General features: G+C 41.1%; 2 protein-coding genes and 1 long non-coding RNA gene across 3 annotated transcripts in view; 1 reads left to right on the top strand and 2 right to left on the bottom strand.

The window, feature by feature from the left end:
• Positions 1 to 58,947: 58,947 nt before the first annotated feature.
• Naa11 (N(alpha)-acetyltransferase 11, NatA catalytic subunit) lies at positions 58,948 to 68,984 on the bottom strand. Its single transcript, NM_001024742.1, has 2 exons — positions 68,159 to 68,984; positions 58,948 to 61,351 (listed from the first exon to the last, which is right to left on the bottom strand). The coding sequence occupies exon 1, from the start codon at positions 68,910 to 68,912 to the stop codon at positions 68,172 to 68,174; it is 741 nt and encodes a 246-aa protein (NP_001019913.1). The 5' UTR covers positions 68,913 to 68,984; the 3' UTR covers positions 58,948 to 61,351; positions 68,159 to 68,171.
• Positions 68,985 to 69,072: 88 nt separating this feature from the next.
• On the top strand, positions 69,073 to 116,145 carry LOC102554702 (uncharacterized). Its single transcript, XR_359401.5, has 4 exons — positions 69,073 to 69,158; positions 73,503 to 73,570; positions 80,778 to 80,958; positions 116,012 to 116,145. It is a non-coding gene; the product is annotated as an uncharacterized LOC102554702 (long non-coding RNA).
• Positions 116,146 to 143,706: 27,561 nt separating this feature from the next.
• Gk2 (glycerol kinase 2) overlaps positions 143,707 to 144,179 on the bottom strand; it is a 1,853-nt gene continuing 1,380 nt past the window's right edge. Inside the window, exon 1 of the mRNA NM_001004077.1 lies at positions 143,707 to 144,179. This exon is cut by the window's right edge and continues 1,380 nt beyond it. Within this exon, the coding sequence (NP_001004077.1) occupies positions 143,881 to 144,179 (299 nt within the window). The 3' untranslated portion in view covers positions 143,707 to 143,880.

Raw genomic sequence — 144,179 nt, 5'->3', positions numbered from 1 at the left:
AAAAGCTTTTCTGAGTGAAATAAGCTGCAAGTAAGAACCATGAGCTTCCACCTGAATTAAAACGGATCTCAACAAACAAACAAACAAACACAAACAAATGCAGAATGCATAGTGATGCAGAGTAATGCACAGTAATGCATGCCTGCAATCCCAGCACTTGGGAAGTTGAGGCAGGAGAATCAGAAATTCAAGGTTAGTCTCCCATAAATACGGAGTTCAACGCGGGCCTAGGTGAGGATCTGTCTCAGCAAAACCTTTAAATTAAGTTAAAATGATGTGCAAGTTACATTTTGTGGGGAAAGAAAAGTTGCCTCTCAATTTCAGAAAGATCAGATCTAAGATTTCTTTTAACCTGATTTTAAATTCTGAAGAAGTTACCCATCAATTCAAGGACTATGTGTAGCTATAAATTCTAAATTAGAGGAAGTTTTGATTTGCTTAAGAGCTTCTTAAATGACTTTTTGAAAATTTCATGCAGCCATGAAATCCATGACACCCTTCACGTCCTCTTTTTTATTTTATTAAAATCTTAACTGACATCGTGAACAGTGACTCTATAGGATTTTATTGTCAGAATATTCTACTTAGGCAGGATCACTACTTTTAACTTGTTTTTTTTTTTTAAGTTCCCCTCTGTGCTGTTTCCTTTCTGACATCAGCAAGGAAAGAGTCCCACACAGCCAAGGGGGAAGTGACTGGAGAGCAGAGCCACATCTGAGGAGGGAACAGCTTAGTTCTACGTGCATGAGCTGCAGCATTGGTCACAAGGGTGTGGGGTCCACCCTCTGTCTGATAAGTCAACTCAGCACGCCAAGTGTTATTAACAGGAAGATGGGAAAATTGCCTACTTTTAGGGGGCTCTGCCGCACCCCTTTTCTATGCCTGGCAAATGCTCAAAGGTCTTTCCTCCAGTATGAAATACCACCAACCCACTCCCCTGAGAATGCTCCTTTCTTATAGTACGAACAACTCTCTGTTATAAGCAATGATGATTATCATATTTCAGTGGTCTCTCAGTGACCTAAGGTGTGTAATTGGATGGTGCAAACTGTCTTTTATTTCTAGCTAAAATTTATCCAATGTCAGAGGGATCCGTGATCAGCAATGAGGTTAGCTACAGGGAGTTGGGGGTCACAGCTGAATTACAAGGTTGGCTAGGTGATCTGTAGCCCCACCCTGCTGCTTACCCACACTGTCAGTCATTCAGGCATGCACATAGGTATCTGAAGATAGATGGCTTTAAATTAGTAGAACATAAGGAATTTTAGCCTTAGGAAGAGGGTATGTGTCTAATGTGTTTGGTTAGCAGACAGATTCCTTTATATCTGCTCCTTTCTTGACAATAATCTCCTCCTCTCCTCCTCCCCCCGTCATCCCCTTCCTCCTCCTCCCCTTCTTCGGGTGATTTTCGAGACAGAGTCTCTGTGTAGGTCTAGCTGAGCTTAAGCTTGCTTTACATACCACACTTGCCCCAGACTTGCGAGCACCCTCCCACAGGATTACAGCACCTCACCATTATCTGACTATACCTTTACTTCTAAGCTCCATGAGTAGGTAAAAGCTCTATGACTAATTTAATACACGTCTGGGTTTTGCACAAAGAAACCATCTTTTAAAGATGCTACAGGATCTCGATTTGAAGACGATATTCTGGGCAACTTCAGAGCTTCATAGCAAATGTGCCAAATAGACAATGGCTTTAACCAAATGACAGGTATGTTTCAACTTGGCATCTGATTTTCCATGCATTGGCTGAAAGATGCACCTATTCAGTATTGTCTGTAGCCACTCAGTAAATACCAATGCGCCAGATCATTGGGGTAAGTGGGGAAAGCAGTTGTTAAATGCTACCAAAAACCACACTACCTTCTTTTTATTTCACAGTATAGTTCATTTTTATTGGATATTTTTATTTACATTTAAGTTATCCCCTTTCCCAGTTTTCTATCCTTAAACCACCTATCCCCTCCCCCCTCCCCCTTCTTCTATGAGGGTGTTCCCCCACCCGTCCACCCACCCCTTCCCTCCTCCCTCCCCTGACATTCCCCTACACTGGGGGTTCCAGCCTTGGCAGGACCAAGGGTTTCTCCTCCCATTGGTGCCCAACAAGGCCATCCTCTGCTATGTATGCAGCTGGAGCCATGGGTCTGTCCCTCTGTACTCTTTGGATGGTGGTTTAGTCCCTGGGAACTCTGTTTGGTTGATATTGTTGTTCTTATGGAGTTCCAAGCCCCTTCAGCTCCTTCAATCCTTTCTCTAACTCTCCCAGTGGGAACCCCCATTCTCAGTTCAATGGTTGGCTGCAAGCATCTGCCTCTGTATTTGTTATACCATGGAAGAGCCTCTCAGAAGACAGCCATTACAGGCTCCTATCAGCATGTACTTCTTGGCATCAGCAATATTGTCTAGGTTTGGTGACTGTATGTATATGGGTTAGATCCCCTGATGGGGCAGTCTCTGGATGGCCTTTCCTTCAGTCTCTGCTCCAAACTTTGTCTCCCTATTTCCTCCCATGAATATTTTTGTTCTCCCTTCTAAGAAGGACTGAAGCATCTGCACTTTGGTCCTCCTTCTTCTTGAGCTTCTTGTGGTCTGTAGATATATCTTGGGTAATCTGAGCTTTTGGGCTAATATCCACTTATCAGTGAATACATACCATCTGTGTTCTTTTTGATTGGGTTACCTCACTCAGGATGATATTTTCTAGTTCCATCCATTTGCCTATGAATTTCATGAAGTCATTGTTTTAATAGCTGAGTAATACTCCATTGTGTAAATGTACATTTTCTGTATCTATTCCTCTGTTGAAGGACATCTGGGTTCTTTCCAGCTTCTGGCTATTATAAATAAGGCTGCTATGCTATGAACATAGTGGAGCATGTGTCCTTGTTATATATTGGAGCATCTTTTGGGTATATGCTCAGGAGTGGTATAGCAAAAGCCACACTACTATGGCCATTAAAAATATTTAAAAATTTTTCCATATGATTTAAGATTTTTTTAACAAACCTTTATTCTTTTGCCAAGAGTGTAGGTTGCAATTTATAAATTACTACAGCTTAACATTTAAAATTAATTATGGACTGAAAATCTAAAGTACAACCTGGGTTATCACACACCAACTAAGGCTAATTATGGAAATTTAATATTAAAAGCCAGATAAAATAAGGAAGTCTATTAAGAAAGGTATATACTATACATCACAATTTCCCTTCAAAATATCACTGAGTATGCATGGCATAAATTAGTACAGGTTACCTAGAAAGCAGAGCTGGAGACAATGATTATATGCTAGTACTTTACTGGGTAAATTCAATGTTCATAAAACTGGTTGTCTATAGGAATCACACACCCCCCATGGCCCACACCCCTCTCAAACACCCTGCCATGAGCACTGTTTCCTGAGAGAATGTCTGGAGAGGGTATCTGCAGGTCCTGTCCCTTGGGATCAGTAACATAGGAAGAAACTAATGGCTTTACTTTTCAGGTGGTACATGTCTCTTCTGTCTCTCTCAGTCAAGGTTCATGCCATGGGCGGTAATGTCATATTTTTGTATTACGTCACCTAGTTATGTGGTCATCAGTAGAAATTCATATGACCTGTCCCTGTGACGTGGACTCATTGAGTTAGACAGAGAGCGGTAAATTTGTTTAATTCGTTTCTTATGGCAGGAGTCATAGAGGAATGTGTAAGTCTAGAAGTCACTCTGGGGAATGGGAGGGAGTTAGCATTAAGTTGAAAGGTAACAAACTGTGAATGCTCCTAGAATTCAGTCCTGCAAGGAGATAGGCCTGGGAGTCAGATGGAATCATGAGTCATGTGGCTGGGTTCACAGTGGAATGCTATTCATTTTGTAGAAATTCAATTTGCATATATCATTGACATTATTCTGACATTGCTATCTATTACCTACTACATATTGAGCCAACATAGGCAGAAGTACAGATCTGTATTCATGTGCTATTGTTAAGAGTTTAGCTAGATGATCAAGGACTTGGAAAAGGATTAGGAGGCCAGTGATGGGAAGAGCAGGAGTGAGTTTGAAAGGACTCCCCTGTGAAGCTACTTCTTTTGCACGTTTTTGAGCACTGGAGCATCCATCTTTATGATTAGGGAAATGAGGGGCTAGAGAGATAACTATGGTTAACAGAACTTGTTACTCTTGTGGAGGTTCTCTGCATGGCACGTGGTGGCTCACGACCATCCATAACTCCAGGTCTAGGGGATCCAATGCCTTCTTCTGATTTCCGCAGACACAAAGCCTGCATGTGGTGCACACACATGCGGACGGAAAGAAGCTCACATGAACGGAATGTGAAAATAAAAATATTTAAAAATTAACTAGAAAGATAAAATGGCGTGATTTTTATTGGACAGTTCCATTCTTCAGCTTGGTTCCATGTCAGATGTGTACACTGTGCATAAGCTTACCATCAAGGGTATCTCCCTGCCAAAGCTGTTAAAACTATGGCTGAGTGACTAAACTACTGGCTGTGGAGAAACAAGGAGTCCTCAGCGTAGCACTATCTTCAGGATATACAAACCAGACCCTGTGGGCAGACTAATTGCATTTAATGTGCCCCATCCTAAGGAAATTGGAGGTTTGCAATAGATGTATTTTGAAGATAGAATTGTTGCCTATCTTTTCTGCAATTCTTCTGCCACAGAATTACTTGTCTTACTCATTTTCTTCTACATATACATGATCAAGAGACTTGTTTTGAAGAAATAAGTTTCATAGATACAAGAAACAAAGCTGTAAGAACAAGGTTCTGGGAAGATAGAAACAAGGTTTTGGTGGTCAGAGTGACCAGGCTTAGTTAACACCAGCCAAAACAAACAAAGCTGTTCTCAGAAAATGACCCTCTACCCCTCCATGTGGTAAATTCCGAGAAAAACTACCAGATGTGTCAGCCTGACCTTATCCAACCACCCAGCTCCCCCCATCCCTCTTTCCCAGGGACTTTTCAAGGCCAGGTGCAGAGCGGGATAAGGAAATTGGCTAGTTAAGCAAAAAACAGCCCCTTGAGGGAACCAACCAATGCCTGAAGAGATCCTTTGTCCTGTGTTCCACCAATCAGAGTAAGCCAGCTAGCCCTGTTGCTGAGGTCTGCCCTCTGTAAAGTATAAAAGATGTGTGATTTTTGAGTACGGGTTTCCTCTCCCTGTGTGGATGAGCAACCCCCGTGCTCATGGATCAATAAACCTCTTGCCATTGCCTCCGTCCATCGCCATATTGTGTTCTGTGGGTCGCGCTCCTGAGCTAAGACCACTTTGGGGTCTTACAACAGTTTGAAAGGGAAAGCAAAGCATCGATGAACACGTCTTGATAGAATGAATTAATCTTGCCCCATTACTCATCACTCAGAAGTAGGCTGGTCTAACTGAAAAGAAACATGGCTTACTAGGGATATATGTAACTGGGAAATAAGAGTTAGAGCGAACAAGTTCTCAAAATAACGCATAGGAACCCATCCTGTCACTGCTCTGCTCTCCTGTGGATCTCAGACACCAAGGCAGATGACACAAGAGCCTATGGCTCCCTGCGTGCATAGAGCAATGACCCCACCTTACCCCTGTGGACCTCTTGAATCACTGGGAGGAAAACATGCAAAAGGAAAGAAAGAAGCTGAGATCCTGGCTCATGTGACTGATTCCAGTGATCAAAGAGAAACCAGCAGTGGGGCTAAGGCGGGTTCTCCAAGATGCGTCTTAACACTTTCCTGCCTCACAGAAAAATGCACAAAACCTGCAGCTATGGCAACAGCAACAACAGCTGACCCAGGATGAGATCTTGGATTGAGAATTTGGATTACTCTACTAGGTAAAGAACCAACTAGCAGAGGTCCTGGCTATCAGCCAGGCAAATACAGCGTTGATACCGGAAACAGGAAGTCATCTCCGTATATAGTGACCCAGTGAAGAAACAAGAACTGTAGTGTATTTTCCAGATATTCAGTTTGAAGCCTTGCCATGCAGCGACCATTCATTATTTCCATCCTTTAAGTTTCAGTACTTGGTGGTGGAGGTTACCCCCATAACTTAGTCTTTAGGTATTCTATTTTATCATGACAGGATTCCAAGAACACTCAGCATACCCCGCAGCGGATTCATGACTACAGGGATGCTCTCTGCCTTGGGAGAGGTCTAAGAATTTTGATACTTTCAAGTAGGATAGCTCTATTTTTTTTTTTTTTGAAGTATAGGTTTAAAGTCATTCTTAGGATGGTAGGGAAGATCAGACCTGTGAGAAGGATTAATATAGAAAGTGAGTAGCAAAGTCTTGGTAACATCTTGGCTTCTCTGTTCTTAACCCGTGCATTGTTACATCCTGTGTACTGGTGGAGACAGGCCTCTAAACACTGTTTTTGCCGTCGATATAATGTTATACTGTATCAGTAGGGGTCACTATAGGAACATTGAGGATAAAGAGAGTTTTTCTTCATAGTTCCTTGTGCTTCCAGATGCTTCTCCTCAGTCCTGAGGAAGGGTTGCCAAAAGCACATATGGAAGAGATCTAATGGTACATGTACCCATTGGGCTGCAGTGGCAATCTTGGGGATGGCTTCCTGTCAGGTATTACGGGCACTCTTGGGGGCAGACTCCCAAGATGTTTTGTGATCACTAAATCTTTACAGTTGTGGCCCCATCCCTTAAGGGGAATTTTCTTGCTTTTAATGCCTTACTATTTAATTTATTTAATTCTGTGCATGTAAGAGACTTTTAGCTATTTTCATTTTTAACACTAATTTCTTTTGAAATTGTAACATAATTATATTTCTTCTTTTCTCTTTCCTCCCTCCAACCCTTTGCTTTCTCTCAAATTCAGTTTAACTGCTGTTACACAGACACACAGACACACAGACACACACAGACACAGATAGACACACATAGATACACATAGACACACATTCTCTCTCTCTCTCTCTCTCTCTCTCTCTCTCTCTCTCTCTCTTTCTCTCCTAAATGCATAAAAACACCCTTTTAAGTACATAAAATGTTATCTGTAGGCATATGATCTCAGGGCTGAGGATGTGGTATTGGATAACTAAACCAGACTCTTCCCTCTGGAAGACCATTTCTTCACTCTCAGTTTTCCCTGGGTGTCTAAGGTCGACACTGTTGCCTAAACCAGTCCCGGACAGTGATGACACCAACGGACTCACTAACATGGGAGAGGGAAAGATAGAAGGGACCCAACCCCAGGCATTTCCTTTTTATTCCTCCCTGTTGTGGTCACCTACCTGCTGGCCTCAGACCGCTGGCACCCTGGAACGGTGTTTTTGGCATTCCAGTTTGGTCTGCAAAGTCTTTTACTAGTTTTAGCTCTCTACTCTGGAGGGGTATCTGATTATGCAATAACCTTCAATCAGTTTGGCCTGGGGAAGCCATTAGATCTCTTTGCCTGCCCATGAGTTCCACTCCTTTCTCTATGAAGTTTGAATCCCAGACTTACAGAGAGGACCTCCACCCAACCATATTTCTTTACTGACTGTTTTTTTCTCTGCCTGGTATTAAATATGCTCCTTAGTTTTTCTGTTTATAATCTTTGTATCAAACTTTTCCCACACAAATTATTATACTTTCCATTTCATTAAATCTTAATATCCTGTAAGAATTTTAAAAGAAATTTTGTACGATTTACATATTTTATTTCAAACAAACCAGTAGATAATAGTATACCCTTGGTGTCAGTTGTTAGCCAAGGATGTGAATTATAACTTACAAATATGGTAATCTCAAACAATTAAAACAGCTGTATCAGAACCAGGAGCTGAGTGGCCAGTAATCTGTTTGATATTTGACACAAAAGAGAGACGCCTGTTCTTCCTGCAGCCATTCCCAATTAGAAATGGAGAGCTGTGCTTCAGGCTGTTGTAAGAAGTTTCACTGTTGATGGGAAGGATTCGAGAATGGCATCTCCTTGGGTCATCAACAGGGTTAAATTCTTCCTTTAATCATTTTCTTCCTTAAATCATTTTCTTCCTTAAATCATTTTACTAGAGCTCAGAGAAGTAGGGAATGGGTGGTTGGTGCTCCGATAATGGGGCAGAGGTTTCTTAGAGGAACAGCAGTTGAGAAAGAACTGGAACACAGACCACCCTCATGATGCTCTCCACGCTGAGACCTGTGCGTCCCATTGGCTTCCTCGGCAGGATCTTTTAGGGAAAGGTCTGACACAACGGTTATTGATACCTTCGGTAATTTCAAAGAAGATGAAAAAAAAAACATGGATGAAATCATTCTTTTCCTCAGTTCTCCTAAGGTTGTCACTGTCCCAAAGGAGACACTACAACAGAAAAGGAAGTTTTGGGACTCATGCCCTTCTTTTATACATGTTTGATATAAAAAAGTGTTGGTTTGTAGATGATGTTTGAAAGAAAGAAAATTAGGAAGCAATTTAACCTCCTGGACCCTCTTGCTTCATTTTTAACAACATGTGCCTCTTGCCCCTCCTCTTACCATGCAGTCATGCTGAAGGAAACTTCAGGGATTTGTGTGTTTCATTGTCTTCTCAACAGGACAGCTTCAGTGCTCTGCCTCTGGCCAGGCCAGTTTGGTCAGACCTCTTTCTAAATACTACACCAGAGACGACAATGTAGCACTTTACTTACTGCCCTTTTCATTTAGTAGTTATAATCTAGTGCTTAGTAAAACGGCGGTCAAAGCATTTGAAATCAGGATAACTGTAACATTTTTAGCACTCTGGTGTTTCCAAGTACACACACACACACACACACACACACACACACACACACACAAACACAAATATGATATAACTTTTGAATAAAGGATCTGAACAGTTTTTTTTAAAATAGAAATATTCCAAGAATCCATTTAAAATTTTATTAAAATGTAATTATGTATTTAAGCTAAATGGATTATGAGATTAAAACTTCAGCTGAGCCCGAACTGGTTTTGGTTTTTATGAAAACCAAAAGCCTCACTTACAACTTGAAAATGTGATCATTTCCCCCATTGAATTGGATTATTTCTGTTCCTAACACAGTGCAATCATATACTAATCATCACGCCATGCTCTAAACAGTGAGCTAGCCACTTCCTTTGTACTGTTTCATTTAATTAATAAGCACACTTGTATAAAGAATGCAAAGAAAAGGGCTTGACTTAACTCTGCTGAGCATTGGCTTGTAAATTCATTGCAGAGACTCATGGAGAATCAAAGTGTTCTGAGGCAGATGTTAGATTGTTTTCTTTTACTGAAAATAGATTTTTTTTATACAATATATTCTGGCTATGTATTCCTCTCCTCCTAATCCCGCTGGTTCCTCCCCACCTCCCCTCCCTTCCGGATGCACCCTCTGTCTCTCTTTAGAAAACACACAGGCATCTAAGGAATAATAATAATGATAAAACAAAATAAGATAAATAGAAAAACAAACACAGTTGAGTAAGACAAAACAACCAAATAAGAAAAAGAGCCAAATTTCAGTACCAGTACTGACTGGATTCTCTAGTTTCCTGCCTGTCATTACTTACACCTACCCTAAAGGCCCCTGGCTGGTTGTAACTCAAATCTTGCTCAATGTTCTTAAGTAAAATTTCACCTAAGCAAGAATCAGATAAACAACAACATCCCCCTTTCCCAGAGCCCATAATTCTACAGTGTTTAATTTTTCTGAATTGGGAGTTAGACCACTTCAGAATTAACCCTTGAGGGACAACAAATGGCTGTTGGCAAACAGATATTACTATAATCCCAGAATCTGGCAAGCAAACATATGTCCAGGTCTGTGTAGACACTTTGTCAATACAACTCGGTCAACAGATCAACCTGGAGAGCATGCTATTCATATTGTATCACCCAGACCTGCTTTGCCTCCTTCTGATTTCAACCCAAGCCCCTCCATTTTCTGATCCAAAGTCCTCTTTCTTTCCTCAGTTAAATTTAATAGTCCCACCCCCACCCCATTGCTGCCATGATCCTAGGAAAGTCCCACCACCTCTTCCAGTCCCTTGATGTCTCAGGGGCTGGGAGGTTGGGAACTGGGCGTGGTGGTTGGAATGGAGGGAGTAATAGTTAGCTTTTCCATGTGCTTAGGCAGAACCTGGAAGTTCTCGCTGGAAATTTGAGAAGATTGTTTTAAATAAAGCCCTTAAAAATTTCAGATAATCCTCTACTTAAGTTCTACACTTCCACTTTGATTTTGTCCTATTTTTCTGTCGCTGGTGATCTCAGCCCTTTTACCCTCTTTACCATAGATAAGATATACTGGGTTAACTAACAATAGGGGATTTCCATTTACTCTTGCAAACCTCATTGGGCACCACTTATCAACTGTCCTGTGGCTAGTGCAGTTTTAGTCTCCCTGGGTCAAAGGTGGCAAACTCCAGAAGTTTGAACCAGCATAAACAAACAAACAAAAACAAACCAAAAAGATAAGCCAAAGAGCTGAGTGGAGATGATACTTTAGTCTCCTGCCTGTCGTTACTTATACCTACCCGAAAGGCCACTGACTGGGGTTGTAAGTCAAACTCCTGCTCAATTTTTGCAAGCAAAATTTCACCTAAGCAAGAATCAGGAAGTAGGAATTCCAAGCCTTTGAGGTCAAGACAGTTCAAAAGCACGTCTCATTTTTATTACTAAGGCAAACGAAACACAAGGTGCTGTTTACAGCTAACTTAAATTCAAGTACAGTGAGGAAATGCATCTGCTCTTGTGTTTTACCATCTTTGGTCATGTAAAAGGAGACAAGAATACTCCTCGAAGGCCTTTGCCTTCCGCAGGGAGATAATGGAGACATGACAGAGGCTTTCCCTCACGTCTTTGCTTTGCGGTGCATTCACTCATGCAAGTCTTTCTAGAAGGTCACATGAGAAAAACACTTCGATTCTGCCCCTTCCATAGCTCAAAGGATGATCACAGCTTTCTTATCTAGGTCCCCATCATATATAACATCATAAAGAGCCTGTGGATGGGACCCTGCTGCTATAGCAGACGGCCAGGGTTTGGTTCTCAGCCCCGAGCTCTATCGGCTCACTGGTTTCTATAACTCCAGTTCCAGGAGATCCAGAGCCCTCTTCTGGATCCCCCATTCACCAGACACACGTATGTATGGTTCTCATTCACCGTGTAGGTGCTCATATTTATGCATAATGTGATGAAGAAATTTTTCTAAATTGCATATAAATGAAGAATGCACCAAAGGACAGGATAAAATGCAGTGGGGGAAGTCAGGGGTCAGTGACGTTAAAGAAGTGAAATTATGATACTGAAATTTTAACATCTGGGTTCAGGGAAGTAGAAGGGTGAGAGATAATTAGATTGGAATGTATTTTGAAGTTAAAGTCAACAGAACGTTTTAATATATGTGCGTCCTAGTTGATGTAGAAATCTATGTAGCCCAGGCTGGTTTGGAATTATTGTGATCTTTGCCTCCCAAGATTATAGACACGCCTTACTGTGCCTGATAGTCATATTGGATGAAGGAGATAAACAAGAGCTTAATTTAGATATATTAAAGTTGAATGCATCTTATTCCTTCAAAGGGAGTCATTGATAAAGTTGAATGCATCTTGTTCCTTCAAAGGGAGTCATCGAACAGGCAGCTGGCTACAAGCATGTGGAATTTGCGAGACATCAGGCCAGGCTGTAAGTTGTGGCATCTGCGGCAATGATGGTATTTAAAGTCACTGGACAGGAAGAGATTACCTGGGGTAGAAGGATTAAGAAGAGCTGAGTTCTGGAAGCAAGTCAGCATCTAATCTTTAAGAACCAGTTGGAGAGGACAGCTATACAGTAGGAGGAGAATCTTTCGGTTCTTCTTAAAGAGAAATGTGGTAAAGTTCAGAATGGTGAGGGTTAAGCCAGTGTCATCCTCAGATGTGTGATTTTGGGAGACCAGAGAATGTCTGACTCTAGAAGAAATGAGGAATGCGCAAATACTTTTAAGAATAGGGGTTGGTAAATATGGCAGTAGGTGTAGGCGTCCCAGGTTGTTGTTTTTTTTTTTGTTCCAATGTAATGTATTAATGATGTGCATGCAGCCACAAGCATGATCTGTAATCCCTAGACTTTAAGTGTGAATTGAGGGCATTGCCAGACTTTCATTCACCAAAAGAGATGAGCTATGTGTCAGGGTACGGTATAGTCTTTTTGTTGACATCTTCACTAAAATCAATAGCATCGAGTATGAATGGTTCCAGATTCTCCCTTTTCAGACAAATAGAATAACTTCCCCCAGACTGGTTCCTCCTTAGCCAGGATCCCAGGAACCCTGGCCTGAGTGAGGCAGGAGTGGCAGCCCCTACATGCTGCCTGACAGGCTCTGAGTGATGGATGGGTGGTGTTTGATGGATGGCCCATGCGGATCCACTGACTCACTCCAGCAAGATTAATCGTTGTAGATTTTAGAGACATCTTTCAAGAAGGACACATTTCTGCTTATCTCTCTTACATTCATCACAAAAAAAAATCTGGCACTTTGCAACTTGTCATAATATATAAAGAGGCATAAAACATTCCCACACCGACCGAGGGCGCTTTCAGTGAGTCGTGTAGCTCCTTTTGTATCCTCAGAGCAAACGGAATTGTTCCAGTGCAACATGGCAGGTACGTTCCCAATATGAATTAGCCTTAGACCTGAAAGTAAAAACTAAAACAGGAAGTTCCCGACACCAGCAGACAGCATACATCGTTTTTAAAGTATACCCATGATCAAAGTATCAATACTGGTCATTGTGTCTGCTGCTCCTTAGAGGATAGAATGGTGCTGAAATATATTGAATTTAATACATTTTCATTAAATGAAGTAATGTATGAGTGATATATATAATATCTTATTTATGAAAATTTAAAATGCTGACGTTTTCTCAGAAGAAACTATATTGATGTATATCTATACGGACACATATATACTATTTATACGTTAGTTGACATTTGAATAGGGGCTATTCTGGGAAAGCATCGGAATTAATTGTTTTATAATGTTTTTTAATTTAATTTTGATAGCATTTTTTGTTATCATTTCACATAAGGTAAACTTAGGCATGGAGAAAAAGCTTACCTAGCTACTTTTAAGCCCCTGGGGTCCTTAAAAAGTAATATTTGGATACAATGTGAGTGTCTTGTGTGTTAAAACTCCATTCATTTCATAATATCTGAAAGTAGAAATTTTCAGACTTTCAAAATATTTTGTACGTAATGTTTGGTTTTAAGTCATGGGGAGAAAACACTGGAAAGAGATAGAAAAGAAGTAGTAAGTATGAAGAATAATAAAATCCAAGTTATTTATTGTAGACACAAAGAAGTAATTGGTTCTCCTCTTGCAAAGTAATACTATTCCTTGAGTCAGTGATTTTTGACTCCATCTTCTTGTTTGGTTATATTTCTAGCATAGTAGTTATAAAACATAATAATTGGCTTTGGATCTACTTTAACCAACTACATTCCTAGCCATTTTATATGCATTGTTTCAATTGATCTTCACACGACTGCCTATTGCTATGTTGTTGCTTAAACGCTGATAAAATGAGGTAGGCGGTACACTAAGATGATACTTATTGTCTGTGTGGTGCTGAGTTGGACTAGACATGCTATCATAGTAACCAGCAACACTGGACCTGCCTAATTCTCTGGATAGCATTTCTGGGTCTTTTATCACATGATCTCAGCAAAAAATTCCAAGAGGTACACAAGTCAGATAAAAGACCAGAATATCCTGGGTTGAGAAAAACTATGTGTTCATTTCATGTAAATAGTTATTAAAAAAGCCTTTACAAACTAATTTTATATGTAATCACCAAAGAACCTCACAGAAAGCAAATTCCCAGTTATATACCTTGTTGATATGTTGATAATATGATATATATGCTATAACTCAGATATGATAATATATCTGATATATATATGAAATTATATATAATTTGAGAGAGGATATTATTACGTAGTTTCAGGCTAGCCTTAAAACTTGAGATGCTTTTGATTCATCTTTATATGTATTGGAATTATAGGTTCACACCACTGTGCCCAGCTCACAAAAACATAATGAAGCCTGGTGTGGCGGGGCATGCCTTTAATCCCAGCAAACAGGAAGCAGAGGTTTCCTGAGATCTTCTGAGAGTTTGAGGCCAGGCTGGTCTACTTAGGGAGTTCTAGGACAGCCAGAGCTACATGATAAAGAGGACTTGTCACAAACAAATATAGAAAACAACAACAAAATCAAAAGCATTGATAGAGTGAGCGCTCTGTCGTGGACTAAAGTGGTGGGTGCCATTTGCTCCTCTGCCCAGGTTCCCTGCAGTCTTAATATGGCAACGCTCTTACATATACTCAGGGGTCACTTCTTCACCCGTGAATACGGCAACGCTCTTACACATACTCAGGGGTCACTTCTTCACCTGTGAGTTACAGAATGAACTTTCTCTTGAGTCCTGGCCCCACATGCATCTCCTGCCATCGACTAAGGCCAAGGGGAAGGTGGCATTTCTAATCTTCTAGTAGAAACGAACCAGGCCATTATCTCTGAGTCTGGGGGGACACTCAGCTGAAACAGACCTAACCTTTACCTCTTCTGTTGGGTGGGTTCAGCCTGAAGGTAATGTCAATATGAAACACAAAAGAGAGAAAGGAGAATCTTACACTCCATGGAGGCTGGGAGGCTGGGAAGTCATTTGGATTTGTATGCCTAATAGAATGGAAACACACACACACACACACACACACACACACACACATACACACACACCACACACACACACACACACACACACACACACACACACACCCCACACACAATGCTATAACTAAAACTAGCACTGCACTGATCTGGAAAACTAAACACTATCTCAGGCCCCCAGATTTAGTGGGACTCAGTAGGTTTAAAGGACATTGTTTTTCCCCCTTATTAATTAATTTATTTATTCACTTTACATCCTGGTCCCTGCTCCATGTATCCCCCTTCATAGGTCTCACCCCCCTTTTCCTCTGAGAGGGTGGAGGCCTGGCCCCTTGGTATCCCCCAACCCTGGCCCATCAAATCCTTGCAGGGCTAGGCACAGCCTCTCCCACCGTGCCCAGACGAGGCAAGCCAGTCAGGGGAACAGATTCCATAGACCAGTAACAGCTTTAGGGACAGCTCTTGCTCCACATGAAGACTGGGTTGATTTTCTGCTACATTCGTGCTGGGGGCCTTGGATCAGCTTGTGAATTGCTCCTCAGTTAGTGATTCAATCTCGAGAACCCCCAAGGGTCCAGGTTATTTAACTCTGTCTTCCTGTGGAATCCCTATCCCCTTCGGAGGTTCCAGATCATTCTTAAAGGGCACTCTTTTCACATTTACATACAATTACAATCTGCGTATATTCAAAGTGTTTATTTAGCTAGATGCTTTGATCTATTTGTACACTGTGGAATGACTGACTGTGCCGAATGAAGCTGATTGACATATCCATCTTCAAATCATGTTGTGGACTGGTTCGTAAATGTCAGCAAAGACCAGTCTGTTAAAGGCTTGCTCACTAGGGAGAACTGAAGTATTTAGGAGCCATTTGCTTCCTAGTAGAAGGAAGGTGTCTTAGGGAGACTTCCCTGGAAGAACATGATAGCCATGTTCCCTCCTTCCCTCTTCTCCCTAGTTGCTCAGTAGTGGTTTCCTCTATCCTTCTCCTCTACCACAGTACACCTTGCCATGGGCCCACAAAACACAGCTCCAACCAACTATGCACCAAGACCTTGGAAACCATGAGCTAAAATAAACTTCAACTAAAAGTACGTTGTCACAATGATTAACTTGCGGTCACTTTTCTGTGGTAAGAGCTGCTCTGTGATAAAGTTGATGCATTCATTATTTACAGCTTCACCTTGTGCATCAAGCTCGATCTCATCCGTCTAACAACTGCAAGCTCATATCCAACCAACTTTCCCATGCATGTGTGTATATATGTGAGTGTGTGTGCATGTATACATGGTGTGTATGCATGTGTGTATGTGTTCACATGTGTGTGCATGTGTGTCCATGTGTGTATTCAGTTGTGTACATGTTTGTGCATGTGTGAGTGTGGGTATGCATGTGTGTGTGCATGTGTGTGTGCAGGTGTGTCTGAGTGGGTCTATACATGTGTGTGAGTGTGTATATATGTGCATGTGTGTGTACCTGTCTGCATGGATGTGTGTGTGAGTGTGTGTGTGTGCATGCATGAATGCATATGTGTATGTATGTGTGTATAGTATGTGTGAAATATCTACTTTTTTCATCCACTTGCAGGATTTAATTTGCTATTTAACAGATGGACACACAGTGAGTGCAGGAATACAATTTACTGCCTTAAAACAATATTCTTATAGTTTTGGTTGTGAGCCTAGCCTTTAACGGCTGAGCCATCTCTCCAGCCCAAGACAATATTCTTAATTCTTTTAGATATATACTTCAACGTGGAATTACTATATCATATGGAACCTCTATTTTTAAGTTTTTACATTTTTTTTTTATGGAGCCTCCAAACATTTTTCCATAATGGCTTTGCCAATTTACATTTTCACCAACAATGAGAAAGGATTCCCTCAAGAAAAGCTTTTAAAATTCACAGACTGTATAAAAGTTAAACAGTTCTGATGGCTAAATTTGGTTGACAACTTGACTGCATTTGGAATCAACTAAAACCCAAACCGCTAGGCCCTCCTGTGAGAGATTGTCTTAATCAGATTATCCCATGCAGGAAGCTCCACCCTAAATCTGGGTCACACCCTCCGGTAGCTGTCCAAATGGAAGGACATAGAAGAATTTTTGCTTTTTGCCTGCTTGCCCTCTTTCTGGCTACTTCATCAGTCCTGTGGCTGCTGGCATTGAATTTATGTTCTTTAGGATTCCAATACAGACAGATGACCAGCAGCTCTCTGGGATCCCAACACCAGACCACTAGACTCAGTCTACAAACATCCAGCTTTAGAGACTGAACAACCAATTTCCAGATTCTCAGCATTTTCTGTCATAAGGTAGCCACTGTTGGACTAATTGGACCACATTCTGTAAGCCAACCTAATAACTATATATATATATATACATATATATGTATATATATACACACACATATATACATATATATACACACATATATACATATATACATACATATATAATATCCTTACGTAGCAGCATTAATTGTGTAATTTAAAAAATATCTAGCACCATTCTTTTATTTGGAATGTTTAGTTATTAATGTAATCACTGATGCAGTTGGTTTACTTCTGTAATTTTGCTATTTGTTTCACGTACGTCTCACCTGGTCTTCCTTCCTTTCACCTTATTTTGTTATAATCAAATATTCTTACAACTCAGTTTTCCTCTTAATATTTGAGTTATACTTTTTAACTTTTGTTCACTTTTTGAGGACTTTTGGAATTCGTCTTATTTATAAAATGTGTTGAGGGGTAGTAAATACCTCTTGTGCCCTTGATGTGGAATTGATGACTGTCAGTATTATTCACATATAGGTCAGTCCTCCATACACGTAGTCTGGAAATGGCCACTGTGTCTGGGATTACTTTCTTCTTTCCATCTCTTCCTTTATTCTTTTTAATTTTCAAAGTGTGTGTGTGTGTGTGTGTGTGTGTGTGTGTGTGTGTGTGTGTTTGTGTGTGTGTGTGTTCATGTGTGTGTGTGTGTGTGTGCATGCATGCATGGAAGTGCATATATATGGTGCATATAAGTGCATATATATTTATATATGAGAGTGCTGTTCTTGCACACTTCTTTGTCTATGCATGCATGCCATTGTGCAAATTTTGAAGTCAGAATTAGAGGTCAGCTGTTTTGCTTTATCTCTCTCCACCTTATATATCCAAACAGCATCTACCAGTTGAACTCAGAGGTCTCTGATCTGGGTGCTCTAGCTAACCTGTTTGCTCTGGGATTCCCTCTCTGCCTTCTAAGTGCTGGGATTATATGCAGGCCTTCGTTTTGCCTCCAGTCATGTGGGTGCTGGGGATCCAAACTTTTGGTCTTCATATCAAAAGCCAGTTATATTATTTTTGAGTTCTGTCCATTTATTCTCACCTTAATTCATATGGTTATATGGTTTGCATCTCTTTGCTAGTTTACACGATCTCATTTTGGAATGCGTGCTACCGTTTTCTCTGTCAAGGATCATTTCGTCTTGTGTTCCTCGTCTTTGGGAATGTACCCTGTTTTGTATTCTCTGGTGAAATTTCCATGAGTTTAAATCTCACTCCATTGTTCTTTCTTTTGTCTTCTTTGTGTGGATCTAGTTTGTTTGAAACTGTATGAATTTCAGTTCACACACGTCTCTGAGATCTCCTGACTTGATCTCCCTGGCTGATTTCACCCAAGTGTTCACATTTTTTCATCGTATGTGTCCATGTCCTTTTCATTTTCCCACTCTGTTTTCAGATCTGTATGTTAAATATGGTGATATGTTTGGGAGTTTATAAGATCCTAAGTCAAAGTGCCTGACTTGTAGGCTGGCTCTATGTGTTCACCTACTCCTACATTGGGTTCTCAGTTTGGTCCTCTGTATTTCCTAGAAGATACTTAGTATTCTTAGAGCATCTTCACATGAGGTTACTAGATATAATAAACATTGCTGTCTCCTGCCTTTTCTTGCACATTACACATACACCGATGCATGCACCCCCCCACATACATACACTCACATACATACACATACATACCACACACACATTCATACCACACACATAAACATACATACACCACACACATACACACACACATACACTACACTCACTACACATATGCCACACACATACATACTACACAAATACACAAATGCACACACATTATACACACCACACATACACGCAGACACATGCACACACATGTATACTACACACGCACCGCAGCTCTAAGTGGCTTAGTCTTCTCCATTTATATTTTGAGGTTAACAGGGATTTCCTTTCATCCATTTTGTCAATGTCTCTTGTTTTGTTTTTGCCACCTGTTTTAACATCAGAATTTTCAAAAATAAAAAGGTATACCATCACCCAATTGCAAGCTTTCCTTAATGCCATGCTATATTCTAAGTCAATTTGTAGATTATATACTCATCAAAAACAAATGGCTGATTGGTACCCGACTAAGCCATTCTCAACCTCTGCTGGGTAGGACAGCATGGGCTTGGATTTACATAACATTCTTTACTTTGTATCTTCATTCTCTGGACTGGGAAATCCTTATGCAGGGATGCGGTCATTGGTTTTAAACTGTGTCCAATATTGACTGCTAATAACCTGAGCACAGACTTGAAGTGGAATTAAGCTCTACCAAAATGTAAAGGGAGCTGAGCCTGGTGGCACTGGCATTTAATCTCAGCACAAGAAATACAGAGGCAGGAGGATCTCTGTAAGTTCGAGGCCAATATGATCAATATATAAAGTTTCAGGAGTGCCAGAACTACACAGAGAGACCCTGTCTCGAAACAAAGAAGCAAACGATATCATCATCAAGAACAAAAAACAAAGGGAACTTTGTGCAAATGCAGGCAACCTGGAGTGAAGCGTCTACTCTGTCTGCAACTTTGAACAGGTTGGATCTTCAGTAGACTGTGTCTTTCTTGTTTCTGAAAGTATGTGTTTTACAGTCTAGAAAAAGAGTAGGAATCAGAGATGCAATGTTTAGGGATTTCTTTTGAAACCCAGAAACAGGGATTGCACATGCTAGGAAAGTTCTCTCTACTACTGAAATATACCCTGAGATAGCACTTAAATTATATTTATAATAACTTTATTCTTTGAAAATTTCATATGTATACATATAAGTATACAACATATATGTATATGCCTATGTATATATATATATATACATATATATATAGTATGTATCTTGATAATTTCAACATCCTACTCCCCTCTAATTCTCTAGAGATATTTTCCACATATTTCCTTCCAAACTGTATTTGCTACTTTTAAATCCATTTTCTATCTATCTATCATCCATCTATCTATCTATCTATCTATCTATCTATCTATCTATCTATCTCTCTATCTTCCTTCCTTCCTTCCTTTCTTCCTTCCTTCCTTTCTTTCTTTCTTTCTTTCTTTCTTTCTTTCTTTCTTTCTATCTAAACACAAATTTATAAATATTTAACTGAATGAGTCCAATTCTTCTCTGTATGAAAGTCTGTTCCAAATATCACTTCCAAATAGTGCTATAAAACCATCACTAGATGTCCTTTGGCCTTTGGAGAATATATTACATTTTAAAATCGTGTTAGCAGGCCTTTAGAGTGGTCAGCAAATAGACACAATTCCGACTAGTATCTTTTGAAAGGGCTAAAATAAACGACACCAGAGCGACACAAATTGCTTAGTTATAACTTTTAAGTGTTGTCTCTTGTTAATAACATTGGTGAAGTTTGGCTCTTGATTTTAGTCTGTCTGGACACCCAGAAGCCAGACAGCCATCTGCTCCATATATTTCAGAAGCTGGTTTGGTCGAGTCCAAGCCCAGATGACCTCTAAAGCACCTTGGAGGAAACATTGCATATATTCTGAAAGTGATAATACACCATGATCATATTTACTAAGTAAACTATATAAATAATAGTGTCTGAGAATCAGTCACACAGAACAGTTCGGAAGGTCATGGTTGTCACATTAATTCTCATTAATAAGTAGAGAGGAAGAGCAGGAATAGAATAAGGTTGGGCACAGTGAGCCCGAGCCTAAGCCGAAACTCACCAAGTGGACTGACCAGAAATAAGTAATCGCTGATGTGTGTGCCTGACCACTGTATTTGGGGACTGTGGGACAGTGAGGATGCTCTCTGTAGGGTCGTTATGTCTGTGCCATTTTAAGTCCTCTGGGTTGAAGAGCAATGGCTTACATGTGTATAGAACCCTACAGAACAAGCATTGTGGGAGGGTTTGCTTTAAATGCTGGTCTATTAGTTTGTCTCTGAAAAACAAGTCATGTAGATTAAAAGCACTAAAAATACTATATACCATGTTCTCTTTTGGAGAACTGACTTAAGAATAACACATATAAGGTGCTGACATTCAGAAGTCCAGGTATCTATTCACAATCTACTATTTATAGATGACCCTATCCATACTCTATACATTTTCAAAGATCTGCTAATTATGGCCACATTGGAAAGAACTGCTTGTGAAAGACCCTCAGATTGAGAACACTCTCGCTCCAATCCTGAGGACACCCACCATCCCAAAAACACGCGGGACTCAGTCTTGATGTAAAACCAAGAGGTTTACTTTGGGATACCAGTGCATTGGGGCTCGACACGGTCCTCACGCAGGAGGGATGTGAAGAACCCAGACCATCAGAAATGTACAGCTTATATAGCCACACAGCTTCATTAGCTCAGCTATTCTGGTGCCAAGGATATCTGACTAGGCAGATGTTTTCCGTCCTGGAGTTCCCAGGACAAGGCTGCAACCATATCAACACAGCCATTTCAGTACCAAGGACATCTGACTTGATATATGTTTTCCCATCCTGGGGTTCCCAGGACAAGGACCAAAGATATCTGACTTGGCAGATGTTTCTCTCCTGGAGTTCCCAGGACAAAGCTATAGCTATGTCAGCACAGCTGTGTCAGTACCAAGGACATCTAACTTGATATAGGTTTTCCCATCCTGGGGCACAATCTATAGTGGTCAGTCAGCTTCCCGGAGATGTTTCCTGCCTTGTAATTGCCCTGCAAATAAATACGACTATACCGTCTGTTCTTATGGTTGGGCAGCTTCCTAGAGAGTGGGTGGGAATGTGCTTTCTGTACTTTCTGGTCTATTGTCTAACGTCTAGGGGCTAAGCAAGGGCCAGCTTAAAAGATTATCATTCTTAAGAAATAGCTGCACTAATATCAAATGGGGATCTTTCACTTGCACCTAAGGAGAATCCACAACTCTTTGAAATTACTGTTTATATGATGATAAATTTCATGAGTCATAGGCTCTAAGCAATCCTAGTGTGATTTTTAGAGAAAACTGGATAATCAACTCACTAGAAATACAATAACATTTCTATCGCTGGGTGCAAGGAAGAGTGAGAATGCTCGCTGAGAACTAGGAAGGATAAACATGCTAAGCTTGACAGCAGAACAATCCCCCGTATGGCCAAGGAGCATAGTGTGATGTTGTAGAGTTAGAGATGTGTGCAAGACATGAATTTGCATGAAACAAATAATAAGTATCCTTTGTCCTTGATCTGTCCTGAAGGATTCTTGCTTTCAAATCTTGCTTACAACTATGGGTTTCTACCTGATGGGTCATGGGTCATTCTCTTCTTCAGAATTACATTTGAAATGTGGTTAAAAGTCCTCTTTGTTCTTTGGTGTTTGACAGGTGTGTGTTTCGTCCATTCGCCAGCTGGGCACTCTGCATCCCAGCTCACTGCCATTCCTGGCTTTCCCCTCCAATTTATCCATAACATTTGATGCCCCCTCTCCTACCCACCTGCTCTCACATACTCACTTCCCTAAAGCATCGTTAGAGGGGAATCCAGGGTTTTAACAGAGCGTGCGATGTTCAGGGTCTGTGCCAAGTCTTGCTCACTTGCTGTTTAGTGATGGTGTCTATTGTGGTCTGCACTTGCAGAGGCGAACCCTCTGTGGAGGGCAGGTTAGGCTCTAGAGCAGGGATAGTTCCCTTCCTAAAGACATTCTGGTAGGCCTGATGGTTAGGCACTTCTTCTCCTCTGAAAAAAACATCAAATCACACAGACCTGTTCACTAATGATATCAACCACAAAAGAATAGATTAGACAGACAGACAGACAGACAGACAGACAGACAGACAACAGAACTTCCCAGAGAGAGACAAAAAGAAACCATGTTAACCATTCAGGTTTGGGGTACTTAGGTGGTGGAAATCCTAGGCTGTCTAGTAGTTTGCAGTTCTGGTCCCTGCCGTTGGTTAATATAAATGGCCAGAAGCAAAGTTCTTACAGAAGCTGACAGTGTAGCATACCTCCAGGTCGGTATTCTTTCAGTGGGGTTGTGGGTAGGAGGGTTGGGAGGGAGGAGAAAAAAATGTAAATGTCTTCTTTCAGTGCTGGCAGTTGGTGAGCTTTTCCAAGTCACCAGGGTTCAAGGCATTCTTATTTGGGGGTTCCAACTGTACCCATAAAGCCATTCTTCTATTCCCTACCAAGTCACTGTTCAACTAATTGATCAATAGTTTCATAACCAAACTGTTCAATGAACTGCATCAGGAGAGAGATCATGATAAAAGTCTTTCTTGCTATTTATATCTACTCAAAACATTTCTCTTTACTTAAAAATATCACATTACAATGTGAGACTCATTATTTCCACTCAAAGGTCTTTGTTAATTAAAGTTGACTGGATTAAGTATGCCTTTTGTCTTCTCAATGTATTTTTGTCCTATAACAGCGGAATTCTCCGAAGCTAAATGTTTGAGTAAGTCCTGGAATGTTTCTGTCCTCCTCACTGTGAGATTTAGTAGCCAGAAGCATCACCCACCCTCCAGTTGTAAGCACACACTTATTTGGAGACAGGGTTGAAGCCCTTGAGTGGCTAGTTTACCCAGAAGGAAGTCTATGATAAAACTCCTAAGTGTTGTGGTCTGCTGTGGTCTGCACCTAAAGTGTCCCTCACAGACTGAAAATATGGGCTCCATACAGCAATAATCAGAGGTGTAGCCTTGGGATGGAACTGGATCTCGAGGACTTAGACCTCATCTACTGATTAATTTGTTGATTGGTTCAAAACCTTCTGGGTTATTGGAGGAAGAAAAACTTCAGGAAGTGAAGCCTACTTGGAAAAGGTAGATCACTGAGACTGTGTCCTTGAAGGGTGAGCTCACTCTGTCTCTGTCTCTGTCTCTGTCTCTGTCTCTCAGTATCTCTCTGTTTCTCCTCTCTGTCTTTGTTTCTCTCTCTCTCTAGATATATGTATATTTATCATATGGATCAGCTTGTATCAGCCCCATCCTATTTATACACATATATTTATATATGTGCATATTATATATATATGATAATCAACTTTGTAGCTTGTTCTACAGCATGCTTCCCAGTATTATGATCTGTCTCATTATAGCACCTAGAACAACAGAGTTAAGTGACTATGAATGGGAATCTCTTAAACCAGGAGTCCAATCACCTTTTCTTTTTTAAGTTTATCTGTGTTTTGTCACAGTAACTAAAATCTATTGAAATATTATCTAACACTGCAGACCCGGTGGCTTTGGTGAAAACCTCTTGTTGTATTTCCTCTGGTTTGGGGGAAATGGACTTCCAGGTTTCATAATTGTTGGTGTGACACCCGAGCGGAGTCATCTTGTAGCCCTATGGCTGGGAAATGGCATATGCACGCAGCCCTCGCAGCTCTGGGGAGTTTGAGGGTGTGTGTCTTCAATACTGTGGGAGCTGGCGTTTCCCTTGCTGCTTCCTCGGAGGGAACAGCAGCTTCTTTCTGCCTGCCGCATGTTCACTTAACACCGCGTGCCAACTCGCATGCCATATCATGCCAGCCCAAAGCGAGTGCGCTCGCCCGTCCTGCATCGGCGTCATTCCGCTTGCAGCTGCATTTAATGATGGGCTGTTTTCCTGCACCTTTAAAGGCAAACGGCACGGCGAGCTTGTAGTGTTTATTAAGAGTTTGCTTATGTGCCGATATTTCAACGCGGACAGTAGCAATGGGAAATTCAAAAATTCAGGGTATTGGTAAATCCGGGTAGGAAAATCTGAAGAATGGGTCAAGGTTTTCAAAGTTCACTAAATCAATAATCATTTCCAAATGAAAAATAAAAATAAAAAAAGTTCTCTGAGATAAATGCTAGTTTACCTTCATCTATCATGGAGAAGAAATAAGTGACAGTGTAGCAGATCCCAACATTTATGGTGTCCACCATTGTAAAGCCTGCCTCAAATGTATCTTTCACCCCTTTAGGTGGCTTTCATATATAAGAAGAACTGAGGAAGAAATTACCAGAAGATGAACAAGTTTCAAGGAGCCTGATGGCCAGAACTTTCCCTGCTTTACGACCCTGTCCAACTTACCCCTGGGAAAACCTCTTCACTGCACTAAGGTCAGGCAGCGGTGAACACAGAGCCCGTGTTTTATTGCCCTGCATGTCATTATGACCAGTTTTCAATTTCAAATGGAAAAGTACAAAAGAAAGGACAAACCATCTTGGACATTTTTACAAGATTCTCAACGCAGCTCAGATCACACAGGGGATCATTCCAGGCTTCTGATTGGGGGGATCATTCCAGGCTTCTGATTGGGGGATCATTCCAGGCTTCTGATTGGAGCTGTGTTGAGGAACAATTGAAGACGCTGTATTTTATTTTGAATACACATGAAATATGTTTGCCTCTGTAAAATAAATGTCACTGTTTCTTGATAGCACAGGGGACCTTATGCAGCTGCTTCATGGTGGAGCTAGGGGCAGTGAGACAGACAGCAGGGTACTTCAGCACCCTTACTCTGCTCGCCACTGAACCAGATCAAATTAACATTTGCCCAAGCAATGGTGAAGTGCTAATTTCTAGATTAAAATGGTAGAGATGATCTGTAATGCCCATACGTAGGCCAGGGGACTAGGGTCTAGAATATGCAAAGGACCCACCCCAGTGACCTAATTAAAGGCCGGACCTCTAACTCAGGGGTAGAGTGAGTGACTCCGATGCACGAATTGAGTACTGCCGAAAAAGAAAAGGAAGAGGAGGTGGGGCGGGGCGCTCAATTAATAAATGGGCTAACAAAACGACCAATTCTGAAAGGATGAAATACAAATGACCAGTCAGCATCCTCAGCCTCACTAACCCTCCGAAAAATGCAAATTAAAATTAAGTTGGGATTCTGTCTCACTCTAGTCAGAATGGCAGTCACTAAGAAACCTTGACCTATAAATGTTGGCAAGGCTGTGAAGAAACATGGACCCTTCCATACTTGAGGGGAAACATAAGGTAGCCCAGTCACTATGGAAATTATTGTGGAGGGTCCTCAAACATCTACTGTAAGACCTGGCTGTATCGCCCTCGGACATTTACTCGGAGACGCCAAGTCAATGGGCTACCCAGATCCTTGCACATCAGTATTTACTGCAGCTCTATTTGTAATGGCTCTTCTGGGGCAAATAGCAAAAGCAAATATACTATCCATACACAATCAAGTTTTCCTAGCCATAGAGAAGAATTGGGAAAATAGATGCAGTTAGAGATATCATATGAAATAAGTTAAGCCAGTCTCAGAAGACAAATATCACATGCCCCTTCTCTCTCTTGTACTACCTAGATTTAATATAGACATATTATAAACATATATGTATATGCTACATGTGCATGGGTAGGAAACTCTCTAGAGACAAAAAGGGAGCTAACAGGAGTGGGGAGAGAGGGGAGAGGAGCACGATCTGTACAACAGTCAGCTGCATAAGAGAGTCACTTAGTAACGTAGCACATATACAGTGGACACAGTAACAAAATTAAAACACATAATAACGTGCTTCAATGGGTCATAAGTCAACATGAGTGTTAAGAGATGCTAGAATGTGTGAAATTATGCTAGTTCCTGGAATTGTCTTCACAGGGAAAACAAATGGTAGAGACGAATTGCCTGAGCCACTTTGAATGAGGCCAGAACCAACATGCTATGAGGATCAGTGTTGCACTGACCAGAAGAGGCTGCCGGCCTTTAAAAAGTCCAATCTCAGCGATGGGTTGGAATACTCTGTGTCCTTCTGCGGCCAATAAAAGTATGTGATAAAGCTCACTGAACTGTCAACACTGTCTGTCCATTTGGGGGATTGTACCCAAGCACGTGACCAGGTCCCTGGGACACTACTGAGCCACACAGTCCATCACCTATTTCCATTTGTTGGTGCATTAAAGGAAGTTGAGCACATCACAGCTGTCAATCTCCTCCAAGAATAACACTTCTTCCTCCCCTGCAGGAAAAAAAAAAGTGTGGAAATTCTTCCGTCAGGTTATTTCCAAATCCCCAGCTTCCCCGTGTCAGCTGCCCTTGGCTGCAAGATAACCATAAAACATTTACTGCAAAGCCATGAAGAATCCATATGTCCATTTGATGTGTCAGGCCACCAAGAAGCCAGAGCTCGTGGGGTAGCATAAGGATATCTGAAGGTGACACATGCTGTCAGTTGGTGAACAGAAATGCAGAAGGGGAATTCTGGCAGCCTCTGTCTTGGCCTTGACAACTTGTGATGGTGACCAGGTGGGGTGTGTTATCTTAATAGTCTGGAGCTCTTGTGAATTATTTGCTGATAGATGTAAACAGCTGTTATTCTTGGTAATGGAAAGCAATTAGAAACATCTGTACTCTTGGCTATGAGTAATGCCTCCTATCCTCACTGCTCCCAAGTGCCAATTGGAAACAACTACATCATCGGGATGGGGCTGGCAATTCCACACTACATTATGGGCCGATGATTAGTACTGAGCTGTGAAGAACAAGAGGTGAAGTGCGGGCGAAGGAAGCTTTACCTGGGATTTACAAAGCAAGAGGGACACTGAACACTTCAACTGTGCAACAGAGAGTCAGCCCTACCACTCTGGAAACGGTACATTCACATCTATTTTAGAGTTATACCAGAGTAAAAAACCCAAAACCCAAAAACCAAACCATACCACCACCAACAACAAAAAACAAAAACAAAACGATAAATCTATAGATCTCCACTGGGAACATGCTGGTTTATTCACTCAACAAGTTGGGCACAGGATCATAGGCTGCAGAGTGACGGGACACAGGTTTCGTGCTAGCCATTCAGTCTGTAGGACCTTCTGGGAGCTGCTTGGCCTCTTTAGTCTTTTCACTTCATATGCGATGTGAAGATGAACCCCACTTTACAAAACTGTCACGAGAATCTAATGAACTGCTCTATGGAAAGGGCTCTCAAATCATTCTTTCTACTGGTGTGCTTTTGAACACCCACTTTCTGATTCACAAAACAAAGCTCTGGGTTCAGCCTTGAGAAGAACCGTTAGCTTCTCTAACAGGGCCTGAATTTAGAGTACTGTTTGGACAAGTTTATTTCATCCTCACAAAATTTCTTCTATTCTGTCAAGCATCTCCTTTCTGATTGTTTATGAGGTCATGCCGCACACACACATACATGCACACACACAGGCACACATATGCCTACACATGTACACACATGCACACACATGTGCATGCACACAGGCACTTGCACACACGTGGATACATGCAAACCCACGCACATGAAAGCACACATACACAGTCAAGTTCAAATGCAATTACCCTTTCCCTTTAAAATTGTAGAAAAATAGAAACCAGCTCTGATGGAGATTTCCAAGGGAGGTACATATTTGATATTGGATGAAACCTTAAAGAGGTATTGTGATGAGAAAGGAAATTTGTGACACTTTTTTTCTACTAAGTATATGTTCATTTTAGGCATCATAGTTTGCCATGGAGGCTTTATCCCATGGGACACTTTCCATTCACTCATTCAACAAACATGTAATGAAATGCCCTTCCCCCTCACACATACAGAGAAATTGGGATATTTCAACCATTAGGAGTAAAGATTGTAAAATTGAGAAGAGGACATCAATAGGAAAATATTACAAATAAAAAATAGGGATTAAAAAGACATACAGTAACCAACATCATTTAAAGGTAATCTGGCATTTTGTTAGATACCAACAAACTCTTGTTAATTTAGCTGTGAGAACATCATGAAGTTGGAAGGGAAAGCCTTAATCAAACCAGTGCTCGATTACTTTGTCAATACAGTTGTTATTTTTTAAAGATTGCGTTGCTTTTTTATCATATGTTTCTTATTGCTGAAAGTCCTTATAAGCCCCATTCCATTGCTTGCATGAAGGGATTCTGCCTCAGTAGCTATAGACCTCCGGATTTAGAACAGCTAGTTCATTGTAATTAATAAAAAAAAAAAAAAACAAGAATGCTTTTCAAATCTTTGGCCTCCTACCCAGAATCCTGTTCTCTAGCTCCTTTTCTCATTTTCAATGGGAACACATTTAAAATACTACAAAGATAGTGAAAACCCGGAGAGCCCGCGTAGTCCTCAAATCAAAGGCTTGCCTGTATCAACTCCAAGGGAAAGACGGGTGTGTGGTGTTGCAAAGTGCTCTGCTTTTGAAATCCAGTAAAGGGAATTGGCCACGGCGATGTTTTTCTTTTCTTTTTTCACACCCATTTTTATTGGATATTTTATGTATTTACATTTCAAATGTTATCCCCTTTCCTCCTTCTCCCATTTCTCTTCCCCCCTCCCCCTGCTTCTATGAAGAAGCTCCCACTCCCACCCACCCACTCCCAACTCAACACCCTGGCATTCCCCTACACTGGGGAAACGAGCCTTCACAGGACCTAGGGCTTCTCCTCCTATTGATGCCAGATAGGGCCATCTTCCGCTACATATACTGCTGGAGCTATGGGTCCCTCCATGTGTACCTACTCTTTGGTTGGTGGTTTAGACTCTGGGAGCTCTGGGGAGGGGGGGCGGGTCTGGTTGGTTGATATTGTTGTTCTTCCTATGGGGTTGCAAACCCCTTCAGCTCTTTCAGTCCTTTCTGTAACAGATGTTTTTCTTTTCTTCCTGTTCTTGGCTTTGTTTCTATTTCTTGGACTCCCATAGCTACTGCCCTTAGCAACTGCAAAAGGGACTCGACCCAATCAGCCAGCCTGAGGGATTTTCCTGCTTTGACATTTCCTCCCTCTCTGCCACGTTTCTTTTCCCCCCTTGCAATCTCCTGCCTCAACTCCTGCAGTTTCGAAGCACCAGGGATTTGTTTCATGGGAGAAGGCTCCGTGGACAGCTTATTACCTGGCAGGTCCTGGGTAATCTCTTCTTTAAGAAAAGAACAGGCATAAAAGACACATTCAGGGAGGTCTGTCCACCAGATCGTTCGCCCAGACAATCTGTACTTGCAAATGCCTATGCACATTTCTCCACCCAAGGGACACAGGAGTTTTTCTACCGGCGTGCTAATGTTGCTTCATGAAGAAATTACAACCAAGTCTATTATTTCAAAGATGCTGTGGTGGTTTGAATGAAAAAAAAATGCCTCATAGGGTTGCCATATTTGAATACTGGTTCCCCAGCTGTTCCGGAGGTTTAGGAGGTGTGGCTTGCTGGAGGAGGTGTGGCTTGCTGGAGGAAGTATGTCATTGGGGTAGGGCCTTGAAGCTTATAACTCCGCCCACACCTAGTTGGCTCTCTCTGCTCCAGGCTTATTTGAGACTGAGACCGTTCCGCAGCACTTGCTGCCATGCTTCCTTGTCAGGATGAATTGTTATCCCTGTGGAACTGTAAGTCCAGTGAGTCCCCTCCTTCTCTAACTTGCCTTGGTCATGGAGTTTTATTATAGCAACAGAAAAGTAACTGGTACAGAAAGTAAGTTACAGTGTAACAAGACAATAAGTGTTGGATATCAGGTTTCAATTAATAACTTCCACAGTAGTTCCCAGGGAACAAAAAGTGAAGACTGAACTCTGGAACAGCTTGCAGAGGCTCCACGGTGGCTAGCACTGCACCGTAAGTTGCAGCTGGCAGTTCTGTGAGCAATCCTTATTCATCTACACCCATCGCCAGTAAGACAGGTATTACGATGGCTGCTTCCAGCTGAGGGAGGGCATGTGGCCCTGGGCCAGATTTGCTAAAAAGTATTTCTCTGTGACTTGGCTCTTAAGGAAACAAAGACACAAGAATGTTGTCAACGCTAAATCTTCCTGGCATTAGGACCCAGCTGATAACACATTTTAGTTCCTATAACTTACTTAAGTCTACCTTGTTTCTTATTATATTTGAGTACATTTTGTCTTTCCTTGAGGTTTTCTCTGGATCCTATGGGTTGTCCCACAGTGTGTGTGTGTGTGTGTGTGTGTGTGTGTGTGTGTGTGTGTGTGTGTGTGTGACAGAGACAGAGAGAGACAGAGAGAGACAGAGAGACAGAGAGAGACAGAGAGACAGACAGACATAGACACACACGCATACAAGCACATAGACAGACAGAAAGAAACAGAAACAGAAAAAAACACAGAGAGAGACAGAGATTGAGAGACAGTGACAGACAGATAGGCAGAAAGACACACACAGAATGGGGAGGGGGGGGAGAGAGAGAGAGAGAGAGAGAGAGAGAGAGAAAGAGAGAGAGAGAGAGAGCTTGATTCTACTCGTAACCATTTCCTGTAACAGGAGAGCCAGGCCACTGGCACAGACACTGAATTGCAGACTGGGAGGGCTTGGGTGGCATCTATGCATCCGCAGTACCTGGCTTTAATACAGAGTTCATGCTCACTCAGCTAAACTTTGGCAATCCCATGGACTGCCTAGGAGCGTTCATATCACACAAAGAAGGAAGGCAGAGTGGAAAGAGTTAGAGAGCTACATTGAGAAAATAGTTGAGGAAAAACTGAAGTGTCAATCATCGGGGGATTATGAGACTCTGGAGATATTTCATGTAAGCTTTCAGAATAAGCGGGGTGAGGGAGCTATACAGAAAGAAGTGTCTCCCAAAAGTCAGCTGAATAATCTGGGGAGCAACTTTAACCCTCCCCATGCCTTTCATGCCCTAGTCCAAATGTTTGCCTTGGATGAGCTTAACAGTTCCCAATAAATGGGCACCACCCCCTCTCCTGCTTGATGGAGAAAGAAACAAAAATACAGACTGGTCAGGTTACCTAAGGTCGAACAGTTAGCAAGTCTTCAGAAAGGGATGGAAACCCAGGAAATCTGTCTGAGGAGCTTGCATTTGAGACACTGCACTGCACTGCTCCTTAGGAAGGGTACCCCGAAGGGAGGAGGAAGCATTCCTAAGAAAGCTACACAGAATCTGCATCACAGGAACTGAGCTAGGGTAGCCACTGCAGGAATGGAGAGGTGTGGAAGAATGAGCAGAGACCTCAGAGAAGGAACTCTCACACCTTGCCCTTCCCAGGGGCAGTCAACAGTAAAGAAAGCCAGTTACCTAATAAACCAATTAGTTATTTGATAATTTGTCATTAACTCCATAAGCATTTTCTAAGCATCTGAGAAGTGTGGTGGACTTCATTATCTCCGGAAATCACATAACAAACAAGGCCAACAAGTTCTGTTGTCATGGAGGACATATTCTACCAGGATTAAGCTGACAATAGACTAATAGCATTTTTAAAGCTGAGTAGCAGTGATTCATGTGCTGAAAATAAAGGGTAAAAGTGGTAGAGAATGAGGTCTGGTTTCATGGACTGCATACTCGAGAAAACCTTCTTTAAGGATCTGTTGTAGGTCTGGTGGAAAATGCTATTCCGTTACCTATACCAGAACCTGAGGTCTTTAGTATATTTTTGTTGGAGGACTTAATGAAGTGATTGGGAAGCAAGGAGTTATATATTCTCAAAGTGAGTAGACTAGAACATGTAATAAGCCAAGTTTTCAAACTCCAGGTGACGAGATTAATCTACCTTCTAAAGACCCAGGGAAATGTCCCTAGGGACTCTCACATAGAACAACCCCAAGGAGAGAACGAATTTAACCTGAAGAACTCATTGTCCAAAGAATGTAAGACAGAGAGATAAACGGAGCCCATTGCCAAGGTCCTGGACATTAGAGTCTGGGGTTTAATTGGGAAGTTTTAAGTCAAAGAGTTACGTGGCATACATTAGGTTTTAAAGAAGGTCATTGAGGTTGATGGATGAGAGGAAACCTGCAGCATTCTGAGAAGAGGAATTGAGTACCAGGTGAAGGGAGCATGGCCCTGGTCTCATGTGTAGATGCAGATCTAGAGTTCACAGAAGTAGGTTTGGTGATGGGCTAGGAGATGGCAGAAAGGAACAGTGTTTCTAATAGTCGTTAGAACAACTAAGTAGAGTTCAGGGCTGTACATGGATGAATGAAGAACAGAAACAAGGGGAGCACATGCTTCTTATAGCCTAGAAGTTTAGTATTGGTGAAATGCATAACAGAAATTCAGGGAGTGAGCTGGAGAGATGAATCAGTGGTCGCCGGCAGGCACTGCTCTCAGGGAGGACACAGCACCACCTTTAATTCCTGCTCTAAGGGATCTGGTGCCCTCTTCTGGGCTCCACTTCTGCCTGCACTCATGCGTGAACATACAACACACAGACACATGTAAATACAAATATTTAAATAATTAGATAAACAATGTAAGAAAATTGCTTAGAAATGCTGAAGCAAGGTCTAAGTCTAGAAATAAAGGAAAATAATGGAATAAATAACACACAGAGAGAAAGGGAGAGAGAGAGAATGGGAGAGAGAATGAATGAGAGAGAATGAATGAGAGAGAATGAATGAGAGAATGAATGAGAGAATGAATGAGAGAGAGAGAGAGAGAGAGAGAGAGAGAGAGAGAGAGAGATCCTCAAAGTGTTCTGCCAACTCCAAAGGATCCTTGAAGAAGAGCAGAAAGCTGAGAGCAGCCAGAGAATCACTTCATCTTTGTATGACGGGAATGGCTCTGTTGTTTAAGCATGTCCTTCAGATACGACAATGGTAGGCATCGAGCTAGATATATATTATTGAAAACTCTAATATAGCACTTTTGAAATCAGTACTAGAAAATGGACTGTCGTAACATCTTGCAGTCCTTTGTGAAGGCAGGGATCACAGAGGAATTAAATGTGTTAGCCATAACACATGCTAGCTGGGATGATACTTTCTGCTTGCCTATGCACAACTGAAGAGTGTTTACACATTTCCTGAAGAAATGGATGAAGTGGTTTGAGAACCCTGACAAACATTAATTATATTCTCTAGGGTGATTGGTACAGGGTATGAAGTCACTGTTCCATAATCACAATTCTTTGTCTCTAAACATTTAAAAAAAAAGACTTCAGTTGGCTGGGATCTACTCAGCAAACTTAGAAAATCTAATTCAAGTTTTTGATTCTTTTGAGAGGGTTTTACTATTGTTGCCCAGATTCACCTTGAATTTGAAACCATCTTCCCTGAAATTCTGAATAATGGAGACTACAAATGTGGGTGACAACTATGTTTGGCTTAGCTTCTACTCTGAATATTGTTAACCAAAGGCATTTGATGGCTCTAGAGAAGGTTGTGAACGTTCCACGACACTTTCTAGATAGCATTACACCACCAAAATCGGTGATAAACCGTAGCTCTTGAATAATGCATCATGTGATCCGTACAGAGGGGCCTCATCAGCAAAATGTCTTTCTGTTTGGGTCTTAAATAGAATTTTGACTTCCTTAGAATATGCTTTTCTGACAGGACATAAATTTTGATGTGCCTGACTATCAATCAAGTCCGATCCAAGAGTACCAGTCTTACGTGGGGAGAAATATCTGATATTAATCACTGCGGGTAATATCTGACACAACAGATCTGGTTAGGAGTGCTTGTTGAATAATGAGTTGTGCCCCTACTGATGTGCAAACTGAATGCTAAGCACTGCTTGGGAGGTAGGCAACAAGCTCCGCGAATTCTCTGATGCAGTGTGTTCTTGGTAGAATGAGTTTAGAACCCAGCAGGCTATTGCATTGATAGCATCTGCAGCATTGGGCAAAACCAGTAGATGGTGGTCTTAAGTTGCAAGTTGCTCACACCCTAACACGTGTGAGCTGTGGGAAATGACCACGGTTATCTCACAACGTGTCAAAATACACTTCTCTGTTTATCGAATGCTATGGATTGGTAGATTATAGCATAGGAGTGCTCTCTGGAGCTGTATGTATATTAGTTGTTTCCTAGAAGAACACTTTGCTCTTGAAAACATAACATTCATCACAGCACTTTGAAATTATGTAATGCCTTGATCAGATCCGATACAAATGCTTTCACTGCTTGCCTTTTCTTTAAAGTTGAAATATATTTTTTTTAAATTTCTGAGTGAGAAAGCTGCTTGTTGAGAATCTGACAAACCAGGACCAACTCTAGACTGCAGTTGCCCAAATGTGTACTTTGCACTCCCTACTGTTAAATGTACGTCAGCGATTCAGTGGCAGTACTATTACAATGCCTCGTAATTATGCATGCTGGCTAGAATTAAAGCCTTTGGAAATTAATTTTGAGTTGAAATATTAAATTAAGTAGAATGTTTTATCATAATGGCATAATTTAAAACTAACTAAAAATAGCATTAATAATAATCATGATCACTCTTGTTTCATTAATAGAAGAGATTTAGCACTAAATTATTAAATGATCAAATTTACGGTACCCAAGTTAGTAAAGATTTTGTAGTAGTGTAAATCATATGACATGATTTCTGTCCAGTGACTATAGCAAATTAGTTACTATAGTAAATTTTCAAAGGTGTTAATAATAACAACACTTCAGTGTAGGAAGCTTTGGTAGAATGATAACATCCTTGGACCTTCACATATTGCATTATTTTTCTCTGAGCAGTGTATCTTGTAACTGCAGTGGATGGATGTATAGAAGGAAACAGAGAACGACAAACTTAACTTCTATATGCCTATGATTTATGGGCAGGGCTGCCTGCCTTCCAACATTAGCCTTCCTGCTCCTTTTACTGAACAACCTTCTCATTTTACTCTGAGATCACTCTGGGTTCTAAGCAATACATATATGTTCATTTCTTTAAAGCATTACTTTATTTTTTGAGGTTTATTTATTTTTATTTTGTGTATGGCTGCTTTGCTTGCACATGCACAATCTGTATGCAGTGTCCATGGAGGCCAGAAGGGATATTAGACCCTTGGAAAAGGAATCTGGGGTTTTAGATCATTGTGACCCACCAGGTCTGTGATGAGAATCAAACCTGGGTCCTCTAGAAGAACAACCAGTGCTCTTCACAACCACAGCATGTCTTTAGCCCCTGTTTCTTAGTCTTTGTTAATTCACAGACTAACTAAAATTGAGAAGAAACCCCTACAAACCAAAAGAATAAGAAACAAGGAATAGTATATCTTGAAACTTATTTAATCTCTCTTTTTCTTTCTCTCTGTCTCTCACATGCACAGAAGTGCATGCATGCACGTACACACACACACACACACACACACACACACACACACACACCCCGCAGATTAAAGATGTTGTGGTGACCAACCTAGGTAATGTGTTGTCCTACTCGGAGCTGTGAGGTGTCAGTAGCAAACTATATCATACTTAGGAAAATGCGTCCTATGCTATGTGAAGGAAATAGCCAGAATTAGCATGTCTATGGTCTCAGACTCATTATACCTGTGGATAGTTTTGTATATTTGAGAAAACTATCAGTTCAAGAGCTGTGATACCCCTAAGATTGCCATGTGCCATCCTGAAATATCTAACTAGACTCCAGAGTTAAACTGACGTCTAAAAACAGCTATAGACCCATTAGTATTGTTTCAGTAACTCCTTCCGCTTTTATGTAACTCGGGAAATAGGAAATCATAACATCGTAAATAGTATTAATCTGAATCCATCGACGTAGCCAGGGCAATTTTAGGCCAATCATTTCTCATTAGGCTGATGCTAGTAAAGTTTCTTATTCAGAGAAGGTTTTTTTTTTTTCCTTCTCATTTCTCTTCTTTTGAGCAGTCTGTAGCCAATGGAGTGTAATAAGTGCCACAAATTGGGGCTGAGGTGTCTCAGGCTGGCTTTATTCTCTGCTGTAAATTACAGCAGATTTGTAACTGCTTAACACAGCTCTTGAATCAAAAAACCTCACCCCTGATATTTTTTTTTCTGTTCAGGCTGATTGACTGGCATTAAGGGAGTCAGGGAGGGAGAACAGAGCTATGAAGACCCCCCCTCATGTAATTCAAGATCAAAGTCACACTCTCAGATTGTCAAATTGATTTCTATTTTAACTGTTGATCATCTGAAAGGGTAACTAAGTAGAATGCTAATAAGCCAGCATCCTCTTGCATCTTTTTTTTTCATGGCAAATTATAATTCGACTACTGATGTTTCTTTAAGAAGAAATTGGTTCTCTGTACCTTCTATTGACCCTGAGTTGGACTCCGCGTTATTCTGTTTTTCAGACCGGAAACAAGGAGATACAAAAGGAAATCACTTGCTACTTAAACTTCAGATCGGTTACTTTGCTTACAGGGAAGCTGGTGACTGCCAAGAGATGACGGTTCCTCACTGTTTTGAGTGCTGGCTGTACATAAGTGGAAATGAGTCACCCCATGGAGGCTGGTGTGGGAGGAGAGCACCCTAGCAGTTTTCAACAGGTCCACAAATGAAGGTCCTGTGTTCTTTTCCTATAGCCTTCATTGGTGGCTCATGACAGAGTGAGGTAGACTTTATCCTTTAGACGGGATTAGTGGGAAACAGAGAAATAATTAATACACGAAGTACCAAATGTGAAATACTGCCCAGCACAGAGGCATTTCACACTTCGTTGAGTTCGCGCGTGGGCCAGTGGTGCCGGGGAGATAATCACTGGGCTATAAGAGAGGAATTATTATGTGAGATCAGCAGTCAAACACCTGACAAAGAAGAGATAGTAAAAGATATTTGGAAATTATTTCTAAAATAAGGAGTTCACATCCAGTCTTAATTGAATATTTAAAGAAACACACAGACTTTCTATGACAACTTAGTAGCTTTTTTAAAGTTAGTGAAAGTATGCTTATGTAGGTAGTCATAATACCATTAAACTATCCTTTTATGGGAACTATGAACAAAATATATTGCTGTATGTATGCTCATTTTGTTCTTGGGTATATGACCTGATACCCTGTACTAAAACAGTACTAATAAGATGCTAATGTCAAATTTAAAGCTCAAGAAAATTCACTAGGCATTATTTCAGAGTTACAAACCACTACATATTCTTTCCCAACAAAATAATTTGAATTTTTAAAACACACAAACAGAAATATCAACATGAGAACATCTATATATTTAGTCTGCCGATATAAAGATGTTAGCATTTTGACATCTATGCTTTCCTTTATGAAGATTTAAAATGTAATACGATTTGCATGGGGCCCTTTTAATTTCACTATTTTCATGCCCTTCTCTTGTGTGTGCTGTGCTGGAGACTGAATGAAAGGTGCTCGGTATTCTTTGGCGCTATTTTTAAGGGCTGTGTAGTGTTCCTCTTGGTATTTCCCAAGGCATCAAAGTAATCTCGCCTGAGATTGTCTTCCATTGGTATTGGGCCATAATGAGCATAACTGGAGAGATTTTGGCCATACCCTTTGGGTGCATCTGGAGAGGTGGAATTCTGCTGGCTTTGATGGCTGTTACAGAGACATCCTCCAAAAAGGTCATCCAGCTTATTCCTCACACAGTGTCTGTTTTGCACTCCCTCTCAGCTGTTATGACGAAGCCCTCCCCTACTCTGTTTATGCAGGGTTTTGGCATTAACAGAAGACAATTGAGAGAAAAATCTCTTGAGATGGCTTCAAAGGCAAAATTAATTCTAGAGGTCAATTCAAAACTAAAATAAGCGGGGTTATTTAATGCCACGTGTTAGGCCACGTTAAAAACTACAGTTACTACTTACTGAGTATTGATCATATGCTGATGGATAAGTGTGTAATGGTTTTGTGTGCTTGACATCAATCATTTCATTTTTTAAAAAAAATCCATACAATTATCCAACACGATATATTCAAATGCTGTTCTTTTTCTTTCTTAAGATGAGAAACCTGTAGTTTAGACCACTTATTAAAAAGGCTCAGTGCTGTGCAAATAGATGGTAGGGAGATGGGATAGAGTCGCACAGTCTCATTCAAGCGATCACACTTCAGGGATCTGAAACCTTGCACCTCACGTGCAAGCACCAGGCTTGCCACAGCAGCCGTCTCCCACAGCACAGTGGCTGGGTATTGTGGTTGACAGCATCTTCCCGGATAAGCTATAGGGTTTTGCCACCAGGTCCTGGGGTAGTAAGCAGTTGGTGTCTAGATCCTCCAACACTAGGCTTCAGAAAGGTTGTTGCTGGAGGGGCTGAGGTAGGCACCTACACCTTAGTGCTCAAGGCTCTTTGGGGTAGACAGATCATGTGCTCTCTTCCTTCCACAAGGCACTTGCCTTTTTCGGTTCATTATTGAGGGCTATGTTATAATAAAGGAAGCAGAGGGAGGAGAGGCTTCTGTCCCAGCTCATTCTTCTGGTGACACAGTTGCTGAGAGAGCTGGGATGAGAACAGGGAGATAAGATCTACTGTTGATAATTTTCAGATGCATATGTACTGGGAGCATCGGGTGAATGATGCACGCACACAGTATTGAGACCTTGAGAAGTGAAGCACAAACAATGGCCCTGAAGGTCAGGAAGGGTGCTGAGGAGGACTCAAACGCACGCTGAGCTTCTGTCCTGCTCATTTGAATCTCCTTCCTTCCCTCATCACGTCCTTCTGCCCTTTGCTCATCAGCAGGCTAAAGAGAGGATACAGCTCACACTTGAGCTTGGGGCTTTTTGGCACAGAACTTGATTGTCTCCGTTTCCTCTTGGCAGATTCAAATTGTTAGAGAAATGAAAGTCGTTTGAAAACAGTAGGCCCTGGCATGTCTTCTCCTCGGCGGTGCCCGGGACTCCGGGAACAGTTGTGGATTGGCTATGTGGCATTTTTCTAGGGTGGATTTGATCTTAGTCTCATATCCCATATGGTCAGAAATAATCAGCTTTAAAGTTCTGTGTACTTGGAAATGTGAGGGTGGAGGTCAGAAGCAAAGGAAGCTGGTACACATGGAGACTTTTAGAACAGAGTGGAGATTCACAGAAGATAGGTGACTGAGAACAAGCAGTCTCACTTTTGCATGGCAGTTGCCTAAAACCGAAAAGGACTACAGAACAATTTTATCATAAATGGAAAAGAAAGCCAGATGACAGCTTTTCCAATAGAATCAGTGCCAGTTCAGCCATGGCATCCTTGTTTTGGTATCCCTTTACAAGAGCATACATAGCACGCTAGAAAGAGCTTAGCAGATAAACAATATAATATACTTCGTGGTTCTGGTGGGACAGGTTGTGATGGACATGTTTACAATCATTTCAATTTGATTTATTTGGGGGGATTTTAATTTTTATTTTATTTTTAATATATTTTAATAAAAATATAATTATATCATTTCCTTCCTTACCTTTCTCCCTCCTTCCGTGTCCTTGCCTCAACTCCCTCTCTATACTTGATCTTAGCCAAAAGGCCAAGAAGTGATCAACTCCCTCTCTAATTGATAATGTCTTTTTCTTTGATTATTGTTTTACACACGTGCACACACACACACACACACACACACACACACACACACACAACTACAACCTAGTGAGCCTGATTTTGTTGTTCATGTGTTCATGACTTGGGAGCTAACCATTCTATATTGGGCAGCCAAGTAGGGGCCCATCCCTGGGAGAGATGGATTCTCCCTCTCAGCAGGCATTAGTTGTCTGTAGTTAGCTGTTTAGGGTTTCCACCCTGTGAGATTTTCATCTTTCCGAGTTAGCATGGCAACAAACATTGTCATGGATTAGATCTTGTTTAGATAACCTGTTTCAGGAGACAGTCACAGCACATTTCCTGCTTCCTTGGCCTTAGAATCTGTCTATTCCTTCTTTCCCCATCTTCTTTGAGCGTTAGGTACTGACAGGAGCTGTGTTTTAGATGCCGGGATCAGTTCCTCTCTACATTGTTTCCAGCTGAGTTTCTTTTTTTTAGTCTCTATTCGCTACAAAGTGAAGCCTCTTTGCTGAGGAGACAGAGTTAGGCTTATCTCTAGATATGTGCTGTAAATTTCAAGCTCCATCAGCCTGCCTTTCAGTGACTCAGGCGCAGTGCATATTTTCCTATGCAACATGAACCTCCTGTAAAAGGTCTCTCTCTGTCTCCTCATGTCTCTGTCTCTGTCTCTATTTCTCTTTCACAAGTCTCCACTCCAAGATGGCCTTTCGCTCTCCCCCTCCTCCAGTAAACCCCCGGGGTTAGATCTGTGGCATGGAGTGATCTGTTAGTGACATACCTGGCCCTAGCTAGACCTGACAAAGATACCTTTTCTCCATTTTATCCTAACCGTGATGTTAAAACGCTCTTAGGAATTATGTTGGTGCAACAAAGTGGCTTTAGTGGTCTTCTAAGGTTCATGACCCTGGTAGCTGGTTAGATTTTTAGCACCAGGAATGCTTGCCCTCCCATTGAGTGGGCTGTAAGTTCAATTAGACAGCTACTGGTGTCTGCCCGTGCATGCCTGCCACTGGTGCTCCCTTAGGGATATTTACCCAGTCAGCCATGGTTGTGGCTCATAGGTGTCACAGCTGTCCTGATTGACTCCCTCCCTTCCCTGAAAGCTCACATATTTTCTAGTACTATGGAAGGGAAGGAGGCTTTCCGGTTAGATCCTGTCGGACCATCCACATCCTGTGTTCAGTGTCTTCGGTGATAGGGACTTTCCTTCAGCCTCAGAGAGCCCACCAAGTCCAAGAGCAACAACCCATCGTGTTTTGGATTAAGTAACTTGGAGTCACTTGGGCTATTCTGACTCAAAACTCTAATGGAAGTTTCTCATGTCTGATTCTGGGGGTTTTGCTACTCTGTGGCTCTGTGGAGAGCATTGTCAGCCCAAGGAGGTCTTTGTTTAAATTATCTGTAATTTTTAGGTAGACATAAACTAATAGGATTCCCGGAGGCATTATCAGGAAAACTTGGTATTATTTGTCCCTTCTCCCTCTTGATTCTGTACTACCCTCCCTCCTCCCATCCCAATTAAAGCCATCTCCTCCACCCCCACACCCACCTTAATCATCATCTTTATACTGCTGTTCCCCTCCCAAGCTCCCCTGCCATGGTTCCTTTATAGTTTCACAGCCTTTGACAGTCACTCTGTGTTGTATTCTGAAGTTTGGAGCTCAGAAGCACGAATGAACAAGAACATAGCAGCTCTTGACCTCCAGATTCCAGGTCCCTTCACTCAGCATGATTTCTTCAAGTTCCATCAATCTACGAGCAAATTTCATGACTTCTTTTTACTTTCCATTGCACTATGTGTATGAACCACTCATTTCATCATCTCTTCCTCTGCCACAGGACTTTAAGTTGTTTCCTTTTCTGTTTAACTACTGAAAATAGAACAAAGTAACAGGCAACAAACTTACAGCTTACCCCAAGCTTATAAATACTAATGCTAGCATCCGTTTCTAATTAAACTCTACTGATATTTGATTATGCAATTAAAGATCTTCCTCTGACCTCTATCTTCGTAACACTGTGTGAGAAGAGAGAGGATTTGACACAAGAGCTCGGAGCAGAGATCAGATTTCAGAGCCACAACAGGGACCTATTCTGGAATGTTGTATTTTAGAGCGGCTTAACCACTAAGCCTCAGGTCAATGTCCTCTGTTGACTTGGCCCACTGTTCATTACTAGTCCTCTGACATCCACTCCTTCTCATTCAGAACCTCCAACGAGCAAACCCTAGGCCTTTTTCCTTCACTGTTTACCTTACTAAAGACTGCACTATGCAGAAGTACCACCGAAAAATTTTGGTGGTTCATAAATTATATCATTGCCCATCACACCGAGAATGTGACTTGTGACCCCCAAAGAAAGGGTCATCCAGTGCAATAGCCCAGGTGAAGCAGAAACTGAAGCAGACCGGGGAAACCTAGGGGTAGAGGGAATGGAATCAAAGGGTTTCCCATCATGCTTCAGTTCTTCACTCGGGGTCCTGTGTAGAGAACCTGCTGGTGAGTGGGGATTACACCCATTCTGATTGCTGGTGCTTTTTAACTTTACAGATGTCGCAGGCATTCCTTCAGACCAGAGCAAGGCTTTTCCAGATGGGAATTAGAAAGCAAGATTTGACAAAGGCTGCTTCTCTGTGGCTCAGTACAAAAGAATAACACAGTAGCGGTCTCCTTTCTGCTAATCCATTCATTTCTGGTTTGATTTACCTTTCCGGCCTTGATCTAAAAATCTCCGTGGCTTTATAGGATTATATGCTGCTGAGTTCAGGTTTTGAATGAATGGCACTGCGTTTATTTTAATGTAATTTCTCCCATTCCAAAGCCAGGATTAACCTGTTGGTTTTTTTGATTAAAACGACTTTATCTTTTAGACTTATCGGGGAGTTGTTTTATATTTCTCTAGCTGATAATTATATTTGTTTGACTGTATTAAGAATTAAGAATATTGGTTCAGTCATAGAAGTCGAGATATCAAAGAACCAAACACACAAACAATTCAAGTGGTGAGACCGTTCTTCCATCTGTAACGCTGCCTTTCCCTGGCGCTGCCTTTCCTTGGCTCCGCCTAGCTGGTAAAGAAGTAGAAAGGTCCAAGCAAGAACCCTGATATTGTTTCCAGCAATGATAACAAAGGCGACAGACCTCGAGATGCTTGGAGTGAGAAAGGCATTGTGCTAAATATATCAGGTTTTATAAGCAATTTAGCTAATTCTCACGACAGCCTTATGAAATTGATATTGTTATTTCTTTATACACATGAGGAAACAAAGATGCAACGGTGAAGAGAACTGCTCAACTCTAGATAACACAACCATGGCCCAACCTGGGCAAACAGGGTCCACTCTATGCTTATGGCCATTATGCTGGCTTACAGCCAGAGAGACACCTGCCACTCCCCCAAGAAAGTACACAAAACAAGTTAAAAGCACAGGATGGCAAAGCTAGGCACAGGGGCGTGTGCTTAATCCCAGCACTAGGCAGTTCGAGGTAGGCAGGTCTCTGAATTCCAGGCTAACCTGGTCTACACTGTGAATTCCAGACTTTCGAGCCAGCCATGGATACATAGTAAGACTTTGTCATAAGAGATGGGAGTCAGGGCTGGAGGGATGGCTCAGTGGTTAAGAGCACCGACTGCTCTTCCTGAGGTCCTGAGTTCAATTCCCAGCAACCACATGGTGGCTCACAACCATCTGTAATGAGATCTGATGCCCTCTTCTGGTGTGTCTGAAGACAGCTACAGTGTACTTATATATAATAAATAAAAAATAAATCTGAAAAGAGATGGGAGTCAGAGTGAGAGAGAAAGGAAAAAGAAAAAAGGAGAAAGGAAAAAGGGGAGCAAAAAGAAAACAGAAAGAGGAGAGAAGAAACTGAATAAGCAACTTGCCTTTTTTCTCTATTCCCCAGATTCTCTTTTTTACTTTATTTATTTACTTGGGGGAGGGGGGGTCAGAAGATAACGTGTAAGAGTTGGTTCTCGCCTTTCAAACATGTGGGTTCCACGAATCAAACACAGGTTGTAGGATTGATATCAAGTGCCCTTCCTTACCTGCTAGGCCATCTCAGTGGTGTAGCGTTTTAAAAGTAGAAATTCCAGATGTGGCTTCTGCCGCTGCTTGCCCCATTTTCCTTAAGCGCGGCCCTCCTGAACTGCTGAGGTATGAACCTTAATTAAGCCTTCCAGACTCACCCACCAGCCTTTCTTTGGTCTTACCCTGGAATTTCTTTCTTTCTTTAGATTGTTGTCATTTTTATTTTATTGTTTTTATTAAATTTGCTTATTAATTCACTTTACATCCCAATATCTCCACCCCCTCCCTCCCCCTCCCCCCGTCCTCCCACTACTTCCTGTCACAGATCCTCCCCTCATTCCATCCTCCCCTTTCCTTTGTGAAGGAGGAGCCCTCATCAGATGTTAGCCCCTCTCTGCCTTCCCCACCTCGGGCACAGACACACACCAAGTCTCTCACTGAGGCCAGACAAGGCAAACCATTTCGGGGAACAAGATCCACAGGCAGGCAAGCAACAGACCCAGGGACAGCCCCTGCTCCAGTTGTTGTGGAACCCGCACGAAGACCACGCCGCTCACATGCTACATATGTTCTCGGGTGCGGCCCGGGTGGGGGTTGACCCAGACCCAGGGGGTTGCTCACCCTTTGACTGGTGATTCAGGCTCTAGGAACTCCCAAGGGTCCAGATTAGTTGCCTCTGTTAGTCTTGCTGTGGCTTCCCTGTCCTCTTTGTATCCCTCAACTCTTCCACAGACTCCAGAAGCTCCATGTAATGTTTGGGTGTGAATCTCTACATCTCTTTGCATTGGCTGCTGAGTGGAGCCTCTCAGAGGGCATTTACGGTAGGCTCCTGTCTGCAAGCATAACAGGATATTATTAATAGTGTTTCTTGCCCATGGGATGGGCCTCAGTTTGGGACAGTCCTTGATTGGCCATTCCCTCAGTCTCTGGTCCATCTTCGTCCCTGCGCTTCTTTTAGGCAAGATACTAACCTTGTAATTTACAAACTAATGTATGAAAACTACCGTGTTTCTACAGTTGGATTGCTATCAGTCTTTTCTGTCAAACTATAAACATGAGTTCAGGACAAGGAATTAAAATATTTGTCTCCTTGGCCCTATAAGATTTTTATACAGATATTTTAATTCTCCTCACCCAGGAAAACCTTTGTTTGACCCCAAGATTCACTGAGCTTTTCTTGGGATTTGGTGATCTGGAGCAGCGAGTCTTTTCTCCTTGGAACCACGATTGCTTTCCCTTCCTCCAAAGCCTGGGCGCCAATTCTTCTCAGACTACCCAGCTGATTGATATTGTGAAGTCAGAACACAGCCAGAGGGGGAAAACACAGCCTCTCTTTGCACACTTCAGTTAGAATGGTGGTCTCTCTCTTGCAGGGTTCTATCAGAGTAGTGGTCTCTCTCTTGCACACTTCTGAGTGGTAGTCTCTCTCTTTGTGACCCTGGACTTACTTAAACTTTTGCCTTGGACTGTCACCTCAGAAAGGATAAAACTAACTGTCTGCCTGCCTGCCTGCCTGCCTGCCATCTATCTGTCAGTCTGTCCATCTGTCTGTCTGTCTGTCTATCTATCTATCTATCTATCTATCTATCTATCTATCTATCTATCTATCATCTATCTATCTATCTATCTATCTATCTATCTATCTATCTATCTATCTATCTATGTAGGGGTAGTGAGACAGGGTTTCTCTATATGGTCCTGGTTGTCCTGGAACTCGCTATGTAGACCAGGCTGGCCTCAAACTCAGAGACCTACCTGCCTCTGCCTCCCGAGTACTGATCTAAGATGTGTACCACCATCTCAGCTTTTATTATTGCCACTGAATTTTAATATCTCACTGTGGTTACAGCTACTTAAAATGCTCCAGAAAATATATTTTCTCCAGCTCATCTTTTTATTACATCTTCCATTTTCCCTTCTGCTGTCTCAAAATTTTCTCTTGCACATACCTCCAAAATGACACTTTAAAAAAAGCACGCTGATGCACCCAACTTCCTTTGAAGCAAAATAAGATGTAAATTTACAAATTTGTTTTGCTGCTGGTGTGGCTCATGGGGTAAAGCCTGCAAATCAAGGCACTTCTGAGCCTTTGTTCTCAGGCATGAATCTGATCATTTCTGTCAGCGCTGTGGGATGCTGGCAGAAGGCTTATCTCTCTCCACCTGAAGACGTTCTTATTTCTGTAGAGATGCTGACTCAGGTCAACCAGGACTCTGGCTTTAAAACAGAAAATGCCTTTCACAACTAGCTGGTATGACCAGAGCTGGGATTTAATATTGACATTAAGACCAGGGCTATGAGGAGAAGGCATCTCAGAAAGAAGACTAGACACACCCATAAGCATGAACATCTCAAGAATGCAGCTCATTGATCTTCCCAATGGTTGTGTATTTTTAATGTTTGAAGTCATCATCATTACTTGGAAGCTAAAGAAGCTAGATGACAGAGATGCAGGAAAATGGACTATCTTCATGGCAAACAAAGTTAACTCTTGGTCAAAGTTAGCATCCCCTGGGAATATCTGGGGGCAGGAATGAGGTGCCCCCTAAGGTCATCTACATAGAGACCTAAGCCTGGTTCATTGCTTTTTTGAGTAAAATATCTCTCTACAAAGGAATATTCTTTTTATGTCAGCAGCTTTCACAGCAAATGTTAATTGTGCCTTTGCACAGTGTCTCATCCCATGTCCCCTTTATACATCTTAACGATTTGTCTACATTTTGGAAAATGAGGTTATTATTATTATTATCCTGACTTTTTGGCTGGCATTCTATATTTCTCCCGTAATAACTACAAGAACTAGGGCCATAATGGCACCAGTCTGCTGTAGCCCTTCTGCAATCTGTAGGAAGCATGGTTTTCATCTAATGGTTTGATGTGCCTGAACTTTCCCAAGTCATTGTTTCATTTGCTCCGGAAAAGCCAGCATGGATCAGTGGCCAGGGCCCTCCACCTGAGATGTGCACTCAGATCACATACTTCATATGATTGAGGTCTTGGCCATTGGTGCTTTTCATTCACTTTCTCTCCTCTCTTCTGCCAGGAAGCAGTAAGGCAGAGAAACAAGGGGAGGGGGAGATGTGGTCCTGTCACTTACAGATGACTGTAACAGCACAGAGGGACAGACGGTTTAAAGACAGAAAACCCCTCATCGTCCTTCGGTATTGCAGACGGGGAATCTTCCTCTATTTCTAAAAATATTTTAAGAATGCAAAGTTGGGTAGCACAGTAATCCTTACAATTTTTTTCTCCCCTAATTCCTTCATTTTCCCTCTTTTAAACTCTCTGTGTGATATGGGTGGTGTGTGTGTGTGTGTGTGTGTGTGTGTGTGTGTGTGATATGTGTGTGATATGTGTGTGTGTGAGCGTGTGTGTGAGTTCTATTTACGTGTGTTTATTCATACATGTTAGTTGTGTTGTGCATGTGTGCATGTTCCTGTGTTATTTCTATTGTACATGATTGAGAGCAGACTCAGGAGTTGACCCCCACCTTGTTTGAGGTAGAGAGAGTCCCTTGCTATTTTCCGCTTCTGAGGCCATGCTAGCTGGCTCATGAGCTTCTGGGGATTGTCTGTTTCTACCTCCTATCTTCCCCCTACTGGAGTGGTAAGGTTTACACACAGGCACCACCATGCCTGGCTGTACAAGGTTCTGATGACCCCACCTCAAGTTCTCATGGTTTCCAAACGAGCACTTTACTCACTGAGCCATCTCTTCGGCCTGCCTATTTTTTCTTATTGACATCACCTTTGGAATTCCAATTAGTAGGCATTCCTTATACATCTCCTTCTTTGGAATTGCCCAGTTTTAAAAGCAGACAATCCTAGGGGAATGTACTCCCTCACTTCCAACAGCTTTGGAAGACACCTTCCCAGCGAGCGAACTGTATATCATTCACTCTTTCTTACCAGAGAGGCTGTGTTGGGAAAATAGTAACAGCCAGGAACAATTAAAAGGCAAGCATAATATTTTTAATTTGTTTTGTTTTGTTTTATGTGTATGGGTGTTTTGCCTACATATATGTCTGTGCACCAGGCACTAAACCATCTCTCCAATTCCAACCTGCCGGGATGTTGTATGAGAGCGTCCATCCCCTTAACAGGGGATGAGCTGTGTTCCGCTGAGACAGGAGGTGTCTAGTCTTCCCTTCCTAGATGCCGAAAAACTCAGATAACAGAGCTTTGCAAAAATGTTTTTCACAGACTCCTCAGCTTGCAAGACAAGCTTCTCCCAGGACCTCTACATGGTCTTTCCTCTCTAGTCACCTGTATCTCTGTGTTAATTTGCTCTTCTTGTAAGGATATCAGTCATATATGACCAATAACATCCCAGTGACCCATCCTAATGACTTGGTTTTTAATTAGTTACGTTTTAAAGATTGCGTTCTGAGGTGATGGGCTCAGAAATGCAACCCCGGACGTTGTCTTATTGCTTTTTATGTTTTAACAACAGGACCATTACAAATGGCATCGCCTCTCTTTCTCACACTTTAAACGCAATAGGACCTCTTTTAAGCCATAGAACATCTACATACGTAAGTATAAATCTTGTTGGCATTTTAATTTTCTCCTTGGAAATTTTGTTTCCTGCGCAGTGCAGGGTCCAGGAGTCGATTTCGTTATTGCTCTTATGAAAGCAGCTGTTCGGCGAGCGCAGCATATTTTGTTAGTTCATCAAGAAGCAGAGGAAGATTATGCTGTGATCAACTTCTGTCTGGCTGTAGTCAGTGCTTCTCTGATTGGGCTCAGTGATTGATTTAATAGGTCTACCCCCAGAGCAGTTACTCATCCCTGATATTTGTCGAATGCAACCTCCGTGTTATTGATGTAAACGATGTTTTATATGCCTTCTGTGCAGATAAATCCGAGCTGACAGAACTGGTTAAGGGATGAGCATGTTCCCAATTGGGATTAGGGACTCAATCTATATCTTTATCAACCATCATGTTATTTCCCTGTCAAATGGGGAGTGTTGATGGGATTGGGACTATCTATTCTCTGCTCTGATGGTAGCCTCTTGACATCTCAGAGGGCAGTGCATCAAGGAAGACACCAGAACACAAAGAGGATGGGCTTGGGAGTGGCTGGCGTGTCTCTACCAAATGAAAAGACTCCTAAATCATGGGAAAGTTTTATACCATGGTCATTCAGTCAAACCTCAGACAATGCTCTTAAGCCTGGCACCCTGAGCCTGTGTAGCTGTGGCCAGTGTGTTGCCCTCTGAATTCACAGAGCATGAGCTCTGCGTGCTCTTCTTCTTTCATTACTTTATTAGTGCTTAATGATTTTTCAAATTTATGGAGTACTTGATCTGTCTGGTCATTAGGAGATCAAAAGATTACATGTGATTTCCGGTTGGAAATGATGGAATGCCAAGTTATAAAGTTTCCTCTGTTTATTTCTTTAACCCCTCCTGCATGTGTTTCTCTCTCTCTCTCTCTCTCTCTCTCTCTCTCTCTCTCTCCCTCCCTCCCTCCCTCTCTCTCTCTCTCTCTCTCTCTCTCTCTCTCTCTCTCTCTCTCTCTCAGAAAGCACTCAAAATCCAAGAAGAAAGGATAATGGGAAGTCAATTATTGTCTGGTCTGGGATACAAATGAAGCAATGGTAAACTAGGAAAAAAGTACATTGTTTTTCTATGGCTTAGTCAAGAAAGAATAAAAGATAACTTTGTACAGAATTTTGGTTTTACCTGCAGTTTAAGAGTCAACATAATTTAAAATCATTCTATTCTATTGACATATTGATAACATTTAAACAGTGACAAGTTATCTGCCATTTCGTTGTAAGTGTCCTAGTCAAGTTTCTGTACTTCCAAAGAAATGGCCACCACACTGTGGTTTAATGATGTTGTCCTATAGAACCCCATGGACATGAAATTATGTATGGGATTTGCTAAGATAATTATTCTGTGAAGGGGAGCTACTGCTCTCATGTCCTATAGTTTTTAAAACAATAAAAAAAAAAAAGAAGGGGAAACCTCATTAATATTTGCTTGCGAAACAAGTGCAGTCATTTCCCCAGCTGAAGACTAAATTATTGTGCATTATAGTGTGCCTGTCTGTGGTAAGTAGATGACCACAGATCATTCTAAGAGGAGGTAGAGGAAAGAGTGTGCGAACCTTGGCTTCGCTGCATTTGTGAGCTGTAAATTTTGTGAAATGATAGAAACAAAGATGGAGGGCAGACGAATGGAGGAACAGACATCAGATTCAGGCTGAATTAGTGCTGCGTTCTGTGCTTCAGGGCCGCCTTATTACCACAGGCTAGCAAGCATCAATGCCTGGCAACCCCCCCTCCCTCTAAAATGTACCGATTTATATGAAAATTAAGATTACAAATTAAAGCCCGACGATCCTGGAGTTTTCCAGTTCATCGGCCATCCAATAAAAATGATGCCAAGCCTGCATACATAATTCCCAGACGATTACTTTGTCCTCACAGCTAAGCCTTGTCCCTGATACGAAAGATCTCTATCCACTTTTATTGAAATAAAGAACTAACATCATAATCCCAATATTGAGGCATAATCTTCATTATCTCCTGGCCCTCTCGAGGGTCTCCCAATCTATATTACATCAGCCTTGGTTGACTCATAATCCTTATGTATTCACTTTTATTGAGATAGGATTAAAAACTTAAAAAAAAAAAAAAAAGCTCCTGAAATCCTTATGATCTCATGATTGAGTTTCAATTCAGCAACAATCAACTAATGTGGGAGAATGAGTTATTTTTTTTTTATAGTGGTTCTTATAGTTATATAGTTCAAGCTTGAAAAGGAATTAATTGGTCCCCTGGGTTGAAGGATCCCCATCGCATGAAGGATTTCCACTCCAACCTGGTCTATGTGAATGACGCCATTATCTTTTTTCCTATTTATTAAAAGAGATTTTGGGGGGGAGGGGTGATACTGATAGTATGTGCAAAGAAAAACAGGCACATAGCCCTCCGGAGTTATTCATATCTCCCCTTAGCGAGTTTTGATTCATATCTAGAGTTAATTATTGGTTAACTACACCCCCAGCTCCCCCCACCCCGACTTCCTCTTACCCCAAGAGTCTTAGTGGCCTCTAGCTTTGCCTGGGGCTGTTAACTACCAAACTAGTCATTAATGCTGGTCAGGATGATTTCTCAGAGACTGTCGTTTGTTTGTTTCTTAACTGTAGACAAAGCAGTCTTCTGCCCACAAGCATGAAATGGCCCTTCAGCTGTGGTTTTCTTACAAAGACATCGGGAAACACCCACCCTAGCCATACTGCCCCGGGGTATGCTGGGGGTGTGTCACTCAACACTTCACAATCATCGCCACGCCTTCTTACCTTGGTATTTAGAGACACACGCCTTGGAGCTTGGATGTGCTCTTCACTTGCCTGTGTCTTTTACTTTTACCTTTTGTGTAAGAATAGGTAGGAAAATGTTTGGCTTTCGGCGATGGAAATGTGGGGGTATAGAAACAAAAGTGCTCTTTTTACCGCTGATGTTCAGCTGTGAAGAATTTTCGTTTTTACTACTATTGATAAGGAGGATCTGAAACAGTTTTTTATTGGCTCTATTATTCTTCTGGGATTTACCTCTGTGCCTCATATTGCCTGGGCACACACAGTAACACAGTTAAGAGGAGGGTGGGAGACAGAGTTAGCCTGTGCTCCTGGATTCAGCTTCCAGCTCATACTGACTCCGCATGTATAATACTCTACAGTACTGACCAGGCAAGGTGTGGCTAAGCTAGTATTTCTGTACACCCACTATTTCCTTATTTAGCCTTCGGAACGATTCCTCGTGGGAGCACTGCTGGACTTGCTCTTTTAAGGACGGGGAAGTTAAGATCCTAATATTGTGAAAGATGTGGGGAGGAAAAGGCTAACATAAAAGAAACTGTTTCAGGGCTTCAAACGGCATGGCTTTCCTTTCTAATGGCTCTGTTCCTTCCTTGGCTCAAGATAGGAAAAGCATTCTTCCTTTGTTTAGAAATCTGGCCCGAGTTGGCGAGAACATCTCTTGGCGGTCCAGCTTGAATATTTTTAATAGGAGGGCTAAGAATGATGCTGATAAAGTAGGCTTACCCTGAATAAGACTCACTCACGTGAGTTAAGTATATCATAAAGGGACCCTAAAATAGTCTTTACAGGAGAAAGCCCAAGTTACCAATGACTCGGTATGAATTTTCCAAAAAAATTCATTTACCTGTTAGGATGTTTAGCCGTTTGGTGCGTTGCTGATATAATTGCGTGAAGGAAGGGAAACAAAGACTATGGGTAGACTAATGGGAAGGGCTCTCTTGTCTTAGCCATGAAAGCTGTTGGAGTGTGATGGAATGCTGGCGTCAGAGCTGAAGGAAGCTTGTGCCCTTGGCTTATGTTTATGCCACAGGACAGAAGACCGTAGGTGTCATGCTTGGGGGGCTGAGGTTTATCAGGGATAAACATAAACTCTGGCACGATTTTAAAGCTTTACATTTTGAAGTGAGCCCTCTTTCAAGGCAGGAACCTTAGGGTTTTTGTTTGTTTGTCCATTAGTTTGTTGGTGCCAGTGACAGAATGTTTGATAACACTACTCTGACTTCTCAAAATGAAAGCCATAAAATATGGTCTTTCTCCTTTATTTGGGATGCTTAATTATTTTAATCCTACTTCCTTTTATTGGACAAATAAATGTTATTCCTATTACTATTTTTGAATGAGCTAGCTGGATGTGGAATTACTGCATACCTGTGCACTCGGGAGGCAGAAGCCAGAGGATCAGGAGTTTGAGGCCAGGGTAGAATTCAAGAGATGCTGTCTCAAAAAGCAAACAGTTACACTTTGCTTAGATGCAGATTTGGGAACGCAACACGGGCTTCATAAGACACCTTTGATCTCTTATCAACTGAAACTTTCTTCCATGCATATGTAAGGTCAGAGGAAAACATCTCGAAGCAGGTTAGCTCCTCTCAAAGTTGGTTTCCAGGATCAAATTCAGGCTTCCAGGCTTTTGCAGCAAGCGTTTCACTCACCCAGCCATCTTGCTGGTCCCTAACTTTCATTTTAAAACATTGCATTTTTGCTTGGTATCATGCACATGTGAGGGCTGGCTTACATCTGCCACAAAACGTGTGGGGGTCAGAGGACAACTTTTGTAAGTTAGTTTTGCTCCTTTCACCCTGAGTTTCTGGGGTCAAACGGTCATGCTTGCATGGAAAACACATTTACCTGCTAAGCCCCCAAAAGTGATTTTTGATAGTTGGTGTATTTATAAGGTAAGGTCTATATAATGCTTTGCATTTCCCAGGGTATTATTCCTTGCATATGCCTCGGGTATAATTGTTTGCATATTCCTCAGGGTATAACGCAAAGTGCAACCAAGTGCATTGAGTTTAAGAACTATGTAACAGCATCTGTCACTAACTGAATGCAGTTATAGACAAAGATGCTAAACCTGGGTACAAAAGATGAGACGCTTCAGCCCTGGATGGTCAGTGTTCACAAAGCAATTGACTTCCCACCTCTTCAAGAGATGAAAGAGAATAAGGATAATGAAGGGAACACTGAGAGCTATAGTGTAGATTGTTGCTTTCAAAGGGCATGTACAGGTACAAGGGTCTTTAGGGAATGCAGTTCTCCATCAAGTTCTTCAGTCCACCCTCCCAAATGGTCTGCCTGAGCACTCCAGTATGGCTGATTTCTTCAGTTTTAGCGTTTTCTTTTGAGATAGGGTCTCTTGTAGCCCTTACACTTTGTATGTAGGCAGTCATGACCTTGAACCCCTGATTCTTTGTGTCCATCTTTCCTGATGGATTTTAGCCGTCTGCCATTATGCATTCTCACCTTTCTCTTTACACTCATGTGTCCACTGCTTAGCAACAGCTATGCTGTCATCCACAGGGAAACTTAAATAATGTCAACACATACCACCACCACCCCATCCCCACCACCTCCTCCATCATCACCATCAACACCACCATCACCACCTCCTCCATTACCATCACCACCACCAACACCACCACCATCACCACCATCACCACCACCACCACCACCACCACGACCTCCATCAGTACCACCCCACCCCCACCACCTCCTCCTCCTCCATCATCACCATTAACACCACCATCACCACCATCACCACCACCACCACCACCACCACGACCTCCATCAGTACCACCCCACCCCCACCACCTCCTCCTCCTCCATCATCACCATTAACACCACAATCACCACCTCCTCCATCACTACCACCACCATCACCACCACCACCACCACCACCATCACCACCACCACCACCACAATCACCATCACCACCACCATCACTTCCATTACCACCACCACCACCACCACCACCATCACTTCCATTACCACCACCACCACCACCACCACCACCACCACCACCACCACCACGACCTCCATCAGTACCACCCCACCCCCACCACCTCCTCCTCCTCCATCATCACCATTAACACCACAATCACCACCTCCTCCATCACCACCACCACCAACACCACCATCACCACCTCCTCCATCACCACCACCACCACCACAATCACCACCACCACCACCATCACTTCCATTACCACCACCACCACCACCACCACCACAATCACCACCACAACCACCACCATCACCACCTCCTCCATCACCACCACCACCATCACCACTACCACCACCACAATCACCACCACAACCAACACCATCACCACCACCTCTTCTATCATCACCACCAGCACCATCACCACAAACACCACAGTCGCCACCACCACCTCCACCACCACTACCACCACCACCACCACCACCACCACCACCACCACCACCTCCATTACCAAAACCCATAGCTCTCATCTCAAAAAGAATAAACGATAGTTTATTCTGGAACCAATATGAATGACCAGGCCTAGGAACATGAATCTGGGTTACTCCGGATTCCATGTTACGGCAAGGAAGGGGTTTCAGAGTAGTAGAACAAGGAAAGCCATAGAGCAAGGCAACTTTAAAATGCATTGATGTGGACATCAGAGAAGCAGGCTGTAGCTGGCAGGTAGGCCACAGATGTTACTGTCATATTCTTAGCCCTCTGACTGGTGAAGAACACATTCTAAAGTCTTTTCCCTTTTTAAGTTAATTAAACGTAATTTAATATTTTTACTTACTAACTTTACATCCTGCTCACTGCCCTGCTCCTGATCACCCCTCCCACAATCCTTCTTTTATTGCCCCATCTCTTTCTCTTCTGAGTGGATGAGTCACACCCCTCGGTATCCCCTAATTCTGGCACTTCAAGCCCCTGGGAGGCTAAGTGCTTCCTATCCCACTTAGGCCAGACAAGGCAGCTCAGCTAGAACAACAAATAGGCAACAGCTTTGGGGATAGTCCTTGTTCCAGTTGTTCAGGACCCACGTGAAGAGCAAGCTGCATATCTGCTACATATGAACAGGAAGGCCCAGGTCCAGGCCATGTGTGTTCTTTAGTTAATGGTTCAGACTCTGAGAGTCCCAAGGGTCCAGATTAGTTGACTTTGTTGGTCTTCTTGTGTAGTTCCTATCTCCTTCAGGGCTTGCAATCCTTTATTCTTCTATAAGAGTTCTCAAACTCTGTCCAGTGTTTGGCTGTGTGTTTCATGATTGTCTTAGTCAGGGTTTCTATTCCTGCATAAACATCATGACCAAGAAGCAAGTTGGGGAGGAAAGAGTTTATATTCAGCTTACACTTCCACATTGCTGTTAATCACCAGAGGAAATCAGGACAGGAACTCAAGCAGGTCAGGAAGGCCATGGAGGGATGTTATTGTCTTGCTTCCCCTGGCTTGGTCAGCTTGGTCTCTTATAGACACCAAGACTACAAGCCCAGTGACAGCACCACCCACAATGGGCTGGGTCCTCCCCACTTGATCACTAATTGAGAAAATACCTTGCAACTGGGTGTCATGAAGGTCTTTCCACAACTTATGCTCCCTTTTCTGTGATAACTCCAGCTTGTGTCAAGTTGACACACAGAACTAGCCAGTACAATGATGTTAGATCTATCACAGAGATGGGCAAGGAATGAGTCTTTGTGGGGAACAAGGGACTAGAGATAGCCAGATTAGGCTCCTGGACCTGAAACAATTCAAGAGCTTCCCATTCATTGCTGTTTAATCAGCCCATCAATTTCAGCACACACAGATTCTTTCTAGACATTTTCTTTCACAGTTCAGCACATACTGTCTCAGGGTGCAAAAATGTCTAAGATGGCAAAGAAATGGCTACGGAGAATTGTTGCCCAGAAACTTCCTATATAAGATTTTCAGTTATTCACTGTGTCTGGTATTCAAATCAGATTGGGTGTTTTGTTTTTTACTTGTCTTCTGAAATAAAAATTGGATTCTGAGACCGAACAGTTCACAGAGCTCTGGTGATGAAAACCAGAGAGATGCTTGCTTTAATGGCCTGCCACAACTTTCTACATGAGAACTTTACTTATGAATGTGTGTGCACAAGTGTCTCCTTCAATCACACATAGAGCTCCACAAGAAGACCAGAGTCAACAATCAGAGTCAACAGAGTCAACTAATCTGGATCCCTGGGGCTCTCAGAGTCTGAACCACCAACTAAAAGGAGACACACATAAAGAGAAGACTGTGTACAATCTTCTTAAAATCAACAATTTATTATTTGAACATTTAACAATAACAACAGATAAACAACTCTCATCAAGGTCTTTTCCATTTTTAAAACAATAGAGTCAATTTGTTACAATTACGGGAATTACAGTCCATGTTTTATCCGTACACCTATCCATCATTGCAGCAGTCACTGTTCTAGTGACAGGGTCTTTGAACCAATGATTTTGACCGCCTGCCCCAGGCCAGTAGAGAAAAGAAAGGAAGTAACCAGACATTTTTGCACATGTTTGAGGATGAAGAATCTGAATAGGAAAGCTGTTCGAATTGATGTGTGTCTACTGAAAAACCGTGACAATGCACTTGGTGTGCTTCATAGGATCTGGCCAAGTTCTGTGTCAATAAAAGTTCAAACATGGAACGCTGAGGTGGTGACTGATAAAAGGAGCTGGAGACAAAGGTAGAGGCATGCAGCTCCGGCTCCTAACAGGGCTGTGGAGACCCTCCCTCCCTCCCTCCCTCCCTCCCTCCCTCCCTCCCTCCCTCCCTTCCTCCATTCCTTCCGTTTCTCTAAACAAGGTTCAGTGGGATTTGTAAGCACACTCACGCCTCAGGCTTGAGCCATACACAACCAAGGCCAAGCTTGGAGCTGTTTGCTTGAGAAGTAAAGGTACAGTCGGGGCAGAAAGTATTGATGAAGAATAGGAATGGGGCAATCTCATCACGCACACATGTGCAAATGCATCCGTGTATCAGACGCTCACCTATGCAAAATGTTGGAAAATTATTTGAGAACCACTTTCGGTTTACAGAAAAAAACCCAAAAAGTAGATTGTTTTTCCAGCCTTCTCCTATTTATAGTAAACATAAATTTGCTGAATCGGCTGAGCTCCCAGCCTCCTTTGATGTGTGAATGGCATTTTGATGGAAGTGCCCCTCACTTATTTAATGTACATGACACTGTCTGTCCTCAGACACAGGGCAGAGGGCAGCGGATCCCATTACAGACGGCTGTGAGCCACCCTGTGGTCCTGGGAACTGAACTCAGGACCTCTGGAAGAGCAGCCAGTGCTCATAACTGCTGAGCCATCTCTCCAGCCCCAAAAGATCTCCTTTTAATTCTTCTTTAAGATGTGATGCCTTGCAGTTAACAGTGACTTTCAGATGCGACTGTGCAAAGCAACTGCCAGGAAAATGCCTACAACACCAGACCTGACTTCCCAAAGCTAAGAGCTAAGGGAATGACACATTTAACAGGGTACCTGTATAATTCTGAAGCAATTCTAGAAATTCTCTTTGAGCGAGGGAGGTGGCACTCAGCAGTTCTTTTCAAATTATTGTAATATGTTAGAATCAAAAACAGTTTTAATGTCTGGGTTAGTTTATTGTCAATGAACAGAATAATTAAGGTGTGAATTAGAAGTCATGGCTCAGCTGGTAAAGGAATTTGTCCCTTTGCTCCCTGGGACCCACAAAGAAGGAGAACCCAATTCCCATTGTTGTCCTCTGACCTCCACATGGGCACCACTGTGGCACATGTGCTCACCCAACATAATAAATGTAAAAACAATTGAGAAGTAAAATCTTAAAAGAAATCCCGTGTTTTTAAAGATGGGAGGGAAAACTAATATAGCATTGTGGGGAACAGAGAATCCTCTGAATGTGTACTGTGGACATGGGCATGCCCATGTCAAGGATTCATGGGAAGATGTCACCGCCTCACTCTTTAGTAAGGCAGAGAGGGCAAAACCTTCTTTGGTCTGTAGGCAGATGTTGATAATGTGTGCAGAAAAGGTCTACCCACCATAGCTTTCTCCCCAAGATATTTATGACCCGAAGACTTCTCTTTACAGGGATAGCTCCTTACTGGGTTAGCTAACCCTGCCTCTGTGTTCCCAACTGTAATAAACATTGTGAGCTCCCATAGTGCTGCATTCTCCAGCAGAGCCCCAACCACCCAACCCCACCTTTTCTGTGCATCTGCAGTTGTCTTGACCACCCAGTAGGTCAAGTTCCTGGAAGCCACACAAGGATTCAGCATCAGAGAATTCCATCATAAGATGTAACTGTTGGTTGTCATTGATTCCCTTCATGCACTATAAACAAACATTTTTATTATATGTATCTGATATGTCTGGAAATTTCTATTGAAATTACTTGGCCATCAACCTCTGACACAGTGTTGCAAACAGCATTTCTGTGAGTGAATGAGATTCTAAATTCTTAGGGTCTAACTCAAAGTAATCTAACAAGTGTCAGACTGGTTAGCAGTTGAACTTTATGACCGTTACTAGTCAGTATTAGCATTACATAGAACTAATGTGAAAAAATCCTTTATTTCTTGATCCTTTTAAAGCTACCAGCTTTGGCTCAATTTCCAGCACTACTCTGCGTGTCTCCTTCACCCCCATATTCCATTATTTTATTTCATATCATCTCCTTCTTATTGCTCTTATGTCAAGGGAAGAATAGACTTTAGCTATGTAATCCACGGGCTTCATTCACCAGCTGGTGACACAACTACACAAGACTTTATGTCCTGGTGACTAAGAGCTTTGAACAATTTGATGACAAAACAGGGTTCACTCCAGTTTCTGTAATGTCATGCATTCAGAAGGGGTGTGAGTCATTCTACCCCACACTCCACTCATACCATGAGCTATTCTACATCCTTGCTTTGGTCTCTGTAGGACCAGGCTTAAGTAAAAAGTAAGCAGTTTGTTCAGAGAAAAGAATAATTTGCTGTGTGAAAAGAACAGTGTAGTTATGAAAGCAGTGTCAGAGGCTCCCATCCCCAGGAATGGAAAGACCACTGACTGCTTCTGTTCCATCGGTAGCCAGCGCACCCCTGGGATCACCTGGGAACTTTCTAATTTATGCCCTAAACAATGTTAGAACACTGTTTACTTTTATTATCTAAACAGTCATAACCCAAACTAGGTAGGCTGCTGCACTGCTGGATTTCTGATGTCTCCTGGTAACAAAGAAAAGCACTGGCATTCTTATGTAGGGGCACAGCAAATGTCTGGAAACCTTTCTTATTTCCCGATTGCTGCAATGATTAACATCAGGTTACTAGAGACTCAATGTGGCTGGTGCTGGGCTAGAGAAATCACTCAGGTAAGCTGAGGCTACTCCTTCTGTTTCTCCATCTGCTGAGCTGTTACCAGGAAGACATATTGACAAGGGCTCAAGGAAAACACGGAATATTTTATCAGTAAGATTATGCTGCCCTGGAGACAGATGTTAGAAAGCTGTAATATTTAAAAATAAAGAAATAATCATATGCTTGAAGGGAAAGAATAAAACCATTTCAGGAGTAAGCGAGAAAATTAAAAAGAAAGAGAAAAGGAAAATGGAAAGACTGAGGACCAGGTTGACACACAAAATGGCAAATCCTTCCCTGGAGAAAAAAGAAAGTTCTATGTCTGCCTCAGGCAAGCCTTTACCCTGAGACAGGCATTCTCTACACTGGGGCCGATTTGTAAGAAGTACTTAGCAGGGCTGATGATGGATTACAGAACAGACTCATCTCTTGTCATCAGCTGCTTACTGTCAGGGCTTAGATGTAAATCCATATACTCCAGTTTTCATAAATGTGAACATGAACATGTTGGATACTTTGGTAATTAATGTTGAGAGAATATGAGAAGATCACTCTGTTCCAAGTCCATCTATCTGGGACGTTTCCAGGAAAGTCAAGGCCCTTTGCCTTCACTTTTACTGAGACACTCAACAGGGATCACAATGAAGGTTACATATATATTTACAATTGGCATGTGGTCGGTTGTCATATATTAAGTGAGTCTCCTTTCTGTCATTTGACACTTTAACATTGCTTTGCAAATAAATTTTGAGCTCAAACAGGAGCAAAGAGGAAACTTTGGCTTTGATTTCCCGCAGGTTGAGCTGGGTTGAAATCCTGAGTCGTCATCCCCCGCTCGGCTTCCGATCGATCTCTTATGTGTAAAACAGAGATAATAATGCCCACCTCACAGGTTACCCATGTTAGTAAGTGCCACAGCACTGCATGCCTCAATAAATGGCAAGTGACATCATTGCAGAAGAAAGCAAACAAAAGGCAAAAGCAACTGACATGCACAAGCAGATGAGTGTCCAATTTAATTACTGCTCGCTCTTGTTAAAGTTTCCACACTCTGCTTGTAAGGGGTGGTGGAGCCCTTCTTTGTCCCGTTTTCCCACTGGAAAGGGGGAAATACTCCTTGGATGTGGAGGATAGGACACATGGAGTTTCATAGAAGCAAGAGGAAACAGATAAATTGCACTTGAAGAGGAAAGGGGCACAGGTCTAACTTGAAGGTCCCATCTACTCCCTTAGTGATGGAAACCCAGATAAATAATGGCAAAACCCATAGCTGACACCTTCAGAATTGTCCCTGCTTCCTATCTGTCATTTCTAAGAGACAACTGTGCAATGTATCTACAAGCCGGCATAGGACCACCACAAACAGTACAGTGGCAGCATGGTGAGCGGACACCAGATGTTCTGTCACGGCAGGCCTCAAGCTTCCTTGGCTCTTGCGCTGAGGTGTTCCTTCACGATCACAGTAGCTCTATGTGGAAGGTTCTGGAGAGTTGAAAACGAAGAGCCACTCGGGTCACTGGGAGATAACCCCAGAGCAGCAGGGAGGATACTGCAGAGCACAGCAGTTAAGCCAAGTTTCACAGTAGATGTGGCTGAGACATGAGGACCAGAGATGCTGTTGAGAAAAGAGAGTGAGTTAGCAGGGACGGTACAGGCTCTGACAGCCCTGAAAGCGCTATGGAAGAATGCCAGTTTCCTTCAGTCATGCGGTCCCTGGAGGGGATTCATGCTCCGGTAGGGGGCTCTAACTCATGCACATACAGGCAGCATTGCATTTTTAAAGCACATGAAGTGAAGAGGCTAAGTGGTGGTGGCCATAGGGGAGGAGGAGAGATGTATTTGATCAATGTGTATTATACACATGTATGAAATTCCCAAACAAGCTAAAAAATGTAGGAGTGCAAGGGATATGCTTTCAACAGCAGATCACTACGGAAACCATAACCAGTCTGCTCCACACTGTACACGATCCCATGGATATTGGTGGGAATCAGACCACACGGCACAAAATTCTTACAGAAGTAAGGCTCTCTCATGTACCCTAAACAGGTCACATAAGCAGTTCTCAATATATGGAGGTCCAGTTTCCTCTAAGAAAGGGAGGCAGAGTGTGGGCATGGGCTGACCTGCCCTAGAGAATGTATTTCAAAACTAAAGAAACGAAAATACTTCTTTTGTCATCTTCCCATCCCGATTTCACTCAAAAGAACATTCGTTGCTGGGCATGATGGCGCATGCCTGTAATCTTAGCACCCAGAGGGCTGAGCAGGTGGATGGGTCACTATTTCCAGGTACCCCTACCCTAGAGAGTAAGATACTGTTCCAAATCACTTAAAAGAAAAAGAAGAAAGATTTAACACTGCAGAAATGAAACACCTTATACTGCTTAGTGAGAGGCAGTGTTCTGCCTCGGAAGTCATCTCTTACTGTGAGAATTGCTCAGGAATCCGAAGTATGGATTGTGTAACTTCCATGTAACTTAAGGCTTGGTCACCTCATCAATGACTATCTGCTGCATGTTTACCAGCAATTAACATCATGTTCAATATTTCAAAAGATAAACAAGACATGAGCTCTAATCTTTGTTAGCTAAATGTCTGTGTGGTGTATCAATAGATGGAGATTTGTTTTGTTTTTAAGGGCTAGGTGTGTTTCTGCTTATTTTTAGCTGAAAACAATAGTAAAATATCACAACCAGAAAAATGAATTATCTTTTTCCATTTACCTTGCATACAAAAGTTATAAAATAGAGGCTATTCTTATGCACAGAACAGTTACAAGACATTTACTTTTGTTCATAAATTATCATTACAGAAAGCTCTGTTTCCAGAACAACCCAGAATCAAGTAGGAGGCAACGTTATGCAAAATCTAGTGTTTAAGGTTTGTACTCTGGGGCTGTAGAGACAGCTCAAAGGTGTGTAGTGTTCTTTCAGAGTTCCTAGTTCAGTTCCCAGCACCATGCCAGGTGGCTGACAACCACTTGTAATTCCAGCTCCAGAGGGATCCAATGCCTCTGGCCTCCACAAGCACCTACATTCAACTACTCACAGACATATAAGCAATTAAAAATAATAAAAATGCCTATTTATAAAAAGAAGTACACTTGGTCTCCTAGAAGAAGAAGATGTGAAGGAATGGATTATAAACACTAGCACTACCTGTCTCGGCTTTTAATGAACCTGTTAGCAGGGTTATGCATAACTAGAAAAACACTAAGTATTTTATGGGTGTTTGTGGTTATTGCAGCAAATACTGCTTGGCAATTTTAAGAAACTAAAGTGAAAAAGTCAAATAACAGTGTAATTTATGTTCTAAGTCAATTTGTATCATGTAAACAATACTGATACTTTTCATGAAGATTTTCTTCAAAAGATATATTGCATCCCTTAATTTCTTAACTTATTAAGCTCAATTTTTATATTGTTAGGCACTCATATTTGCATAATTTTATTTCTAATTATGTTTATGGAAACCAGAAGAGAGTGTCAAGTCCCCTAGAGCTGAAATTGTAAGTAGCGCTGGGGACCAAACTCAAGTCCTCCCCAAGAGTACTGCACTCTTCATTGCTAAGCCACTCTCCAACTCTACAGCACCAGGCTTCTGAACGGTAGGCCATGGAGACCTGCAGAAGAGATGTTAATAAAATCTTATGAACAGAGAAAGAATACTATGGTTTTACAATATGAAAAATCTGTAGTATTTTGGAGATATTAATTTTTAAAGTGTCATTATAGAATATTTTAAGAAAGATTTACACTGACTTCTTAAAATAAACACTCTCCGTTTGTAGTTTTAATGTATTTTTTCTTACTTTATTCAGCAGTAAATATATTTGATTTTAAATACTAGGGCAAGGAGAGTACACAAAGTGAGATTTAGATGAAAATCAATCTCTGCTTTTATGTGTTACCTCTGTCAGTGTTTTAGCCAGCCTGTGTATATTACACAGTGATCGAAAGGCGACACAGTCAGCGATTATAAATAATTCAACAAATAAACTCTATCTGATCAGCTTTTGAAAACGGTATTTCATCTCTTCTCAATGTTCTGTATCATCATAGAGTGCAGCTGCATTTGAAATCTATAGGTCCTGGCATATCTGGGCTAAGGTTATACTAGGAATTTACCAAGCCTGTCAGTCCCTAACCTTCTCCCACGTTTCATTATATCATTCCAGTTATAATTAGTTGTCTGGTAAAATTAAGAACAGTCTATTTCAGTGAATGCTCATGTGAACATTTAACAACTTTTTGCTAGAATGACAGCTTCACGACAGGAAGAATAAACTAGAAAAGTGAAAGTCAGGGAAGTAACCTTAGTTCACTCAATGATGACAACTCGACCAAAAATGCTAACACTTTGATTCTCCTTTTTGTTATTAAGCATCAGGCAAACACTTCCTGCCAGGAGACAAGCTGATTTAGATGCCATTCCTGCCTCAACTAGCATGTTTTGAACTGACCTGTCTACTTTGCTGTGGCTCCCTAGAAACTCTGCTGCTTCCAAGCCTTGGTTCTGCTAAGTGCTTTGACTGGAGCTTGTCAGTGAGAGCTATTTTAGTTCTCCACTGCATCTTTCTTCCAAGCCTCCTAACTGTTGCTGCTCAGCCACACCTCTCACCATGAGGAATGTGAAGGAAGGGAGCTACACAGACACTCTCAGCTTCTCTCAGCAGCAGAACCTACAGTGGGAGAGGTGCTTAGCAGGACCAGAGCTCTCCTATTTAATCTTCGTATCTGTGGGGCTTGAGTGGCTAAGTCACGTCCTCCACTCACTAACTGTTGTATGCACTGCTCTCTACCATGCCTGACCTGTATGGAGTATTCCTCCCACTTATTTTACAGGGGTAGCAGGACTAATTTGGGCAGTCCCGAGAACAGTTGTGGCAACACAGTGAGCACTACAGGAATATTACTAATGAGTAATTCTCGTTATTTCTAGGGTGAAGACACTCAGTCCCTATTCCTCAACTGTCCTACTCACCTGAAAAATGGAAATAACAAAAATGAAAAATCGTTCTCTTTAGGGCTTTTCCCATAATGCATCTGAACTCTGGCTCCACAGGAGGGAGGGAGGGAGCACCCAATTACAGCAGAGCAGCAATACTTCCACAGCCCAACCTCTTTTCTCCCTTGCTCTCTTTGGCTTCACCGATGCCTTTTCCCACTTAGGCTAGCAAAGCTATGAGCTCCTGACTGTTCAAAGGGACCCAGTTAAGCTTGTGATGACACGAGGAATAGTAGAGTGGAGGGATCATTTCCTTCAGACTTGAAAGAGACAAAGTGGCAGAATCTCATTGCTAACTTGCCCAAATGTGTGCAAAAGCAGTACAAACATGCTACATGTTTATGTAAAAACCCTCAGTGGATCCCCAGAATTCCCTGGGGCATGTCTTAAAGGGGAGGAATAGGGATCCTCTGCTCCTAGCTGGGCATGAAGCAGCTTCTCACACCCATGCCATAACTAAAAGGTTTCCTACTGTGGAAGAAATGGCGCTGTTTGCCAGAATACCTCCCTTTCCTTCCTGGGACAAGCTCAACTACACTTCTTTATCTCTCTTGCCATTAACTGTAAATTGGTCCTGATTTTAAAGCCTATAAGAAGTTCTGTATTTACTCTCTTCCCTGCTACCTAAACGTGCATGAACAGATGGAGACATTATTCTAGAGAACGGGAGTAGGAAGCAGGGACTGAAAGTTTGCATCTGTTTCGATTGTGAATGTATGGCTCGTGGTACTTGCTATACTTAGCGCTCTGTCACAATAAAATCGTAAGTTCATACCACAGTGTGGCCATGGCAGGCATCTCAAATGCAATTTATACTCTTCTAAAATCTGCTCGGAGAGAACTAATAAATACTCATACTGCTAGACTTTCGTTTCTTAGCTACTGAGGCACATGTGTTATTGTTACAGATATTAAAAACCTTGACAACCCTATTTCAATGATTTTTCCTTATAATCCATATGACTGTGGTGCCTTCTGGAACACCCCACCCACCACTTCCTCAGGTAGAGGTCCTTGGCTTAGGCTTTCCCAGATTAGCAAAGGCACTGCCCAGACATGTTCTAGATGGATCTTTTTACAGAGCAAAGTCTTTTTTCTCTCCACCTAGTCTTCCTCAGCCTGCAGACCCACACTGCTCTATGATGAAAGACTTTAATTTGTAAGCCACTAAGTCAGGGGCTCTGTAACAACCGGTTTACTTAAGCTGAGCACTACACTGTAACTACTAATGTGACCAACAAGGTCCACAGTGCTCTCTGGTTGGAGATGACGAAAAAATGAAGAACAAGGAGGAAGCATTAGATGAGGTCACAGGACTGTCTCAGAAGTCAGGAGGCAAAAGCAGGTGAATCCTATAGAATTCAAGGCCAGTTGGTCTAGAAGGATGGGAAATCATCTCAGGAGATTTCCACCTGGAAGGAAGGTGAACTGAAACTAGGAAAAAAAAAACGTAGGAAAGTAAGATGTAATTATGCCACCTACACAAACGTCGTAACCACCATGCAAGAATCAGTCCTTTCTGGTCTTTTATCTGATGGATGAGCAGATGCTTCCATTGACTTTATCTCTCAGGTTCGAAGGGCTTCTGAATTTACTTCTTACGTAGCAATTTAGAAGACTTTCATCAGCCCTGTTCTCAACTAACAATGCTGAAGAGACACCAGAGGTGATCAGTAGCTCCTATATCCTTCCAGAGAGATTTTTAAAAGATGTAATGTTAAAAAAAATTCTGTTTATTTAAATTAAATAAATTCCTCAGTGATTAAAACATTTTTTTGTGTTAGATGTTTTCTTTCTTCTCCCTTATTTTTTTAAACCCAGTGCTGAGTATGGAACCCAGGACCTTGTGCACATTAGGCAAGTGAATGTCTACCACTGTCTAGGAAGGTTATAAGACCTTCTATAAGGTAGAAATCTGATGACATATCTGTTTTGTTCAATTTTAGTTTCCCCCTTTACATTCTTCCTTGATCCTGGATCAGATGAATCCCACTGAAACTTTAAAACTGCTGTTCGCACATGGACCCTTGAATTATGTGACATGATTTTTTTTCTGGAAGAACTACTGTGGTATTTTATTAGTACAACTAAGCCTGTTCCTAAGATAGTAGCTTTTAAAAATGTGCTTGGTGTGCGTTTTTTATTATTTGTGTGTATTTACAGGCACAAGTGTAGAGGTCAGAAGACAACTTTTGGGAGTTGGTTCTCTTCTACCACATGGGTCCCAGGGATTGAAATTTAATCTATCAAGCTTGGCTGCAGGTGCCGTTAGTCCATGCCAGCTCTGCTTTTCTTTTCCTTAACGGTATATGAATAGACAAAAATATGATCTCACTAGCTCAGGACGGTTGCAAACTCAACATCTTTGTAGCTCATGAGAACTGGGATTATAGACATATGCTACTATGTGTGCATTAGTGGCTTCTTAGAGTGTTTTTTAGCAAGTATAATACTTTGCTCTAAGTTTTTGTGTAAATGTTCACAAATCCCAGAGTGAAAAGACAGCATAAGGAACCCACAAGGAGACATTTCTCGCCTTCGACAGTTGCTGCCATTCTTATTTTTAGACCTTTTCTGCAGTTCTTAAGATCAAACCCAGGGCCATTATCAGGCTAGATTATTGCTCCCCAGCACCCCACCATGCCCCTTCCTTTTTTAGGCATTTATCTTATTTGAACTCCTGACCAGAACTGGTTTTCTGTCCCTTTAATTTTGCTGGTGTATTTTAAAACAAATTCTAGGCATCACATTAGTTAATCTGAGTAAAAAAAAATATTTTTGTAAGATAATTACTTCATTTCACATTTAGCACACTTAATAGAAAAGATTTCACGTTCAAATTTCGCCTGAGTGCCTAGAAACCTTCTTCTTGGTTTGCCTGAATGAAGATTACAACAGTGTCCCCAATGGTTGGTTGGTTGCTATTCTCTTTAGTTTAATAGAAAATTCTTGTGTTTGTTTTGTTTTGGTGGTGATGGTGGTGATGGTGGTGATGGGAACCAAATCCATGGCTTTCTGCGTGCTAAGCAGGACTACTACCACTGAGCTACACCCACAGCTGAGCATGCCCTCCCTCTTTAAAATGCTGCTACTTCTCTGAAGAGGCCAGAACATTCTTTTGTCAAATTTCCTTCATTCTCATTCTGGCTTTATCTGGCTGCATAGTATATCGTTGAACACATTCTGTTTTCTATGAAAAACAAAACAAACAAACAAACAAAAAAACACTTGTTGGATTTCAAAAAGAAATCTTTCTTTTAGCAAGAATATGGCAAAGGTAACACCGTGAATATCTTCACTGCATGCAGGAAGAAACCTAGCAGAAGTACAAAAGGGTAGGACAAGATGGGACTGGGCTGGCCAAGTTATGACGCAAAGGGGATACAGAGGGGCCCGGCCAAGGAAGAGAATACCTCAGGCAATGCTCTAGGAGGTGGAATCCAAGTACTCTGAGCTGTCCTGGACATCAGTGCTGTGGCTGCCAGTGTCTTTGCCTGCGGGGTTCTCGGGCTGACAGGCCTCACTGCCTTTGCCTGCTGGGTTCTCGGGCTGACAGGCCTCACTGCCTTTGCCTGCTGGGTTCTCGGGCTGACAGGCCTCCTCGGCATCCGGAAGTGTGCTGTCCTGGGCTTCCTGGTTCTCCTCAGAGCCCAGAACCACGTATCTGCTCTTCTTCAGCACCAGCTGCCTCCTCAGCTCATCAGCCATCTGAGCGAGATCCCGCTTCATGGCGTAAGCATCTTCCCCATCGGCATAGTACTTGGGTTCCACCTCACTAACCTGGAAGTTGAGGGTGTTAGAATACAGGTGCAGGGCCGCCCTGTTGCTCTTCCTGACGTGCAGGGACACGTACTTGGCGCTGAAGTTCTCGATCATCGCCCGTGAGGCCTGGTCCATCAGCTTCTGGGCCAGGCCGAGGCGCCGGTGCGAGCGCTTCACGGCCAGCGAGGTGATGTGTCCGTGGGGGACATCATCGGGGTCCTCCTCCATCTTGGCCAGGACGTAGCCCACTATCTTGCCGTCCTCGTCCTCGGCGATGTAGGAGAGCTGGGGCCACGACAGGCCATGGTAGAAGTAGTACTTCATCTGGTAGTTCTCGGGCAGGCAGAGCAGGTTGCAGTGCTGCATGTTCATCAGGTCCTCGGGTCGGGCATTGCGGATGTTCATCCTGGCTGGCAGGGCCGAAGGGCCCACACCGCGTCGTTGCCTCGGCAATGGACTTCAGCAGGCCAGGCCGCGCGGAGACTGACGGGTGGCGGGAAGGCCTATGGGCGGAAGGGGCGGGGCTAAGGGCGCTTCCAGAAGCCTGCTGTCCCAGCCAGTGAGACTTCCGGTTCACAGGCCAGCCTGCGGGCAAGTTTGGGAGAGAGGGCAGGGCGAGAGGAGCTCACTGAGGACTTCTCGGTTTAAAAGGTGTGAGACTCATTGCTTCCGGCGTCTTGTATTTGTTTCAATTTTAACTTATTTTTTTAAAACTTATTCTCCCTCCGTGTGTATGCAATGTGAGTCTGTCCTTCTGTATGGTGTGTGTGTATTTCAATTTTATCTTATTTTAAATTATTCTCTGTGTGTATGCAATATGTGTCTGTCTTTCTGTATTTAGTGTGCTGTGTGTCTGTATGGTGTGTGTGTTTCAATTTTAACTTATTTTATTAACTTATTCTCTGTGTGTATGTAATGTGTGTCTGTCTGTCTGTCTGTATTTAGTGTGCTGTGTGTCTGTATGATGTGTTGTGTGTCTGTCTGTATGGTGTGTGTTTCAATTTTAAATTATTTTTTTTAATTTACTTTGTGTGTGTGTGTAATGTCTATCTGTCTGCATGGTGTGTGTGTGTGTTTCAATTTTAACTTATTTTTTAATTTATTCTCTCTGTGTGTTTGTAATGCCTATCTGTCTGTATGGTGTGTGTGTGTGTGTGTGTGTGTGTGTGCTTGTATGTGTTTATGCTTCAATTTTAATTTATTTTTTAACTTATTCTCTCTGTATGTAATGTCTGTATGCCTGTATGTCTGTATGGTTTTGTGTGTGGGGGTGGGTGTTTGTGTGTGTAGTGTGTGCATACACGTGCGTACCAACATGTGTGTGCCATGGTGCAGGTACAGGTCAGGGAACTTCTAGAAATCTTTTCTTCCAACCTGCATGCCTCAGGGATTGAACTCAACTCCTCTGTTTGTCAGCAAACATCTATATACCCTATACTCTGAACCATCTATTTAGACTCAGTTTTAGCCTTTTAGTTTTTCCACATCTGAACAGCCCCATGTAACTAGATTAATAAACCAGAACGTCAATGCCATCACAGGTAGTCTGTTCTTTCCTTACCCTCTGGAGTCCTACCTAGCAGGTTTCATATATAAAATCACAGTCTACATTTGTTTTGTGTATTTTTTCACTCACTCTATGTGAGTTTCAGCCATCTTGAAACGAGCTGTAATGTCATTTGATATTCCGCTTTCTAAATCTTTTATCAATTCAGTGGGAAACTCTGCTGTTCATGGCCCTTTGTGGTATTTCCAGTTTGGAATAGTATGGAGAGCGTGGCTGAATGTTGTTGAATATTGATGTATGTACTCACCTGGACTGGAGAATACAATAGTTTTCAATGTTATAAATATTCCCATGCAAATTCCAAATCAAAAGATTCCTCTTCATTCTTAGAAATATGTTCCAGGTTTCAAAGGAAGAGACTGCTCCTCCTCATAAAGGGTTTGGACAAGGCAAAACCCTGGAGCAAGAGGGTGTGCTCAGAAAAAGCACCTTTGTTTTTTCTGCTAACTCTAGAGGTGGCTGTGTCTTTTTCCCGAGGTTGGCGGCCTTACACTCTTACTTACAAAAGAAAAACAAACTAGCAAACAAACAAATAGAAACTGGTGCACAGGAAAGGAAGGGGGAAGGGGTCGCTGCTCCTAGCCATCAAGTTTCCGGAATAGAGCAGTGGACCTGTGTGGAAATAAAAGTTTTAATGGGTGGGGAAAACTAAAACATTAGCATAAATGTCTTATAGGTGGGGGAACTAGAAAGATCTTAATTCCTTGTCCTAGAAACACATCTTATAGTACTTGATGAAAGGTCTCACATCTGATGTTTCTTACGTTGTCACCATATGTGATTTCTCCATTCTGTTCATAGTATCCATTCTTGTGCAGGGACGGAGGCTTTGCACTGTGGCATAGTTTGCATTTTTCTGGTGACCAGTGACAAGGAACACCTGCTTATTATTCTGTTTCCAGTTTGAGAAGTGGCTGCTCAAGTTTTCGATTTTTTTTGGGGGGGGGGGCTGTGTTTCTCCCTCCCCCAGCCCCTGCCTCTCTCTTTCATTTCTTTCTTTTTCCCTTACCCCCTCCTCTCCCTCCCTCCTTCCTTTCTCTTTTGAGGCAGGGTCTCTCTGACATAGTCCTGGCTGTCCTTGTTTCAGAAGATCCAGTCACAATTCCTGCAGGCACCATCAGGGTGCATTCATAATGAAGGCCAGGTTGACCTTGAACTGACAGATAATCTACCTGCCTCTGCCTCCTGGGTTCTGGGATTCAAGGCATGAGGCACCTGTGACATGCCTGGCCTGTGTCTTTTCTTTTTTTTTTTTTTTTTTGGTTCTTTTTTTCGGAGCTGGGGACCGAACCCAGGGCCTTGCGCTTCCTAGGTAAGCGCTCTACCACTGAGCTAAATCCCCAGCCCCGCCTGTGTTTTTTCTTAAAGATTGCTTTTCAAAAGTGTGTAGTTGCAGTGAATATCATCCTTACCTGTTTACTGATTTTTTTCCCCCACCTCTTCTTTTGTCCTCTTCTCTCCCCTTTCCCCACTGAAGAGTGAATCCAGAGCCTCTCCCCCACTAATACACTGATGCCTTTCCAGACCTCCTAATGCTATTATTTTTTTTAAACAGACACGAATTGCTCACTTTTTAAATTTTGTGAGTACCTTTTTATACTGATCAGGAATTCCATGCCCAGTCCATAGTCACAGCCGTATGTTTTCTTGTGAAACCCTTTTTGTTTTATGTTTTATATTTATAGTTGCTTCCCTTTGACATTGACTTTTGGATGTGTAACCAGACCTGTTTGGCCACTTTCTTCTCTAGGATGATATTATTGCAGTTCGTTTACTATGTTTTTCTTTTTAGATCACCATATTTTCTTCCCTGCATTTCAGCGTTACCTTTAAACACTTGGCACATTAAAAATTACCTTCTAATGCAAGGGAATCGTGTTTGTTAGCATTGTTTTATACATAAGCTGTCTGTAAACTCTATAAATATATTATAAATAAGTACACACACACACACACACACACACACTATCTTTCTGGTTTTCTAGCTCAAATGTCAAAGAGTATTCAGTTGTAATTAGATTATAGCCTAATCCTGCTTCTATTTTAATTCATGTAGAATTTGTGTCAGAAATCTTACAAATGACAGTACCTACTCCTTTCATAGCTAGAGCCATGTGAGTTATAAGACATAGCTTTTATTGTTGTTGCTAAAGTTTAAAAATTAGTAGTAGTCTCACACTGTAGACCAGGCTACTATGAAACTTGTGATCCTCTTGCCCCAAGCTATGCAATAGCTGGTGTTTTACAGCTTGCACCATTGGACCTAGCTTGCTTGCTTGCTTGCTTCTATCCTTTTCCTTCCTTCCTTCCTTCCTTCCTTCCTTCCTTCCTTCCTTCCTGTCTTTACTTCCTTATCCCTTTTTTCTTTTTCAGGCGGTTTCATTATGTAGCCCAGACTGGCCCTCACATACATGTGAGTGTCCTTGCCTCTGCCTTGTAAGTGCTGGGATTCTATGTGTGTGCCTCCATGCCTGGCTTTTGCAATTTCAAATTTGTTTGTTTATCCTTTCATTCATTCATTTATTCCTCTACTTTTTATTCTTTGGTGATTTCCTATTCATATATGGTGTAGTTTGGTCATTTTTACCTCTTATTATGCCTGTTCTCCCCTGTCCCTCTTGTGGAACCATATCTTCTTTCTAAGAAGTCCTCGCTTTTACTCTCATGTCTCTTTATTGACGCAAAATCCACGGAGTCGAGTCAGGGTTCTTTGCCATGAAAATAGGCACAAAGTTGTTTACAGAAATATGGGCAAGTTACAGGTGGCTTCACCACTGCAGAGCCCGCCCTCAGCAACCCTTGCTACCGATATCTTATCAGAGAAGTGTTGGGGCTCCTGATCCCCTCCCTTATCTATGATGAAACGTGGATCAGTTACAGTTCTTGAAATTACAAGGAAAAAAAAGTCAAGGAGGCATAAAACTAGAACAGCACAGGATGCCATGGTCATCAAATATGTATAATTTTTATTTCCGATACTCCAAGATCATTTTGGAAATTAATAGCTACTTTTTTTTATTTGTTTGCTTTTGTAGTGCTGGGATTGTGCGTGGGATCCATAACTGGGTGTATTTTACTGCCGACTCATATAGCCTCTTTACTTCCTGTTATGAGACACAGTGTCCCTGAGTCTCTGAGGCTGCCCTTAAGCTCACTCTGAGGTCCAGGCACACCTTGATTTTGAAATCTTCCTGCTTAAGCTCTCCAGGTAGCTGGGATTATAGACCTGCCCACCATACTGCATGGTTTTCTCCTCTATTTCATTGCTAGGATGCATTGAGCATTAGTGTTCCTAGAAGGCAGCAAAAGGATGTAAGTCCCCATCTCATTTAAATCAATCAAATAAAAAAAAAAAAAAACTACCTAACTAATGTGGCTCTTTGCCTTCAGAAATACTTTTATTTTTACCTGTTTTATTTCTTTTTTAGACAACATCTCACAATTTAACCCAGACAGGCCTGCAGTGCACTCAGTAGTAATGCTGGCTTCTAACAAGGTAATTCTTCTATCTCAGGTTACTGAGCGTGTTACAGGTATAAGTCATTATACCCGTTGGGGTCCAGGAGTTGCCCCCACAAACCACACAAACACTGATCTATGTCAGACAGGGATGGTTTATTGAATGCACACCCTAGTGCTGATCGATTAAAACCATAGCTCAAAATTCAGGGGCTGAGCTGTGGCTATGAACATCTTTCTCTGTCAGCTTATAACAGCTAAAACGTCAAAAACCACAGGGAGCTCATGTGCAGGTGCAGGAAATGCTGCCCAATGGTCAGCTCTGACTCAAGCCATCTTAGACGTAACGGTTCACACTGACCTTTGATTTGATGGGTCCTATGCAAAGGTTGTGGAATTTCCTAAGATTAACAGTTGTCATACGGAACATAACAGAGTATGTGGTTAGCATGACCCTGCTCTGAGTCGAGTTATTTTTCTATGTCGGTGACTGGCAGGCATGAAACAAGATGGACTCAGCTATGCTGGGGTGAGGGCAGACTTCACCAATGCCCAGCTTTAAAAATATTTGTAAATTTAACTTTGTTTCTGAAAAGCTCTCAGGGAGAACTTTCCCTCGGGATGGAGACCCTCCAACTCAATGACCAGACCGAGGCCACAGGATGCAATCAGCAAGAGGATTTGGTTTATTGTCGGGATACACAGGCACCTGTGGGCGCTTCAGTCACTCGGGGGACTGGCGCGCCCCACGGAACCAAGGATGGGCTTTTTATAGGATTCTGGGGAGCAGAAGCAAGCATACAGAAGCAGATGCATGGTTACAGGGATATAATTGGTGGATTCTAATGTGGCAAGGGTTCAGCCCGGGGGCAAGTTTCCTAGCTACCTTCCTGAAACATAACGGCTGACTCGGCCCCCCACCAGGGTGTGGGACCTCTCCCGGGGCTTTTCTCATTGTCAGGTGCTCAACTGCAGTTGTCCTGTTGCCAGGCCTTCAACCATACACATCCTGCTTGGCAGCCGCTGTGTACTCAGTGTTCTAACCTTTCCCTGAACCAGTCATCTTAAGCACAGCCTTGCAAAATGGCGTTACTGCTGCTAAGCTGGGGTCTTTCAGTTTCCTGCTTTTTGAAAACATTTTAAATTATACATGTCTACCTATTTATTTAGTGTGTATGTGCGCATGGATGGATGTCATAGCAGAGGTCAGGGGCATGCAGAGGTCAGAGGACAATTCGTGGAAGTCAGATCTCTCCTTCCACCATGTAGGTCCTGGGGATTGAACACAGGATTTTTCAGGCTCGGGGCAAGCATTTCTACCAACTGAGTCATCTTGACAGCTAATAAGATTTTAGAGAAAAATTAAGTACAAGTGTTAACTCATATCAATTTAAATTAATAATCGTATGATATGCTTTTAAATTGTGTCTTGATCATAGGGAATTTCATACTGACAGTGATACAATGATCATATGGATCCTATTTCCTGCCTTCTAGCTCCCACATATCCATGAACTTTGCTCTGTATCACTTTGAATTATTGAAATGCTCAAAAATGAAAGCCATGTTTGGAAGGAGAGTTCTGTGATATCAGTGCTCAACTTTTGGGTTGGGGAGGAAAGAGGGATCTTTGAGGTTCCCGGGCTGTCAGCATAGCTGAATTGATGAGGTCCAAGTTCATTGACAGACTCTGTCTTGTGATAGAGGAGCACACCTGAGGACAACCTCCTGTACACATGCATGTACCCAAGCATCCACAGGCAAGTGCACATCTACACAAACAAGTACATATGCATGTACACATATTTTTTAATTTTAAAGAAATTAAACAAAATAACAGCCATCGTCAGGTACAAATGAGAACAAATATTGATACAGAGGTTGGGGAAAGAGAACTCTTATGTTCTGCTAGCACGAGTGTGAATCAGTGTAGCCGCTTGGAAGGTTTCTGAAGACCTAGAAAGAGAAATAGCCTAAGGCTCACCTATAGCACTTCTGGGCACGTACTCAAAGGCTTTATATCTTATATAGAAGTACTTGCACAATCATGAGCATTGCCATTCTAGTCCCAATAGCTAAAGTATTCAGTCAACCTATATGTCCATCATCAATTGATGACCTGATAATCAAAGTATGGTACATAAACAGGGGAGTCTTACCACTTCTTCCCCCGCTCTCCTCTATCCCCCAGGAAGTACTATCCTTCTGAGGAAGGTTCTGCTGAAGGGCTCATCTTTTTTATTTTTGAAACTTACATTTTATTCTTTGAGAATTTTATACATATATGCATAACATTGAAATAAGATCATATCTGCCCTTTGGTTTCTACTTCCTACTCCCTTTGATGTCACCATGTTTGCCCATCTCCCAAACTCCATGCCTTCTTTTCCTTTTCATTTCTTTTTTAAACAACACACTAAGTCTATTTAGTGCTGCTTATATATGCACAGGTATGGGGCCATTCACTGGAGCATGGAAAAAAAAAAACCTACCAAGGGCTGCCCCTTCCAAAGAAACATTCTGTGATATTCCCTGCATTTTGGCACTGAGGTTAATAAATATATCCCATTTAGGGCTCAGAACTCAAAGTCACTTATGCTCAGCACTGGCACTCGGACCAAGTAAGAACTGTTGCATTGGTCACCTTCCACTGCGGAAAGAACTGTTTTGACCGTCATTGAGAACATCTCAGATCTATATCCATAAACATACATATTTAGAGAGTAGCATTTAGCAGAGCAACAATGCTAACTTCTAATGTAGGGTCTTTGACATCCCCAACCATGGGCTTTTAAAGAGATTTCCAGTACCAGACATGATTTCCCTCCTGTGGAGCAGGCCTAATCAGAAAGTGGTTGGTTACTCCATAACAGTCATGCCACTATTGCATGGCATTGTTGGGTACGTCTTGCCTGACTGGTCTGTATCACACCCTTCAGGGCCCAACATTGTGGAAGACCATGGATGCAACCACATAGCACCTCTGGTACTATGAAATCCAGCCAGGAGAGAGGAAGTTTCCTAGTCAGTTTGAGATTGATTTCTCGATGTCCTGTACCCAAAGCATGTGGTAGCTTCCTCATTAGGCACTTGCCGTAGAGTTATGCTGGGTAACCAGGAGAATGGCAACAGCTTCTGTTGTTTCAGCAACCCCTGTGACCTCCCTACCCAGTAACTCAGGGAGATACCCCATTGCTCAGTAACTAGTGAGTTTCCATAAGGGTTTTTCATAGTCCTTAGTTTCAGTTAACCTGCTCCCTACCTCCTCCTCTGTTCTATTGCCCTGTTCCCACAATCTCTGTGCCAATATCCAGGATTATTCTGAGGAAGACTTTGTTTCTTTTGACTATAATGGGCACCAGTATCAGATGAGCAACTCTCGTTGTCCTAAGGATTGAAGGCAGAAGTATCTCTGTGTGGATTTCACTTATCTACACTTGTCTTAGGACATGGAGCCAATGGCAGGTCAGAGGACTCAGCACTTTGTCAGTGACCCTGCAAGAGGAGGTGGGGAACAGATGAGAAACACAGGCAGGCCAGTGCTGCAGACTCCAATTGGACAACTGATGCGGGTTTGGGCTCACCCTTGGTAGGAGTTTGGAAGGACACGGTTCCCAGCCCTAGAACAGCAGGCTTGGACCTCCATGAGTATCAATAGCCCCTATGGGCTAAGGCTTGCTTGTATACTAATGTACATATTTTCATGTTCCTCCTCCTCCGAGGAATGCCGTCCCTGTTAATGGTAATGACTCCATGATAATTAGAAACAGCTCAAGTCTGGGAGAATGGAGGTGTGGCTTATGTCTCAGCAAAATCGTGAGTGGTTCCTTCAGGTTGTGGAAAACATGAGTTTGAAAATATATAATTCCTCAACCATGTAAAATATAAGGATGCAATATGAATTGTATGAGGAACTTCACAGATCTAAAGGAACAGAGGCAGCTGTGCTATAAGCCAAATATACTAAGGAAGGAGATAAAGAGATTTTGGGAGTGGTGATTGCAGGAGATCCCACCTAGCTAAGGTTTTTTTGTTTATGCTTACAAGGGCATGCAGATTCTTGAGTTCAGGGTTGACCTGGGACAGAGCAAGGTGAGGTAGAAGTGGTAACTTCAGAGTGAGGTCCCACTCAGCTAGTTCATTACCTGTGTGTAACAGAGGCAAGCAGATCTCTGAATTCTTTTACAGTGTTTAAGAAAATGACCTTAGGAGGAAGGAGGTTGGGAGGACCCTCCAGAAGGTACCAGAGACCTGGGAAGTAAGAGCCTCTCAGGATTCTCAGGACTCTCAGGACCTACAGTGGGGAGAGGGAACTTATTGAGCTCACCTCCAGCAGAAAGACAGGGCATCAAGTGAGGGATGGGTTGCTATCCCACAGTCAAAACTCTGACCCATAATTCTTCCTGTCTGAAAGAACTGCAGGATGGATTTTGAGAAGAGCCTGAGGGAAAGAAGGTCCAGCGATGGGTCCAAAGTGGGATCCAGCTCAAGGGGAGGCCCCAAGACCTGACACCATTACTGAGGCTATGGGGCACTCACAAAAAGGGACCTATCATGGTTGCTCTCCAAAAGACCCAACAAGCAGCTGAAAGAGTCAGATGCAGATATGTGCACCCAACCAACGAACAGAAGCTGCTGACCCCTCTGCTAAATTAGGGAAAAGCTGGAGAAAGCTGAGGAGGAGGGCAGAAGACCAGCAGCCTAAATTAACCTGGACCCCCAAGATCTCTCAGACACTGGATCACCAACCAGGCAGCATACACCAGCTGAGATGAGGCTCCCAACACATACAGCAGAGGATTTCTCAGGTCTGGGTTCAGACAGAGAAGATGCACCTAACCCTCGAGAGACTGGAGACCCCAGGGAGTTCAGAGGTCTGGTGGGGTGGATGGGGTGGGTGGAGTGGGTGGGGTGGGGACATCCTCATGGAGATTAGTGGGGAGGAAAAGGTATGGGATGTAGAACAGTTGGAGGGTGGACCTGGAGGGGAATAAAATCTGGAATGTAAAAATAAATAAAAAATTAAAAAAAATGTGCTTGCTGTCTCATAAGAATCAAGGGGCTGAGTTCATGTGATGCTAGTTCATAGGATGGTCAAAAGGGAACCTACAGTAATGACTGTATTGATACATAAATAAACAAATCCTGTGCTTTTGCTCTGCAAGAGGAGAATGTTTAGAATATCAGGAGAGAACTGCTTGGAGAACTGGCTCCAGCAGAACACGGAGTGAGCAGTCTAGAGAGCTGCTTTGAGCAGAGCCTGCGCTGCCAGCTTGGACTCATAGCTTGACTTACAGTCCTGTTGTCGTAGAAATATAAAAAATAAAAAAATGTATTGTTGTCTTTTACCTCGCTAGGTCCAGCACCGTGGTGCCCCAAGATATTGAAAGATCCCTGAAGGGAGACCCTTTCTCAAGTCTTGAGAAATAGTGGACCCCAAACACAAAGAGACCATTTTGGATGTAATACACAAAGGCAAGGTTTATTACGGAGATCTATTACGGAGATCTCCGGGCCGGCATGTATCCCACGCAGGAGACAGAGGTGTCGACCCCGAGTGGCTGGGAGAAGGGCTTTTTAAAGGAAGAAGTCATAAGCTCCAGGAGATGAGGGGATGTCAAAAGGAAATACTAAAAATGTCACAAGGGGAAACTCTCAGAGTCACAGGATTGTTCTTAAGACTCTAGGGTTTAAATGAGGGGAAAGGTCAAGCATTCTCCTGAGAACCGATCCTGATTGTCCTTTAGGGTAAATGTTTGTCAGAGTTGATGAGGCATCTGCATCTGAAACACATCTGGTTAGGCTTGGCCTGGCCGGTTTCCTGGAATACTCTCTGCAGGGCACAATGGCTGGAGGGCACAAAGGGGACTTGAACAAACATCACAGGAGCAGAACAAACCCGTTACTCATTTATTCACGTCCGGTGATAAAAGTGTCAGTGAGTCTGAACCAGTTCTGCATTTTTTTTACTAGCACATATTTTAATTATTTAAGAAATAAATGCAGTGTGTGCTATATAATTATTGTAGACCAATAAAAAGGCACATGATGTTTTTCTTTTTTTTTCTTTTTTTTTATTAACTTGAGTATTTACAATCTGTCTTCCTGAGTCAGATCCTGTTGCTGAGTTTTGAGCTAATTTAAAACCCTATCTCTCAATATCTGCTAGATATCTTGGCGGAAACACATCCCAACTCCTGGGCGACCCAGAGTCTCCTGCGGCCACACACTTTCCTACACTCAAACCATCACATAAAAGAACACACTACACAATAATCTTTGACCCAGTTGGTAAGATATAATTGCCCACTTAAACATACAAAGCCCTGTACCATCCATCCCTTGAGAACATTAATAACAACCTGTAAATACACAGAGCAGAATTTTAACGTCAGCCTCCATCGTCCTGCTACTGCTTCTCTCCCTTTCTCTCCCTCCTGTCTCTTCCTTTCTGTTCTAGTCTCCTCCTCTCCATTCAAACTTCTCACCCGCCCACCCTTCCTTCTCCTCCAATGACAGGCCTCCTTCTATCCTGTACCAGCCCCTCACCTGTACTTTACAAATTCAATGGGGGAGAAGGTTCTGGTGAAGTCACCTGATTCCTGAGTACTAACTAGGCTGCAGTCCTTGGGGCAGTGGAATTAGAATAAAAATACAGATAACTTCAGGACAAATCACAACAGAGTTCTTTATTTTGCTGCTTACAAACAGCCCTTTCCTCAGAACCCCTCTCCAAGCCTAGACTGGTCCTTGGCCCCGTGAGATGGAACATACACCACTCATAACTTGGTTAGCTGTTACTTTATTCTCTTCGCTTTCTGAGGACTTTCCCCTGTCCCATGAAAATGATTTTTCTCCCAGGGATTTGCAGACTGCATACTGCCTAATATATCTTGAGTGGATGCTTATAGTAAGAATATGTAATTGAAGGCACCCGTATTTTGAGACAGAATAAGCAATCTTCCTTTATTGGGTACAAATAAGTTGCCTGATTATAGTACATATTTTTATGGAGTAACACCAAGTATTCTTAAAGTATGTACCGAGAAAATGTGAAGACACTTAACGCTGCACCACTTTTAATATTGTATACTTAGTGTCATTTTCAATAACCAGCTGCATTATCTAACAAATGCTTTAACGTCTGGGCTTCTCGGAGGTTTGCAGACCATTTCATTATCCGACCCAGAAATTAATCTCATGTCATTTAGCAATCATGTTACAGCTCTAAACTTCTCTTTCAGGCCTTTGGAGGTGTGTAGTCTGTTCCACTAACACACATTTCCCACCGTTCACCTGCAGAAGATGTTCCTCAGATTCCACACCCCGCTGACTCTAGGGAGATTTGACCTGTGGTTTGCAGAGCCGCCAGGAGATTATGAAAAAAGGGCAAGAGGAAGCCATCTTTGGTGACAACTTATGAAGGTAGAGGGATGCTTTTTTGGTTTTAGCTCCTGGCTAGACAGTGGATTTGAGTCTTTGGCTAACAGAAACTTTAACTTTTGTCATCCTGTCTTAGAAATAAGAGTCATTTTGTTGTTGTTGTTCTTGTTGCTATTATTATTATTATTATTATTATTATTATTATTATTATTATTATTATTATATTCATTTACATCCCAAATGTTGACCCCTGGTTCCCCCTTGCGGAATTCTTCCGCCCTCCCCTCCACCTCTGAGAGGGTGGCATATGTCCACCTCCCCTATTGGGTGTGCCCCCACCCTGAGGCATCAAGTTTTCACAGATTATGCTCACCCTTTCTCACTGAGGCCAGACAAGACAGCCTTCTGCTACATATTTGCTGGGGACCTCATACCAGCCTGTGTGGCTGGTTGGTGGTTGGTCTCCTGGAGCTCCCAGGGGTTTAGTTACTTGACACGGTTGGTCTTTCTGTGGGTTTGCCATCTCCTTGAGGCCCTTCAGGCTTTCCCCTAACTCTTCCATAGGGATCCTCAATCTCAGTCTGATGCTTGGCTATAAGTGTCTTTCTGCATCTGTCTCAGTCAGCCAGGCTAGGTGCCTGTCTGCAAGCATGACTGTTGTTGATCTCTTGGTTGTTTTACCGACCCCTGTTGGCCTCATGCCTCTTCTATCATTCCCTGTCTATGTGTTAAATTTCCTCAATTTAAATCACATGTGGTGGTTTCATGGCCGATTGCTAACTGGTGTAAGAATTGTGGCAACCCATTATGTGTTTAATGCGAATTTATAATTTATAGCTACTTTTCAATTTCAAAATAGAGACCTTAAAACAACCTAGGGACTAATGAATAATTTAATAAGGCAAAGGGTTCAAAGGAAGTGATGGTTGACTTATAATTTTTAATGTAAATATTATTTGATTTATTTTAAATTTTGCATTGAATTATTGAATTGTATAATTCAGTAAAATATCGAAGTTTGATAATGTTTAAATAAAGGGTATATTTTTTTTCTTTAACAATTCTTTTTTTTTTGGATTTTTTAATTTACATGTCAAATGTTATTCCCTTTCCTGATTTCCCGGACATAAGCCCCCTATCCCATCCCCCTTCCCTTCTTCTATAAGGGTGTTCTCCTCCCCATCCGCCCCCCTTCCCACAACCCCCCCTCTGACTCTGCCACCTGTGCAGTTGGAGCCCTGGGTCAGTCCATGTATAGTCTTTGGGTAGTGGTTTAGTCCCTGGGAGCTCTGATTGGTTGGCATTGTTGTTCTTATGGAGTTTCAAGGCCCTTCAGCTCTTTCAACCATTTTTCAAATTCCTCCAATGGGGGTCCCGTTATTAGTTCAGTGGTTTGCTGCTAGCATTCACCTCTGTATTTCACATGCTCTGGCTGTGTCTTTCAGAAGACATCTACATCCGGTTCCTGTCAGCATGCACTTCTTAGCTTCATCCATCTTATCTAGTTTTGGTGGCTGTATGTGTATGTGGCTGTAGCACTTGTAGGGCAGGCTTTGAATGGCCGTTCCTTCAGTCTCTACTCCAAATTTTGCCTCCATATCCCCTCTTATAAATATTTTTGTTCCCCCTTTTAAGAAGGAGTGAAGCATCTGCATTTTGGTCATCCTTCTTGAGCTTCATGTGGTCTGTGGATTATATCTTGGGTAATTCAAGCTTTGGGCTAATATCTACTTATCAGTGAGTGCATACCATGTGTGTTTTTCTGTGATTGGGTTACCTCACTCATGATGATATTTTCTAGTTCATTCCATTTGCCTATGAATTTCATGAAGCCATTGTTTTTGATAGCAGAGTAGTACTCTAGTGTGTAAATGTACCACATTTTCTTTATCCATTCCTCTGCTGAAGGGCATCTGGTTATTTTTTTTCCAGCTTCTGGCTATTATAAATAAGGTTGCTATGAACATAGTGGAGTATGTGTCTTTGTTGTATGTTAGAGCATCTTTTGGGTATATGCCCAGGAGAGGTAAAGCTGGATCCTCAGGTAGTGCAATGTCCAATTTCCTGAGGAACCTCTAGACTGATTTCCAGAATGGTTGTACCAGTTTGCAATCCCACCAACAATGGAGGAGTGTTCCTCTTTCTCCACATCCTCGCCAGCATCTGCTGTCACCTGAGTTTTTGATCTTGGCCATTCTGACTGGTGTGAGGTGGAATCTCAGGGTTGTTTTGATTTGCATTTCCCTGATGACTAAGGATGTTGAGCATTTCTCTAGGTACTTCTCAGCCATTCGATATTCCTCAGCTGAGAATTCTTTATTTAGTTCTGTACCCCATGTTTAATAAGGTTATTTGGCCCTCTGGAGTCTAATTTCATGAGCTCTTTGTATAGCTTGTGGGGTTTTTTGCTTGGGGAGGCACCATAAACTATTCTGTATTGCCAGATTATTTCCGTATTGATATCTGGCTGTTCCATATGTCACTGAGCAGTGACATACTGGATACAGAAGTCACTGATGGCATTGTGTGATAAATATGAAGATGTGTGGGAGTGACCTGGGACAATAAAGGGAAAGTGATGAGTAAGGGTGAAGTAGCATTAATGAATCACATGGGCATGGGAAGCTCACACTTGACTTACGTTCTTATTGGTTGTTAACTATGATCTTGGACAGACCACGACAGTGTTCTAAGGATCTGCACCTTCTCCCATGAATGTCACAACTCTACATAATAATTCTGCTACTTTGTTTTGTGAATATGAGAGCTGTGTATAAAGGAAGACTATTATAGAGTTTTTCTTTCAAAGAACTCATCCTGAAGTCCTGAACATGCTCATTGGCAGATTGATAGACATTTGACAAGAAGAGTCGCTCAAAGAAAAGTCAATGAAGCAGGTAGAGAAGAGCAGCTACTATGAGTGGGCTTCAGTTGACATTGAGGAAGGTGGCGCTAGGGTGACCGCGGAATGAGTAAGAATCTCTTAACTTAGAAAGGACTCAAGAGAAAAAACCAACAACAATGGATTTATCCCACATTCTTCCCACTTAAGTCCTATAATAGCCACTGTCAAGTACAGGCCATCCATTTAGAAAGTCCATAGATGTGATGTATTCCATGGATACAATGGTTACAATGGAGTGTGGTGGGTAACCAGCTATCCTCACCTATCCTATGAAATAGAAAGGCGAGGGAATGAGCCAGGGAAATGAAAACCAACACGGATCAATCTTAAAGCTTTAGAGTTTGTAGGACATTAAGCTCCCAGGTGCCTGGCTTGTGATTTCCTGGTGTACAACTGCTTGCCAACTCTCATACATGTCATTTCCTGGTGTACTGCTTGCCAACTCTCATAAGTGTCATTCTTTATCATCATTCTCCATGATCTCGTCTTGACTGCTAGTTGACTTAACTCTTTGTGTCTGAATGTTAGTTGCCTAAGGAGTGACTTCCCCCCTTTTAAATTTGGGGTTTTTCCAGAGATTGTCCAAAGGAGAGAACTTGGGAGTTATGTGGCTTTTTCAAAAAGACATTATTTAATAACTATGTCAACCAATTTGATGCTAGGCTCAGGCATGTGATATCTTGGTCTTATCCAGGTCTACAATTCTGTATTTGTCAAATACAAAAAAAATTTGCTTCTTTGGAGTGGTGGTGGAATGGTGGGATGCAGAATGGAGGCAGACGGGGTAGAACTTTAATATTAAACTAGGATTTAATAAGTAAAATTAATTTTCATTAATCCAACACTGATCTAATTTATGTAACAACAAATAATTATATACATTCTTACATAAAAAAGAAATTGGTGCATTCTCTTTCCCGCTGTGTCAATAGTAGTGTTTTAAAATACACTTCATTGTAAGCAATGGGAATGTATGACGCACCGAAGTATCTGTCTGGAGTCTTACCACAGAGTGCACTCCAGGCATCCAGATCACACACACGAACAGTATTCACAATGGGATTTATAGAAACATTTAAGAAGTAGAGGTAGATTTAGAGGATTAGTATAAAAATCACAGGATTGCCTGACATGTCATATTTCTTCAAAAAGTTTCCGGGATATAGATTAGACAGAGTCTCTTGGCTTCTCACGAAGGTGATTTGTCCATTCGAAGAGAACCCAAATCAGCTCGATATTATGACCGAGTGTTCAGCCAGACAAGGAACTCCTCCACAGTGCAGCTGCCAGCTAAGCACTGCTTTACCATTCGTTTTCCAATTATGTCAAGGAGTACAAGGCATATTTGCAGTCTTCTGCTGTGTCTTTGTGTCCCACTGTCATTAGCTCTTGGGTTTCCTCTCTGCTTCACTTCCCCAGTGTAGCAGATTGAACATGCAGAGCATAGAGCACAGAAGAATGATGACACGTGGGTCCCTGTCTTCTGGCACACTCTGCTAATCTGCCTCAACTGCCATCACCAATTAGGGTGAAGCAATGACTCCCATCTTGGCTGTTACTGTATTTAAATGCACTTGGAGAGCCGCACGTGCACGTTTCACTTGATGAACTTATTATCCAGTGCGTAATGTAAGGAGACAAGAGGTTATATTTCAAGATTTGCGGACTTTATAAATAGGTGAAATATGCTATCCATGTAAATGTATATAGTAATAGATGGTCTTTAAAAATATAAATTAATGACCATGTATTCAGCAATGGGCTAAGAAATAAGACTGTGCTAATACTTTTGAATTCCAGTCACAACCCCTGCCAATATATGTTAGAATACGTATTAGAATACGTATGTTAAGACATATACATTAAAAGATATATTAGTATGTGTACATATATGTGAATGTGTGTGTTTATTTCTTCCTCCTCCATACAACTCTAACTGGTATGTTTAAATATTTAACATTTATTTTTTAATGAGTACTCCATATTATCATTATTGTATGTATAGAATAAATTATGCATAATCATATATATAATAAAATGTGTGTATAATATAAATACATGTATATATAGTACATAACACACACACACATATATACATACATACATACATACATACACACACATATGGAGATGAAACATAGATGATTAAAGACACTGGGAATATTTGGTCAAAATAAGTGGATGAGAAATAGGTCTGTACTGTCCTCCCTCAGGGGCAGCATGATGGCTGCTTCTGTGTTCTCCAGGGGTTTTCCAATCCTTATCACTTCTCTCGTGGCCAGAAATTTGTTTTGCCTTCATTCTGACTTCTTGTTCAATGCAAATGAACACTGATGCAGAATAAACTCCTCCATTAGACACTTTAGGAAGAACATGTTGGAGATCACCGCACTCTCATGAGAACAGTGGCTGTGTGTCAGTGCTTACATTTGTTTTCACTGTGTGTAGAGAGCTGACTCTCTGCCCTTGCCTGCAAACCACACTATTTATCTAAAGTAAATGAATGTGTTCAGAAAACAGAGGTTTGTTTTGTTTTTTTAATAGGCTTTTGAAGGATGCGAAGGTTTCGTTATTTTGAGAATCCAAAAGTCAAGTGTTTTGTGTTCTATTGAATTTCACTTCAAACAGTGAGCTTCTTAAAAGAAATCGCTTATCCCCACAGGAAGTGCAGGTGTGCAACAGTACACATGTAGGCACATCAATGTGACAATGCCTATTCTTTACATATATGTGCCATGCCACATGTATGCGTGTGTGTGTGTGTGTGTGTGTGTGTGTGTGTGTGTGTGTATGCCAAAATTTTCTGATATAAAAATTGATGTATGTTCATAACTTAAATATATATTTTAGAAGTAGGTGATGCTGGTCATGTGAACTTAATTTATATTTAATATAGGATAAACAATGCTAACTGACATTTGGTTTTCCCTATCTTCTGAATTATATAGATATTAAGATGCTATAAGTACTTATATTTTCTTATTGATTCAACCTTATACTGCTCCTTATATATGCTAAACATATCAGATTGATTGTATACCTTCTGATTTTTTTCCATCTTTATTAAATTGGGTATTTCTTATTTACATTTCAAATGTCATTCTTTTTCCTGGTTTCTAGGCCAACATCCCCCTAACCCCTCTCCCTCCCCTTCTCTATGGGTGTTCCCCTCCCAATCCTCCCCCCATTACCGCCCTCCCCCCTACAATCACGTTCACTGGGGGTTCAGTCTTAGCAGGAACAAGGGCTTTCCCTTCCACTGGTGCTCTTACTAGGATATTCATTGCTACCTTTGCAGTTGGAGCCCAGGGTCAGTCCATGTATAGTCTTTGGGTGGTGGCTTAGTCCCTGAAAGTTCTGGTTGGTTGGCATTGTTGTTCATATGGGGTCTCAAGGCCCTTCAGTTCTTTCTCTGATTCCTTCAACGGGGGTCCCCTTCTCAGTTCAGTGGTTTGCTGCTGGCATTCGCCTATGTATTTGCTGTATTCTGGCTGTGTCTCTAAGGAAAGATCTACATCCAGTTCCTGTCAGCCTGCACTTCTTTGCTTCTTTGCTTTATCTAGTTTGGTGGCTGTATATGTATGGGCCACAGGTGGGGCAGGCTCTGAATGGGCGTTCCTTCAGCCTCTGTTCTAAACTTTACTTCCCTATCCCCTCCCAAGGTTATTCTTGTTCCCCTTTTAAAGAAGGAGTGAAGCATCCACATTTTCGTTATCCTTCTCAAGTTTCATGTGTTCTGTGCATCTTGGGTAATTCGAGCATTTGGGCTAATATCCACTTATCAATGAGTGCATAACATGTGTGTTTTTCTGTGATTGGGTTAACTCACTCAGGATGATATTTTCCAGTTCCATCCATTTGCCTATGAATTTCATGATGTCATTGTTTTTGATAGCTGAGTAGTATTCAATTGTGTAGATGTACTCCATTTTCTGTATCCATTCCTCTGTTGAAGGGCATCTGGGTTCTTTTCAGCTTCTGGCTATTATAAATAAGGCTGTGATGAACATAGTGGAGCACGTGTCTTTGTTATATGTTGGGGCATCTTTTGGGTATATGCCCAAGAGAGGTATAGCTGGATCCTCAGGCAGTTCAATGTTCAATTTTCTGAGGAACCTCCAAACTGATTTCCAGAATGGTTGTACCAGTCTGAAATCCCACCAACAATGGAGGAGTGTTCCTCTTTTTCCACAACCTCGCCAGTATCTGCTGTCACTGGAGTTTTGGATCTTAGCCATTCTTACTGGTGTGAGGTGGAATCTCAGGGTTGTTTTTATTTGCAGTTATCTTATGACTAAAGATGTTGAGCATTTCTCTAGGTGTCTCTCAGCCATTTGATATTCCTCAGCTGTGAATTCTTTGTTTAGCTAGGGTTATTTGTCTCCCTGCGGTCTAACTTCATGAGTTCTTTGTATATTTTGAATATGAGCCCTCTATCAGTTGTAGGATTAGAAAAGATCTTTTCCCAATATATTGGTTGCTGTTTTGTCCTAACGACAGTGTCCTTTGCCTTATAGAAGCTTTGTAGCTTTATGAGATCCCATTTGTCAATTCTTGATCTTAGAGCATAAGCCATTGGTGTTTTGTTCAGGAAATTTTCTCCAGTGCCCATGTGTTAGAGATTCTTGCCCACTTTTTCTTCTATTAGTTTGAATATATCTGGTTTGATGTGGAGGTCCTTGATCCACTTGGACTTAAGCTTGGATGGTTTTGGCTCCTTTGTCAAAAATCAAGTGACCATAATAGGTGTGTAGGTTCATTTCTGGTTCTTCAATTCTATTTCACTGGTCTATCTGCCTGTCTCTGTACCAATACCATATAGTTTTTTTTTAACCTCTATTGCTCTGTAATACTGCTTGAGTTCAGGGATAGTGATTCGCCCAAGGTCCTTTCATTGTTGAGGATAGTTTTAGCTATTCTGGGTTTTTTACTATTCCAGATGAATTTGCAATTTGTTCTGTCTAACTCTATGAAGAATTGAATTGGAATTTTGATGGGGATTGCATTGAATCTGTAGATAGTTTTTGATAAAATGGCCATTTTTACTATATTAATCCTGCCAATCCATGAGCATAGGAGATCTTTCCATCTTCTGAGATCTTCTTCAATTTCTTTCTTCAGAGGCTTGAAGTTCTTATCATAAAGATCTTTCACTTGCTTGGTTAAAGTCACACCGAAGTATTTTATATTATTTGGGACTATGATGAAGGGTGTCATTTCCCTAATTTCTTTCTCAGCTTGTTTCTCTTTTGTGTAGAGGAAGGCTACTGATTTATTTGAGTTAATTTTATACCCAGCCACTTTGCTGAAGTTGTTTATCAGCTTTAGTAGTTCTCTGGTGGAACTTTTGGGTTCACTTAAATATACTATCATGTCATCTGCAAATAGTGATATTTTGACTTCTTCCTTTCTGACATGTATCCCTTTGATCTCCTTTTGTTGTCTGATTGCTCTGGCTAGGACTTTGAGAACTATATTGAAGAAGTAGGCAGAGAGTGGGGAGCCTTGTGTAGTTCCTGATTTTAGTGGGATTGCTTCAAGTTTCTCTCCATTTAGTTTAATGTTAGCTACTGGTTTGCTGTATTTGGCTTTTACTATGTTTAGGTATGGGCCTTGAATTCCTGTTCTTTCCAGGACTTTTATCATGAAGGGGTGTTGAATTTTGTCAAATGCTTTCTCAGCATCTAATGAAATGATCATGTGGTTTTGTTCTTTCAGTTTGTTTATATAGTGGATTATGTTGATGGTTTTCCATGTATTAAACCATCCCTGTATATTGGGATGAAGCCTACTTGATCATTGTTTTGATGTGTTCTTGGATTTGGTTTGCAAGAATTTTATTGAATATTTTTGCATCAATATTCATAAGGGAAATTGGTCTGAAGTTCTCTTTCTTTGTTGGGTCTTGTGTGGTTTAGGTATAAGAATAATTGTGGCTTCATAGAAGGGATTCAGTAATGCTCCATCTGTTTCAATTTTTGTGGAATAGTTTGGATAGTATTGGTATGACATATTTTATGAAGGTCTGATAGAATTCTGCACTGAACCCGTCTGGACCTGGGCTCTTTTTGGTTGGGAGACTTTTAATGACTGCTTCTATTACTTTAGGAGTTATGGGGTTGTTTAACTGGTTTATCTGTTCCTGATTTAACTTCAGTACCTGGTATCTGTCTAGGAAATTGTCTATTTCCTCCAGATTTTCAAGTTTTGTTGAATATAGGCTTTTTCAGTAGGATCTGAAGATTTTTTGAATTACCTCTGACTCTCTTGTTATGTCTCCCTTTTCATTTCTGATTTTGTTAATTTGGACACACTCTCTGTGTCCTCTGGTTAGTCTGGCTAAGGGTTTATCTATCTTGTTGATTTTCTCAAAGAACCAGTTTTTGGTTCTGTTGATTCTTTGTATAGTCCTTTTTGTTTGACTTGGTTGATTTCAGCTCTGAGTTTGATTATTTCCTGTCTTCTACTCCTCCTGGATGTATTTGCTTCTTTTTGTTCTAGAGATTTTAGTTGTGCTGTCAAGCTGCTGATATATGCTCTCTCCTGTTTCTTTCTGCAGGCACACAGCGCTATGAGTTTTCCTCTTAGCCCAGCTTTCATTGTGTCCCATAAGTTTGGGTATGTTGTAACTTCATGTTTATTAAATTCTAAGAAGTCTTTAATTTCTTTCTTTATTTCTTCCTTGACCAGGTTATCATTGAGTAGAGCATTGTTCAACTTCCACGTATATGTGGGCATTCTTTCCTTATTGTTATTGAAGAACAGCTTTAGCCCGTGGTGGTCTGATAGGACGCTTGGGATTATTTCTATCTTTCTATGTCTGTTGAGGCCTGTTTTGTGCCTGATTATATGGTCAATTTTGGAGAAAGTACCATGAGGTGGTGAGAAGAAGTTATATCCTTTTGTTTTAGGATAGAATGTTCTACAAATGTCTGTTAAGTACATTTGGTTCATAACTTCTGTTAGTCTGTATATGTCTCTGTTTAATTTCTTTTTCCATGATCTGTCCATTGATGAGGGTGGGGTGTTGAAATCTCCTACTATTATTGTGTGAGGTGCAATATGTGCTTTGAGCTTTAGTAAGGTTTCTTTTATGTATGTAGGTGCCCTTTTATTTGGAGCATAAATATTTAGGATTGAGAGTTCATCTTGGTGGATTTTTCCTTTGATGAATATGAAGTGTCCTTCCTTATCTTTTTTGATGACTTTTAGTTGAAAATTGATTTTATTTGATATTAGAATGGCTACTCCAGCTTGCTTCTTCTGACCATTTGCTTGGAGAGTTGTTTTCCAGCCTTTCACTCTGAGGTAGTGTCTGTCTTTGTCTCTGAGGTGTGTTTCCTGTAGGCAGCAAAATGCTGGGTCCTCATTGCATATCCAGTTTGTTAATCTGTATCTTTTTATTGGGAAATTGAGTCCATTGATGTTGAGAGATATTAAGGAATAGTGATTGTTGCTTCCTGTTATCTTCGTATTTGGAGGTGAGATTATGTTTGTGTGCTTGTTTGCTCTTTGTTTTGTTGCAAAACGATTAGTTTCTTGCTTTTCCTAGGGTTTAGCTTGCCTCCTTGTATTGGACTTTACCATTTATTATTTTTTGTAGGGCTGGATTTGTAGAAAGATATTGTGTAAATTTGATTTTGTCATTGAATATCTTGGTTTCTCCATCTATGTTACTTGGGAATTTTGCTCGATACAGTAACCTGAGCTGGCATTTGTGTTCTCTTAGGGTCTGTATGACATCTGTCCAGGATCTTCTGGCTTTCATAGTCTCTGGTTAGAAGTCTGGTGTGATTCTGATAGGGTTGCCTTCATATGTTACTTGACTTTTTTCCCTTACTGCTTTCAATATTTTTCTTTGTTTTGTGCATTTGGTGTTTTGACTATTATGTGATGGGAGGAGTTTCCTTTTTGGTCCAATCTATTTGGAGTTCTGTAGGCTTCTTTTATGTTTATGGGCATCTCTTTCTTTAGGTTAGGGAAGTTTTCTTCTATGATTTTGTTGAAGAAATTTTTGGTCCTTTGAGTTGGGAGTCTTCCCTCTCTTCTATACCTATTATGCTTAGGTTTGATCTTCATTGTTTCCTGGATTTCCTGTATGTTTTGTGCCAGTAGCTTTTTCCATTTTCCATTATCGTTGACAGTTGTGTCGATGATTTCTATGGAATCTTCTGTTCCTGAGATTCTCTCTTCTATCTCTTGTATTCTGTTGGTGATGCTTGTATCTACGACTCCTTGTTTCTTCCTTTGGTTTTCGATATCCAGGGTTGTCTCCCTTTGTGCTTTATTGTTTCTATTTCCATTTTCAATTCCTTCACCTTTTTGATTGTGTTTTCCTGTAATTCTTTCAGGGATTTTTGTGTTTCCTCTCTAAGGGCTTCTACTTGTTTACTTGTGTTTTCCTGCATTTCTCTAAGGGAGTTCTTTATGTCTTTCTTGAAGTCCTCCATCATCATGATCAAATGTGATTTTATATGTAGATCTTGCTTTTCTGGTGTATTTGGATATTCAGTGTTTGCTTTGGTGGGAGAATTGGGCTCTGATGATGTCATGTAGTCTTGGTTTCTGTTGCTTTGGTTCCTGCTCTTGCCTCTGGCCATCAGGTTGTCTCTGGTTTTACTATTGTTTTGCTATTTCTGACAGTGGCTTGAGCTTCCTATAGGCCTGTGTGTCAGGAGTGCTATAGACCTGTTTTCCTGTTTTATTTCAGCCAGTTATGGGAACAGAGTGTTCTGCTCTCAGACGTGTAGTTGTTCCTGTCCACTGGCTTTCAGCTGTCCCTGTGGGTAGGTACCAGAAGGCCCTGTCCCTACTTCTCCTAGGTCCCTGGGCACAGGGGGCCCAGATGGCACTAGGTGTTTTCCTCTAGAGTCAGAAATGTGGGCAGAGAGTAGTCTCCTCTGGTTTCCCAGGCGTGTCTGCCCCTCTGAAAGTCTAGCTCTCATTTATATTCATCCTTAAATTAAACATTATACACATTTCTCATTTTATTAATCATATAAACATAATTATATACTTATATATTTGATGATTTGTACTTTTTCAACAGGATTTTAGTTTTTAAATTTTTGGTATGTATTTCCTTGTTTAGGGTTTTCTTTGTCTTTTAGAGGCAGGTTTCATGTATGTTTCATGCAAATGTTAGGCTGACAATGATGACCTTGAACTCCTGATCCTCTTGCCTCTACCTCTTGAGTTCTGGGGTTCCAGAACTGCACAGGCCTCTCTTTGCAGGTAGTCCAATTTCTGCAATGATGAAGATCAAACTCAGGGCTTTGTGCATGCTACAATCTGTGATCTGACAACTCACCTACATCACCAGCTCTTTTTCTCCAATTTTATTCCTTTGTTTAAAAAAACAAGATTTTTCTATTTACCTGTCATTGTCCTGGAACTCATTGTGTAGAAAAGACTGGTCTTAAAATCACAGAGCTCTTCTTGCCTCTGCCCTCCAAGTGCTGGGTTAGAGGTATGTGCCATCATATCTGGTCTTCAATATCTATCTATCTATCTATCTATCTATCTATCTATCTATCTATCACCTATGTATCTGTCTATGTATCTATTATCTATATCTATATATATTATCTATCTACATAGTTACCTATTTATTTTCTACCTTCCTATCTATGTATGTATGTATCATCTATGTATGTGTGTGTATCTGTTTATCTATCTATCTATCTATCTATCTATCTATCTATCTATCTTGGAGCTCTCTGTATGTCAGTGTACACACTCATAAAGTATTTCATTTTAGCACTGTTTAGGCATGCTAAGTCATTGTTTGCCTTAAATGTAATATTTCCCTCCAGATGTTTGGTTTATCTCTAATTTTTAAAAAAAAACATTACACATTGCCTCAATTTTGTGTTGCCATAGCAAACTTAGAAACTTAAAGCAGCACAAGATTTTTAACCTTATAATACTGTCATTCAGCAGTGTGGATGCCTCATGGTTAGGTGGGCTGCTTTCTTGACGGTTGTACAAAGCACAGGTGCAGGTTCCAATGAGAGTTTTCATCTCGTATTAGGCTAGGGCTCCTCCTAACTTTATATTTGAGTTGCTAGAAATCTTTTTTTTTTTTTTTTGCAGATGTAAGCCTAAGGCTTTCACCTTTTTGTAGTATACTGCCTCAATTCTTTTCTTGCTGCCATGATAAAATACTCTAACAAAAGAAGCTTAAGGGAAAATGGGGTTTATCTTGGCTCTCTGTTCACTGACAGAGTCTGTTATGGCAGGAAGTCAAAATATCAAGAGCTCGAAGTGGTTGGTCACATGGCGTTAAGAATCATGAAGCTTAGCATGCACGAATTCATGCTGCTTGTTAGTTAGCTCCCTTTCTCCACTTATAGTCTACCTACCCATAGTGGCTGGATCTTTCTGCCTGAAGTAAGGTAATCAAAATAATCTCCCACAGGCTCATCTCCCAGGTGATCTTCTCAGGTTGATAACACCAACCATCATACCTATGAAAGGAGGAGTTTTTTTTTTTTAAAGCCCTTTTGGAGTTACTCATTATTCTCTGAAATGATGTGAACCATTTCACAATATGGAAGTCTGTTTACTGGAAGTTAGCAGAGACACCTGTAATCATAATGTCATTGTACACTGTGTAAAGATTATCTTTGCATTAGTCAAATGCTGGTTTCTGTGCCTTCATATCTGTTTGAGTCCTTATTCTGAGAATCTCTTGTCTCAATGTGGTATAAACATTGATCCCCAATTATTCCTTGATTGGTCAATGGCTGAACAGGGGAGAGAACAGAGCAGAATTACCTCCCAGCCAGGGGAGGGGCAGGAGAAAGAAGTGGGGATTAGCCATGGTGAGAGAGCCCAAGAGAGACCAAGGGAAAGCACCTGGAGGCCAGAGAACCAGATCCATACTAAAATGCAGCTATCACTGGGATGTTTGACTGGGAGAAAGCCAGATCAGTTTAGTGGATTAGAATAGAGTGCTACTGCTCAGTTGTTGTGCCCTTAAAGTTGGTAAATAAATAGAATAGTCCAGTCTCAAGTATTTAGGAGCTAGTTAAGAGGAAAACTGCCTCAAACACTTATTAGAAAAAAGTTACAGATACTAGTTTTGAATCTTTTCTAAATCTCTTACAGTCCCTCTGATTACATCAGGCTGAGAGTATTATTCTCCATGATTAAATTGTCTATAGAGATCTTGCTGATTTCCCAAAATCTTTTCTGCTGCATGGCAATGCCACAATGGAGATGAATCAGCAGCGTCATACTGAGCTGCCCCACTCACAGCTCAGGATGCTACGCTAAGAGGTGGAAATCCTGGGTATTGTTCCGGAGTTCTGCCTGTGATGTGATCATGTTTTTTAAATGAATTATTCCTGAGCAGTATTTTGAGTGAGAAATGCCCCTCCCTGGTTCATGCACTTGAACATTTGACCTCAGTGGAGGCACTGTCTGGGGAGGCTGTGGAGAAGTACCACCCTGCTAGAGGAAATGCATCACGGGTATTGACAGTTTCCAGCCTCCCTCCACTTGAAGTTTCTCCCTACTTCCCGTTTGAAGTTTAGACATGACCTCTTAGTTTCCTGCTCCTGGCCTATACTTCTGATTTTTAAATAGAGTGTCTCATTATACAGTCCAGAGTCCCTGAACTCATGGACAGTTTCCTGCCTGAGTCTCCTGCATCTGGAATTACAGGCATGCCTCATTATTCCCAACTCTAAACCAAAACTTAATATTAGAGAAAAAAAGAAATCATCCCAGAAGCGAGATCAGTTCTGAAGGTTTTATTTTATATGCCTAATAATACACATTGGAAACACATGGAGCAGACCGCATAAAGAGGTAACTGACAAACCTTTAATCATTTCAATGCCTCACCCCCTGATACAATAATAAAGTTAGGAAAACAATAAAAAAATATGGAAAGCCAACATTGCCTAAGTCAGTTTATACAGCTTGTACATTAAATGGCAGAGAAACACAAGATATAACTGCCAAAACAGATCATCTTGAACACCATGAAGTGGGTCAAGAAAGTCAAGTGGATTGAAGTTGAAACTGCTATATTCTTTAAGTATAATGCAATCGAAATACTCAATTACATAAGAGAACAGCAAATGACCAACTTTCCAGAAATCATATAACATGCTTCCAGATAACCTGTGACTCAGGGACAGTCAGACGGATAATGAGCATCTTGAAATAGTGCGGTAAAAACACTTTAAAAAGCAAGAGGTGTCAGCCCTGTTTGTGAAGTTTTTCTTACATTGAAGGATGGATTAACAGGAATTTGTTACGGATTTTAGTTTCAATGTGTCTTATACATCTACCTCAGATGCAAACTAAAAACTTAGGAAGTATTCTTTGCAAAACGCCAAGTATAATCCAGAATGGTTTGGGGCTGGCTGGATCCACATGACTGGTTTTCAAGCTTTAAAAGGAGGACAGAGTCTGGAGAGATGAGTCCGTGGTTCTGGGTACTTGTTACACTTCTGGAGGACCAGGTTCAGCTCCCAGTGACTCACAACCATCCACAACTCCAGTTTCTGGGAGATCTGACCCCCTTTCCTGACCTCTGAGGGCACCAGGCGTTCACGTAGCTTACACGAATGCACATAAAAGAAAACAAAAACGTCTAAAAATGTAAAAAATTAAATTAAAAAGAAGACCTTACATCTTAGGCAGACACATGGCTAACTGCTGTTTCTCCTTGTTACTTCTTCTGAAAACATTCATCTGTAAACACTGCTAGAAAGAGAACATCCGGGCCCTCCGCGGTCTTCGTTGAGGAATAGAAGTGAGCATATGTGTTCCATGCCATCGCTTGTATCATTAAGCATCAAAAAAAAAAAAATCATCACAGCATCTGCAAGGCCCCGTTTTAATTAGATCCTGAGGTAATGGCTGCAGCTGAGCCATTTACTGCTTCTGTCAACGAGAGCCCTAGAGCCGGGAGAGGGGAGATGCTTTCCCTGATTTCACTTCCGAATGAGGCAGAAACACAGGTGGAACCTGGTAGAAGAGGACGTCAAGACTGTCTTCCGGTGAAGACTGTCTCCGGTGAAGACTGTCTTTCAGTCAAGACTGTCTTCTGGTGTGTTGCCAATAGCCCGAGACACACAGCAGGGACAGCATGCCACACTGAGGGTGTGGGGCTGGGGGAAGAGACGCCGATGACACCAAGGCAGGAACACACAGAGCTCACCAATGTCACTACCCGGAGGGACGTACCTTGAAATGCCAGCCTTTGAATATTCATCTTCATAAATGAATGGCTTTATTCTTAAATAACAGTATCTTCATTTCAATATGATATGGTTTTAGGATTTCTTAAGTGCTACTATAGAAAAAAAAATTCTGGAGAGATGCTCCTTGGTACAAATGCATATCCAGTTGTTGTTAACCAACTTGATTTGTCTTTCAAATTAATGGCTAGATATTTTTATTACTGGAAAGTGAAAAATTATTATGAAATTAAAATACACATCATAAATTGTCTCCAAACAGCTGTAATTTTCCAAAGCAGTAACTTGCTGTCGCAGGATGTCGGTTGCTCGAAATTATTATGTCTATTTTCCTGCTATTTGAAGATTAACGGGATTGACAAAAATTCATTTTTATAGTAAAAACTTGCTTTTTTTTTTAGAAATTATGACATCATAAAAATTGCAAGGGAGATTTTCCAATTGCTTGCAGAATAGATCCTTAAAATTTTTCAAAATAGACAGCTGCGCAGAAAAATGAAGGTTTTCATAACATTAACCGGGAACAGAAAAGCATGTCAGATTTATAAAACCATTTGTTCCTACAATAGCATACAAGTGGAAGGCTTTTGAGGAGGGCTGGCTGGGAGCACTTCATTATGTTGAGCACTGGATTAATGTTCATAGTTTTCCGTTGCTCACTTTTATGCAGGGGCTGGTGTGAAACGCAGTATATTATGCAACGTTCTTGTCATGTATCGGTGATGATATTAACAGTCTGATGCTAAACAGGTTCTGAGGAAATGAGGAGGGAAAAATGACTTACTGTATTTACCCTGAAACAAGATTCAGTCTGCCGCTGTGTTCAGTGCTGTATTTTTCATTATCTTACAAGCATATGTTGGAACTGCTACAGATGATGAAGTTAGCTGCTGGGCAGACTTTCCATCAATGCTTTCCGTCTTGATTTTAATGAGAAGAATGAGCAGATTGTTTGTGACCTTTGTCAAGGGCTTCATAGAAGACAAGGAAACTAACCACAGAACTGCTAGCCTGGAGCCCTACTGAATATTCAAAGCACCTTGACTAGAATAAACTGTCTATGGCAAAGCCATCGTTAACGAGAGAGCCTCACCCCTCATCTTTTAGTGGAAAAATGACCAATACTCATCTTCGAATCCTGATTGTGGAATGGCTCACTACTCAATGAAGAGAAAGTGAGCATTTATAGTTGCTCTGTCCCAGTCCCTTATCTGAAGACAGTGCAGATAATGTGAATGTTGAACTGTTGGTCTTTTATACCCTTTTCTTCTTCTTCTCCTTCTCCTTCTCCTTCTCCTTCTCCTTCTCCTTCTCCTTCTCCTTCTCCTTCTCCTCCTCCTCCTCTTCCTCCTCTTCCTCCTCTTCCTCCTCCGTCTCCTCCTTCTTCTTATTCTTCTTCCTCCTTCTCCTTCTTCTTGTTCTTCTTCTAATTATAAGCACTTTTGTCGAGTAGAAATTTATTCTCCTTAAATCTTATAGTTATTTGGAATACAAGAAAATAAAATGAATTAGGGAAAAACATCAGTTGCCTCTTTTTGAAGCCTCATGCTTTCCAACAGATTGTTAATTCTCAAAACCACAGGTGTAATAGTGGCCGTGCTCTGAATTGTCCCCTTTCCTGGGACAGTTGTTGCTGTAGAAAGTGTTGTCACCAGTTAGCTAACAGTTTGTGAGTGGTCCACCATGCACTAGTGAGCTTGCTCCAGAGTGTGAATGAACACACATTTATTGAAAAATGTCTGGGAACTAGTGTTTTCAGTGCGGCTGCTTCACATCCGGAATGCCATTTTGAGTAGGATGCTGAAGGACCCTGCTGAACTAGATGTCACAATTTAGAATCAATTCCCTGTTGGGTTGTTTTTGCTGAAATCACACATCGGTTCCATGAAATAAAGCTCATAGATACTTCCGACAGATGCCAGCATTGAGTAATTGTTATGACTGCAGAGACCAAAGTTGAGATTTTTATATCAAAAGAACTCTGAGGGACAGCATTATGGCAAATGATGGTTTCTTTCCACACTTAAATGACATGCACTGATCTCATGACTTTATTTTTTAAAGAGTACTTTTTATTTTAAAAATTACCCAGTTAATTCTCTTCTTAAAGCACATAAACTACATTTAAAGCTTCACAAACAGTTGTATTATCCTTTCATAGAAGTCTTTCTCTCTCACTAGTAAATGGTGATATTTCAAGGGCAATATTATAAACCAATCCTGTCAGTTTGCCCAGATTAAAAGACTAAAGCCTTTGACACTGAATTCCAATCATATAATTTTATGTACGTGCATCTGTTAGTTGAAAAATTTAATATACACTGTCAAAATTTTTTAAACTGAAAGCTGTTTTGTAACATATTTTAGATGTACAAAATGGAATACAGAGTTATTCTCTGAGCTTGTTTCATTCTTGTTTGTTTTTTTTTAAAAAGCTTCAGCAAAGAATTCCTGTCACAACATTAAAGAAATACGGACGGTCTTCAGCAGTGCCATCGATAATGAACAAATATGAAAATAAAACTGATTAATCATGGGACCCAGATGAGTAAATTGGGAGTTGGAAATGAAGGAAATTGTTAAGTAGTCATTTGCTTCAAAATCACACAGTTGGAAGAATGTTTCTAGTCTGCTTATCAAACCTTAGGAAGTGCCATGGAACTGAGAGGCTGTGCAGGTCTACTGTTCCAATTCAGGTTTGGGTAGTTTGATATAATAAGGACACAATGTCTCTTTTCAATGCTCAAATTCTTGAGGTAAGTTTAGTGACCATATTTGGTTTTGATCTTCTGTAGTCCTTAAGTGCAACATGTGGGCGTTTCTATCAATGACCCAATTTCTTGGAATATAAATCACTAGAGAAGAAGACAGATGATGCGAATGGGCTTACAGGACGGGGTCACCTACATAGTTTACCTTGTGCGTTAAAAAGCCTCACTGCTGTATCTGTTAGTATTGACTGTAAGGTCACAGGGGCTGAAGATATTTGTACAGGGAAACATGGTTCTAGTGGGTAATATTTGTATTCTACAGACTTACCTCAAGATGTCTTGAAGGTATAGAATGTTACATGAATATAACTCCCTATTTTTATGGCTTTTTGTCCTTCTAAAGTTCTAATTACATAAATTTTGAGGTACAGTACAATTTGATGAATGTATACAGCCTGTAATGATAAAATGGTGGTAGTTGACATTTTCTCCTCTAAGCATTTAACAGTTTTTGATTAACACATACTATTTGTACATATTCGTGTCGTTTGTAGGCCTTCTCATGCTATCATAGACACAGCTAACTGTTTCAAAGTGTTGGGAATATAGCGTGGCTAGACTTTACAAGGAAAACATCAGTAAAGGAGGAGTGGTGTTAAAGGAAAGGGATGACTCTGGGGTCAGCAAATCCACCTGTGAAGTAGCTATGGTGGGACCGAATACAAACCTCGGGGTAACTGTGATTAGATGCTGACAAGACAAGGCTCTTAATTCTTATCTCCTAAAATATTTTAGATATTAGAAAAATACACATTAACGTAGAAGAGATATGAATAAATGCCAGGTGATGATGCTTAGGTAATCTTCATCTAGAAGCAGATTGATCGTATTGTGTTACAATGTAATCATAACCTTCTATAACACACTGAAGACATGTTATCTCCCACTGGAAGAGCCTGTAAATTGTTCCTTTCCCTGGCCTAGTCACTGTGTATGCACATGTTAACTGAGAACTGGCGCCCGCTCAGGCTCCTTGCACATCTATCTGCCTCCAGACTCCGGCAGTCGTAGACTCTGCTCTTCCTATTTTTTCTTTCTTTGTGAATTTCAGGATTGAAAGCTTTGAGAAGGGATTCTATCTTATGACATTTGTTTCGATCATTAAATTGGTACAACAAGCCACTAACAATGCAATCTGCCAAATGGTTCTTGCGTTCTTTTGTCTTATTCGAATGGGTCCTCGTTGACTGAAGAATCATGGCATAAATTCCTAGAATTTTATTTTCTTTTGTAAAAGCTGATTGGCTATACTCCAAGAGAGCAAAGCCAGATTGTCTTTGGAAATTGAAACCAAAACCCTGCGCTTGTGATAAAGAGAGACCTGGATGCTGTGAGTCATTAATGCAGTTTCGATATCCAGAACTGAAAAATATTCTGTATGAACAATTGGGGAGTCTAGCAAAATAGTTTTGACATTTTGCTAACATTAGTGCTTCAACACTGAACCATCTGCTAGAGAGTTCTGAGTCTGAATGAGAGGTGTAAACCTGGATTAGCATCGATACGGTTTTCTATCAAGTTTGGCTTATTCTCATCTCCCTGGACGCTTTCCAGGTCCCTTTGGAAGCCAAGAATGCCATTGTGGAGTGCAATGCCATATGTTAAGATTCATGTGACATATTACCTAAAAGTCATGAATTATTACACCGTCTCTTTACAGAGCTGTGATTAGAAATGTTTATGTAAATGTACCTCCAATGGGAAAAAGGAAAAGGTACCCAGGGTTGGGCAACAGTTTGCATGGCGGCATTGATCAAACTCCTTTGCTTAGTCAGAGTCTTTCTCAGAAACAACCCAGTCCTCTGTTGAAGAAAAACCAATACCATTTTCTCTTTTAAAAAACGGAGTCTCATTTTTCAGCCAGGAGGCTAGACTGGTTCAGAACTCACAGGCTTTCCATGCAGGCCCAGGCTGGCATTGACAGTGCAGCAATGCTCCCACCTCCGCTCCCTACGTGCTAAGACTACAGGTGTAAGCCACCACTCCCACACCAACAGGCTCCTTTGCTACAGGTATTGGATTTAGACTGGAAAGTCTAAACAGATGCGGGATCTCTTCGAAATAAGCCAGGAACTTACCCTGCAAAACAATAACATCAACAAGAAAAATGAAACGACTCAAAGGGAATCTAAAATGCCTTATGTCCCACCTCAGGAATGGTGGTGCAGGCCTTAAGTCCCAGCACTCAGGAAGCAGACGATGGCACCCAAGGCTACAGATTGAGACCCTGCTTTTTGTTTTTGTTTGTAAAGCCTAGATCTAAAGGCAAGTCAGCAATGTCAAAAGAAAATGTCATGTAATTACAAAAAGACATCGGTGTTAATTATTTTTCTTGCATATATATATATATATACATATATGTGATATATGATTTACACACATACACAATACACATAGTGTTTTAGTTGTAAGAGGTAATACAGGTTTAAGAAGGGAATAATCAGAGTTCACCAGGGGGGTTAGAAATATTAAATAGCATTTAATATTTAAGGACTTTTAAGGATTTAGGGACTGCCAGCTTTGAATTTCTTTATGTGGAAATAGATAATGAGTACTTTGAGGTAGAAACTGGACTTGTATACCTTCGACTACATTTTCTCATCCTGGCCCCCTTACCTTGACACATTAGTGAGAGATGGGTGCCTATGGGCCTCAGAAATCTGGGTAGAAGGAAAGTCTCCCTGTCTTGCACTCTACAGTCCATATTTTAAGTAATACATAACAAGTGTTTGTACTGTTCTTACAGTATTCAAAACAATCATTTTTATCAATGTTTAATATTCAAAGAAAACACTAGTCTTGATGAGAAATAGAGATAAGTTGTTGAGGTCAACATGGCTGTTGTAATCTTCTCAATATGTCACGTTTGTCACATATCATGACCACGAAGCAGTGGACAGGTTGGTCAAGATTGGTATTCTAGAATCACTTGTAGGAGACATACTTCTGTGCATTATCTCAAATAATTGATCTTGTTAGGGAAATCGTGTGTGTGTGTGCGTGTGCGTGTGTTTCCAGAGACAGTGTCTCCCTGTCCTAGCTGGCATGGGATTTATCTGGTCAGAACTTGCTTTGTAGACCAGGCTGGCCTTGAAATTGGAGATTTCTTCACACTCTGTGTATATACATGTATATATACACACATACATGTGTACACACACACACACACACACACCAATCCCCGGGTATATGTATATACACATACATGTGTACACACACACAGACACACACACACACATACACACACACACACACATCAATCCCCAGGTATATGTGGTGCAGTCTCTTGGGAAACTGAACACAGGGATATGTGTCAGCTTGTGCTCCTCATGTAATGCTACACGGATCCCTAGACCCAAACTCGCTGCACTGCATTTTCTCAGCTCCAGTGGAGCAGAGCAAGTATCCAGCAGGCTCAGCGTCGCTGTGGGGTCGGCCCCACGTGACTCCGTGTGGGATCAGCATGATCGGCTGTCACTGGTTTCACTGACATCTGTCCCCACAGTGAGACAAGCTGCAACATGAATTATTGAAGACGTACACATGCAGATCTGTGTCATGACTATGCCAAATAATACATTTTGCCACACTCTTGAGAGCTGAAAAGAGGCATGGCTGACATCATCCTTAACCCCTTTGACAATCTGCTACCACGATACGCATTAAAATGAAAATCATGGCTGTGGCACCCTGTGACAGGCAGTGCCTCAGATACACATGAAAACACCCCACCCCTTAGAGAGCTTTTATCTGCATCCCCCCTTTAGCAGCTATTTTCTGCGTGCTTTGAATGTACCCACTTGAAAAATCTTTCTTGCACCAGATCACCAGCATCCCATATTTAAATGATAAAAAGAAATGGTCTCAGTTGTACACCGATTTGGGTTTTGCAGCACAGTGTCCATTCCGTTATTGAGGAAGTCTCTATAATTAGAGTATCTTAGAGCAGCTCCTAAAAATAACACGTATTTGGATCAATAATCCGCTTTGCAAGTTGTGGCAGAGTTTAAACAATATGCTTAGTATTCTTACTAGTTAGGAACTATTTACCAGGGTAGCAGTTTAAGGATCTGCCTTTTGAGTACTTTGTGCTGTAGGAAGGAGCTGTTGTAGAATAATTGCTCCCAATTCATTACCGTATGCACACAGCACCCAGTTATGTCTGGTGCAGGTATTCTTAGAGGTGTTTAAGAATATACCCCTGTTAACACTTAGATAGCGTATATTTCAAACCATGTAGCAAACTATACATTTCTACTACTAATGGTGCCACCTTGTAATTAAATCACTCAGATATAAGCTGTGTGGCCATAAGGCCGCTGCTCACCCTCTCTGTGCCTCAGTTGTTATGATAGCATAACACACTTGCCTAGCAAGCGTCACATAGACAGAATGAAGCACTACTAATTTGGCAAATTCAGAGCTGGAGTACTTGTTCCCCATAACAGGCACGATAGAAGCCAATAGCTGTTACAATGTCTCGTTCTTCTAAAAGACCTGTGCGTGTTACAGTGGCAAATTCCCCTTGAAAACCAAGGCTAGAAGATTTTCATGCCTCCTCCACCCTCTACCCCCACCCCTGTGTTCCACTTTCTCCTCTTCTTCCCTTTAATTCTCACTTGGGATTAGATGGCGGCTGTGACTTTTAGAAATAAGTTTTTAATGAATTTCTGGGAAGGGAGTTGAGAGACACTTTCCTAGGTGCTCTCAGGACTCAGCACTTGCTGTGAGTGGGCCAACCTTCTGCTTCGGTCCTGTGCTGTCCCTTTAAGATTTTGTTGTTAATGTCCTAGGGAGGTCAGAACCTTCCCCAGAACAATGGGAATGTCTGCTTGGTGCCATTTCTGCAGTTTCTGGGTTCCTCTCTGGAAGGCATTCCACAGCCATAGCAGGTCTCTCAGGAAAACACAGAAGGTGGACCCTCAGGCTCTTAGACTGTTCTTTGTCTCTGACCAAGGAGTCTTACATCTACGAAATCTACTGTGGTCTACCGTGTAGGATTGCCAGTCCTGTAAGGTGCCAGGCACTTCAGAATGGACTTATAACTTAGTGAGTCCATTACCGCAGATCTCAGTTATTGTGCTGGCTCTGCTAATCTGAACGGTATCTTGTGACCAAAACTGACAGGGCAAAGGGTTCATGCTCACATAGCCTTTGCATTCAATTCTTCATCCTTTGAGGACCTTTCCATTCAAATAATGTTATAAGCATCTCTCTCTCTCTCTCTCTCTCTCTCTCTCTCTCTCTCTCTCTCTCTCTCTCTCATTAGGAAAGTATTCTGCTGAATACTACGTAATAGAGGTGGTATTATTGGCCTGGGCTCTGTCTTTTGGGAATCCCAGTCCTGTTATTGGTTCAGCTGATGTTCTGAGTAACTGTAAAGACCATGTTAGAAAGGTAATTACAAAAACAAGTCAAGTATAAAAGGTCATAGATGAAGAGCCATTTGGGGGAAGGCACTTCACTCAGTGAATTTATGTTTCATCTCTCTCATTTGAGTTAAAGTTTGAAGCCAATACAATTGCCGATATGGCCAAAAACCAACTGTTTCATTTCTCCCCCCACCCTACCTCCAACCCCTTGTAGTCATTCTGCAATCTGCTTTGTTAAACCCTTCTCAGCCAAGAGGTGCTCACAATCTTTCTTGCTAAACTCTCACCAAATTTGTTCTCGAGGACTTCGTTTACACCAAAGCACTGGGTCTTGAGTGTGAGCTTGAGTGTGAGTGTGTGTTTGTGTGATTTTGTTTGTGTGTGTGTGTGTGTGTGTGTGAGAGAGAGAGAGAGAGAGAGAGAGAGAGAGAGAGAATGAGTGAGTTTTTCTGTGAGAGAGTATGCTTGTGTGTGAGGGAGTATATGTATGTGCATATGTGTGTTAGTGTGTGCATGTGTGATTTTGTATGTGTGTGAGAGAGAGAGAGAGAGAGAGAGAGGGAGAGAGAGAGAATGAGTGAGGTTTTCTGTGAGAGAGTATGCTTGTGTGTGAGGGAGTATATGTATGTGCATGTGTGTGTTAGTGTGTGCATGTGTGTATTAGTGTGTGCATGTGTGTGTTAGTGTGAGTGACTGTGTGTATGTGTGAGTGTGTGTGAGAGTATGTGTATGAGTGAGTGTGCATGTATGTGATAGAGTGTATATATGTGTGAGTGTGCATATGTGTGTGTGTTCGTGTGTGTGTGTGAGTATATGAATATGTGTACCTGTGTGCTTATGTGTGTTAGTGTATAAATGTGTGTGACTATGTATATGTGTATATGTGTATGTGTGTGACTGTGACTGTGTGTGTGTATGTATGTGTGAATGTGTGAATATATGAGTATGTATGTGTGTGAATGTGTGTGACGGTGTATGTGAGTATGTGTGTGTGAATGTGTGTGACTGTGTGAGTATGTGACTGTATGTGTGAATGCGTGTGACTGAGTGTATGATAGTGTGTGTTTGTGTGTGTGTATATGTGTGTGTGTGAGTGTATAAGTTTGTGCCTCTGTGTGCATGTGTGTGTTAGTGTGTGACTGTGTGTGACTGTGTGTATATGTATGTGTGAATGTGTGAGTATGTGAGTATGTGTGTGTGTGAATGTGTATGACTGTGTATGTGTGTACACATGTGTGTGTGTGCGTGTGTGTGTGTGTGTGTGTGTATTATTGCTTGGGAAGATGTCAAAATCTATGAGCCCCATTTCCTTTCAATATTCATAGAAATTTGTTTAAGGGGCTGGAGAGATGGCTCAGAGGTTAAGAGCACTGACTGCTCTTCCAGAGGTCCTGAGTTCAATTCCCAGCAACCACATGGTGGCTCACAGCCATCTGTAATGGGGCTAATGCCCTCTTCTGGTGTGTCTGAAGATAGCTACAGTGTATGCATATACATAAAATAATAAATAAATCTTTAAAAAAAGAAATTTGTTTAAATAGAACTTTGAATATAATATAAAGAACATTATGATTTCTGGAAATCTTATATCTACACTAATACCAGGTAGAGGTCTCCTTTATCAGGTAATGATGGTCTCACATGTTAAGATTACCCACCATAGTTTGTTCAAATAATTATATTTGAAAATATAAATAAAAGACACTTCTCCAATTGTATAAATTTGTGCATCACCCAGGGACCTGACATAATTTGGACAGATGCCTTTTGTTTTTCTTAAAACAATAGTGACCAAAGCTTTTTTTAGATCATGCCTAGAACATGACAGTAAGAGTCAGTGGAACTCAAGATATGGGTGCTTAACTGTTTTTAGAATAATGATTTTTCCATAGCAATGTAACAAATATATTACATTAATAAAACAATAAACAGTGCAGACAATTGAAGTCAGATTTGACAATTATCTGTATGGAGGGGTTTTTCTATCCTGCTGCACTGTTTTCTAGGTATGTGTGTGAACAAGATAAACATTGGAGAAGATTTATTTTCCACTTCAGTATTAAGGGTGCACAGTTAAGTAAATGCAGGATGCATGATGTTGGTATTTAAATGAGTTATGTGAATTGCCAAGGTTACGTGTATATAAAGTTGTTTTTGAGTCACTGTAAAAGAAGATAGGGGTCCATATTTCCCTCTGTGTCTCATATCCAGGTTGTATATGCTTGCTAGACAATGTTAGAGCCTACCATATATGACGTACGTTAAATATCATTGTTATACAAGTGGAATGCATCTGTCAGTGAGTTTTGAAGCAGCTAAACTACCTTTGGAAATTTGAGCATAAGTTAGAGAAAATTGAGCAGTAGAAATTCTTATAAATAATTTGTATGCTCATGAAAAGGAAATTTATTTTTTAAAGTATTGTTCTCTGCCCTAAGCTAGTTATTAAAAGAATATGTTGAAAATACCTGCATTGTTTGCAAATGATATCCTTCGTCCCCCATGTTAATTTATTTATGAGCATGTAAATTTTATGCAAAATTAGGAGACTCCCTGGGGTTATAGCATTCTACTGTCAGCAAGATATTTAAAAAACAGATGTTTTAATATAGTCCTTAGGATTTGATGAGAGATACTATGAAGTGCTATGTGAAGTCTATTTCTTGTAATTTAATTTTTTCAAAAGCATATTTGATGCCACTCTTCCTTAAAGCTGATTGCAACCCTTGTCTACGACACATTAAAAAACTTTCCAGAATTTATTAGATAAATGCCCATATTACTTTCCTTTTACATCTTTTACTTTAACTGAGTGTTTGGAGTATGTCTTATCAAACCTTTGAACTAATTTGAACTTTCAGAGAATAACTTACTTACTAAAATATACTAAAAAGTAATAGCACCACCCGTAAAGATAATGCAGCGTTACAGATCCATGACCATCCCCAGAGAGTGGTGGATTTCCATAGTTACTGTAAATGCAGCTGTGGGATGAGACCTCTCCTCAGTGTAGGGCACTGAGGTCCCCTGGCATGAGCTATCACTAGACCTTACTCAGTTGTAGTTGATGTTTATTGTTCCTTCTTGCCAGGGAGAGGTAGACCTGGTGGCTTGGCATCTGTGTGTCATGCTGAGCTTGAGAGACAATGGTCACTCCATTTCTTGTCCCTTTTGTACATCCACCTGTACCCCACTCCTTCAGATAAGCGTGTAGGGATACAGAAATATTTGTCCTCTAAGGAGAATTAGGTCACAACACCAACACCAGCAGCTTTATGGGTTTCTCAGTATTAGGTATAGTATTAGGCTTTCTTTCTTCTATTTGTGTGGTGTGTGTGTGTGTGTGTGTGTGTGTGTGTGTGTGTGTGTGTGTGCTCATGCTGTGGTGTGTAATTGCATGTAGAGTCCTGAGGTTGATGTCAGGAATCATCGTCCTTTATTGCTCATCTAGCTCTCATCACAGCAGGGTTTTCCACTCAAGGTCAGAGATCATGGATCTGCCTAGACTTGTGAGACAGCTTGCTCTCAGGATCCCCTGTTTCCTTTTTTTTTTTTTTTTTTTTTTGAGGCTGGAATGACAGAGAGGCCACGAGTACCCACCTTGAATTTGTATAACTTCTAGAGATCTGCATCCCAATCCTTACACTTGCATGGCAAGAACTCAAACCACTGAGGAATCTTCCCAGCCTGTCTTCCTTTCTTTTGAGATTGTCGCATATATCCCAGGCTGGACTTGAACTCCCTGTGTAACTGAGGATGATCTGGAACTTGTGACCCTCCTGTCTTCATCTCCTGAGTGCTGTGATTACAGACATGTACCTCCAAGCCTGGTTTATGTGTTACTGGAGATTAAACTAGGGTCTTTATTCCTGGGGTCCATCAACTGAACTACACCTCCAGCTGCCAGGTTTATTCACTTCGTGTGGATCTATAAGCAACTACTAAATTGTGAAGACTCTTTCGAGCAACTCAGTCCCAGTAGGCCAATGATCATGACCTGTTTTCCAATGATGCGAGTTCCTTTTTTTTTAAGAAAAAAAAAAAAGGAAACTAACTGGTTTTTGGCTTTCAGTACCAATTTGTGTGCTGCTTTGCATATATTTGCATATGACATTACTGAATCACTAATTCCAAATATGCAAAATAAAATAAAATTAATTAAATAGGGTAAATGACTGGAGTTGAATTCCAACTCAACAGGAAGGGCATGGCACATTCTAAATACATAACAGATTTTAAAACCAATCATCCTAATTGCATAGCAGATGAAGAGTCGCTAACCCTGAAGCTAAGGATGGCTCTGCCTCAACTTTTCTTGGCAGGGGTTTTGCTGGAGACTTCTTTGGCATAGTGTGCCTTTGTAGCTCTGCTAGTCCCACTCTTGGAGGTCATCTCTCCGCCATTGTCCAGTGTGTTTAACATTTGTAAATATAGACTCACCGTCTCATGGGGTGACTCGATCCACCTGAGCAAAGTACACTGAATTTTTTTTTTTTAACTAAAGGAAGGAGAGGTAAGTTTTCAAGATTTTATTCGTTGTGACGAGCAAAGCCTGGCTAGAGAAGTTAGGTAGTTTATTCCAGCTTTAGCTGTCGGTTCTGCATTCCAATGTGGTCCTGGTGATTCCTTTGTCCTACTTTTGCAGTGGCAGTGAGGATCTGGTCTGTGTGTTGGTCGTTCCTTTCCTCAAGCTCTCCTGTGTTTCCATGGAGGAGAAAGAGGACACAGTGCAGCTCCCTCATGCACCCTTGTTCTCCCTCCGTTTCAGTCTTGCTCCTGTACTGTCTCTACTTCCTCTTTCTGTGTGTCTTAAGAGGGTCTCAGAGTCTTGCTTATGATTTAGCATTTATGATGAATTTATAATTAATGTTTGTGATTTAATAATGGCACAAATAACTTTATTTCAGCAAATATAACAACACAAGACTGAGAATCTCTTCTAGGACAAACACTTTCCCAAATTTTAGGTACAACGGCACAAAATGAAACCAATTAAAAACATTACCTTTGGGCTGGAGAGATGGCTTAGCCGTTAAAGGCTAGGCTCACAACCAAAAATATAAAAATGTTACCTTCGTGTTTGGGGTGGGGCAAGAAGAGATAGGCAAGAAATAAGGTGTAAATTATGTTGAGTGATTATTCATGCTGTGGAAGAAAAAGGAAAATGGGGGATGAGGAATAGATGATTTTTGGTTATAAAGAATAGGTTCAGTTTTAATAAAGTGATCAAGTAGATTTTATTACATAACCACATATGAACAATGACCTGATGTGATAGGGAAGCAAATCGTATAGGGACCTGGAGGAGTCGTCTTCCAGGCAGATGGAAACGCAAGCATAAAGCCTCAGAGGCGGGCATGTAGCACGCCAAGGGACAAGGATCCCATGTCAGCTTTTGCAGGGCCTTGAAGCTTTACTCTGAGTGACTCAAGGTTGCTGGAGAGACTGGATAAAAGAATGTCACAGTTAGTCTGATCAGTTTTTGTTGTGTTGAAAGACACAACCCTGATGTTATCGTAGCTTCTTCCAACCAGAGATAGGATCTCCTAACATCAAGTTCCAAGCTGGAGATTCAAGCCACATTAGTTATGTGGAAGAATTAGCTTTGATGGGTATAGAAGTAGAGCCAGGCCATGCAACGAGGAACGCAAAGAACTGTGAGATGTCACGAGGTAGCTGAGGTCAGTTAGGGCTGGAGAAAAGACAAGGCTATTTACAGGAGACATCTGACAGGGTTGAGCACATCAGGCCCAGCAGAGAATGCTGGCTAGATTTTATTGGTATCATTAAAGGTCCTGGCAGGAATGATACTGCAGGTGTGAGGAATAACTGCAGAGAACTCTGGGAAGGCTGTTCTGCTGGAGCTGTGGGGAGGTGTGGGTGATTCTATCAGCAGATTGACGGTCAAATCATGTAATAAACACGGGAGCTCCTTTGCTTCACTCTTCATTCAAAGAATGGCATGACCATAGTGATGAGGGAATGAAGGAAGGGCAGACACATGGACATATGGACAGAAAAGCTGGGATCGAGAGATTGGTGCTTGCTCTGATGGAGGGCACCAATACAATTGCAGCAGAAACTTAGTGAGTTTATTTCACAGCTGAACTGAGGAGGCAGGCTTATGCTATAGAACTGAATAGGAAGGAGGCTCAGCTGATCTCTCAGGATATCTCTGCAGGAAGCAGTGTGCAGCTGCTGTCATTCCAGAAGAGGAAGAACCCATGCTTAATATAACAGTTTCTGCACACACTGTCCGCATTTGCACTAGGATCAAAGGAAGGCTTTTGCCTGTTTTGGATGTTGCTTGATATCATCATATACTGAGCCAGATGGGTAATCATACGATGTGCAACCAAGGCATCCCTGAATGCTCTCAGTTCTGTCTTAGCATCATCATAAACGAAGACGACTGTTTCCTGTTGTTCCTTTTCAAAGGCTTTGTCCTATAGAGTTCTCCTGCCCTTTCCTCACCATATTAGGTATCTTAATAATTTATCTTTTTGTATACAGATCTATGAGTCAAAAGAACTGAGGTAATTAGTTACATTTAGTTTGGACCAGCAGAGATTGGGAGCTTATACATTTTGAGCTGTATGATACAGTGGACAAGAGATCGAGGGGCACACAATTTTACTGTACGTGAGAAATGAAAATAATTGTTATTTGGGTGATCTATGGTAGATTGAAAGGCATGGCGGCAATTGCTTTGTGGATCAATCATCAAAATGTAAAGATCTAGTTGGTCTAGGCTGCTGGAGGGGCACAGCTGTTCGAGGACTGAGATTCTTATCTAACAACCATAAACCTTGCTTAACCTGTGGATAAAGGTGTTTTAGATATCCCAGACTCTCTTACCTCCATATAACCAACAGATGACCACCCCAGCCACCCCATGGGATCATGATAAAGAAGAAAGAACTGTACTAGTAATCACTAAGTGTTAGCTTGGTTTGATTAGCTTCTGTGGCCGATAAACACTATCACACTTAAATTTGATCATGCTAGCCATTTTGTGTAAATAGGGACAAAGATGAGGAAAATGTACTAAGAGCTGCAGAAGGTAAACCAAACACAACCCACTCTCCTTCAAGCTTCTAGAGTAAATTAACTCTATAGATATACATGATATAAGGACAAAATAACTTTATGATGATGGATAGTGAATCAGGCGAGGAAAGATCTGTTTTAGGGAAGAACTCCTCATTAACACTTCTGTCTTTGAAATTATAAAGATGTAACATGTATAGATTAGATTACACTTTCTGAAATAATAATATAAAAGTGAGGTATGTAGCATGTGAAATGTTAGTCATTTCATCATTGCAGCGATCCTCTTAGAAAAGGGATGCCATGATTTCACCATCCTCATAAAGACAGAGTTGTATAAAGGAAGTGCCTAGTCTGTGATGCTTAGGTCTGCAGAACTGAGGGAAAATGAAATCCCAGGTAGACCAGAAGTTCTAGAGTGTGCTCTTAACTACTCAGTACACTGTCCTCCAAAGCTGAAGAATTTGATAAATATCTCAGTCAGCTGAGGTTTCTGAATTTTAAATTTATATTTATAAAGCTTTTAGAGTCCCAATACAGATGTACACATTTTCACAAATTTGCTACTCCCAATTATCCTATTTTTCCATTTAAATATGAAACTCAAACTATGTATGATGCGGAGTAAAGAGGATAGATGGAAATTCCTCCAACAGTTGATACTCAAGTTAGACCTTGAAGAACAAGAGGAGTAAAAATATCTTTCTGACTTCTCTACATACCTACATATCAACAGATACTGTATTTTTATAATGGCATGAACAAGTAATGTGAACAACAAGACTCTTAGGACACCTTTTCTGTCTTGTCTTGCATTTATTTGAAGATATGTGCTAGACACTCTTTTTGGTGGAATCCAAGCTTGATTACTTTTGTGGTGTTAACAGAATAGATGGTTGGAGAATGACCGAATGAACATATGTGTGAGTGGATGGATGAGAGAGTAAATCTCATGCTTTTGAAATGATACCTGTTAATAGTCCAAGGAGACATTGCCTGTAATCTTTCTTTCTGATCCACTAAGATGAATTAATGGGAAGTCGCTGAATCTTATTGTAAGATTGTACATTAGGAAGAATGATTATATCGTTGTGTCTTCTTTGTTTCGCAATAATTTCTAATACCATTCTTTAATAATTATACACACATATACAGTTGACTTTAAGTGTAATAGATAGTATATGTGATTGTATGTGTACATGTATCATATGCATATGTGTATATGTATTATCTATATGCATATAAATATGTATATGAATATGTATCCATATCTGTGTCTATATGTATGCACCTTCAGAATATCCTTCCTCCTGACCATATTGATTTACTGTCCTGCTACACCAGGTACAATATTCTGTTAGCAGCATAAATTACTCAGTGTGCTTTAATATAAATGTGACACTATGTGAACTTTTTTGTGTCCATTTTTTTCCATTCAAAGTTGTATTGGAGAGAATCAACACTATTGTAGCATTTTCTTGTAGTTAATTTAATCTGGTTAAGATGAAATTCTGAAGACTCCACCAGGGAAACATGACAACTAGATATCTGTTTCGTTGTTGGTGGACATTTGGACAGCTTTTGGTGTCTTAAAGAATAAATAAATAATTTTGCTGTAAAATAGTATTGCAAAGATAGTTCTGGGTATAATTTTATAAACATGCCTACGAACCAATTTCTAGCACATATATAACTAGGAATAGACTTACTGCATGAGTATGAATATAGCCAGCTTTAATGGATAAGTTTCAAACATTGTGGGTTTTTTTTTTAAGTAAAAAAAAAAAAATCACATTCGCAATAGCCATTCATGAGAGTGGACTGCCTTGCATCAGTCATAGTATTAAGGCTTTTGTATTTTGTATTTCTACCATTCTGGTGTGTGTATACAGTGACATCACATTGAGCTTCAATTTTTACTTCATCTGTGACTAATGAAGTCAGACATTTTCCTATGTTTGTTAGTATCTCAGTATCTACCACTGAAGTGTGTAAAAGGTTGAACGTTTTTGTACATAGTTACTGGTACTTAGTTACTCATAGGCATTCTTAATATGTTCTTGTAGCTTCTTATGTGTCTATATGTTTCCTTTCCCTCTGTAGGAAACCTTTCATGACTCTAGTGGTTTTATTTGTGTGCAGGGTGGTTTGTATTCTTACAACAAGTCTCTTATTGGAAAACAGTAGAATAAAACTCATGAAAGTACAAAAAGGTTATTTATATAAAAACATGCACCAGCATTTATGCAAATGGTACCGGATGGATAATGATCATATCCAAACACAGCAAACTAGCAACAACCCTGACCCTGTGTCAGAATGTAAAAATTTCCCAGCAATAATGAGCATTCAGATGACCCCTGTAGGGCGAGTGGAAGCCTTTTAACATCGCGACGTGCGAGGGAGCCAGACTTCTTTTGAAGCAGAATGGTAAATGTTTAGGGCATTCTGAGAATATAGACAGGATTGTTGTCTGAAGCTTCACAAGGAGTGGGCAAAAGGCCACATGCTAACTGTGGTGACAGAACCACAGATGTGTGCTGAGTGTGCACACTGCATTCCAAAGTTCTGCCCACCTCAGGCGTTCCTCTCAATGCTCTTTCCCATACTTCTGTTGTTTCTAAATGGACAGAACTGCGTATTTATGCAGTGGATGTAATTGAGTATGCTAAATAAATGTGAGTGTCGTGAAGGAGGTTGGGACAATACAGGCCATGACTCCACAAACCAATTTACCATTGTAAAACCCAGCACTGAAAACGATGTTCATGAAACTGGCTCATGTCAACATTACACTGTTTCTCTGGCAAAGTGATGATTTGCTAAAATCTCCAGTAATACTTCGTGAGCATTTGTAGGGGTCATTAAGGACAGTGTGTAAGGAAGAATCATGCTGTTTACTTAAATATAGCATGGCTAAATTGGGCCGTGTGGGCACCGGGGACAGAGATCCACTGGTGGAATGTTTGATGAGCATTCATGAAGCCCTAGGCTTGGTTCTCATTGCCACATAAACCAGGTGTGCTGGCACTCACCTTTGACAACAGCGCTAGAGAGAAGCTTTGGAGGATTGGAAGTTCAAGGAGGCCTGTAGTTCCAAAGTCAGCTGGAATATGTGAGATTTTCTTTTGTTAAAAAGTGGCCAACAAGAATTGCTAGGGCAAGTTTTAAGGGTTCCATATATATAAATAGAACAGTAAGCCATCAAATTCATTCAGATCTTTATTTTCTAGGATTAATTAAATGCTGCATATTTAATCAAAATCATTCTTAAAATGTTATAAAGGGCATCATGTATTTAAAGATTTTTTTCATAGTATCAATGTGTTTGAGTGGCAATCCTTTTTTTCTTCTTCCTCCTCCTTCCCCTTTAAACTACTATAAACCTGTCCAAGTTTTGGGACAAAGTATCTTGTTTGCAGAAAATGACATCTTTCTAAAAAGAATAATACAAAGCCCTGTGAACTACTCATTATTTACGGAAGAATTAAACATGTGAAGTTCTTTGAAAAGATGCGGTTACCTTTCTAGTGTGTACAGTTGGTAAGAGTCCAGGAGGATGACCTTAGTATCTGAAACCCCATGCTGAAAGCTGGGATCACAGGCAGGCTACTGAATAACGTCCGAGTTAGAGTCTTTGAGAACCTGTGTCTTAACCAATCACCATAGCCAATTATTTTGTACCTTAAAGTTGGAAGAAAGCCTCTCCATGTAAACGAATCCTAGATAGATGCATATGGAGTTGTCTTTGTTTCTTTATCTAAGTATGTCTTTTAGGTCCCTGAAGAAAACATACTTGTGAGGATAACATATAATGGCAGCCAGAGGACTGTGGACATCCTACTTCATTGCTTCAAAATGCAAAGACATTCATTTGTGTTCGTGCTTACGGTAATAAAAATGTGATACATTTTGTAGTGTATGCTTCCAAGGCCTGAAAATTAAAAATTTCAAAGCATCATTTCTGAGAACAATAATCAGAAATGCTCCCCCCCCCCAAGGCTGGAGAGAGCCTTTGAGGTGAACTTTCCTTTTATATCACCCAAAACAAAACAAAGCAAAAGCAAGCAAAAATACACCCAAAGCTCAGAGACAAAGTGCTTCCCTGCAGTCCTGAACCAGTGTGTACACTTGTCAGAGTGCTTTTGGGCCCTTGGGCCATTTCCATCATGTTCATCCAGCCTAGCTCCTCTCCTCTGTGCACTGTGTTCAGGTTACCTTTTTGGCTTCCTGTTTGCAAAATCATTCATGCTTCCACCACGTTTGTGTTGTCCCTGTGACTAACTTAGATATCCTTGGTCTTTGCTGAGTAAATAAAGCAGGAATCAAAGTGGATCAAGCTACGAGTTACGGTAGATAACAGTCACCGAGATTTACGGCCCCGACTCTTGGAACTTCTCAGTAACTCATGGTGGTGGTCATGTTTGGCTGGGGAAAGCCATATGGCCAATGACATTGTGAAGAAGCTGCCTGAAACCATTTCACAGAAAGCTGGTAAACTACGACTTTGGGCTGTGATGGCCACATGCTTCCTTTCTTCAGCCAAGAGAAACACAATAGCTGAGCTTTCTATTGTGGTTCTAGAAATGTATGAATCCATGACTGCATCCTTTCTCAGGAAGTCCAGGGGATAATTTAGGGACAAGCCTGTGCTCCTATTAAAAATTATGCTGGTAGGGGACAGCACCAACTTCTACTTTAGAAAGAATCCTTCCGTGTATTTAGGATTAGAGTGGTAGTTGGAGGAGGCTGTGTTCCAGGACATGGGGGATTTCTTTGAAATGCTTTCCTTTGAAAGGTCCAAAAGGCATTCAGCATCTTCTAAATGTCTTCCCCATTACCGGTTTTTTACATTGTGGGCTATTTTGGTAAGGATATCTCTTCCTCGAAATAGTTATTCACTTAAAAAGCCTTCAAAATATTAACCAGTCGCTGAAGGTTCTTTGAAGAGAAATATGACTGCTCGTGTAAACAATTAATGGTTGTTAAGCACGGCAGCGTATATTATGACAAACAGCACATGCTACACTATGCCAGCTGGTGTAATGATGTGATAATGTTTGACTCATTAACTCTGGCACACAGTTTACGATGCCCTTCTATGACAGGATTAATTGATTCACACATACATTAAAACAAAAATAACTAAACTAAATTCAGCTGGAAGCCTGGCTCCTCGTCTGTCATAAACCCTGCCATTGGTAATAGCCGACGCAGACCTGAGAGCTCAGTGGGTTGAGGCTCTCTCAGCTGACCCTGCCTTTGTGAATGAGAGCAAGGGCCCCAACAGAGTGTCGGAGAGCATTAAGGTCTGGGCTCTTCCTGGAGTAGGACTCAGGCTGTGAAAAAGTCTGTATAGGTACCTAAGGCACAGACATGAATGTATAGGTCATTTTAATAGTGAAACGGTTCACAGTACCTTTCAAACATAATCTTTGGGGTAAAGAAACAGTTTTTAGACACAATGTGAGAAATATATCTTAGATGCTTTTTAAAATGTAATTAGATGTTGGAAAATTTTCTTCCAGGAAGCCAATTGTCAGAGGTCTTATGGAATTATCAACTGACACAGTAATAAACAGAATGCTCACTACAGTGTTAATTTCTGTCTTCTATAGACAAGTCAAGATAATGCAAATATCATTTTAAACTCATATTAGTTTTCAAGAGATTTATAACCCCAACTTTAATTTATCAAATGTTTCAACAGCTATTTCTTCTGCTATGTAAAACAAGGACAGATTTCTCTGGATGTTATATTAGTTTTCATTCCCATTATATGTTTTCCTTGTAATCAGATGCTTTCAGAGATCCATATGTGTTCGACTTTGCAAACCCTGTTCTGAGAATGAGCTTAGCACAGGGGAAAGAGAAGTGAGTGGTGAGTTCGTCACAGCCAGAAGTAAAAAGGAGTACAGTGGGGGTGAGGACTAGTGAAGGGCAGAGGCTACAGTAAATTAGCAGTTGTACAAATCACACTGACCACAGAAACACAGAAGCCAGTGTTCTGACAGCCTGAGAAAGCATTGTGCTTTTGGAAGTATGTTCAAGACCAAACCCACAGAGTATATTCAGATTTCACTTACTTTATGACTTCACCCAGATCAAGCAACTTTGTCCTCTCCAATAACTAATGCGTCCCGCTCCTTCGAAGATAACTAATAATCAGAGCAGAATATGCAAATAAAAAGTAGTACCTTAGCATATGTAAAGCAAATGAAGCATCGCTACCAAATGAATAATTGGCAGGAACTGTGTCTGCGAATAGCAAATGCTCATAAATGATAGGCATATATCACAGGAAGAGTCATCCGAAAGACAGACAATTATCTGACACAGTTTTCCATACTCTCAAACTGAGCACTGTACGTATATTTACTCGTAATATACACATGTATGCATATATATATAAAACACAGAGTACTCAGAGAAAACAATGATACAAAGATTATAAACCAAAAAAAAAAAAGGAGTTAAAATTATAAAGAAAAGCTTAAAGAAATAATGGAAGATGGAGCTAAATATCAGAACTACAAAACTTAGAGTAACTGCAAATGAGCCAATGTCGTGGCACAAACACAGAACTAGAACTCCAGGAGAGGAGAACAAAAGAAAAGAAGTATGATGACAAGTATCTTTTTTTAATAAAAAAAAGACGTAATTGAATTTTAATAAAATTATTAAACTAAAAGAGCAATTTAAAAACCGTAACATTATCAGGGATCATTTTAAAAACTAGGAGAATAAATATGACCGGAACAAGATGGCGTCCGGTGCCTCCCACCTCTCAGTAACCGCAAACGCAGCAACACCTACCGTACATTGAGAAAACCTGAGTATGAGCAGAGAGTCAGATTTCCAGCTAAATAATGTTCAAAGGTTACAGAGAAACCATGACTGAAGATGTAGAAACTCAGAACAAATGCCTACGAATATCGGACAAAGGGAAATATGCGTTTATTGTGGAAATTCAACCATCCTAAACGTGCATGGCTTAGCTGTTTCAGAAATGGGGCCCTTGGGGCCAGTGATTTGGAGAAGAATTGTAGGAATTATGTTCAAGTTCTAAGGGTTCCCGATGTAAACCCAAAAATCCACCTACCACACGCATGAGATGGAAAACTCCACAGGTGACCTAAACCCCAGTTCCCAGCAGGTCGAGCAGGGACGCCAGCATTGTGTTCCTCTGTTACAAAACAATGAAACCGTAAACCGTTATCACATAAAACATGCTTTAGGGAAATATTTGGAAATTCAAATGCTTTGTGGCTAAGCCTCTGAATTTTGTTTGTTTTAAGTTTATTTTGAATTTCAGTTGTGTGTGGATGTGTGGATGTGGATGTGCAGAGTCCAGAGAGGTCATCAGAGGACCGGAACTGGAGATACAGGAGGCCATGAACCACAGGATGTTGGCGCTGGGAATCAAACATCAGCTCCAACACCCGAATTTCAGTAAACCCTTTAGTTTCACTTAACCATGTGTCCATTGAAATTCAGCTGAGTATTCACAAATGAGCATTTCTTCTGTGTCCTCGCTAAACTTTAGCAGTCGGGCATCTTTCCAAGCCTGCTCTGTTCTCCAGTACCAACAAGCCTTGCCAAGTTATACTCTCGCCCTTGTCCGCAACTTCTGAAAACCTGCTGACCTCAGCAAGACCCTTTTCCTACCGACCACACTGCCCATGTCTTTTGCTCATCCAACCTCCTCTTAAAAGTTTCTGCTGTTTATTAATGTTGGTGTTAGCTTCCCAGGGATGCTAAACAAGGTGCAATAAACTGAGACTGTTTACCACAACAACCATTTACTGGGAGTCTAAACTCCAAGAGTTAGCCCAGCCATTCCCCTGCCGGGGGTTTTTAGTACAGTTTGCCTTATTTATTCGTAGCGTCTCTCAACCTTGCCATTTTCAGTTTGCTGCTTTGTCAGTCCAGTCTCTATCTTTGTGAGGCATTCTCTACGGACACCAGTTACACTAAGTTAAATAGGTGTCCTACTTACTCTCCCGCAAATTTATCTTTTTTTTTTAAGAGTTTTTTTTTAATTAGATACATGTTCATTTATTGTAAGCGTGACCTTGTTTTGTTTTTTTTTTGGGGGGGGGTGTTCCCCTCCCCATCCTCCCCCCATTGCCGCCCTCCCCCCAACAATCACTTTCAGTCTTAGCAGGACCCAGGGCTTCCCCTTCCACTGGTGCTCTTACTAGGATATTCATTGCTACCTATGAGGTCAGAGTCCAGGGTCAGTCCATGTATAGTCTTTAGGTAGTGGCTTAGTCCCTGGGAGCTCTGGTTGCTTGGCATTGTTGTTCATACGGGGTCTCGAGCCCCTTCAAGCTCTTCCAGTTCTTTCTCTGATTCCTTCAATGGGGGTCCTGTTCTCAGTTCAGTGGTTTGCTGCTGGCATTCGCCTCTGTATTTGTTGTATTCTGGCCGTGTCTCTCAGGAGAGATCTACATCTACACAATGGAATATTACTCAGCTATCAAAAACAATGACTTTATGAAATTCATAGGCATACCCTGCACCTTGGGGCAAGGACTGTGATATAAAAGCAGCATTGATTGTTGGGTACTCCATTGACAGTTATCCTTCAGCCTTTCACCAGTTGTGAATCTCTGCCCTCAGCCCTATCCCCTGTACAAAGAATTTTCCCTGATAATATTTGAGGGTGGAGATGCATATTCACAGGATAGTTTAATACTATGTCCATTTAACAAGATAACAGTAGTAGGTTCCCTCTATACGACATAGGAGCTCTCCATCATGGGTTCCTGGTCAGATTTCCTCCTGTGGAGTGGGCTTTTACGGAGACCACTGTTGCTTACTCTGTAACATCCCCTGCTGTACCCAAGGACATCCCTTCCCATGTTGGTCATTATTGTGGGTTGTAGGGCTGACAGAATTTTCTGGAACTATGAAAGTTAGCTATTGGGGAGGAAGATCTCTGGGAAGTACCACCTTGCTTTCTCTGTGTACCGTGACCAAAACCAGTGGTCTCAAGGTCTTTAAGTATTATGCAATGCTGTCGTCTATTGGCTTATTTGTTGAGGCAAGTGACTGATGTATAGTGTATCCGGAACAGCATATCTAGATTTCCAGACAGTATAATATTATATTGTTATGTTAAGCGTCACACTTCTCTTTCTTTTGTATAGTTGGTATATTTATTACCCATTACTTCATGTGTAGGGAACATGCCAGGCAAATACGAGATCCTACAAATATGTTTTGTGGTCCATAAATTAAAGGAGAGTCATGTGTGTTAAAGCCATTGGTAACAAGGCCAGACCACGCTGTACCCCTAAAGTCATGACAGACATTTTGGAATTACCTTGAAAACAATGAGAGCTGAGGCATGATTAAATTCTCATCTCAAATTAAATTTTTGTTTCTGAAGGAGAAAATACTCTGGAAAATATCTAACAAGACGATGGAACTACTTATGGAAAGCCACGAGGGTCAGATTCCGAGAAATGGTGCAAAGGCAAACAAGCCTATCCATGGGAGAGCTGCAGGACTGTGAGTGTGTGTGAGAAGTGTTTCTCACATAACACTGGCAGGAGTTCCCTGTAACATGGCTACCGTGTGCAGAAGGAGGGGTCTGTGGAGAGGGGGAGACAGATACAAGGTAGGACTGCAGGAACTTCCAGATCAGTGGTTCTTAACCGTCCCAATGCCGTGACACTTTAATACGGTTCCTCATGCTGCAGAGACCCCCAGTCACAGGATTATCTTCGTTGCTACTTTTTAACTGTGATTGTGCTACTGTTGTGAATTGTAACGTAACTCTCTGGTTTTTCTGATGGTCTTAGGGGACCCCTGTGAAAGAATTGTTTGACCCCAAAGGGGTTACCACCACAGGTTGAGGACCACTGTTTTGGATGGACGACTTACCGAGACAGAGTGAAACATGGCAGCAGAATTATGTTAGTAACAAAGCTACTGAGCTTGCTGTAACCACTTATCTTTGTCTTTCTCTCATACCCATTGCTTGCAATATGTCGTGCTCTGTCATTGTTTGCCAGATTTCACCAATTTATAAAAGTAGGGCCCTCTATAACTTGCTTTTAAAGGTAAAGAAAAAGACAGAAAAAAAGGATTGAAAAAATCTCCCATTGATAAATATATTTTAATAAAATAATTGTAACAAAAATATTGGTAAAGTGAATATATGAGTGTTATATTTCACTTTGTTTGAACATTGAATATTCAATATACTCTTGAATATATAGTGTAGTTTTTCAATTAATTTTTAAAAGAAGAGTCTACAGTATAAATTCATAACAAACTTAGGACTTAAGTGCAAAACTTAGAGCAATTTCTCACTAATCCTATATTTTAGTGAGTTCAGATTATCTTAACACAATATTATAACCAAGTAACAACAACAGAAATTCACGTCTTGTTCTGGAGGCTAAAAGTCAGTGAATAGAATTCTGACACAGTCGACTTCCAAGGACTCTCTGCCAGGTTTCAGACTGCTGTTTCCCATTTGTTTATGGATTACCATAATTTGAATAACTTTGCTGTTCTATTAACTCTAAGTCAAGAATAACTAATAGACGAGGTCTTCTGGTGACGGGTGCAAAACTTCAAAGCAACTGGAGACTAATTGATAGTCTGACATCTTTGGAATTCTAGACTTGGCTTTCTTATAGTATCATTCCAGCCTGACTCAAAATATTCACTTGGGTCACACAAGAAAAAGCACAGTGTCTAGGAGCAGCTATGGGGTAGTTGTGATCCTCTGAGGGTTGAGAGCTGTAGTAATAATAGATTTTGAAAGTTTTTACTTAAAATGGTTTACTTGCATCAAATTTTAGGATTTTAGGCATTATTTCTGTTGACAAATAATACAACACTTTGAGTATGTGTCATATTTTCCTTTGTTCTTAATTGAACACCTACCACACTTAACTAGAATGAAGTAAAATGGGCTAGGAGGAGTCCAGGAGAAGAAAGAAAAGAAAGAAAACAAACAAGAAAGAAAGCTCTCACCTTAAAGAAATTTTTGGTCTTGTAGACAAAAAGACAGAAAAACATATAATTAAGAACTTAATTTATGCCAAGACGTGCATGCTGGCAGGAGCCTGATATAGTTGTCTCCTGAGAGGATATACCACAGCCTGACAAATACAGAGGTGGATGCTCACAGCATTGGACTGAGAATGGGGATCCCAATGGAGGAGTTAGAGAAAGGACTGAAGTAGCTGAAGAGGTTTGCAACCCATAGGAAGAACAACAATATCAACCAACCAGACACCCCAGAACTCCCAGGGACTAAATCACCAACCAGAGAGTACACATGGGTCCAGCCGCATATGTAGCAGAGGATGGCCTTGTTGGGCATCAATGGGAGGAGAGGCCCTTGGTCCTGTGAAGGCTCCATGGCCCAGTGTAGGGAAATGCCAGGATGGGGAGGTGAGAGAGAGTGGGCAGGTGGGTGGAGGAACACCCTCATAGAAGTATGGGGAAGGGGAATGGGATAGAGAGTTTCTGGAGAGGAAACCAGGAATGGAGAAAACATTTGAAATGTAAATAAAGAAAATATCTAATGAAAACAATCAAAATGTAAGTAAATAAAAAATCAATAAAAAGATCTTAATTTAATACATTGTTTTTATTTATTTTGTGTGTTACCTATTTATCTTCATGTGTGTCTGTGCACCATATGCATTCCAGAACAAGGCCTTGGATCCCTTTAGGTAGCAGTTGCAGACGATAGTGAGCTCCCTATGAGTGCTTGGAATCGAACAGGTTCCTCTAGAGAGCAGCCAGTGCTCTTAACTGATGAGCCTTCTCTCCAGCTCCAAGATGTTAATTATTAATCATTCCAAGAAGGGTAATCTATGGAAAGCCTGAACAAGGTAATATAAAACCCATCCCTGGAAAGAGGTTATATTAGGTAGAGACTTCATTCTCATGTAACAGGGTCCAGAATTATTTATTACATGACTTAGCAACTGTTTCCTGTCAACTTGGGGTGGATTGCTTCCACTGAGTACTGGAAACTTTGCAGAGAAAGGAATACTGTCATTTACTTGGATCAAGTAGGTGAATGGTGGCTAAGCCCTTGGCTTAGTCCCTTTCTTCTCTTGTTAAAAGCAAGTTCAGAGACCAAGGCTTGAAAAGATCAGGGACCGCAGGTTTTCTCAAGACTTCAAGTGTGCTTGACTGTCCGCTGGCTTGGCTGGTTGGACTCAATCCCAATGGAAGCTTCTTAGATCAGTGGTTTTCAAGCTTGGCTTCAGGATGAAATAATTTCTATAATTTAAAAAATACACCAGTGAGTTCAATCCAAATCTCTGATGGTAGGACTCTGGAGTGAATAATTAAAACTATTCCTGGGATGAAGAAAGGACAGGGAGGTTTGTGGTTACTTTGTAGCAGATGCAGGTGATACTTGTCTGTAAGGGAAAGGGTACCTCTGAGATGGTGGGGGCAATGGTGAACCAAGCAAACAGCACTCCCTTGTGAATGGCAACAGTGTCCACTGGCTTCATTCTTAGCAACAATACGGTGGGGGGGGGGGGGAGCTGCACTCTGTGGCCAGAGCTCCAGGAGCTCCCATTGAAGGAGATGTGCTTAGGGATTAATGCCTATTGTTTTACCCACAGAGCAAGAGAATGTTCTAGATTTTGGGTTTACTCATGGTAGCCTCGGGCAATTGCTATCACATTTTTACATTTGCGTCCTTAGGTCATGAAGTTGCACACCTTTCAAAGGGATGTTGTTCAGCTTCAGTTCCTGCATCCAGGATGTTACATACCATGGGCATGTAACCTCTGTGATACTGGGATAAATGTATTCAGGATACCGTACTGCTGTCTTAGTTTACTATTTGTTGCAATGATGAAACACCATGACCAAAAGCAATTTGGGGGGAAAAGGTTTATTTGGCTTACAAGTAACAGCCTATCACTGAGGGAAGCCAAGGCAGGAACCCAGAGTTGGAAAGTAAAGCAGTAACCATGTTGACTTATGGCTTACTCAGCTCACCCTCCCCAAGGTGGCGCTGCCCATGGTAAGATGGGCCCTTCCACATTACTCAGCAAGCAAGAAATTGCCCCAGATACATGTCCACTGGTCAGTCTGATGCAGTTGATTCCTCAGTTGAGGGTCCTCCTTTCCAACTGGCTCTAATTCCTTTCAAGTGGACAGAATCTAACAGGCACCACCACAGTTTCAGACATCTATTCTGTGGACAAAATTCTTCATAATTTTCAGATTTTAAAAATAGATTAAAGTATCAAAAAGTACACTTCTGGGGGCTGGAGAGATAGTTCAGTAATTAAGTGCATGTACAACTTTTGTACCAGACCCAGTTCAGTTCTCTGCACCCAGTACTCACAATCGCCTATAACTTCAGCTTCAGAGAATATAATGCCCTGCTTCAGGATTCCTGAAGTAACTGCAACTCAACACACACACACACTCACACTCACACACACACACACACACACACACACACACACACACATAAACACACACACACCACATACCATACCATACACACACACACCACACACATACACACATATACACATACTACACACCACACCACACCACACACATACACACATATATACACACCACACACACACATACACACATACCACACACACACATACCACACACACACAACACCACACCACACACACATAAACACACACACACACACCACACACCACACACACACATACACATACACATACACACTACACACACACATACCACACACCACACCACACACACATACACACACACCACACCACACCACACACACATACCACACACACACCACACCACACCACACACACATAAACACACACACACACACCACACCATACCATACACACACACCACACACATACACACATATACACATACTACACACCACACCACACACATACACACATATACACACTACACACACACCACACCACACACACATACACACACACACCACACACATACACACAGGCACACACCACACACACACCACACCACACACACATACACACACACACACCACACACCACACCGCACACCACACACACCACACACCACACACCACACCACACCACACACACATACACACACACACCACACCACACACACATACACACACATACCACACACATACACACACGCACACCACACATATATGCACACACACCACATACCACACCACATACACATACACACACACCACACACACACACCACACCACACATACACACACACACTGTACCATACCACACACACATACACACACACACACACCACATACACAAACACAGCACACACCACACACATACACACACACACACACACCACACACACACACCACACACCACACACACACACACACACACACACACACACACACTCCCACAGTCTTTTTGGTTTTTAGAGCTAGAAACTCAGAAGCAATTGATCTGGAATCATTTCGGGAATGCAAACAATAAAACTCATGCCTCTGCTTATTCCTTAGGGGGAAAAATACACTTTGTTTCAACAGGTAAGCTGTTACTTTATAAATTCCCACTGCAATTGTACCCTAGAAAATAATAAAGAGAATCATGTCTTTTTATGTTATCTCCCATATTGTTTATCCTTACCTTTATGTCAGAAGGAATATATGAGGTTGAAGCTGTAACCATTTCTGGATAATAAAAGGGAGGGTTTTAAATGGCATGTTCATTAAAATTTAATAAACTTCATTTTCTGATGCCTGATATGCATCCTTAAGACCACTGTTTTGGTACGAAAGTCTTTGGTACCAGAGACATTTTACTACTGCCAAACATTCCACTCTATCTCTACAATAAAAGTTCTGGATCCAGGCAAGGACAAATCTTTTGCACACACAGAAGGCAATAGCTGTAATGGAGTTTGTTTGTCCAAGGAGTTCTTGGCTCTGTTGCACTGACAGTAACAGAAATGTGTTTGGAAGTCCCAGACCCAGTGAGATATGACAAGGAAGACAATGAAAAGAGCAGATGGATATCTTTACAGAGCAATAATTTCAGAACCACACTTGGGGTCATGCCCGTTTTTCCAAAGGAGGTGTGACAAAGGGAACAGACGAGGGGCAGTGAGAAAGGCATAAATCTCAGTGGTGAAAAAGGCCCTTTTTACATTCTTGCAAATCCTAAAGGTTAAAATAAATATGGTTTTAATTGTATACGCGTAAAAAACAGAAAGTTGGAAGGATTTCTTTATAGATAATGTATCACATTTAATGATAAACAAAATGGTTATCAGAGGTGTATTCAGCATAAAAATGCATATTCTTCGCTGTTATTGTTTGGTCTCTTGGAGTAGAAGATAGAATGGTTAAGATAGCAAGATAAAATCTACATTAGGACTGTTTTGGGGACTTTCTAAGGAGACTCCTGCCATGTGTCATTCTGTAGATTTCTTGTTTTGTTCTTCAGTTGTTCATAATCATCGCCATTTCTTACTAATGCAGTACACTGATATCACGTGGAGCTAATGACACAACTTGAGACTATGCATCCCCGGCTTTTTACAGCTTTAATGGTCTAAAAGCATCGGTGTGTTTTTTAGAAAGTATCTTGAATTGTTTTGAGAACTAAGTACCTCTGTATCCTACCAATTTGGAGAAGGGCTAGTAGTGCGTTTAGTAACCCCCACTAACTTAGCTAGCCTTTGTGTGTTTGTTGTGTGTGAGATGAGAAGTGCGTTTTGTGATGCAGAACTAAGTGTAGTTGTACTAGGTCAGGGTGGTGGGTATCCACAGGACAGACTTGCTGGTTGTGATGAAATATGCACAACCCAAGAGGTTTTCTAGTAATAATTCATTGAGGATATCTGTATGTCTGTCTGTCTCTGTCTCTGTCTAACCTATATCATCTATATCTAGTCATCTATATCCATATCATCTTTATCTATAGGAATCATCTATTTATCTCCATCTATCTATCTTCATGTAATCTCCCCATATCTCTATCTTTACTCTATATCTCTATCTATCTATATCATTCATTATATCTAATCTATATCTGTCCTCTCCCTCCCTTTCTCTCTCTCTCTCTCTCTCTCTCTCTCTCTCTCTCTCTCTCTCTCTCACACACACACACACACACACACACACACACACACCTCAATCACCTATATATGAATGACACGGTGGCATAGTAACAGTTCAGCAGGGTTTTTACACTTTCATATTCTTGAACAGCCATCATTACTCTCTGTCTCTAGAACTGTTTATATCTTAAGCTTAGCTCCTGCTACCACCCTACCATAGCCTTGATAATGCTGCAGTAGTCTCTGGAGCAATCTGACTCTTCGGGAACTACTCTGAGTAGAGTCAGATAGTGACCGTCCTTTTTCGTACGACATATTTCACTGTCATACTTCTCCCGAATGTCATCAATGCTGTACCAGAGTTTAACCCTTTTTCAGGATGCGTGTGCATGCCATGCTTTGTGTATCCATGCGTCTGTTGGTGGGCACTGGTGTACACATGTCTGATCCCATGCTTCCTATTCACTCTGGAATGTAGCTAGCAGTAGCATCGCTGGTTCCTGTGGCCATTCTAGATTAAAGCTTTGAGGACTTGCTGTTCTGTCTTCCATTGCATATGCACCATTTTACGCTCCTACCAGCAACTGCACTAGAGTTCCAAATTTTCCATACCCTACCAACACTTATTTTCAATTTTGGTTTTTTTATATACTAGACATTTTAATGGCATTTTAAAATTGTATTTCCCTTATGAGAACAAGAAAAATTTGATGTACTTATTTGCCATTTGTATATCTTCTTAGGAGAAGCAACTATAACATCCTTATTTTTAAATTCTGGTTTTTTTTTGTTACTAGTATTTGCTGATATTTTGAATATTAATTCTTACAAACTCTCTTATTTGGAAACACTGACTTTTTTTAACCCTCTTGACACTACTTTTTAAAGATTAAAATCTCAAATTCTAATAGTCTAATTTCTCTATTTTTGGTGTCTATAGTTTTGTGATGGATGTTAGAGGCTGGACCATAAATGTAGCAATAGTTGAAGATACTGCTGGTAAATAAATGGATGTGTGAATGCAGTTTGTTCATGGCCAAAATACAATGCAGGAACGTTTAAAAGCATGCCTTCATATAGAAATAATTTGACCAAAATAACAGCATTTAGAAGAATTTTGGCTTTGTAGTGCAATAATTGACTTCTAAGATATGGTTGATATCAAGCTTCCTAGACTTTTAAACTCACAAAGTTTTCTGCCCTTTCTTGGACTTTTTTTAAGGCCAGATCTCATGTAGCTTAAGCTGTTCTGGAACTTTCTTTGAAGTCAAGAATGAGCTCAAACTTCTCATCCTCTATATCCCAAGTGTTGTGTCAGGGTCCCATTTCCCCATTTCTACATTTGGAGGAGAGCATGACCTTCCTGAGGTGGAATGATTCTTTACACAGATATAGAGAAAACAAGAATGAACTTCAGGGCTCTAACTATGGCTGTCTGGCATCTCTGTGTCGTGATGGGAGAGTGAGGTGAATCCCGAAGACGCAGTTTGAAGGGCTAACTGGAGCCGCACTTAATACAATGTTGGTTGGATTACTGTCTTATTCTCTCAAAAGCAGTAGGTAAGATAGCCAGACTTCCGTTTTCAGAACCAGGCAGAGCAGGCATGGAGAGATGCCCGTGTCTTAGCCTCAGCTGTTGAATAAGGCAGTGGTGCGCTGTGGAGCTTGAGGATGCCTGGGGTGTACTGTTTATTGCTTTGATCCCTTGGAGCCTGTCATTAATCCCTATATCCACGCCCCTTCTCAGTGTCCCCTCCCACAGCTCCTCCTCCCACGGCCCCTCCCTTCCACCGCTGGGATTGTTAAGGTCATGTGACGAGCCAACTCTAGACCACTAGAAAGCATTGTATGGAGGAGTAACTTGAATTCCCACCCTTATTTCTGCATTGTTGCCATTTTCTGAAAGACCCAAAGGTTCTGTGTGGAGATGAGAAGGCCTGGACGCCATGCTTAGCCACCATTTACCTCTCATCCATGAGATGCTGGAGGAAAGCTAAAACGTGGTGGGGCATGCTAGACATGTAGAGGTGTAAATGTAACTTTTATTTGCTAGACGTAATGATTGTCTAGGAGGCTTACTACTGAATGACGTGGCACTTACTAGTTCTCTATGAAGACTGCCTTCCCAATTCAGCTCGGCTGGTCTGACTCAAACTGCTTTCCAAGATCATTGATTGAAACTGCCCCTCTTGACTTCTTACTGAATTGCTCTGCTTGACAAAACTGCTTTTCTGAACTCCACTCACCCGAACAGTTCTGTGTCCAACTGCACTGCACTGTCTCCCAACTCACTACTCTCCCTATAGTGCTCTTAGGTAGCCTTTCTTTCCTGTCCTTGTAAGAGTTGGGCCTGTCCTATCTTTTGACTCGTTCTGTCAAATCTTTCTCTGATTCATCATTTAGCCTGCCCCTCAAATAGAAGGTACTTTCAAACATGGCTACTTCCTTCTATGAAACAAACCTTAATTTCCACTGTTAGGGTTTAAAGGAGTGTACAAAGGGTGTGTCTGTATTCCAGCCAGATCATCATACTATAATTCAGGGCATGTCTGTATTCTGGCTGAATCATATAGACCTAGTTCTTTGGATGTGATCCCTTGTAAGAGCAGCCATGTTGCTGGATTAACATTCCTCTATGGAGAGGATAAACTAGTTGGACAGTGCAGCGAGTTAGAGTGTATTGGGCAGTATGTGATGGGGATACCTGCACTAGAGTGAATGAAATACGAAACGAGGAGTTGTGATTGCCATTACCATGAGGCATCGTTGAATGCTGGAGAGGAATCGACATTTGTTGCTTCATTTGCCAATCTCTCTAAGTCTGAACCCCGAGGAAACTAGTGGTGTTTGATATATTTAAAATTGAATTTTTATTCTATGCACATTGACCAATTAAAGATCTCTGTGCTGAGTACTATCTACTACAAGAAGAGATGATGAGGGTGGGGATAGCAGAGCCGTAAGCCATTAAAAGTCTTTTAAGTACTATGTCCATTTAGCAGAATTGTAGTTACTGGGAGCTCGAGTCGGCTTTTCTTTATGACAAGTCTCCTGGTAGTTTGACTACACTAAGGGGAAGTTCCCACTCCCAAGAGTTATTGGCTGCTCAACTAGATCAGATGGGGCAAGGAAATAAATAACTCCAAGTTGGGAGGGTGGACACAAGAGACTGCAAGAGGGTGCGTATGAGAGAGCTGAAGGAGAGAAGAAAATGATCAAAATAAATCATATGAAATTTTAAAAGAATATTATTTAAAAATTGAAGATTGCAAAGACAAGTTGGGAATTTCCTTGGGTCTTAGTGCTTCCAGACTCAAACCAGCTCTGAGAACTTGGGCTGTATAAACCTCTATGAACAGTAATTTCCAGTATGTGATTTAGAAATTTTAGTTGAAATTCGTTTGGAATATGATTTGAGGTACTTGACAAATGAAGAGTGCATAACTCAAGCTCTCTAGTGATAGCGATGAGTCACATACCAGAAATGGAACATCGTCGAAGGCTGCAGGAGAGTTTTATAAAGTGATTTCATGTTTTCTTCATGTTTCCCTATTCATAAGTATTGAATCATTTTCATAATGTCCTTGGGGCTGCTGTGAGAAGAGAAACTCAGACATAGGAGAAAGGAGAAAGCACACAGAGACAGGGAAAACTGCAGTGTTTAGAACTGAAGGCTAGAGGCTCAGACACAGTGAGTGAAAGTTAGGTAAATAATCCTCCAAATACTTAGAGGCAAACGGTTGGTACAGGAGTTGGTTTTGGTATAGCTGTAACAATGTCAATCTTCTCTATGGAGCAGCATGCTGGAACTTTAGTGCATCGCTGCTTGGTGCCCAGTGGGCAGCAAGCACCTACTTGCCAGTGCCACTTTTTAGTGCATGTCCCTCTGCAGGATACTAAACTGCCTGCCATTATTTTGATGTTTATCAATATCAGTAGTTATGATACTGCCCAGTGGATTTTGTTTCAGGTAAAAGACACAAAGCAAGGTTAAGTAAGGGAAATGGAGACATAAGGAATAAGAGGAGGAAGAGTGAGAGGAGTGTGGGGATGCACAGGATCAGGAGGGAGGAGGGTGGGGGTGCACAGGATCAGGAGGGAGGAGGCTGGGGATGCCAGGATCAGGAGGGAGGAGGGTGAGGATGCACAGGATCAGGAGGGAGGAGGCTGGGGATGCACAGGATCAGGAGGGAGGAGGGTGGGGATGCACAGGATCAGGAGGGAGGAGGGTGGGGATGCACAGGATCAGGAGGGAGGAGGCTGGGGATGCACAGGATCAGGAGGGAGGAGGGTGGGGGTGCACAGGATCAGGAGGGAGGAGGGTGGGGATGCACAGATCAGGAGGGAGGAGGCTGGGGATGCACAGGATCTGGGAGACAAAAATTTTGTGTCCTGCAAAAGGAAAGGATTTCTTGGGTAACTCCATGTTGGGGAATTGAGTAGCAAGCTTTCTCTGTAGAGAAGTTTTTGTCCAGCAGTTCATTTCCAGATTTTATGACGCTTTGTGACTAAGGAAACAACTCCTTGAAGAATCTGTAAGCATTTTTTAAAGAAATTAGTCGTTGTTGAATGAAGAATTTTATTACAATTCAGAATCTTCTAGCGAGTGCCTAGAATAATTTACAATAAAAGTTGTATGTATAGGGGTTGGGGATTTAGCTCAGTGGTAGAGCGCTTACCTAGAAAGCGCAAGGCCCGGGGTTCGGTCCCCAGCTCCGAAAAAAGAACCAAAAAAAAAAGTTGTATGTATGTATGTATGTATGTATGTATGTATGTATGTATATTTGTATATATTCTCCAAATTGCTCATTGGCAAAACAAAATTCTAAATGTCATAAGAAATCTGATAGGTGTATTATTGCCTTCATTCTGTAAGATGTTTCACAGTCTTGTTTGAGCAAATCAATCAAAACTGCATATCAAATATTTTTCAAATAATGTATTTCTGAGATAGTTCCTTTGGTGTTCTCTGTTCATCCCCCGCTCTCCTCACTGTCCAGGCTCCAGAGGGGAAAACACGAGGGGAGGGGCAGCTGTGCATCCGTGCACAGAGCTGTCTGACTTTCCCAAGAAAAGCTCTGGAGACAAACAGAATTGTCCTTATTTGCAGTCATTCGAATGTTTTCTGTTTGTTTGTTCTGAATTTTGCCACATTTTCTTAGGGGTTACTAATAGAGATATAATGTCTTCTTACTAATTTTGTCTCTATAATCATTTCTAAGCTTGGCTTTTCTGATATTTGAAAAAAAACATACTCTCATAACTAAGGGTAAGAGATTTGTGGCTTGTTTACAATGCACTGCACCTCAGATGGTTTAAAACAAGATAATCAACACAGTCTTCCTGCTTGTTCTCACCAAGGGTCTATCAACCACTTCTTTTTTTATTGGCTAAAAGAAATTCATTTGGTGAGAGTTGACATGCTAATGAGCAGTAATGCATGCCAAACACAAAGAGGGCAAGGATAACACACAGTCTCTTCAAAGCTCAAATAAATTGCGCAATAAAGGTTGTCGATAGGAACCACAGAGAATATTTAAATACTAAGTGTATTAAGTTTTGATTGGAGCAATCAGAGTATAGAGTCATCATTTCGCGGGGAGCTCAAGTAGGCTACCGACTGAGATGATGGTGTATCTGGACTGTGCTGGATGATTACCGCAGAGGATCTTATTAGTCGCTACGTTCTTAGAAAAAAACAAAAAAGCACAGAGCAAAATTTCCATATCTAATAGTCAAAGAGTTGGCACATAACGTTCTACCTAAATGGAGATTCTGAATATAACAGATCCAGCCCTGAGGCATGTGCAAGCGCAGCAGCTTCCCTGGGACTTTATAGGTACTTCTGTCAATATGATAATAAAGTCCCAGAGATCAGGCAGAAAGGTACAACTACAGATTATGAGCAGAAGTTAGTTGGGGGTGAGGTGAGGGTGGGGCTGCTTATCTCTATGTCCAGTGCATGTAGTTTACAATCCTAGAGCTAACCCAGAATCTATGTAGCTATTTAATGACTCTCCCACATCATATTCAAATGCCGTGTTTGTCTTTAGATTTAATAGTGCACCTTATATCTCTTTAGATACATTTGCTGACTCTCTCTCTCTCTCTTCATTCATTACTTCCCCTCCTCCCAGCCACCACTCCCTTGATTTGATTTACAAGCTGTTCCCTTGAGAAATAGTATCTAGGCGCTATTCGTGTCCATGTTTCCTGTTCCAGTTCCACCAACTCCACACACATGCTTCAAATTAAAGGGCGACAGTCTCAGAGCATGCGTGCAATGGGACCCCACCATCACAGGTTAATCAGAAAGTTTAGTAGCCGCATAGAGAAATTATCAACTAGCTGTTTTCATCATGGGAAGCACAGAAGCTCTTGTGATGGTGAAGTACTCTTATTCATCAGCATCATATAAGATGAATTATGAAGTGAGATATACAGAGGCAAAGGTGACTCTTGACAAGGAGGGAAGCTGATAGTCGCAGGAGGGCGTTCATGGAAGGAATGTGACTGGGACACTGCTAAGATAAATGCTTTTCTTAACATTTCAGACGGCTATTCTTGATGGTCAATTTGACTGCATCTGAAATTAACCAAACCCCAAATGGCTGGGTACACTCATGGGGGATTTTTAAAAATTGAATGTGGGCAGACCCACTTTCTTTCTTTCTTTCTTTTTTTTTTATTAACTTGAGTATTTCTTACATACATTTCGAGTGTTATTCCCTTTCCCGGTTTCCGGGCAAACATCCCCCTCCCCCCTCCCCTTCCTTATGGGTGTTCCCCTCCCAACCCTCCCCCCATTGCCGCCCTCCCCCCAACAATCTAGTTCACTGGGGGTTCAGTCTTAGCAGGACCAAGGGCTTCCCCTTCCACTGGTGCTCTTACTAGGATATTCATTGCTACCTATGAGGTCAGAGTCCAGGGTCAGTCCATGTATAGACTTTAGGTAGTGGCTTAGTCCCTGGAAGCTCTGGTTGCTTGACATTGTTGTACATATGGGGTCTCGAGCCCCTTCAAGCTCTTCCAGTTCTTTCTCTGATTCCTTCAACGGGGGACCTATTCTCAGTACAGTGGTTTGCTGCTGGCATTCGCCTCTGTATTTGCTGTATTCTGGCTGTGTCTCTCAGGAGCGATCTACATCCTGCTCCTGTCGGTCTGCACTTCTTTGCTTCATCCATCTTGTCTAATTGGGTGGCTGTATATGTATGGGCCACATGTGGGGCAGGCTCTGAATGGGTGTTCCTTCAGTCTCTGTTTTAATCTTTGCCTCTCCCTTCCCTGCCAAGGGTATTCTTTTTCCTCATTTAAAGAAGGAGTGAAGCATTCACATTTTGATCATCCGTCTTGAGTTTCCTTTGTTCTAGGGATCTAGGGTAATTCAAGCATTTGGGCTAATAGCCACTTATCAATGAGTGCATACCATGTATGTCTTTTTGTGATTGGGTTAGCTCACTCAGGATGATATTTTCCAGTTCCAAACATTTGCCTATGAATTTCATAAAGCCGTTGTTTTTGATAGCTGAGTAATATTCCATTGTGTAGATGTACCACATTTTCTGTATCCATTCCTCTGTTGAAGGGCATCTGGGTTATTTCCAGTTTCTGGCTATTATAAATAAGGCTGCGATGAACATAGTGGAGCACGGGTCTCTTTTAAATGTTGAGGCATCTTTTGGGTATATGCCCAAGAGAGGTATAGCTGGATCCTCAGGCAGTTCAATGTCCAATTTTCTGAGGAACCTCCAGACTGATTTCCAGAATGGTTTTACCAGTCTGCAATCCCACCAACAATGGAGGAGTGTTCCTCTTTCTCAACATCCTCGCCAGCATCTGCTGTCACCTGAGTTTTTGATCTTAGCCATTCTCACTGGTGTGAGGTGAAATCTCAGGGTTGTTTTGATTTGCATTTCCCTTATGACTAAAGATGTTGAACATTTCTTTAGGTGTTTCTCAGCCATTCGGCATTCCTCAGCTGTGAATTGTTTGTTTAGCTCTGAACCCCATTTTTTAATAGGGTTATTTGTTTCCCTGCGGTCTAACTTCTTGAGTTCTTTGTATATTTTGGATATAAGGCCTCTATCTGTTGTAGGATTGGTAAAGATCTTTTCCCAATCTGTTGGTTGCCGTTTTGTCCTAACCACAGTGTCCTTTGCCTTACAGAAGCTTTGCAGTTTTATGAGATCCCATTTGTCGATTCTTGATCTTAGAGCGTAAGCCATTGGTGTTTTGTTCAGGAAATTTTTTCCAGTGCCCATGTGTTCCAGATGCTTCCCTAGTTGTTCTTCTATTAGATTGAGTGTATCTGGTTTGATGTGGAGGTCCTTGATCCACTTGGACTTAAGCTTTGTACAGGGTGATAAGCATGGATCGATCTGCATTCTTCTACATGTTGCCCTCCAGTTGAACCAGCACCATTTGCTGAAAATGCTATCTTTTTTCCATTGGATGGTTTTGGCTCCTTTGTCAAAAATCAAGTGACCATAGGTGTGTGGGTTCATTTCTGGGTCTTCAATTCTATTCCATTGGTCTATCTGTCTTTCTCTGTACCAATACCATGCAGTTTTTATCACTATTGCTCTGTAATACTGCTTGAGTTCAGGGATAGTGATTCCCCCTGAAGTCCTTTTATTGTTGAGGATAGCTTTAGCTATCCTGGGTTTTTTGTTATTCCAGATGAATTTGCAAATTGTTCTGTCTAACACTTTGAAGAATTGGATTGGTATTTTGATGGGGATTGCATTGAATCTGTAGATTGCTTTTGGTAAAATGGCCATTTTTACTATATTAATCCTGCCAATCCATGAGCATGGGAGATCTTTCCATCTTCTGAGGTCTTCTTCAATTTCTTTCCTCAGTGTCTTGAAGTTCTTATTGTACAGATCTTTTACTTGCTTGGTTAAAGTCACACCGAGGTACTTTATATTATTTGGGTCTATTATGAAGGGTGTCATTTCCCTAATTTCTTTCTCGGCTTGTTTCTCTTTTGTATAGAGGAAGGCAACTGATTTATTTGAGTTAATTTTATACCCAGCCACTTTGCTGAAGTTGTTTATCAGCTTTAGTAGTTCTCTGGTGGAACTTTTGGGATCACTTAAATATACTATCATGTCATCTGCAAATAGTGATATTTTGACCTCTTCTTTTCTGATCTGTATCCCCTTGATCTCCTTTTGTTGTCTGATTGCTCTGGCTAGTACTTCAAGAACTATATTGAATAAGTAGGGAGAGAGTGGGCAGCCTTGTCTAGTCCCTGATTTTAGTGGGATTGCTTCAAGTTTCTCTCCATTTAGTTTAATGTTAGCAACTGGTTTGCTGTATATGGCTTTTACTATGTTTAGGTATGGGCCTTGAATTCCTATTCTTTCCAGGACTTTTATCATGAAGGGGTGTTGAATTTTGTCAAATGCTTTCTCAGCATCTAATGAAATGATCATGTGGTTCTGTTCTTTCAGTTTGTTTATATAATGGATCACGTTGATGGTTTTCCGTATATTAAACCATCCCTGCATGCCTGGGATGAAGCCTACTTGATCATGGTGGATGATTGTTTTGATGTGCTCTTGAATTCGGTTTGCCAGAATATTATTGAGTATTTTTGCGTCAATATTCATAAGGGAAATTGGTCTGAAGTTCTCTTTCTTTGTTGTGTCTTTGTGTGGTTTAGGTATAAGAGTAATTGTGGCTTCGTAGAAGGTATTCGGGAGTGATCCATCTGTTTCAATTTTGTGGAATTGTTTGGATAATATTGGTATGAGGTCTTCTATGAAGGTTTGATAGAATTCTGCATTAAACCCGTCTGGACCTGGGCTCTTTTTGGTTGGGAGACCTTTAATGACTGCTTCTATTTCCTTAGGAGTTATGGGGTTGTTTAACTGGTTTATCTGTTCCTGATTTAACTTCGATACCTGGTATCTGCCTAGGAAATTGTCCATTTCCTGAAGATTTTCAAGTTTTGTTGAATATAGGTTTTTATAGTAAGATCTGATGATTTTTTGAATTTCCTCTGAATCTGTAGTTATGTCTCCCTTTTCATTTCTGATTTTGTTAATTTGGACGCACTCTCTGTGTCCTCTCATTAGTCTGGCTAAGGGTTTATCTATCTTGTTGATTTTCTCAAAGAACCAACTTTTGGTTCTGTTGATTCTTTCTATGGTCCTTTTTGTTTCTACTTGGTTGATTTCAGCTCTTAGTTTGATTATTTCCTGCCTTCTACTCCTCCTGGGTGTATTTGTTTCTTTTTGTTCTAGAGCTTTTAGGTGTGCTGTCAAGCTGCTGACATATGCTCTTTCCTGTTTCTTTCTGCAGGCACTCAGCGCTATGAGTTTTCCTCTTAGCACAGCTTTCATTGTGTCCCATAAGTTTGGGTATGTTGTACCTTCATTTTCATTAAATTCTAAAAAGTTTTTAATTTCTTTCTTTATTTCTTCCTTGACCAGGTTATCATTGAGTAGAGCATTGTTCAATTTCCACGTATATGTGGGCATTCTTCCCTTATTGTTATTGAAGACCAGTTTTAGGCCGTGGTGGTCCGATAGCACGCATGGGATTATTTCTATCTTTCTGTACCTGTTGAGGCCCATTCTTTGACCAATTATATGGTCAATTTTGGAGAAAGTACCATGAGGAGCTGAGAAGAAGGTATATCCTTTTGCTTTAGGATAGAATGTTCTATAAATATCCGTTAAGTCCATTTGGCTCATGACTTCTCTTAGTCTGTCGACATCACTGTTTAATTTCTGTTTCCATGATCTGTCCATTGATGAGAGTGGGGTGTTGAAATCTCCCACTATTATTGTGTGAGGTGCAATGTGTGTTTTGAGCTTTAGTAAGGTTTCTTTTACGTATGTAGGTGCCCTTGTATTTGGGGCATAGATATTTAGGATTGAGAGTTCATCTTGGTGGATTTTTCCTTTGATGTATATGAAGTGTCCTTCCTTATCTTTTTTGATGACTTTTAGTTGGAAATTGATTTTATTTGATATTAGAATGGCTACTCCAGCTTGCTTCTTCTGACCATTTGCTTGGAAAGTTGTTTTCTAGCCTTTCACTCTGAGGTAGTGCCTGTCTTTGTCTCTGAGGTGTGTTTCCTGTAGGTAGCAGAATGCAGGGTCCTCGTTGCGTATCCAGTTTGTTAATCTATTTCTTTTTATTGGGGAGTTGAGGCCATTGATGTTGAGAGATATTAAGGAATAGTGATTATTGCTTCTCATTGTATTCATATTTGGATGTGAGGTTATGTTTGTGTGCTTTCATTCTCTTTGTTTTGTTGCCAAGACGATTAGTTTCTTGCTTCTTCTAGGGTATAGCTTGCCTCCTTATGTTGGGCTTTACCCTTTATTATCCTTTGTAGTGCTGGATTTGTAGAAAGATATTGTGTAAATTTGGTTTTGTCATGGAATATCTTGGTTTCTCCATCTATGTTAATTGAGAGTTTTGCAGGATACAGTAACCTGGGCTGGCATTTGTGTTCTCTTAGGGTCTGTATGATATCAGTCCAGGATCTTCTGGCCTTCATAGTTTCTGGCAAGAAGTCTGGTGTGATTCTGATAGGTCTGCCTTTATATGTTACTTGACCTTTTTCCCTTACTGCTTTTAATATTCTTTATTTTGTGCGTTTGGTGTTTTGAAAATTATGTGACGGGAGGTGTTTCTTTTCTGGTCCAATCTATTTGGAGTTCTGTAGTTTTCTTGTATGTCTATGGGTATCTCTTTTTTTAGGTTAGGCAAGTTTTCTTCTATGATTTTGTTGAAGATATTTACTGGTCCTTTGAGCTGGGAGTCTTCACTCTCTTCTATACCTATTATCCTTAGGTTTGATCTTCTCATTGAGTCCTGGATTTCCTGTATGTTTTGGACCAGTAGCTTTTTCCGCTTTACATTATCTTTGACAGTTGAGTCAATGATTTCTATGGAATCTTCTGCTCCTGAGATTCTCTCTTCCATCTCTTGTATTCTGTTGGTGAAGCTTGTATCTACAGCTCCTTGTCTCTTCTTTTGGTTTTCTATATCCAGGGTTGTTTCCATGTGTTCTTTCTTGATTGCTTCTATTTCCATTTTTAATTCCTTCAACTGTTTGATTGTGTTTTCCTGGAATTCTTTCAGGGATTTTTGTGATTCTTTCAGGGATTTTTGCGATTCCTCTCTGTAGGCTTCTACTTGTTTATTAATGTTCTCCTGTGTTTCCCTAAGGGAGTTCTTCACATCTTTCTTGAAGTCCTCCAGCATCATGATCAAATATGATTTTGAAACTAGATCTTGCTTTTCTGGTGTGTTTGGATATTCCATGTTTGTTTTGGTGAGAGAATTGAGCTCCGATGATGCCATGTAGTCTTGGTTTCTGTTGCTTGGGTTCCTGCTCTTGCCTCCCGCCATCAGATTATCTCTAGTGTTACTTTGTTCTGCTATTTCTGACAGTGGCTTGACTGTCCTATAAGCCTGTGTGTCAGGAGTGCTGTAGACCTGTTTTCCTCTCTTTCAGTCAGTTATGGGGAAAGAGTGTTCTGCTTTCCGGCGTGTGGTTTTTCCTCTCTACAGGTCTTCAGCTGTTCCTGTGGGCCTGTGTCTTGAGTTCACCAGGCAGCTTTCTTGCAGCAGAAAATTTGGTCTTACCTGTGGTCCCGAGGCTCAAGTTCGCTCGTGGGGTGCTGCCCACGGGCTCTCTGCAGCGGCAGCCCCCACTTTCAATCTGTATCTTTTGAGGTGGAAGGCTAGACCTTTAATCTGGGTCACATCTTCTGCTGGCAGTCTATATAAAGGACACAGGAGAAGGGAGCTTGTTCTCTTGGCCTGTTGTTCTTCCTGGCAAGTCCATTCCTTCACAGGCAGTAGAGTGTCTGCTTCTTTAGGCTTATACTTAAGACTAGAAACATACAGCCTGTTTACTGAGCAACTAATGGATTCTTTGACATTCCATTGGTAGATGGTCATTGTTGAACTACCTGGACCACAGCCTATAGGTCACACTCATACTTCCTAAATGCAGCCCAGAGAATGGACAAGCACATGCATGCCATGCTGCAGTCAACTGTGGCATGGTAGCGCTCCCTCAGTGTGCACACTAGAGAAGAACAAGCATTAGCTTGTGTTTATTCAGTGCTTGAAGATGTTTTTTTAAAAAGTCTTGAGGTATACTTGTTCTTTTTTTCTAAATAGAGTGTATTTGATTAACTCTTTGATCATATTCATTCTTGAAGCCATCATCGCCTCTAATATAATAGACATGCTGGTCACCCTTCAGTTTTCTGTGTCTCCCTCTATGACCATAAGCAGGTACCTCTTCTCCTTCACTCCTCCTCTTTCCCACAGTTCCAAAGCAGCAGATGGTTTACTCTCTGTCCTTGTGGTTTGTAGTTTCTCTTAAATGTTTTTTCAGTTTTTGTGTGTATTTTTAAAAATGTGCTTTGCCTGCATGTATGTTTGTGTCTAGTGACTTTATTAGACTGAAAAGGCACCAGATTCTCTGGAAGAGGAGTTACAGTTGTGACAAATGGGTACTGGAAATCAAAACCAGGTCCTCTGAAAGAGCAGCCAGTGTTCTTTCTTACCTACTGAGCCATCTCTCTGGCTTCTAATTTGTATTTTCTAAAATTTTACATGAACGAGACTGCACAGCTTCAGAGTGGCCGTTCTAAGGTGTGCAGACATTCACTGAGGTGTATATACACTTTGATTCTGATCAATCTTGTATAATTCATTTTATGGAAAGCTCTTGACAATAAAAATTTAAAAAGTAGTTCACACATGTTAATAAGATGAATTTAATAGAACAAATTCAACTAAAAATTCTTTAAAATAAACCATAATTTCCAAGTACTTAGGAATTTTCCAAAGATTATTTCCATGTACTTAGATCCATAAAAAGTTGGAAGCCAAATGGGCTGTGCTTTGATTATGGTCTATGGTGGCAGATGTCTCAGGAACACCTGAAAAGAACATATATGCCATTGTCAGAGCCATGCTCTATGAATGCCCACTAAGTCAATTCATGGGATTATTCACATATTCTATATTTTCAGAATTTGTGTCTGCATGTCCTATTGTGATGAAAATACTTGCTGGAATTAATATTTTATTTCTACTGTTTATACTTTGTACACTTTCAAGCTTGATCGTCAAGTACAAAAATATTTATGATTACTATGAGCATTAATGAGTATATCCTTTTACCTTTATCATTGTAAAATCATCTTTTGATCACTGGTAATACTCTTTGTTCTGAAATTTGCCATTTAGCACAGAAATAAGTACTTCAGATTTCTTTTGATTAATTTTAACACAGCACATCTTTTCCAATTTGATCACCTTTAACCTTTGCTTCTGCACATGATTAGTGCTTTCTGGGTGAACATGCACACTGGATCTTGCCTTAGCTTCATAGTATTGCTGTTCATTAGAAATAACTGGAAGACTTACAGTTACCGTGTTCCTCATCATGATTATATTTGAATGTATTTTCCTATTCATTACGTATTATTTTTATCTGTTTTACACTGCACTTAGGATCAGTTTAGTATTTTATGGCTCTAACTTAGATAGTTAAAGAATTAATTTTTCTTTTACTTTAGATTTTGTAGTGTGCATTTTAAAACATAAATGAAATGTCACATCAAATGACATGTTATTGGAAGCTTAAAGTGATGCTGCCATTTGTTCTCTTGCAACTACGTTTTTATAATCCCCTTTTGAAAACAGTATTTACTGCAGCCTTATTATATTTATGATATATATATTTTAATATTTATGGATATTTACAATATTTTAAGTCACATATTATATATAATATGTATTCGTACATGCACAAATATAAATATATAAACATAAATAAATATAACATATTAAATAATATCTAATTTTCTAATAAATGATAAATTTATATGATATATATTGTTTATATTATGTAATACTATATTATATAAAGTACTATATGTACTACAATATTTACTCTGTAACTTTTTGTTTTTCAGCTTAGATTGAAGATAGTCAAAAGAGAGTGTAAGACATAAGGAATACTTTACATTTATTTAATATATTTAACATTTATATTCCTTTATCAACATAAATTATGTTCTATTTTAAAATTTTTGAATGTAAGTAGTTATACATATGCTATAAAGTACTAAAAGGTAGTACTAAAAAGTACTACCTTTTTAGAAAACATTTTTTCCCTTGGTAAATGTTACGTTGCCCTACACATATGACTGCTTAACCTAAAGGATTTACATCTGGAGTGATCAAGATGTCCTCATTCTGTCTACTGGCTGCCTTGGGATCTGAATGTATTAATGGGCTTCTCTATATGATACAAATGTAAATGTTGCATGTCAAATAAAATACCAAAAAAGAAAACAGTGCTTTTCTCCATCATGACAACTTTAACTGTAGATTTTAAGAACATGAGATTTTTCATATTGTTTTCTAATGTACTCTCTTTATTCAAAACCTTTAAGGAGTATGTGTAGGAGCATCATTGGGATCCTGTAGCAAGTAGTTTATAGGTAAAAATAAACCTATAATATTAGTCTCACACTAAAAGATGGAATTCATTCTGTATAAACTCTCACATTGCAAGTCTGTGGTTGGAATTATTCTTCAGCGTATGAGATACACCTTGCTCCAATTAATAACGTCATGCTACTCACTATAAAAAACCCCAAGGGCAGGCAAGCGAAGACAGGGTTAGCGTTACTTTCAGGATCCTTGGCTGTAACCCAACCCATTGACTTCATCACTGCTCTCTTCCATGTTGAAAAACGAATTTCACTCTCTGTGGCTTGGATTTGTGGTTCATATCGTTCCATTAACATTGAAGACAAGTCTTCGGGTTCAATACTCCAAACATCTATCCCTTCTGCAGCTCCGGCTGCCATGGCTGCTCCCAGGG

This window comes from Rattus norvegicus, chromosome 14, assembly GCF_036323735.1.
Source record: "Rattus norvegicus strain BN/NHsdMcwi chromosome 14, GRCr8, whole genome shotgun sequence".
NCBI lineage: Eukaryota > Metazoa > Chordata > Mammalia > Rodentia > Muridae > Rattus > Rattus norvegicus.
This window is presented reverse-complemented; position numbering and strand designations above follow the sequence as displayed.

Coding starts and splice junctions, on each gene's coding strand:
- Naa11 (NM_001024742.1), bottom strand. CDS start 68,912: ATGAACATCCGCAATGCCCGACCCGAGGACCTGATGAACATGCAGCAC.